This window comes from Pseudonaja textilis, chromosome 2, assembly GCF_049901715.1.
Source record: "Pseudonaja textilis isolate UNSWEBS1 chromosome 2, rPseTex1.2, whole genome shotgun sequence".
Classification (NCBI taxonomy): domain Eukaryota; kingdom Metazoa; phylum Chordata; class Lepidosauria; order Squamata; family Elapidae; genus Pseudonaja; species Pseudonaja textilis.
In genome coordinates, this window is record NC_141991.1 from 146,805,466 (window position 1) to 146,928,709 (window position 123,244).

The 123,244-nt window shown below is 42.4% G+C and overlaps 4 protein-coding genes and 2 long non-coding RNA genes across 7 annotated transcripts; 3 read left to right on the forward strand and 3 right to left on the reverse strand.

Annotated features, from left to right (window-relative positions):
• Window positions 1–36,441: 36,441 nt before the first annotated feature.
• LOC148127150 (uncharacterized) lies at window positions 36,442–41,398 on the reverse strand. Its single transcript, XR_015741979.1, has 2 exons — window positions 41,327–41,398; window positions 36,442–39,421 (listed from the first exon to the last, which is right to left on the reverse strand). It is a non-coding gene; the product is annotated as an uncharacterized LOC148127150 (long non-coding RNA).
• A 521-nt stretch (window positions 41,399–41,919) lies between these two features.
• LOC148127151 (uncharacterized) lies at window positions 41,920–69,699 on the reverse strand. 2 transcript variants are annotated; one of them, XR_015741981.1, is made up of 3 exons: window positions 69,532–69,699; window positions 43,361–43,446; window positions 41,920–42,052 (listed from the first exon to the last, which is right to left on the reverse strand). It is a non-coding gene; the product is annotated as an uncharacterized LOC148127151 (long non-coding RNA). The 2 variants fall into 2 exon arrangements; XR_015741980.1 differs by having other exon boundaries at window positions 43,309–43,446.
• AVPR2 (arginine vasopressin receptor 2) lies at window positions 43,830–48,170 on the forward strand. Its single transcript, XM_087925798.1, has 3 exons — window positions 43,830–44,012; window positions 45,376–46,231; window positions 47,585–48,170. Exons 1-3 carry the CDS (start codon window positions 44,001–44,003, stop codon window positions 47,785–47,787), a joined length of 1,071 nt encoding a protein of 356 aa, XP_087781924.1. The 5' UTR covers window positions 43,830–44,000; the 3' UTR covers window positions 47,788–48,170.
• On the forward strand, window positions 54,570–61,750 carry LOC113443403 (caveolin-2-like). Its single transcript, XM_026711605.2, has 3 exons — window positions 54,570–54,934; window positions 55,621–55,808; window positions 60,369–61,750. Exons 1-3 carry the CDS (start codon window positions 54,785–54,787, stop codon window positions 60,517–60,519), a joined length of 489 nt encoding a protein of 162 aa, XP_026567390.1. The 5' UTR covers window positions 54,570–54,784; the 3' UTR covers window positions 60,520–61,750.
• On the forward strand, window positions 66,055–72,090 carry LOC113443320 (caveolin-3-like). Its single transcript, XM_026711465.2, has 2 exons — window positions 66,055–66,310; window positions 70,647–72,090. Exons 1-2 carry the CDS (start codon window positions 66,182–66,184, stop codon window positions 70,995–70,997), a joined length of 480 nt encoding a protein of 159 aa, XP_026567250.1. The 5' UTR covers window positions 66,055–66,181; the 3' UTR covers window positions 70,998–72,090.
• Window positions 72,091–72,094: 4 nt separating this feature from the next.
• ARHGAP4 (Rho GTPase activating protein 4) lies at window positions 72,095–118,491 on the reverse strand. Its single transcript, XM_026711464.2, has 23 exons — window positions 118,277–118,491; window positions 102,303–102,498; window positions 99,550–99,712; window positions 97,394–97,456; window positions 96,310–96,501; window positions 93,853–93,981; window positions 92,422–92,643; window positions 92,231–92,332; window positions 91,744–91,938; window positions 90,883–90,967; window positions 89,535–89,562; window positions 89,242–89,329; window positions 84,906–84,966; window positions 84,677–84,754; window positions 84,262–84,396; window positions 82,055–82,160; window positions 81,710–81,940; window positions 79,640–79,716; window positions 78,077–78,224; window positions 75,077–75,163; window positions 74,789–74,932; window positions 73,741–73,834; window positions 72,095–73,657 (listed from the first exon to the last, which is right to left on the reverse strand). The coding sequence occupies exons 2-23, from the start codon at window positions 102,494–102,496 to the stop codon at window positions 73,445–73,447; spliced, it is 2,835 nt and encodes a 944-aa protein (XP_026567249.2). The 5' UTR covers window positions 102,497–102,498; window positions 118,277–118,491; the 3' UTR covers window positions 72,095–73,444.
• Window positions 118,492–123,244: the final 4,753 nt, after the last annotated feature.

The window sequence follows — 123,244 nt, forward strand, 5'->3', positions numbered from 1 at the left end:
TGTGCAACACAGATATGATTCCTCTCACTGCTGTTCCTGGATATGACATGGGTAATTGTCAGCACAGAAAAAAGAGCCACAAAAAAACTAAGTAAATGGCATGGCAGGCTCTCTGAAGTCTGCTGGCATCACTATGGTAGTAAATAACTCAGATCGTATCCAATACTGCAAGTATGACAGTGGAGGAAGCACTTGGAACCCTTGAAATCACAGAAATCACAGCCCAGGACTTTTCAAAAGGAACGCAAACTTTGCAGAGGATTTGGATCCTCCTGTTTCAAGATGGCCATGAAACTAGGGTGCTTTACTTTTTAGCAGAGGACAGGATGCAATCTCATGGTTGCACCTGCAGAAAGAATCCTCTATACATCTATGGAATGAACTCAGCTGACATTGACCCTTTTTTTTTAATGATAGCTAGATTTAGAATGAAAGGAAGCACTCTTCTTGAGATCACAGACTGGCTCCAGCTGCTGCTTCAGAGCCAAAACACAATAGTTAATTCTGGAGGAGGAAATGGGGGTGATAACTGTGAAGTTATTGCTACTGAGAGCTGATCCTCTCCAGTGGTCTAAAATGATAATGGTTTGATATTGTTACCCTCTTGTTTCTGCACCCCAGCACTAACCTCTCAGTCTACCCATTTATAAGTAGGTTCTAAAGATACTGTACCTACTGTTGTAAAAATATCCCAATAAAGAGGAACACAGGCAAACCACAAACAATAATTCTTACTTTAAGATTCAGAGGTTTATTTCATGAGCAATTTGGAACAGCCATCATAACATAATTTACATCAATAACCCATTGCAGTGAGGTCCAGAGACAATAGCTAGGTCCAGCAAGGAACAGCTATGGTCAGTGGCTCTGAATTCATCCCAAGACATTCTTTTTATACTTTTCTGCACGCATTTCACAACTTACTTCTGTATTCTTTCTTACTGACAGTCTCCACATATACCTGTGTACATCTTAAACCTCTATCCATCAGTTACTTTCAGTTCCTTGTTTCTCGCAGTTTCCTCCTTCTATGTCCAAATATATTTATAAAGCTACATACTTTGCAAAATCATGTCTCACAATTAGCAACAGTTACAGTTACAAATAGTTCTGGTACATTTTGAAATCACTCTATCTAAAGCTTTGGTCCATGTCTCTTTATTCCAGGGCCTGCTATCATCCAAAGGCCTTGTTGAAACTGATAGATCAATAGCTTATATTTTTGTTTCCCACACTACTTTCATTTAAAAATATAAAGCATTTGTATATGAAACTGTCCATGTGAAAGAGTGGTTATGGTGTTGCTGTAAGACCAGGAAAACTCAGGATCAAATTCAGTGGAAATTCCCAGGGTGACTTTGGGTGAGTTGCCATCTCTTAGCCTAACCTGTCATGAGAGAGAGAGGGAGGGAGGGGGAGAGAGGGAAAGAATGAAAAAGAGAATGAGAGAGAGAGAGAAAAAGAGAATGAAAGAGGGGAGGGACATGGGAAGGATTAGAGTAAACTACTGCTCTGCTACTCCAAATCTTCCCTCCACTTCTTCAGGATGTGTCAACTCTGTTCTGTTCTACTGCTCTACTGTTGAAAGAAGGCGAAGAATGTAAAATGAGAAGCTATATCACCAAGGCTGACCACAGATTAGCAATTTTATTGAGAACGCCAGGTGACATGATATTGTACATGTCCCCAGTTTGTACTGCTACATTTGCTGCTAACTGATATTCCAGCATGAAACGGAGCAGAACATCACCAATTCTCATGGGCTCTGACTGAGCACCCACCTTGCTGGGTGAAAAATGTGACAATTCCAACTCTAGATCTGGATGAAAATACAATAATTAGTAAACATTCCCAACATACGTGCTTAGTAGTGTGTTCAATATAATTGTCTTTCCAATTTAAAGATTAAGATTGCTTTGTTATGTCAGTATTAGGTGAAAAGCCTGCCAAGAATTCTTTTTTTCTCACCTAATGGACCCCTGATGTGATAAGTCTGTCAGTCTTGTCACGTCCTGTACTTTCATTTTCTTTCGTTCCTTCTTATGCATTTGTTCTGACCCAAACCTGGTTCCAAGAGAACAAACACAAGACAAAGGCAGCAGTATAATTTTTTTTAAGTTTCAGGTAAGAATCCTGTTTTTTCACAGATAAAAGGCTGCTTCCAACTAATTAGCTCCAACAAGAAAGAGCCTTGCCAAGTTTTTTCAAGTCTGACAAAAAAACAACAGATAAGAAATAGTTTACAAGAATCGTCAAATACTAACTGTAATGTCCACGAGGCTGAGTTCAAAACTTCTTTGCTTTCTGCAAATTGCGTTTGTTCACAGCTGGCTTTTATCTTCTTGCTATCTATCTTTTTATCTACCTTGCAGCCTTACTCCCGAGTCGCCTGTGCTATTGTAACTGTTCTTTCCTCTGAGTAATCCTTTGTGCACGTGTACTTGGCACAGACTCCTTGGGAACCTCCTCATCACTGCTGCCAGCCCCCACAATCTCTGAAGGCAGCAATCCACTCCCTGATGGTCCTGGCCCCTCATCTGAGTCCTCACTCACCTCAGCCATTTGCACCTGCTGCCGGCTAACCACAATAGCATTCCTGATTTCTCAACCGAAGTACCTCTTGGCATAGTGGTTAAAGGTGCAGGATTAAGAACCAAGAGACAGTGAATTCTAGATCTCCCTTATGCATAAAAGCCAGCTGGGTGACTTTGGTCCAGTCCCTTTCTCTCAGCCCAATCACTTCGCCTCATAGGATTGCTTTTGTGGGAAAAAAATAAGGTCTGGGAACATAATCTATGCCAGTGATCGCCAACCAGTGGGCCATGGACCACTGGTGGTCCACAAAAATTTTGGGTGGTCCACAGAGAAATATCAACCCCAGAGCAGTTAATCCAGGCTGCGCAGGAACACAAGCCTGTGCTGCCCACATGGCCTGCACAAACCCTCCCTGAGCACTCACTCCTTACCTGGCAAACTTGCCTGCTAAATTGCTATTTTTCCTTTTTCTGACCATCAGCTGTTCTGCTGGGCCAGGAGATTTAGATTAGCTAGAAAGCAGGAAGTCGTTGGATCTTTAGATCTTCGGCTCTGCTTTTAAAAGCACAGCTGAATTTTTCTTAGGACTGAAGCAGTGCAGACTCAGCTAACTGATGCTAAGTGAATTTGTGATTCTGTGCGCAACTCAATCTGCCTGCCTGCTTTGCCAGATTTTGGGTAAAAGTTGCTCTTTTTCTTATAAAAAATTCAATATTTTCATACATGGTGTGTTGTGAGTTAATTTTGTGAGTTTGCTTGCTGGCAAATTTTATGTGACAGACTCAGCTAGCCGATGGCAGAAAGGTAGATCTCTGAATGAATCTGTGATTCTGTGAGCAACTCAATCTGCCTGCCTGTTTTGCCTGATTTTGGGTAAAAATTGCTCTTTTTTTAATAAAAAAATTCAATATTTATATAAATATTTATATTTACATACAAGCCATGCCCAGCCAGTCACATGACCACCAAGCCACACCCACAAATTAGGCCACGTCCACAGAACCGGTTGTTAAGAAATTTGAATCCCACCCCTGCCTCTGTGTGTATGTGTGTGTGTGTGTTAGACAGAGAGAGAAAGAGAGAGGGGGGGGGAGGAGAGAAAGGTTAGATCAGATCTCTCTCTCTCTTTCTCTTCCACCAATGTCAGCAAGCCACCGTCAGTCAAAATTCATATTAGTGATCCCCAGGATTTAAAATTATGAGTTTGGTGGTCCCTGAGGTCCAAAAGGTTGGCGATCCCTGATCTATGCAGCCTTCAGTTGTACAATATCAGTAATGCAATTTCCAGCCTGTATGGTCAAACCTGGTAATGTTATTTCCAGACAACTGTATGTAGGGGCAGAATATCCACTCTCTTCTGCTCTTGGGGACCCTTTTCAAATGAAATGCAGGTAATGCTTTCAAGAAATAAGAGAAGTGCTTCAGGGTTACTGCATAGAGGACCTAAATGCTAAAATCCTGCTGAGAACCCCCCATGCGAACCCCACCTTCTGCAAAGCCCCCCTTCTCTTCCTTTGCCATGGGTGGGGGAGGGAAACCAGCAAAGCACCTTTGGCTTTAGTTCCTTTCTTTCCCTGCTTCTCTGAGCATTCTCAGAGCCTGAATTGTGAAAAGGGTGGAATTATAGGATCTAATTAACAGAGGATGCATCTTCAAAATATATGGCACGTCCTGCATGTTAGTTCCCCTATGCTGAGCAGAAGAATGTGGAAGGGAAATGACCCTCCTGCTTTATCATGTCACTTGGGCTGTGTAGTCCTCTAGTGATGTGGAAATTGATGGGCTGAATCCTCTGGAGGTGCAGCTGATGGAGGACGCATTGGGAGAGGAAGAGGAGAATTTCCTGGTCTTGCAGAATGATTCTTCTTCTTCTTCTTCTTCTTTTTCTTCAGCGTTTGTCTCGCGCTCGGGCGAGGTCCGCTAATGTCCTTAGGTACTGCTTCCACACCTCTCTGTCTACCACGTATGTCGGGTCTGCCTTCGCGATCTCTAGATCGGCCTTGATCATGTCCATCCAGCGTTGCTTAGGTCTACCACGCGGTCTCGCTCCTCCGACAGTCACCTTCATTGCAGATTTGATGATAGATTCTTCATTGGCGCGGCTCACGTGGCCGAACCATCGTAGCCGGGACTGCCTCATGACCGTGGGGATGGGCACGACATTGAACCGTCTACGCACTTCTTCGTTCTGACGCGATCAAGTAGGGTGAGGCCTACCGACCATCGGAGCATTCGCATCTCCATTATCTGGAGTCTGCTTTCGACTTCTTTGGTGCCGGCCAGCACTCTGCACCGTATATGGCCACGGGCGCACCACAGAGTTATAGATTTTCGCCTTCAGGCGCATCGGCATCTTCTTGTCACAGAGGACGCCCGTGACGGACTTCCATTTGCCCCACGCTGCGTTGATCCTGGCTGCCACCTCAGTTTGTAGTAGGCCTTCTTCCCCAAGAATAGTTCCCAGGTACTTGAAGGTGGAGGCGCGCGGTAGCTCCTGCCCGTTCACGTGGATGGAGCCTGTCATTTCATTGTCAGTGGTCAGGTATTCGGACTTCTTTAGGTTCAGCCGGAGCCCGAACTGCTCGAGGCGGTCGTGCCACTGTTGGACTAGGTGCTCAAGTTCAGCCTTGCACAGGTTAGCCAGGAACACATCATCGGCGTAGAGCAGCGTCCATGGGGCGGGCGTGTACAGGTCGTGTGTAATTGTGTCCATCACCAGAATGAACAGCAGTGGTGAGAGAGCAGAGCCCTGGTGTACACCGACGGTGATATTAAACTCTTCTGATATCCCAGCTGCCGCTTTTACACGGCTTTTGTGACATCTGTATAGGAGTTGGACCCATTGTACGAGCAGCTCAGGCACGCCGTGATCTCGCAGTGCGTACCAGATGAGATCTTGCAGAATGATTAATATAGGCAATTTTGATTGCTGAGACCCCACAGACAGGGGTGGGATTCTACCGGTTCGCACCTATTCACTAGAACCGGTTGTTAACATTCTAAGCAGTTCGGAGACCCAGTTGTTAGAAGAAATTACTGGCCTAATCCTGTAAGAAAGGCAGGAAGGAAACATTCTGGTGTTGCTTACAGAAACTGCCTCTCCATTAACATTCTTGGCAGGACTAGACTTCCTGTCTCAAGAACTTCTCTGGAGTTTTTTTCCCCTCCTTTGCTGGTACTTTGCTTGTGTGGAGTGACCATTCAAAGTTACAATGGCCCTGAAAAAAGTGACTTATGACCCTTTTTCACACTTACGGCTGTTGCAGCATCCCCACAGTCATGAGAGGCCAGGCAAGGAGATGCGTGCCTCGATGTGAGTGATGTTGAGTTGGCCACGCCCAGTCAATAACATGACCACCAAGCCACGTCCACCCAGTCACATGACCCCCCAATCCACGCCCACCACCTAAGCCACACCCACAGAACCGGTTGTTAAAATGTTTGAATCCCACCTCTGCCCACAGACATGCACAAACACACCCATACTCCAAAGTCTATAGCTGTGTTTGAAGCACAGTGCACAGCAGCTGCTTCCAAGAACAAGACTTGTTTTTGATACTCTGCTGTGATGGAAGAATTGACAGCAGCCCACAGGTGCCCATAGCCACATTTAGCACTAAGGTTCCTGCCTCCCCGGTGGCTTCATGCTGGCCCTCTGGCGCCTCAGGCAAGGAGAATGCAGATAAAAGGACCTTGGTCTTCCCCTCATCCACCTGATTTCCTGACGTTGCCATCCTTGGGGTGTGCAGATCATGATTATAGAGGCATTGGAGTGTATTCTAATAGTACACATGGAGAAACAGAGATGAATGCAAGTGGGTAGAAAGTGGCTCATTTTTGGAAGTGAATATGTCCATGTACCCCAGTAGCAGCCTTCAGGTGGAAGGAAAAGCTAGCACATTGGGAAGGAAAAGAGAATTAGCAGCCCAGAGTAATGCAATAGTCTGTCATGACCCTGCCCATAGCTATATGAAGCACCTCATTTGAAGCTTGACCTGGAAACGCATGAGCTTCCCAGAGGGGCAATCCTGAATCTTGCCCATCATTTCTGACCTGTGCCTCAAGCACCTCCTGCCTTCAAATGCTGAATCCACCGGAGGGGCTCTGTAATAGAGGATATGAATGAGTTGTAACATAAGGGAATTGGCAAGCTAATAGTAGCAATATGTTCTTGTACTTCCTTTTGCAATGGCATAAGCCGCGTGCCAGCTGGGGATGCTTGGGCTGGCAACTCCATAGAAGCCGTTCCAAAGAGCCGAGCATTTTCACGGTCATGAATATTAGGGAGTGTTGGGGGAGGGGGTGCTTTTAAAGAGCAATGTCCTCCACCTGCAGACATGCCTGAGGATGGGAAACCAAGTATGTTGCTCAACAGCATATGCTGGAAATACTGATCTTATAACGATTGACTGTTTTACAAACAAGACTCAGATAGCAGAAAACCTCAGTGCAGGAAAATGAGTAGCTACATGATGGACAACTCCAAAAGGTGGGAGGAAGAAACCGGGAATCAGATGTATATAAATGTCAGGATTGCTAGAGGCTGTTAAACTGTATGGAGAAGTTCCTACTTGTATGGCTTCCTGATTTTCTCCAATAAATATTTTTCATTTATTCTCTTGAAGTCTGATGGGGGACTGTGGAGAGGAGGAGAATGGTGATCTGAGGCTGGAGACGTCACTCTGTACTGGACTTTCTACTGCCATATTGTGAAGAGGACTTTCTTCCTGGTACTCTTGCTGCCTCCTGTGTTATTAGTTCCCAGCATTCCTCCCGCAATTCTGTTCCTCTGACACTTTCCACTTCTGGTTTAGATTAAAGTCTTCCTAATGCAGTCAAATTCTCAAAGCTGTTTCTGCCATTGTGAGAACAGCTTATCCCTGCCCTCTTTAGACTCTTGATGTAGGTCATAGTCTAGTAATTGAAATCTTTCTCAGAGACCTCTGCTTAGCCAGTTGTTATTTTTAGGATCCTGCTCTCCTTTTTGCTTAGACTACAGTGGGGAGGATGAATCCGTCCCTGTGTACCTTCTGCAACGAAGGCAGAGGTGAATTCTTCATTCAGCATCTCTGCCATCTTCTCGTTCTTTTTCGATGCCTTTCTCAGTCTACATCATCACTTTTGTAGCTGGCTTCCTAGTTTCTGATTTTCTTAAATGTTCTTGTTCTTATTGACCTTAATATTATTAATAACATGATTCTCAAAACTTTGTCATGCAGACATTATTGCATTTTGGTTTGTTTTTCTATCCCTTTTAGGCAAGAGTTTCATTTTATGAAGGCTTCTTTCCCATCATGTGTCCGTTAGTATTCCATGCTACCTGTATTTATTTTTTACATCGTTGAAGTGTCCGTCTCCTCCAGAGCGGGACTCTGGTTGGTGTGTTAAATACCACTTGGATCTGTGGCATCTTTCCTAACCCAAGTTATGCCTCCTTGCTGGGATTATTATACTGTGGTTATGGATATCCTTCTAAGCCTGCTGCAGAGGTCTGCTCCTGCTGGCTAGAGCCTATGAGAATCAGAGATTCACACCATCTGCAGGATTACAGTTCCCTACCTTTGTTGTAGAATGATGATGCATCAGAGTTAGAGCCACTCTTGAAGAGCAGACACCAGATGGACTCCAGCCAGCCAGGCTCCAGCAGCATGAATAATACTTGACCTCAGTGCTTGCAGCTGGCATTTTGAGTTGGCAAGAAAGGATCTGATGTTTCGTCTAAAGGGATTGATCCATTGGCAAGTACTCAACAGTGGCTACTGTTTTCCACATCAGAGTAGAAGTGTTCAGCTTCTTAGCACTAGTGCTTGAAGACTGTTTGGGCTGGCAGTTCATTGGTGCAAAAGGTAGTACAATTATCACTGCATATATCTGCGCCTCTCTATTTTTGCACCAGAAGCCCTTGGAAAATCAGAAATCTCAGGGATATCCGAATACATCCCCATCATCATCTGCCCTACCCCAAACAAGCGCTTGGGAAGCTGCTTGTACTATTAAATTATTACCCAGAATACGCCACATACGGCTCCTTAGGTAACTTCATTTCCTGGAACTATAATGTCATTCATTTCCATTAAAACATGGATAAATCTTCAGCTTTCATCTTTAATGAAAAATTTGTGTACCTCCATTGCCATGGAGGGTAGACGATGTTTTTGTGGTTGGGGTGGGCCATGTAATTAGTATGAGGTTGTGATTTATTTTTTGGCATCCCGAGACTTGAGGATGACACAGTAACATAGTGATGTCACCGGTGAACTGACATTTGTATACATCACACTATACCCATTTATGCAGAGTGCAGAAAAGGAGAAATTAATAGTAATTCAAGGCACATACATTTTAAAAAAGGAACTTAGCTAAAATTGAATTAAAGACCAACACCATTCACCATGTTGCTCTGTATCTTTAGAATCCTCACTAATCATATTTGCTATTCATACTTGGATTTATACATTCTTTAAAAATGTTCACCTTTGTGAGAATATCATCAGATCTATACATTCACAATTTTTTCAGTCTTCCCTCTCATTTCAACAATTCAATCTTCATTCATTCTCTCTATAAACAACTTCAATGCATTTTTTGTAATGGTTTCTCACTTTTGTATTCAGCCTTCATTCACTCAATACTTTTTTTTTCTTGATCCTCTGCCTTTTTTTTATTCACACAGTTCTCAAATACCATTCTCACTGCATTAAATCTTTCTCATGAAGTAATCCTTGCTGCCATATAGCACAAATCTAGTCATAGACTAGACCAGTCATAGACTAGTCATAGACTTTTAACATTCATTCCCTGCAACAGACCACATATTGTATACTATCCTTTTAACAGCAATTACATGACTGAAAGTTTCTCTACGCATTATTCCATTCCATTCCATCTTTCCTAACTGTTTCTTGCTCTTTCACCATATAATTGCACTGAGGCAATATTTTACTCTCATCATCAATCCCTCACATACATTGTTACTCATCCACAGCCTTTTTCACTTCATCATTTGCCAACTATCCCTGTTTACACTTCACACTCTTTAACTTCTTTTCTTTCTGTACAAAGAAGTTTTACATCCTTCTTTCTTATATTCATTTTCTATTCATACTGCTAGAAGAGTAATTTATTTTCTAACATATTTCATACAGGATTCATTGTTTCTCTCCCTTTAATTATTTCTCTTCACTTTAGTTTCTTTTTATTCCATGTCCCTTTTGCCTAAGATCCAGTCTTGACAGTACCAAAAAATAATAACCGAGAATTTCTCATCACTCTTTTATCCTTCAGTAATGTTTTCCATTTTTCATGGTAAACAATGAATCCAATTATAGTTTTACATTTACCATGTGTCGATATGAACAGACTTATATTTAAACCACTTTTTAAAAAAACGAATAGATGCTTTTCAAGACAGATTCTTACGAAAAATAATCACCCTTTCATTGTTCCTGGATTTTCAAATGAGCCACTTGCTTTTTCTATACTCTCGTTTCATTCCTACTCAACCATTAATATTATTTGCCAAACATGTTTTCTCTCGGGCCATATTTATTCAGAATGTTGCAGTTTTTTTCCTCCCAATTCAACTTTGTTTCTTCCATTATTGTCATTCATTGGAGTATAATATCCATCTATCATCTATCTATTGATTCCAATTTTTATGTGAATTCAGACCAAGCAAGATGAATGTAATTCACATTTTGTGATATACATGTTAGCTCTATCTTCACAATTAAACCTTCACTCAAATATTCTTTTCTTTCCTTCATTCTTTAACTCATGTTCTTTATAGTTATTCCAAATTGCCATCTTCTCTATGTCACGATCATCACCAGAGGGGCCATAAATATTTACCTTAACTGTCCATGATGGATTTGGTCAATCAAGGCTTTCACATGAAGTTTTTTTTTTAAGACAAAGTAGCCGTGGACTACGTTATTAGATGTAGATGTATCTATGACACACACAGTTTTTTCTGCTAATGATAAGACATGGCTAGTATGCAATAAGCACAAAACCCCATTCTTCCCCAAGAGTACCCATGTTGTTTTATGCAAACCAGGATTTATAATCTAGGGACCACCTCAAGATATGACACTGCAGTATGTATGCTGAAAATGTTGAGCCAATGTGTTCAGGGTTCTTTGAAAGGGATTGCATAAAGCCTAACAGAACCATAAAATTCTTCCGTTATTTTCATTACTATCTGAGAGAGGATAGAGGGAAGAAAATAGAATAAATCACACCACTGAGAACTAGCATTTGCTGCTAGGACCTTGGTCACCAGCTCAGCTTTAATCCATTAGAATCATGCCATTATTATTCAATCTATAAGTGCTTCCCTGCCAAGTTAGAGATTAATAAAAACCACATTGCCAGAAAACTTGTTTTGTATTCAAGGTTGGCCACCTCATTTGTTCCTAAAATTATCCTCCAAATTCTCTTCTGTGAATGCTGATGTCTAAAATGTTAGAAACTAGTACCTTTTTTTTAAAAAAAAAGTCAAATATCTAACATCTGGTTATATTTTATTTCAGTAGTGATACAGGAGGGCATTTTGTTATTGATAGCCAAATATATGCTTGAGAGAAGTTATAGTTGGGGTTTTGAAGCTTGCCAATCGTGGCTAAAGTGATTTCAACAATCCTAAAGTATTTGCATTTTGTCAAATGTTTACATTTAGAATGCAGAGTTCCAATTTCCCATTCAAACTCTTGCTTTTATTCTATTTGAATGGCAAATTTGAGGATTTAAACAGAATTTAATGTTTCTACTCAATGCATCTAGCTCATTTTTATGGATGTAGTTTAACCAAAGAACAGAAGAGTTAGGAAGTATGGCTTCTAAGACAACCTGAATGCTCTTAACAGTTTTCCCCTCTACCCTCTACTTTTTTTCTAATTAATTTCTGCAGTATTTTTTTAAGGATTAAACTCTTTTTGGCCACTATCATTCTTCCACATGAACTAAAATATTTCCGATAAGAGGGCTGGAAGAAATCCTGGGTTTAAAACACTAGTTTAGGAATAAACATTAAAAAGCATTAACTTACAACTCCCTTGTCACAGGCTAACCAATTTAAAGCTAAGGAAAGTTGAACCCAAAATACCTGGGGGTATTACTTTGTTTAACTTTGGTGCTGTTAGATCGGTGGATCGGGTCACATAAGAGGCGAGACGCGGTAGTGAACAGTCAGCTCTTTATTGTAGCTTCAGAACAAGGACAGCAAAGGCTTGCGAGCCGCTTGGCTTTATACAGCCGGCCGGCGGCTCGGCGGCCAATGGCAGCGCTTTGAATCTCCCACGATCAGCTCGGCCAATCGCGGTAGATTCTTAGCGCTCCAATCACAAGAGTTCAGTAAGCCAATCAGGTTGCGGTCCGGGTGGACCAATCGGAATGCGAGTTTACAAGAATGCTAATACAGAACACCCCTCCCCTCATGGTTTCGTCCGATGCAGCGTCGTGACGTAGTCGCGCAGATAGGTGGGGCTCCGAACCTGCCTAGTTGACCTGCGCGGTTCAGTCTGTGTGCGATCATCGGCCGGTTCGGACGGGCTCCGCGTCGTTCCCAACCCTGTTGATGGAACCGCCTGGAAGGGTAAGCTTGGCCTGTTGCTGCAGCTCCCACCCGGACTACCTGGGTCGGTCGAGTTGCGGTTCCTGTTGCTCCCGCTTGGTCTTTCCGGGCTGGTTGAGCTGGCTTGGCTGCACCTTCCAGGTGAAGCTCCCATCTGCGACAGTTCGAGGTCTATTGGTGAGTATGGTTGGTTTATTTGAATGTTGCTATCTTTTGGTGGGGGTGTTCGGCTTGCGTTGGGGGGTGTCGTTGATGATTCCGGCCTTTTGTCGTTCCCCTGCTTGGTTGTTGAGGCTTCCCCTCCCTCTCTGCTTTCTGTGGTTGTTGTTGTCGAGGCGTCGGGGGTGTTGACGGCTAGCCTGGACCGTAGCTGGTCGATGTGCCGCTTCCAGATTCTTCCATCCGTTGTTTGGAGTCTGTATGATCGGGGGCCGGTTACCTGTGTTATTTGTGCAGGTACCCAGAGTGGGTCTCCCGTGAAGTTCTTCGCATAGACTGTGTCCCCGGTGTTGAATGCCCGGTGCAGGCTGGAGGAATCCGGGGGTTTCTCCGGGTTGTAGGTGGGGTGTAGCCGGTCCAGTGGAGACCTCAGTTTTCTGCCCATCAGTAACTCCGCTGGGCTCTTGTTCGTGGTCGTGCTAGGCGTGATGTGCTGTATGAAGAGCATTCTGTTTATTTTTTCTTGGATGTCGTCGGTTTCGATTTTTTGGATGGTTTTCTTTGTGTATTGGACCATCCGTTCCGCCCTACCATTCGCTGCCGGTACTTGCCTAGCGAGTCGTCGAAGACCTCCTGGAATTCCTTCATGAGCATCGCTTCCCAGTCGGCCTCGTCTGTGTGGTGGATGCCCGTCACCTCTATTCCCAGCGGGAGAACCATTGCAGGCCGAGCAAGCTGGGGCGGTCCTTGTCCACGACTGTGAGTGGCAATATCTCGGTGTGGTTTTTGAAGGTGACTTTGAAATGTCCGATGCCAGCCACAGGGATGCGGTTTCCCTGGTAGTCTTTCAGGATTAGTTTCTGGTCGTCTAGTTCGTTGCGGCGGATGGTTGGTACTAGGCGCTTGATTGTGCGCCAAGAGACCATGGAGAGGTAGGACCCGGAGTCCACTTCCATCTCGCAGGGCTGGTCCTTGATGCTCACCTCCACGTGTACCTTTCGGGTGTCCATGGTCGATGAATGGCCGATGGCGACCGTCTGGTGGGTTTCCTCGCACCGCTGTGCTTCGCTGAGTCGTCTGCTGCAGCCGTCGCGGCTCCACCGGCTCTCGGTTTGGCGGTCTTGGTGCCTGGGGGGGGTGCTGTCTCGTCGTTGGGGGCTATTTCCTTGTTGTTGTGGGCTGTAGTTTTTCTTGTTCCGGCACACCTTGGCGATGTGCCCCCGCTTCTCGCAATGCCGGCAGATGGTGTCGAGGAAATGGCATTTGGAGCGGGGGTGGTCGCCACCACAGCCGGCGCAATGCAATCCCGGCTTACGTCCCTTTTGGTCCCGGCGGTCGCGCTCGGTCTGCAGCCGATGGATCTCCTCTTCTTCGTCCTCGGTGTCAGATTGGGGGTCGATGTCGCCATGATGTGTAGTTGTTTCTCGGCGGCTGGCTTCTCCGGGCTTTGCTGGTGCCAGGGTCGCTTCGTTGGTTGGCGGCCGTTCAGTCGTGTTCGCTTGCCGCATCCGGGCTGCTGATTGACGGGTGGCCTTGGCAGCAGTTGCCTCGGCGAGGGCGTCGGCAAGGGAGATGTCGCCCTTGGCCATCAGCCGGCTCTGCAGCATGGGGTCTCTGAGTCCGAGGACGACTCGGTCACGTAGCGCCTCGTCCAGGTCGGCGAAACCGCATAGGCCTCCTAGGTTCCGTAGCTGGGCCACGAAGTCGCCTATGGTTTCGCTCTCGCGCTGATCTCGCCGGTAGAAATCGTGCCTACGGATGAGTATGGGCACGGCCGGGGCATAATGGCGGCGCAAGATGGGCTCGAGGTCAGCCCAGTCCATTTCTTTTACGTCAGCGGGCTTGGCCAGCGCCTTGGCCATCTTGAATACCGCGGGGCCACAGTGCGTTAGGAACACTGCCCGTTTCCTCTGCCCGTTGGCGTCCTTGAGATTGCTGCATTCCAGGAACATCTGGAAGCGATCGGTGTATGATTCCCAGTCCTCGGTGGCTGGGTCGAACGGAGCGGGTGGCGGGGTGCTGCTGGCCATCTTGTGGGTCATTGTGCACCGTTTCCCATGTGCTGGTTTGGTCCTCGCCTCACGATCCCATCCTCGTCGCCAGTGTTAGATCGGTGGATCGGGTCACGTAAGAGGCGAGACGCGGTATTGAATAGTCAGCTCTTTATTGTAGCTTCAGAACAAGGACAGCAAAGGCTTGCGAGCCGCTTGGCTTTATACAGCCGGCCAGCGGCTCGGCGCCAATGGTAGCGCTTTGAATCTCCCGCGATCGGCTCAGCCAATCGCGGTAGATTCTTAGCGCTCCAATCACAAGAGTTCAGTAAGCCAATCAGGTTGCGGTCCGGGTGGACCAATCGGAATGCGAGTTTACAAGAATGCTAATACAGAACAGGTGCCTTCAAATCGGTCTTGACTCCCGACAAAAAAAGCTCCTGCAATTTTCTTTGCAAGATTTCAGAAGTGGTTTGCCCTTACTTTCTCTCTAGGACTGAGAAAGAGTAAGACTAGCCAAGCTGACTTTGTGCCTAAACCCATGTCCCAGTTTCTACAGTAGTTTAGTGTCTTAATCACTAATATGGACTGGCTCTCACATATATGTTTGTTTGTTTGTTCTTTCTTTCTTTCTTTCTTTCTTTCTTTCTTTCTTTCTTTCTTTCTTTCTTCTTTCTTTCTTTCTTTCTTTCTTTCTTTCTTTCTTTCTTTCTTTCTTTCTTTCTTTCTTTCTTTCTTAGGACACATTGTAATCTCTGTGGCTGCTAGGAGAGATTTGAGAATTGGTTATGGAAGAACAAAACTTAAGAGTATGGGAATAATTCTAATTGATTTTTTGGATGAGGGTCATTGCTCTGCCTGACTTGTTGGATTCTCATAAGGAAAAACAGAAGAAATTAAACAAGATTCCTTTTTGCATTAAGCAGACAGATTGCAGAATATTTGCATTTGGCACATAGCCCAACGTGAACACTTCAGTGCATATTTTATAAAAGCATATAGATAGTGAGATTTATCTCAAGATGATTCAGTGGAAATGGGTTTTTTAATTTGCATTTTTCCAACCTCCAATGGGAATATTGTAGTTTGAGATTGAGACTCTTGCACATTTTTGAATTACAATTTATTTGTCTGTTTGTTTGCTACATCAGGAACTCAACAGAAATGAATGACATGGTCACATGGCTTCGGTCTATGACTCAGTTTCAAAAGCGTACTGAAAAGTGAAATAATAATAACAATAATAAAGGACTCAAATTCTCAGCATGGCAGCAGTTGGCAAGAGTGAATTTTTAATAGCCACAGCTAGAAGTGGCTGTACTGCAGCTGGAGATGAATCTGATTTTTGAGGCAATTATGGGTGGTGGATTGCAAGACAAGCAGATCTGAGACTTACGGAGCATGATCCATCAGAATGTCCTCTACAGGCCTCACTGAACACAATTGCTTGATTATATCCATCTTTTTTTAACCATCAACATTCCTACGCCTTTAGTGTAGCAGTCAAGCACCCAGAAATATAGCTGATTTTGCTTTTCTGAATATAAAGCTAAAGTCAAGTGATAAAGCTTTCCTCTTGTTATTGCATTTCAAGATTTTGTTAAGACACAGGACTGAGACCATGAAAAATGAAAAAGGCAATACTAAAAAGTAATGAGCAAAACATACAGGAATATTGTTTTAATGTCTCCCCAAAAGAAATCAAGATTTATTTCTTCCTCTATTTCCTCCCCAAAATCAAGAGATTCAAAATCAAGAATCATTGGGGGGGAAATAAAAGATACATCAACAGGCTGCTGACTGGGTTCCCTTCCCATTCTGTTCTCTCTATTTTGGTTTGCAATTTCCTGAGCTAAACGTTTATTACAATCACACTAATGGCCCAGAGAGCCCTCCTAATGTAGTGGGAATACAATTTCCAGAATTGTATTCATGCTGGCTAGAAGTACTGGAAGTTTGATTCTGACACAACTGTAGGGAGTGAAAATGGAGAAAGATAGCTTCGCTGTGCTGCTCTAGTGCTGGCGAGGATAAGAGAGTTGGTCCATGTTTCCCATTTCCTAGAAAAGGTCTCCAGCTTCAATACAGTTTAAATGGGCACAGAAGGGGGAAGACAGGCCTTCTGCCATCTTGCTTTTTGTGACCTATTCCCCACAGAGACACTGCCTGCAATGGGCATCCTCAATTGGAATGTTCCAATAAGAAATATAGGGAAGCCCTTCCCGTCTTCTACCTTACGTAGATTTGCCAAGCACAAGCCACAAATCATATGGTTCCTCTGAAACAAAGGAAGAAGTGCAGGATGTTCTCACTATTTTCTCAGACTTCCCTTCTTGTCCCTCACCATTGCTCTCCCCATTTCTCCCAAACCTGGAATGGAAACAGAACAGCAGATGAACTATCACATGGAAGCTTACCAAAGGACCCAGGAAGGAAGGCATGGGGCTTGAGGTGAATCTTGGGTTACAACTGGTCACCTAAACCTATGAACTCCATCTAAAAACAGGCAGAGGAGATGACATGCTTATCCACATCTAGGCCTGGTGGTGAATTAGAGCCATCTTCTTTTCCTTAATGCACAATCAAAGTAGACAGTAAGCCACCCTACAACCTTCTTCAAAACTGAACAAGTCCCAGGAACTCTGCAACTGTCAGACCTCCTTCAGCTTTATTGCTGCTCCTCCATTGGTTGGTTTCTTTCAGCTTCTATTTGCTGTAATCCTCAAGGCTCTCTTAGTGGTCCTGCTTTGTCAGCGAAATCAAAAAAGGAGAACTTCCTTTTTCCTATGCAGCTTTTGGGAAAGACGGTTGCACCTAGGGGCTCAAGAGGGCAAAACCTAGATGGGGCAGCTTCACATTCTCTGGATAAAGGAAATATCTTGAGGAGGAGCAAACACAAATAATATACCCACATCCATACATATTTAGTGGCCCAATCCATTGAATGATTTACCATGGCTTATTTAAGCTACAATTTCCAGTTTTGTCTGAACAGGCAAAGAGTGACATAAATTTCACTTACATCAAGATAAATTATAATATAAATCTGATTTACAACTTGTGATATAATGGGGAAATCGTTTATAAACAATGTCACCCTCAAAACAAGCACATGGTGTAATGCAGTAGTCCCCAACCTTTTTTGTGCCATGGCCCGGTACCGGCATCACAAAATGATCCGCGGCCCAGTACCGGCATCAGCACGCATGACAAGGCAAGGCGAGCCGAGCGACCGGCCAGCCAGCCGTCCCCCGCTTCTCCCCACCACCTTCAACTCCTCCTTTGTACCTTTGTCAATGATCGGCTTCACTTCGGGACGGCTTCGGGACGGTCTCTCGGCTTGCCTTGCCTTGGGTGCTGAAAGAATCCTCGCACCTTAGTTTCATTAGAAGCCCCCCCCTTCGATGAAACTAAGGTGCGAGGATTCTTTCAGCACCCAAATGCCGCTTTCCAACCGGAAAAGCTCACCCGAAAGCACTTTCTCGTCAAACAAGATGGCAGCGCCCAGCAAACCGGTGGCCCGGTAGAAAATGTTCCACGGACCGGTACCAGTCCGCGGCCCGGTGGTTGGGGACCCCTGGTGTAATGGACAAGAAAAGAGCACCCTTACCCCAGAAGATTATGGTTTAAACACATTGTATCAACAATGTAGGTATAGATTACTTGGTTCTTCACAGGATAACAATTAAGTGAAATCTCATTGACACAAAACACAAACAGGTGGTATATATAAGGTCCCAAGGTGTAGAGGGATGTGACTTTAGCCCTGAGGAGGGAGACAAAATATTTGTGCAATCCTAGGAATGTGGGAAGTGTGAGAGATTCAACAGCACAGTTTTAATCATGTTGTCCTAAAAAGGGGGTAATGAAGGTTTGGGGCAAGCTTTCAAGATTCTGTTAAGATACCCAGTCAAGTGTTATTGGAATTTTCCTGACAGCATGCCAAGTTTGAGAATGATGGGTATATTATGACTCCTCACTGGCTCCTCACTGCTGCTATGAAAGCACATTTTTCCTATTTGAGGAAGTCTGGAACTCTTTCCTTCCATCGTTTCTGTGAAAAGATCTTGTGGCAAGAAAATCATGATTCTGTCCAGCTCAGTAATCCTGACTGATTAAACTGCATTTTTTCCTCACCTGATAGCTGTTTCTATATTTCGCCAAAATTGTAGACTGCTGCCCTAACCCAGTGCCAGGCAAGTTAACATATTGGTTATTCTCCATTTATTGTGTGGTCATTGAACGAATGGAATACAGGTATTCCTCTCAACCAGATTTTATCCTCCACTACTTCCTTTGTCCAGATTCTGTATAAGTCAAGTTAGCATATTTCCCTCAGAAACTAATCAGCACTGAAGCACTCTTTGCCTGAAAATATTTGACTACCTGCAATGGAATAGGAGCAGGAAAAATATATATCTTTTCCCAATCCTATAGATTCTCTATTCCTGGATTCATGCCTAGAAAAAGTCAATTCTTCTGCAAAGAAAAATCAAGACTGCCTAGAATATGTGGCATCAAAATGGTGGTGCTGTGCAGTAGGAAACTAGGGATAACTAGGGGTAGCAGAAGGGGACCAGGGATGCTTCATGCTGAGGAAAGACGACACATGCAGCTGCTGTCACTTGCTTGTCTAAGAGGATCTTCCTGAGTGAAGGGAGACCGCTGACATCTCTGGCTGAGCTGTCTGTGTATATTTCCCATCCCCTTCTACTGCCTGAATTGTGAAAGGCAGGTAAAGTACAGAGGACTGGCTATACATATGGAAGACCCAGCCATTTTGAATGGAGCACCACATGACACATTCCTCTATTTCCAGGACTCTGTTCCTTGAGCAAAACGTAGTGGGAGGGGGAGAACAGAAAACCTCTCTCATCATCTTTGATTGGAAGACTAAATTCCTGTTTGGAAAGAATTCCCTATGGTTCAAAGGGCTCAGGTCACACAGATCAATATAGCCCTGACAGTTTCTTTAACAGCAATGGCCTCCAAATGGGTTGGACTACAGCCCCCATAATCCTTTGGGAGATGTCCAAGATCTCACATCTCTCTAAGCCATAAAAGCACTTGCCCTTTTTCCTCTATGATCCTTAATTCCATCAATATGAATTAACAAAAGCTTCCCCAACATATTAGGATCAGCCATATGCAAACCTGGATCTAAAGATTTGCCTGCCTTTCAAGATCATAAAAAACAAGAATGGGGCAACATTTCTCATTCTTGGAAAATATAATTCTGCTCCAGTTCACCAACTGCCAAAGTCCAAGTGAGCGTCAGGTGATGTAACCATCTTGTGGACTACTTGTATCATAAGCTAAAGCCTAGCTATCATCTGATTTTTTTTTTCAAGGATTTTACTCCCATTCTAGGGTTCTACCTCGGAATTTCTCTGTATCAGCTGCTGATAAAGGTACCTGAATTGGGGACATCATTCATGGATGATCCTCAGAGGACCCTTACCCTTTCTGTCAAAGCCTTTACTCTGCTCTCTGCTGCCTTTCTCCATAAGCCCTACCTGTCTATGGTCCCTCCCTTCCTCCATGCCTTGCATCTCGCTGTTACAAGAATTAATTCTCCGCCCTTCCTCACACAAGAGCATGGGTGTGATTTTGCACATTTACAACTGATTTCACTCTCCAGATTCATTGGCTTGTGAAAGGCAAGGGGACAGAGCAAACATCACTTCCAGCCACAGATGGATGTCTACCCCCACCACATACCTCTCCACCTCCTACCTCTTCAGCTTCACCCCAGTTGTGGGAAGTTCAAGGACCTGAAACAAGGAGCATTTCAGGGACAGAACAGAATTGAGGCTGGGAAGGGGGCAGAAAGGAGGGATGCAGCCTGAATAATTCATCAGCCCTCCTCAGGCACTGCCTGGCAAAGTACATCTGAGCGATGGCAAACCTGCTATCAGAGCCATTTAGCAAGCTAGCCAGCTGCAGGCTAATGCACTCAACATCCAGTGGGCTGGCCAATCACTCCGAGGACAAAGAAGGCTGCTGAGAAGGCTTCTCTTCCTGATGGGCCGTAGGCTGCCACTAAGGACTCGGATAATTTCCCTCTCCTGGTGTCTGTTTTACCTCCCAGAAGTACCAACCAGGCATATATCTGGAGAGCATCACACCGGAGAAAACTTAGATCAACCTTAGAGATGTTTGCCAACTATTTTTCTAACCATTCTCCTTCCAAGTTTTTTTAAAAAACCTGGCAACTCTAAGATGTGTGGACTTCAACTTCTAGAATTCTGGGGTTTGAAGTCCACATATCTTAGTTAAGTTTGCAAAACACTGTACAGCTAACAACAGCTTCAAGATCAAAAGGAACAGATCTGTAGTGAAAGCAACAGGAAAAATTTCCCTTCTCAAAACTAGAGAGGTACAGACTATTAAAAGCTCTAGGCCAGAAGAAAAATGGCAATCGTGAGAATTTGGGATGGGCAACAGAACATGAGGCCTCTTCCACCAACATTTCTCAGTAGGTTGCTCTTGCAAACAGTTGTAGTTTCAGCTGAGCAGGAGACTCAGTGCTTACTCATAGATCACTGATGCCATAAAGGTAGAGACCCATGAACCAGTCTGGAAAAATGAATGGGCACTAAACTGGCAGAACCCATTCACCACCTAAACCCAAATAAACTACAACAGCAATCCCCAACCTTTTTGGCACCAGGGACCAGTTTTGTGTAAGACAAATTTTCCACAGATGGGGGGTGGGTGGGGGAGTACATGTGTGGTTCCACTCACTGTACATGTGTAGTTCCACTTACCCACTGCTCACCTCCAACTATGTGGCCTGGTTCCTAACAGGCCATGGATTGTTGGGGACCCCTGATATACAGAACCACAAAGATGATTTGAGAGGGTGGGGCTGGGTTTGGGATGGGAATTTAATGATGATTTGCTAATTTAGCACTCATTTAGCACTCAGACAAGATGGGCAGAATACAAGTTAAATAAGCAAACAAACAAATCACTTGCCTCTGAAGATGCTGATCACAGTTGTCAGGAAATCTGTTCTTTAGACCAGGGGTCCCCAACCACCAGACCCCAGACCGGTACCGGTCAGTGGATCATTTTGTACCGGGCCGCAAAGAATGAAAGATGAAAGTAGGGCCTACTTTGCTTGGGCGCCGCCATCTTGTTTCGACGGCGCTTGGGAAAGTGCTTCCGGGTGAGCTTGTCGGTCGTCAGTTGGAAAGCGGCGTTTGGGTGCTGAAGGAATCCTCGCGCCTTAGTTTCGTCGAAGGCGGGGGCGGCTTCGAACGAAGAGCTGTCCCAATGGCAGTGGAGTCTCGCGTTACTCAGGAGGAGATTAAGAAAGAGCCGAAAAGCCCATTGACTGCGAGAAGGTACAAAGGAGGAGTTGAAGGTGGTGGGGAGAAGCGTGGGACGGCTGGCTGGCCGGTCACTCGGCTCGCCTTGCCTTGGTCGTGCGTGCTGATGCCGGTACCGGTCCATGGATCATTTTGTACCAGGCCACAAAGAATGAATAATCATGAAACTGGTCCCTGGTACAAAAGAGATTGGGGACCACTGCTTTAGACCACAATTACTAAATTCAGAGTTTATGAGCAGATACCACCCAAGAAAACTATACTAATATACTAACAAAATAATTTTCATCTATTTCTTATATGGAAATGGCAGGAATTTGTATCTTTTGTTAGTAAGAAAAAGTGAGTGACATCTCAGACCTGAGGAATAACAATATTAAATTGCCCCTTCCCCCTCTTTATGACCAATTATAAAGTCAAATTAACAAGGGCCCAAACTAATGGAGCTGGCTTCAAACTATGTGCTATTGGCTGCTAGAAAGAGGCTAGTGTCAAAATAGCTTTGGCTCCAGTATCATAATTCCCCAAAAAGAATCCTTTCTCCTGTTTTTTTCCTTATTTTATTTGCGTAGACATTAGGCCTTCTAAAAGTCAGTGATACAGCAGAATTTTCTCATGCTATTAAAATGAATATTTAAGTTCTGCTATAAAATGTTACAGAATATTCTCATTCCTTGATAGAAGCTCTCCTGTTCAGGCTCAGTTATGACCTTCTTACAATGCTTTGGATTCTAATACCCATCATTCCAGATGATTGACACAGTTAATGTTTGAATACACTCAATCTTCAATAACCCAGTCTTTTTGAAGTTGAACCTTAATAAATCATCACTATTATTTCTTTGGGAGTGGCAAAATATACCCTAATTTGTTTTCTATTACATGCTTCAGCAGTATAGCATTTGCTGACCTTGGCTTTCCTCAAAAGTTGAGCATGGTTGATCCTGGTTAGTGTTTGGACAAGTAATAATCTGGGAATACCAAGGTTTTGGGTTAGGCTGGAAAGTCTAAAATGTTTGGAAGAAAACAAGGGGAAAACACTTTTTCATGCCGCTACGGAAGCTGCATGATGCAGGAGACGACTTTACAAGAACATTTTACTTTCTTTTTGCTTGTCTCAGGATTCATGCACACATATTGATGCTTCTCCTCTTCTTACTTCCTCACTGAGTGCCCCATTTTGGCTCTGTTCTTCTTGGCTCTCAACCAGCTGGATTTCCTGTTAAAGGGTATGATGATCAGATCAAAGTTCATAACGATTGCTTGCTTTCATAATGGTTTTTAGGGACCATCTCCAAATGGACAAGCAGGAAAAAAGGGGGGCGGGGAGAAACCTACCTTCCCAACAAGCTATGAAATGTATTTATTTTATTCTGCAAAACTGCCTTTCTCAAAGGAACTTTTCTAAATGCTTATATAGCAGAGTACATGGTCAGTTTTTTGGGAATGATAGGCTATACTGAACATTTTGAGGGGGAATGGCAGTGTGATAGGGAAATAATATAAAATAGCTAAAATTGTGTCATATATATACCAGAAGGAGGAGGAGGAGGAGGAGGAGAAGGAGACTTGGAACTTCTTCGTTTGTGTGTGCAGAATAAAAATTTCCCCCTGCCTGTCTTATAGAAGTTGTTTGTTTTGTTTGTAGTTCCCCAGTTGGCTGCTTTGTGGAACACAGAACAGAGTCATAAGAACACTGGTACTTCTGAATTTACAGAAGAAGTACATTACTGTATAGTGAATTGAGAATTCCACAACGTATCCTAACTGGGCTGTAAAACTCCAGGTGACCATTAGATGTCAGCAAAGAGTTGATAATTCTGAATCAGTTTGCTGTCATCTCCTGGCTATCTGGGTTTTTACAGTCCATTTATGGTAGCTTTATCCTACCCTGTAATTTCAGAATAAGACCATTTCTTCATTAGTGATTTAGAACCTCTTCTAGCACATACATCACTGTAATGTTATAAAACCTGCCTTCATTAATATAATATCACTACAGCCATGATGTCATAAATCACTAGTGAGGAAAGGATTTAAGGCTCTTAAACAGTCTGCCATTGGAGGGGGAACTGGAATATGTTGACATAGCTTGTGATTCTGCCCCCAGTCTATAAGTCTCACCTAATTTGAGACAACGGTCTGTTTCCAAAAGACCTTCTGTGATTCTTCAGAACAAACACATCTACTTCTGTTTGCAGGAAATTGTCCTGAAAAGTCTCTAATAATAAACCATTATTCCATGAAATCCTCATCTTCCCCTAACACACATGCACCGGTCCTTCTCTTCCCCAGTGAGATGCTGTTTATAGCATTCATGTGTGCCTGCCCTAGGTGTTCAGGTACATCAACCTCTTCTAACCAGGGGCATTATTTCAAACAATATTTTTTTCTTAATTTCCAACAAGCCTGAATGTTACAGATTTTTGGATTGGGAGCCCAATTCACCTAGACCAGGGGTGTCAAACCCGCAGCATCACACTGTCATCACATGACATATTGTGACCTTTTTCCCCCTTCACTAAACTGGGGGGTGGGGGTGACCAGCGCATGACACATTTGGCCCGTGGGCTGCGAGTTTGACACCCCTGACCTAGACTGTACCAGGAAGGGCTGAGCTCCAGAAACATGAATCATGCATTGCACTGAGCCATAATATAGTTGGTTTGGTTTCACATGCTGTGTGAATTTAGTCACAGTAGTTTGTAAATTAGGTTGTATGGCTTAGTGCAATGTGCACACCATAAAATTACTTTAGAATAATGCTATTTATGGATGCAATGGATACATCAATAATCAATATAGTTTTCCTAGTATCACAAATGGGCAATTGTACCCCAGGAAGCTTTATTTTGCACAGAAAAAACACATGTTTGAGATCATCTGATATCACATATCCACATGAATTGAGAGGTAGAGCATGAGCATAGGATGATATCAGCCAAAGGAAGCTTATGAATGCAATTAATTATTGCATTTATATAAGACAAGGTGATGAACGGTTGAAATACTGTGTATTCTAGACATGCAGAAAGTGAGCATCATCTTCCATAAAAGCAGGGAAGCTGATTAGTGATTAGCACCTCGTGAAGAAAATTAGTGCAGTCTGCACTTGTTCTGCTACTTGGCTCCTTGGGGAGGGGGAGCTGCTTCTTTGTTTAAAAGAGCATTAATAACTGCAATCCTTCCTCCTCTCCTCCAGTCTTAAGTGGTATGTTCTCTATTGTTAGTGCATTAAAATGGGATGTGTGCACCTACCTTCAGAAAATGGCTGGAGTGATCAGCATAGGAGAGGATTGCTGGCAAGGCATCCCCATCTTCCAAAGTGTTGCAAATCTTTCTGTTGTGTATTTGGCAGGGCAGGAGAACTCTCGTCCACAGAACCCCTTTTAAAACAGCCCCTATGTTGTAGGGGGGTCACCATATTAGAATCCAAATCAGGTGGACCCCTGTTCAAGTCTACCTCTGATCATGCTCACTGCTAACATTGGACCAGGCATTATCAGCCCAACCTACCTTGCAGGGCTATTTCTATCAGGCAAAATTGAGATTATTAGAAATACCACCTGAGGTCTTGGAGGGAAGGGCAGAATATGAATTCAATAAAAATAAATAATTGAACACGCACCTCACCAAATGAGACTGCTTAATGCTCCCTACTCACCCTGAACCTCAATAGCAGCACCTAGAAGGGTGGTCCTATCATCATTCCCCCAACTTGGTCTGGTGTATATGGCATGCCAGCTCTATTGCTTGGACAAGCTGTTTTCAGCTGATAGAGACAGAGTCTACCCAGCTGAGCCACTCTCTGCTTGCCTGGTGGGTGCCTAAGCTGGGCAGCACAAGCAACTAATCCAATCTGACAGGTCCAATTGGTTAGAAAAGTCCTGCAGATTTCCTCTGCCCCCTGGCTTTAACTGTAAATCAACTTGAAAGAGGAGCAGGCAACCTTCATCGAGATCATGGAAACACTACAAAGTCCATTCAAGAATAACAATGCCATGCCCTAATATATGTATCTAGATAGACCAGATTTGAGAAGTACATAGGAAAAATTAATCCTTTCCCTGAACTTACTGGTGGCTATTGATCTCTTTCATTCATTTCTGCCTTTCATTGTCACCTTGGACTTTTTAAGAAGAGGAAAGGCAATTCAGCAAGGGTGGGGCTTTACGACTTTACCCTCTCTCTATTCTTTCTTTAATAGGAAATACTTAAATTGCATGCCATCTGCATTCTATAATATATTTGAAGCATGAACCCATCTTGTGTAAATTGTAAGAAGTGCAGCTAATGTTTTTTTTTTTGTTAATACAAATCAGTGTAAATGTATTGAAAAATAAATCTAATTAACCCTTTCCAGTGAAGGGGAATGAGAAAACATAAGATGCTGTGAACTCCCCGTGCCCTCATGTTTTCTTTTCCAAAAGAGAAGCAACATATCGACTTGGACAAACTCAAAATCAAAGCACGGTTGAGTGGCCGTTATGCCAAGTCTTCACATTGCCTGATTAGCTCATGCTACCTGCTGTTTGGGGGAATCAGAGTCTGGCTACCCTTGTACCTCACTTGATTTGATGGCAGCGGAAAGATGAGGATCTCTCCAAGGGCTTCTCCTGAATGTTGTCATGTGTCTTCACTTAACAAGTGAAGGAGTCACTTGTGGATCCTAACTTTGGGGAATAATGAGCTCTGGTAACCAGTTTTCTACAGAAGTGATACAATACACATCCTGTCACAGCTCTATTCTGGGATACCACACTAAAGATTGATGATGGCCTAAGAAAAAATAGAGCATGTAGAAGAGCTTTTGTATAATTAATACTGATGCAATTTTCCCATCCCCACACTCTTGGTTGTATTGATTGGGGAATGCTTAGTATTCTCAGCTGCCATTTTATGTCTTTTAAAATTTTAACTATTGTTTTTATTCTGCTTTTCATTGTTAGCTACCCACCCAGGGTTTGTATTTTAAGATGGGTAGCCATGTAAATATATGAATATATATCTTAAAATGCAGTTCTACTTCAGTTACAGATCTGTTTCCTACGTGCATTTCTCTTTTTGATAACACCCCACCCCGCCCCCAAGTACAAAGCCTTCTTCCCCAGCCCATCCTTTTCTCTGCCTCTCTCTCAATTCCCTAGACATGAGCCGAGACCTTGCTTGTCTCATCCACAGCTCCCTTTCCCCTCCCCACTCTTGCATGATCTTTCTGGTTCCTTGCCTCTTGCTCCTGGGTGCTTATAGATTGAATTATTTTATACTTGGTAGACAACTGGACTGCTATGATTTACAAGGCTACGGGGAGAGAGATGGCAGCTGGACAAGAGATGCAGAGAACAGCATCAATGAGATAGGAGGGGGGTAGGTGGAAGGGAGGTGATTGGGGCCCTGCTGGGAGTTCTACAACAGCACACCCTTCCTTTTTCTGCTGACATAGGCTGCCTTCTAGTGGAAATGCACAATACAGCACATTTTAAAAAAGGTCAGCTCCTCTGGGCATTTTATCAGTTATTTCTGCATACCTAATACACTATACATGAACTCGAAAATTTATGTTATCAAGGAATATTTTATAATTACAAAATAATAGGGGGAGAGTTAAATTGTGAATTTTTAACTGAGATTTTTAACGTTACACGCTGCCACAAGTTAATGTGTAGGCAGCTATATAAATATATAAGATAAGACAATCAGAACATATTTTCTACACTAGTAGGATAGGCCATCAGGGAACAGTTGGCCTTTTACAAACCTATTTCAAGAGGCACCAGCCAAATAACTTAGACAAACCAGCAGAGGGGACCACAGACCAGTTCAGGCTTGTAACATCTCTAGATACTTTGAGCCACATGCAATAACTAATTCCACAAGAAGAAAACATTACCATTACAAAACATCACCATTCTATCTAAATCAAGCAATGAACCTATTGATTCATGCAAAAATATGCTTCTGACATGATTGAAAAAACCCACAGGCCAATACTATAACCAATAATACTATATACTATAACCAATAATACTATAACCAATAATACTATAACCAATTTCTCAGACTTTACTTATCATTGACAAATAACCAATCTTTGAACCAGATCCACCAGAATTGGGAGGTGCAGCTGCATCGAAGGATTCCATACATTTAGCTGCAACGTTGCAAAGGGATTGGCAAGAAATGATCATAAATGTAACTAGTATTGCAGAATACTGTACAGAGTCCCCCATTCATTTCCAGCTCCATCAAGTCCAAAATACACCTAGGGGTAAGGCAGAAACCATGTGCCTATTATGCTGTTTCAGGGATAACATCAATCAAGGAGTGACTTTAAAAACAGCCATAGTCTATCAAAAGCTCTGCAGCCTATTTTGTGCCTGATAAGATTAAGATCAGGTCAAAATATGTGTAATAACCCGCAACCAAGAAATAGGGTACATGTAGGTAAATAATAGGGTCAAGAGGCCATTTTGGAAATTTTAATCATTAAGCACTTTTGTTACAAAATGGCTACCATGGGACAGTTACCTCTTCACAAAATGGCTGCAACAGCTATCATAGCAATTCATCCAACAGTTATTTACCATAACACAATTGAGTAAAATTGACCCAGGTGACCCTCTCTAGCAACTTATTGTAGATGACTTTAGGGGAACTATGTAAAATAAAATATAATTCACCACAATTGTGACAAGAAAGGTTGTAAAATGGGGGAGAACTCACTTTACAAATGTTTTGCTTAGCAACATTAGTTTTGGGCTCAATTGTGGTTATAAATTGAGGAGTACCTATAGTGCACACTACTACACATTACGTAGTGTAGATGTGATTTGTTCCTTGTGGCATATTCCACAGCAGAAACATAATATGGCAATTTTAAGAATTATTGGATATAATCAATATAATGATTATTGATTTGTCTGGAAAAAAAAGTCCATGCTCAGAGTGTTGATTCACCTGTCTATTTACTGAGAGAGACATTCCTAAATAGGAGGCTGGTCTATTTGTTTATTTGGAATTGCTTGTCATTAAACCTCCCCATCCACCCACACACCCATTATCATGTAGAAAAAGTACAGTACTTTGACAAAGATGAGGGAACAGATTCTCTACAGCAATTGACAACAGGAAACTAATTTTAAATGATTATTTTACTCTCCAAAATAGAGCTATTCTTGGAACTGTCTATCTCTTGCCTGAGACTTTCCTCATTCTGCCAAATGGTAGGGCTGGTTCTTAGTAGCTTTAATGGACAACAGGCAGAGCAAAACCTTTGCAGCATATAAATAGATGTGTCGAGAATGAGAAGACTGTACAAGTGGTACAACAGCAAAGGCATGGCTTCTTTTCATCTCTGAAAATGTAGTACAGAATTTATTGTATATACCACATATGTCATCTGGTTGCAGACTTTCCAATTTTAAGGAATTCTTTGTCAGACAATGGTGTTCAGAGCAAAGGAGAGGGAAGAAGATTGGAGAGAAAAAGATAAGGGATAAGAAATTAATATTGCATCGTTAAGCGGATATTTGCGTAGCCATCTCTGCTGCTTTTGGAGAAAATTAAGCAGGAAGTTAGGCAACAGCAGACATTGTTAATTAGATTATACCAACAGGTCTCTGCTAGTAATTTTCAGAACAAGAACAACAAAAATCTCCCCAGAGATATAATTCAGAGCAAAAACAAAAGCAAAACTATTGGCTCTTTTGGATGCCTAGCAATATCTGTACTATTAAATTACAGCAGGTTTCCCCAAACTTTTCTCCTTCAAGACGACTTTCCAGCTATTGATCACAGAGTTTCCCCTCTTTGGGAAGAAATTCTAGGAGCTATAGTAATCATATGGGGCAAACACTTGGCTGAAGAAATCTCCAAAAAATCCCGGAATGCCGAGAATGAATAAAACCAAACCAAATAGCCATTATTAAGGGTAGAAACTGACTTTAAAAGGAGGTTCTAAAGCAGCCTTTTCCCACATTGCTCTATATTAACATTCTTGTAACCTCGCATTCTGATTGGTCCACACGGACCGCGACGTGATTGGCTAACTGAACTCCTGTGATTGGTGCACTAAGAACCTACCGCGATTGGCCAAGCTGATCGCGGGAGATTTGAAGCGCTGCCATTGGCCGCCGAGCCGCCAGCCGGCTGTATAAAGCCAAGCGGCTCGCAGGTCTTGACCTGTTCTATACATGCAATAAAGAGCTGAATGTACACTGTTGAGTCTCGCCTCTCAATGCGACCCGATCTACCCAGAACCGATCTACCAGATTTAACACTGGCGACGAGGATGGGATCGTGAGGCGACGAACCACCCAGCACGTGGCAAACGGCGCGAAATGACCAGCAAGATGGCCAGCAGCACCCCACCACCCGCTCCATTCGACCCAGCCACCGAGGACTGGGAATCTTACACCGACCGCTTCCAGATGTTCCTGGAGTGCAGCAATCTCAAGGATGCCAATGGGCAGAGAGAACGGGCCGTGTTCTTGACACACTGTGGGCCCGCGGTATTCAAGATGGCCAAAGCACTGGCCAAGCCCGCCGACGTGAAGGAAATGGACTGGGCTGACCTCGAGCCCATCTTGCGCCACCATTATGCCCCTGCCATGCCAATACTCATCCAAAGGCATGACTTCTACTGGCGAGATCAGTGCGAGGGCGAAACCATTGGCGACTTTGTGGCCCAACTAAGGAATCTAGAGGGCCTGTGCGGGTTTGCCGAACTGGGCGAGGCTTTATGCGACCGAGTCGTCCTCGGGCTCAGAGACCCCATACTGTAGAGCCGGCTGATGGCTAAAGGCAACATCTCCCTCGTCGATGCCCTCGCCGAGGCAACCGCAGCCGAGGCCACCCGCAAATCGGCGGCCCGGATGAGGCAGGCGAACGCAACGGAACGGCCATCAACCAATGAAGCAACCCCAGCAATGGCAAGACCCACAGAAGCCAGCCACTGAGAAACAACCACTCATCACGGCGACTCGACCCCCAGTCCGACACCGACGACGAGGAAGAGGAGATCCACCAGCTCCAGGCTGAATGCGATCGGCGGGACCGGAGGGGATGTAAGTCGGGATTCCATTGTGCCGGCTGCAGCGGCGACCACCCCCACTCCGAATGCCGTTTTCTTGATGCCATCTGCCGGCATTGCGAGAAGCGGGAGCACATCGCCAAGGTGTGCCGGAACAAGAAAAACTACAGCCCCAACGATGAGGCAGCAGCCCCCGATGACAAGACAGCACCCCGCCCAGAAACCGAGACCACCAAGCTGAGAGCCAATGGAGCCGCGATGGCCAGAGCAGACGACTCAGCGAAGCACAGCGACGCAAAGAAACCCACTAGACAGTCGTCATCGGCCATTCATCGACCATTGACGCCCAAAATGTACATGTGGAGGTAGGCATCGAAGACCAGCCCTGCGAGATGGAAGTGGACTCCGGGTCCTACCTCTCCATGGTCTCTTGGTGCACAATCAAGCGCCTAGTGCCAACCATCCGCCGCCATGAGCTAGACGACCAAAAACTAACTCTGAAGGACTACCAGGGAAACCGCATCCCCGTAGCCGGCATCGGACATTTTAAAGTCACGTTCAAAGACCACACCGAGGTATTACCACTCACGATCGTAGACAAAGACCCCTCCAGTTTACTCGGGCTGCAATGGTTCTCCCCGCTGGGAATAGAAGTGACGGGCATCCACCACACAGACGAGGCTGACTGGGAAGCGACCCTCGTGAGGGACTTCCAGGAGGTCTTCGACAACACCGTAGGCAAGTACCGAGGGGCCCCTATCTCCTTCAACCTTAACCCTAACGTCGCCCTGATCCGCCTCAAACCGCGGCGAGTACCCTTTGCGCTCAAACCCAAAATCGACGAGCAACTAGATAAGCTCATCGCGCAAGGGGTTTTAGAGCCAATTGACCATGCCCGCTGGGAAACACCCATAGTCACCCCCATCAAACCAGATGGCTCCATAAGAATCTGCAGTGACTATAAGGCCACCCTCAACCACGTGCTGCAGCAAAGCGCCTACCCCGTCCCAGTAGTACAGCACCTTCTGCACTCACTGGGGGGAGGCCGGGTCTTCGCAAAGCTCGACCTGGTGCAAGCCTACCAGCAACTGCCGGTCGATGCCGAGACAGCCGAAGCACAAACGATTGTCACACACCGGGGGGCATTCCGATGCAACCGACTCCAATTCGGAGTCTGCGTTGCCCCAGGAGTCTTCCAAAGCCTCATGGAAAGACTCCTCCAGGGAATAAAAGGAGTGGTCCCCTACTTTGATGATGTGCTGGTCGCAGCCGCCAACAAGAAACAATTGGAAACCCGTTTAAGGGCGGTGCTGCAAAAATTCAAAGACGCCAGCCTTAAAGTCAAAAAAGGGAAATGCCAACTCTACACCGAAAGGGTCGAATTCCTGGGGTACCTCCTAGACTGACACGGAATCCACCCCACCGGAAAGAAACTCAGAGCCATTAAGGAAGCCCCCACACCAACGAACAAGGTGGAACTGCAGGCATTCTTGGGACTGCTTAACTTTTACAATGTTTTCCTACCCCAGAAGGCGACCGCGGTGGAGCCCCTGCACAGGCTACTGGATAAAGCAGCCACCTGGACTTGGGGAAGCGGGAGGAGAATGCATTCCAACAGACCAAAAACCTGCTAACATCAGACGCAGTCCTGATCCAGTATAGTGAGACCCTGACGCTGACGGTGACATGCGACGCATCGCCCTTTGGCATCGGAGCAGTCCTCAGTCACACCCTACATGATGGGAAGGAAGCACCCATCGCCTTCTTCTCGAGAACGCTGTCCAAACCGGAGAGGAATTACAGCCAGCTGGACAAAGAAGCCCTCGCCATCATCTCCGGAGTGAAAAGGTTCCACGAATACCTTTACGGTAGGACCTTTTCAATCATTACAGACCACAACCCCCTGCTTGGGATACTGGCAGGGAACAAGGCCACCCCGAACATCCTGTCACCCCAGATGACGAGGTGGCCCGAGTTCCTTGCCGCCTACTCATACGAACTGTCACACCGACCCGGCAAGAATATTACGCATGCAGATGCGCTAAGCTGATCCCCCCTACCAGACCTGGACGATGACCCAGCGCCCACAACAACAACCCTGCAAATAGAGACTTTACCCAGCCCGCTCTTAACTGCGCCAGACATTGCCTGGGAAACAAATAAAGACAAGCGGCTGGCGCAGGTATTGAGCTGGGTAAAGAGGGGGTGACCGGAAAACGATGGCAGCGAACAGTTCAAAGCCTTCAGGAACCGGCAAACCGAGCTGTTCACACAGAAAGGATGCATACTTTGGGGAGACCGGGTAGTCATACCAGAGACACTACAGAAAAGAGTACTGGCAATGCTACACGAAGGGCACCCGGGCATAGTCAAGATGAAAGCCCTGGCCAGAAGTTATGCTTGGTGGCCAGGAATGGACAAGCAAATCGAGACATGGGTCTCCAGGTGCAACAGATGCCAAGAAACGAGGTCCACCACCCCCCGCCGCTCCAGTCCTGGAATGGGAAACCCCCAGGGGACCATGGTCGCGAATACATATACATATACATATACATATAGACAAGGGGCATACATTCCTCATCACCGTGGATGCCTACTCCAACTGGCTAGAGGTAAGCACCATGAGGACAGCAATAACAGAAGCCGTCGTTGATAAACTTAACAGACTTTTCGCGACAGACGGTTTGCCAGATGTCTTAGTGTCAGACAACGGCCCACAGTTCACGGCACTGGCATTTGAAAAATACCTGGCCGAACGGGGCATCAGACATGCCTTAACCTCGACGGCTCACCCGGTGGCGAATGGACGGGCGGAACGGATGGTTCAATACACGAAGAAAACCATTCAGAAAATTGAAACCGGCGACATTCAGGAAAAAATAAACAGAATGCTACTCATACAGCATATTACGCCCAACACGACCACAAATAAAAGCCCAGCAGAACTACTGATGGGCAGGAAATTGAGGTCCCCTCTGGACCGACTACACCCTACCTACAACCCGGAGAAACGCCCAGATTCCTCCAGCAGGCACTGGGCATTCAACATCGGGGACACGGTCTACGCAAAGAACTTCACGGGAGACCCACTCTGGGTACCGGTGCAAATAACACAAGTAACCAGTCCCCAGTCATACAGACTCCAGACCACTGATGGAAGAAGCTGGAAGCAGCACATCGACCAGCTACGGTCCAGGCTAGCCGCCAACAGCCCTGACACCCCGACAACAACAACCACAGAAAGCAGGGGGGGGGGAAACCACAACAACCAAGCAGGGGGACAACAAAAGGCCGGAAACGCTAGCAGAACACCCCCAAACGCAAGCTGAACAACCCCCCACCTAGAGAAAGCAACCCCCAAATAAACCAGCCATACTTACCAGCAGACCTCGAGCTGTTGCAGATGGGAGCTTCACCTGGAAGGAACAGCCAAGCCAGCTCAACCAGCCCGGAAAGACCAGGCGGGAACAGCAGGGACTGCAGCTCGACCGACCCAGGTAGACTGGGCGGGAGCTGCAGCAACAGGCCCGGCTCACCCTTCCAGGCGATTCCATCGAAGGGTTTGAGAGCGACATGGAGCCCGGCCGAATCGGCCAACGATCGCACACAGACTGAGCCACGCAAGTCAACTAGGCAGGTACGGAGCCCCACCTACCTGTGCGACTACATCACCATGCTATGTCGGACGAAACCATGAGGGGAGGGATGCTCTATATTAATATTCTTGTAACCTCACATTCTGATTGGTCCACACGGACCACGACGTGATTGGCTAACTGAACTTCTGTGATTGGTGCGCTAAGAACCTACCGCGATTGGCCGAGCCAATTGCGGGAGATTCGAAGCGCTGCCATTGGCCGCCGAGCCGCTGGCCGGCTGTATAAAGCCAAGCGGCTCGCAGGTCTTGACCTGTTCTATACATGCAATAAAGAGCTGAATGTACACTGTTGAGTCTCACCTCTCAATGTGACCCGATCTACCCAGAACCGATCTACCAGATTTAACACACATATTCATCCATGGGCAATCTCAAGGATTATAAACTGTTAGGCTTCATCATCCTTTACCCTCGGAGGGAAATCAGGTTGTTGGCAGTAACCAGAAGTAGAGACTGGGTAGATATTTGAGGGGGAGGAACCATGCATTTCAAGCCAATAATTCATTGCTGATTCTAATGAGAAGCACTTTAACTCAACATATTGGAAAAGGCCAAATTCTCTGGGCCAGCTTCTCTTCAGCCAGGCAGACCCCAGCATTACATGAACCTGGCAAGAGGGGGCCCAAGGTTTTTCCTCATTCATTCAGGTGTTTCCTAACTGGCCATTTTTTAATAGCCTAAGAAAAAGAAATGAGGTGATTTTGTTAGGCCTATGGAGGCAGCCTCTGTCGATTCAAGAATAGAAAGAGAACACTTTAAGAATACCGAGGAGAGGCCTTTCTCATCATGCCTCCAAACACAGTACAAACACATCCTAGCAACCTCCTTAATTCAGCTGTGGCCTTCATGATGTTGTCTTCATCTCCCGTTCATGAGTGAATCAGTCTTAAACTGTAGATGGTCTGGTTGGAGTGTAGTGTTTTCCTGCTGCAACTGGCAGCAGCCCATGGCAATTTTAAGACATGCAAATTCCAATGTTCTTTGCCAACCTTTTTTTTCCAGAGGTGCAGCCAGATGACCCATATGGTCAGCTTAACATATATTGGCTAGTTCAGGCAAGCACTCCCCATAGATCCTGGCCCCTGTCTTCTGTTGCCACTCCTCTGGGTTTTCCTCTTTAAAAATTGCTGGACACAACTATCACTGCAGTGGGTCTGGTCCCCTCCTGCAGCTCATTGGAGAACATTATAGGCAGTTAGGAGTGCTACGCAAAACTAGGCAGCATGAGCTTCTTTTAGACTAGAGGAGTTCTCTAACCACTGTCCCAGAAAGCCTGCTGGGGAGCCAGAGTAGCTGGCCAGTAAATCAGGAGAGACAACTTGTGGGCACAACTACAGTAGGAGTATTTACTCCTCCCCTCTGATATTTCTGATGGCAATCAGCCTAATAAAGAGAAAAGGATAAGTTTGTCAGGACAATGGAGGCAGCTGCCAATGCTATGCTTGGATCCATAAACCTCCCATGTCCACCTTCTAATCTCACCGTGCTTTATTTCCCAGAGAGCTTCACAATAGTTCCTCATAAGTAAGGGGCCAGTTTGTGCCTAGACAACACTCTTTAGCCATGACATCCCTCATCCAATATGCTTTCCATGGTAAATGTATCATACGTCCATAACAGAACCCAAAGAAAGATTTATACCAGTTTTTGCCCAGCCTGGTACAAGCTGGGTGCATTAAATTGCAATTCCCAGCATTTCCAACCAGCATGGCAAAATATTGAAAGTTTCCTGTCTATTAGTATTCATCCTCATGTGTGAAAACACAATTTTAAGGAGCTGAAGCTACTTGTAGGACTGTTTTTCAGTTTCCTCCCATCTTCCTTATATTTAGATGTCTCTGTCACTGTGGGATAATGTTGAAAAATACTATGCCTCTTAAGAGTTATGGGGTAATTTGGCCCAAGGGAGGTGCTTGCAGATACCTTCTCTGCACAGAGGCAACCCACTCAGTTTGCCCAGTGCAGACCTGCCACCAATATCTTTCAATGGTCCTCCATGTAAGAGCCTTGGGTTTATAGCCACTGTTCTTCAGTTGCAGTGCAATTTTATACCACAGGCCCTCTAGAGATTAGATTGATAATTTTACTGCTATTCTTCCAGACATGATTGCTCCAGAGGGTCTTGATGGAATGAACGGTCACTATTATGCCTATTGTTTTATGGCAGCTTTGTGCTTTTATTGCTTTTTATGCTCTTACTCTTTTTTTATACTTTAAGGTGTAAAGTGCTTAGAGTCTTCTGAGTCTGGCACCATGCTGCTACAATTATAGAATTAAAACAAACAACTTGGGAAACATCCTTTTCTGTTTACTAACTCATGGGGAATCAACCCACTTCCAAGTTCTCATCTACAGCAAGGTCATTGTGCTGCTTAAAAGTATACCCACACCCATGCATAAGGATCAGGAGGAGGGCTACAGTTGGGTTAGGGAAAACTGGTCACAAAACATCTGCATTAAGCCAATGGAATCTGGCTGGATCCCCTTTCCCTGGAGCCATACCCCATGAGGACAATGCATGGAGAGCAATTCTCCATGAACAAGAATCAACTAAGGCAATCAAATTCTTCCCCCAAACTGGAATGATCACATCTATCATCATCATTAATAAGTCGGGAGTGCGTAGTTTTAGTTATATATCTCTCTCTTGCTAAATGCTTTATATCATTAAAAGTCTTTCAGATTGTGGATAATATGAGAAATGAGTAACCTCACATGGCAACCAGCATGCAGTAAGCGAGATCATTGAAAGATTAAAAGAACTAAAAAATGAGGAAACAGTTTTAATGGAGATTCCAGGTAATCGGTGAAGCTGACAATAGTCAGTGGCCAGGCCTCCAAGACCTAGGCAGATTCGTGAAATCTACAGATCTTGTCTGAAGGCTAATAGTCTCTCTTAACTTCTAGAAAACTGCTATCTACATTTCTGTATTGCAACCAAAGGTAAAATTGCAAGGTGGGAGGCACATGCCTTTGTCCCAACATGTTTGTCCCATTAATTCAATAATGTCAGAGATGGTATGTTTGCAGAGGAAGGCAAAGTGGCAAAGTTTAATATTATGCCCCCACCCCACCCCAATTTTCCTGAGCTGCTTTTCTTGCACTGTTTTCTTCCATAAATAGAGAATCTGGAAGTTAATTCAGGTGGGAAAAGAGAAAGATGTTATCATTAACCAGCAAGAATGTGGAAGGCTACTTTGCAGAAGTCCAAACTGTGTTTATAATGAGGATCCTATGAAAAAATAAGGAAACTCTCTTATCCCATCCAAAACCTGTCTCCTATAATCTTCAAGGTCCTACTCACAAGTGCCAATGAATATGCAAAGCAAGATGGATTCCATATGCTGTAAAGAGGAAAAATCTTTTGTAGATAACCATAATAGTAAGATATATATAGCTTTACTGCTGGTCTTCAAAGTATTCTTACAAATACAACAGAGTCTCAGATCTGCTATAAAATTTGATGTCTCCACTGGCAATCCAAATCCTCTGAAGGCAAAGGGGCTGTCCTTATTTACAATGTGCAAGGCATATTAAAGGCAGGGATTAGTGGAGTTCCCTGGACTTGTTTTCCTACCTGCAAACATCAGCAGTCAGTGTGAAAATACCTCCAATCGTTCTCCTTAATGTGGGATGGGACTGAAGAGAAGGGATGAGCTATTGTCAAAACATATTCTGTGCAAGTGTTTCATGTTCAAAGGAATTCTAATTATCTGGACATGACAGGACAGGAGATCACTAAATCTGTGCTCAAAAGCAGCCTGAACAAATGACAAGTCTCGAAAGAGTAGAGCTACAAAATAGCAGAGAATGAGAGAGAGAGAGAGAGAGAGAGAGATTCCCCTTTCCCATTTCACAGCACAACCTTCCACTCCAATGCCACTGCTGGGCAATTGCTGACTGAGAGTTTGAAGACCTGATAGATACACTTTTGAAAAGATTTTGAAAGAAGGACCCCAGAGAAGAATGATGCTGAAACACAGTGCCCAGGACCCAGAGGAAATGGCCTGGCTGAAGCAAACCGAAGTGGTCAATGGATGTTGAACTGATCTCATCTCTTAAGGTAGTACTGTATAGTACATCAAATTATAGACATGGCAAACCATGAGTCAGGGTAATGGGGGAAATAGTGCTTTTCATTAGGACAACTAAAGATGATTGAAAGCTACCTCAGGTATGGGATAGAGGTTAAATGAAGGCAACCTCATCAGGAGAAAGAAAAAGTTTCTTAGGACCCCTCCCCAAATTAAATGTAGGTAAGGAAAGACTGAGGAGGTCTCCTTGGCAGCTGTTGCCCTCCTCTCCTCATAGATAGAGAAGGTTATCTTCCATATTATTCCTTTCAGTTAGAATATGAGTTAGAAATTGAATTGAACCTGCACTTGTCAGAATTGCAAAACACAGTACTTTACCTATCAGCTGCAATCTCTGACATATAGAGTGTCTATGGAGATTCTCAGTCATCCAAGAAGGCTCCACACCCATTTGCACTACTCAGATGACCCTGAGGACCCAAATAAACTTCCAAGTAGCCTCAATCTGCAAGGAATATAAACCCTTCCATTCCCCACCACCCAGTGGTGGACTGAACTGAAGAAGCTTCTTGGATGAGAAGCGAAATGTCTTCAAAGAAAGTCCAGTTGTCTCTTGAAAAGGCACCTTTGGAACTGACATGTAATGACACATCTTGCATATAGAGGCAAATGGCATCTAAAGCAGCGTTTCCCAAACTTGGCCATCTTAAAATATGTGGATTTGACTTCCCAACATTCCCTAGAGAGCTGGCTGGGGCATTCTGGGAGTTGAAGATCATGCTCTTAAAGTTGTCAAGTTTGAGAAATACTGTTCTGAAGCATCTGGTTCCCTCTAGTGGGGAACTTTACCATTACCATAGGATCTCTGATGCTATAAAGAACAACCAATTACATTTGTTCCAGAATAGGCACCCCCAACTCTTAGAATAGAATCCAGACTAGCTTTTAACCCCTCCCCCTTTGAAAGCAGCAATTAAATCCATTCAGCTTTTGGGGAGGAAAAAGTAGATTAAACCAGGACGGTATCTGGAGAAGCTTGTTCCTTGTTCCTGGGTTTTTTTCTATTTTATTTTTTATTTTTTTGCAATATCATTTGGTACTTCTGGAAAAAAGAAGAATGGCAAGGAATTAATTCTATTTATTGCACTTACCAAATGAGTAGGCAACCTTTTGATACACCTAGCAGATAAGGGACAGATGTTCAAAGTGGGCAAAACTAGAAACTTGGATTTGGAAAATCTGTATGGTTTGGGTTTGTTTGTTTTTTTAAAGCATGTGAATTAATTTTATTTTTATTTTATTTATTTTGTCAAGCAATTATAAGATAACAGGTATAAGTATAAACATAGTTATGGATACATGAAATGGATACATATAAGAAAAATAAAAAGAAACAATAGGACAGGGACGGTAGGCATGTTGGTGCGCTTATGCACGCCCCCTACAGACCTCTTAGGAAAGGGGTGAGGTCAATAGTAGACAGTCTTAAGGTTAAAGTTTTGGGGGTTTGGGGAAGAAACCACAGAGTCAGGTAGAGTATTCCAGACATTGATCACTCTGTTGCTGAAGTCATATTTCCTTTAGCCTTGACACTACCATATTTTAGAGCAGGATGGAGCCCATCAAATGGCTAGTGTGATTTGCTGACATCGGTGCAGGGGGTGGGTGGGTGGGAGTTGGGGGGTGATTTTTTTTTCCAGATTTTGTTCTATTGTACTTTATTAAGTTATTTGATTCTTTTTGTTAGTTTCTATTGTTGTTTTTTAAATTTTAAATATGGTTTTACATTCTGTAAGCTGCTTCGAGTTGCCATGGGCAGGCAGCAATATAAGTTCAATAAATAAATAAATTAAATAAATAAATATTTTGAAATTCCTGCTATCTCACATATAAGGCAAATAAATGTCTGAAAATTGAAAAAAAAAACACCTCTTGAGTCCCTATGAAGTCCTGTAAATTAGATAAGGCAGAAGAAACTTTGGCATATTAAGGGTTAAGAGCTGAAGAGTTGGAACTGGTTGGCTAGCTGTCCAATTTCCTGAATGGGCTCCTTCTGCCACTTGGCAGAACTATCATTTGCAGCATTTATGTTCTTCAGATAAAGGGGGAACAGGCACACTGGCTGGCTGGCTGGCTGCCTAGTCCACTCCTCCCCCAGCATCTACCTAGTTGCAACCAAGAACTCAGGGTGAACCTGCGGAGAACCTGAGGCACACACGACCTGCATGCGATGGAAGTTCCAGAAATATTTCAATTATCCTGGCTAGGTTCCTCTGTCTTTTACATTCAGTAATGACATTTCTCCCACTAAAGATGAGGTGATATGAAAACATGTGCTCTGTCTGCTTCGATGGGAATTCTGCCAGGAAAAAATTGATAGAAACATCAGATTAAATATATTTTTCTCTCTTGGCAGAACCTCTTGCTTTTGTTACCTAGTGCCTGTGTGGATGAATAAGGAAATCTACCAGTCTGGAACAGAGTGAAATAATCAGAAGAACTTCCTCTATAGAATTTCTACCTGTTACATGAGGTTTATAACTGCAGGGATCTTGATTTAATTTAAAAAATGTTTTCCCTATCAGTATCAAATAATTCTTTTTACAGAACACACGTAGAATAAGTATCTTAGAAAATAAACTTGTTAGTTCACACGATGCAATAAAACCCCAGCCTAGATTTTTAAAAAACGCTATTTCTTTGTTTGTATAATATGTTAACAAAAGGTTATATTGGGCAAATTATATTTCAAGTAGCTTGTCTTCCATTTTTGATGTGAGAAAATAAACTTTTTCACTATGTCTGTGGCATACTGAATCTCCGGGTCTATGCTGGTTAGACAGTATATAGTGTGCTGGTTAGACAGCATAGTTAGTTGGGAATTGGGAGCTGTCCCCTTAAGGGAATGCCTCATGGGAGATGTAGTTCATGTCATATGGTCAATCTATAATCCTGATTGGTCACAATTGACCTCTGGTTGGACTGGGGGAGTTTTGGTCATTCTTACCTGGATCCCAGCATCGTGCTGGAATCTTCCCTTGCTGTATCGTTATGGGATGAAGATAACTATCTTTTCACACTATGAAGATGACAATGCAAAGACTGGACATTAGATGAATCTCAGCATAACTGTAAGCTATACCTTGAGGATGCCTGATATAATCCAATAAAGTAACTTTGTATGGAAGCCTTTGTAGTGTTGAACTGCCTGTCTCTATATTCAGCCAGAAAATTAGAGACTTGATAGGGTCTCTTATCTATTGTTGGACACAAGATCCAGGCAATCCCAATCAGTTTTTAGGAGTGACATTCTGAGAATAGCTGGAGGGCCTTCAGTTCTAGAATCTATTCAGCTGCAGAAGGTAATTATTTGAAAGTTCCTCTTATTAGAAGATTGAGTCTTTCAGCTCCCAAACCGAATTTATCACCATGTAAATTACCAACGAGACTAATAATAATAAAAGCTTTGTCTGGATCAGATAAGTTGGGGCTGCTAATTTTAGAGTACCCTCCAATAGATATGATAGTATCAGACTGGGCAAAACTGATCTATATAGAGCTTTGATGCATTCTAAGTTCTTTGCAGTGTTGTACGTTGCAAGCTAATGTTAAGATGGAAAAGATAATAATGGCTTACTTAAGCCCCACTCCTTCTTTGGTCCAGTCCAAATGTGAGAAGAATTTCAGTCCCCAACCTAAGCCAGGTTCTGCAAATAAGACCCAAGGCACTCTGCTGTAAAAAAGGAAGTGATCAGTTTAGTCTCAAAAGCAAAAACAGTTCACTCCTGGAGGTAACTACAGGAAAGATGAGGTACAAAGGGGTTATTTTATAGGGGATTGGTCTTTTATGTAGTGTCTGTTCAGTGTGGATGTGTACATGTTCATTTTGGTGTATGATTCTGTCTAAAGTTTAGCCCTTAGTCCTTCCTTGTATCTGTAGGCTTTCTTCTTTGTTGTGTAAATGGTGTCTGGGCAGCTTATTTGTGGATTTGAGGAAATGTGGGCCAATGGTTTCTTTGTTTTAATTACTCTTGCCAGAAACTAATTGGTTTCTGTATTTGTCAGTTGATCGTTCAGCAGAGGTGTGTTTTTAGCGATCTTACAGTATCTTATGCTATAATATATTAATTTTGATTACGACATAGTTTCCTGCCCCGCTCAGTTATGGATAGTTTTGAGAAGGAGCGAAGTGAGTTTCTTATGATAATTTTGTGATTATTTTCACACAATTATATAACTAGTGCTCAACTTATGAACACAGTTGAGCCCAAAATTTCTGGTTTTGAGACATTTGTCAACCTTTCATGCCACAGTTGTTAAGTGAACCACTGCAATTGTTAAGTTAGTAACACGGATGTTAAGTGAATCTGGCTTCCCCATTGATTTTGCTTGACAGAAGTTTGCAAAAGGGGACCCCAGGAAACAGCAATCATCATAAATATGAGTCAAGTATCCAGATATTGGTCACATGACCAGGAGAGGCTGTAACAGTCGTGTGAACAACCATCGTAAGTCATTTTTTTCATTGCCTTTATAACTTTGAATGGGCATTAAACGAACTGTTGTAAGTCAAGGACCACCTCTACTCTGACAGAGCCTTGCTTTTGGGCTGGATAGAAGAACTTTGATGTGTTGTAGTTCAGGATTTGAGGTTCATCTTCACAAATAAAACCCTAAACCAGCAATGAAAGTGCCCAAATCATTTTGCTTTGTATTTCCCACTGAAAAAGCAAATCGGCATGAATACAGGAATCTGCATTTGGCAAATGTAACTGAAGGTGAGATTTTAAGATCTGTCTGCCCCATGTTGCCTTGTCAGATAATGTATAACTAAATAAGAAAAAAAAGAAATGCTTTAATAACTCAAGTGTTTGGAGCTCTAACGAGACCAACCATGCCTCCCTAATTTGATTTTCTCTTCTTTTGCTTCTATATTTTTATAGTTGCATGGTAGACACTGAAGATGACAGGGGGAGGGGGTTGTCTTACCTATGAAATTCTCTATGCTGAGTTAAGCAAATAATCCATCAGAAACTATTACCTAATCCATGCCAATGCAAGTTGTAGCTGTTAATAAACTGTGCAGGTCTTGCCATGGGAAGGAGTGGAGTCTTCCAATTGAAGCACCTGGAACAGATAATACCTTGATTTCAAGAAATGGAGTGTAATATATAAATCATGATACTGCAAGTTAATTCATTCTTGATTTGAAAACTGCAAGATCCAGAATTGGGAGGGGGATGCAGTGGAGGAGAGGAGAACTGTTAATACCCACCCTGACCTACTGCTACTTCCTTCTCCTTCTCCTCTTTCCTGAAAGTTTTTATTCTCTCTTGGGAAGGTCTGTGCAAAACCAGTGTGTTTGGCATCTACATCAAGTCAGCAAGTATACTCCTACCAGCAGAGTTGTCTGAGGATGGGGGAAAGCCAGTGTAATTCTCTTACTCCCACCCACTTTTTTCCGGTGGTCCCTCCTCCTTGATTGTGATTACTGAAAGCTCTACATTTCACTGTATCTCATTAAGAAGAAGGTGAAGCAACTTCTTCACAAAAACCCAGGAGAAAATTCCTGGTTTCCGGCCAGTTCCTTTCTTTTGCCCTGAGTGCAATCTGCAAGCAAAGTGCCAGCTGGAAGAGTAAGCTTTATTGGTTGAAGCCACTTGCCCGCTGATGCTCCGATTATGAATGACAAGGTAAGAGTTTGAGTATGGAAAACCTAACATCAAAGCAGCAGGCTTAAACCTGGATTTTAAATGTTGTCCTCTGCCTGTCTGTTCCCTTCCTGTACCCTTCCTCAAATGCTGGCTTAAGTTAGCATTAAGTGACAGGTAGAAACTATTATTCAGTGGAACAACTTGCCTCCAGAAACTGTGGATGCTACAACACTGGAAATTTTAAAGAAGAAATTGGGCAGCCATTTGTCTGAAATACTATAGTGTTTTTTCCTTGAGTAGGGGGGATGGACTAGACCTCCAAGATCCCTTCCAATTCTGTTGTTCTGAGTTTCCTTCTGCTCTTTTTCAATCCTCACAAAGCAATCTAAAATTATTGTGCATCAAAACTAAATGGAGTTCATAAGCTTTCAATACAACATACACTCTGATTTATCCAGCTCTGCCCCATGCCGTTTTCTTCATTTTGACAGAGTTATTCAGGATGGGTGGAGAGATCATGCTGTTATTGTTGTTAAAAGTTCCAACTGTTAGAAATGTATCAAACACCATAGATTGAAGATTCCTATCTACCTTCTGCCAACTTTGAGATAGATGCTTTGAGAGAAGAGGAGTGAGACTTCAAGGAAAAAGCTTAATTCAGAGTTTTATAAACCGTGTTGTGTATAATGCAACAATTCTGTAAAAAGTTGATGAGATGTTGTGAGAGACTAAAGGCAGGACGAAAAAGAAGAAGTTCACTTGACCACTGCCGATTTTTGGTCAATGTAGCCTTGCCTCTTCATCAGGGGTTCTGAGAATTTTTTTCTCACTAGCAGGTTCCATGGCTTGAAAAAAATCTGAATTCCTTCCGCCCACCCCAATAATTTTATCTGTTGCATTTACCTACTTATTATAGCGATACAAATGGTTAATGTAAACCAAATTGCCAAACCTTTAGCTCTTTGCTATGGAGGACTGAAACCAGTATACTGGGACCAAAATGCAATTAAGTACAGATGTTGGCCCAAAATCTGAAAATCACTTTTTTAAAAAAGGCAATTAAGTCTCGAGGTTTCAGTTAATTCAAAAAGATGCTGGGGAGATTGCCAGATCCCTACTGTCAAGGTGCCACCAATAAATAACCATAACTGTAAAAATAAAGGATTTCCTATGCACAGTCCTTTCTGTACTACTTTACCATACACGTACTTTTTAAAAGCAGAGGATAGTACAGGTAGTTCTCAACTTGCAACTATAATTAGGATCAGAACTTCTGTCACTAAGCAAGGCAATCATTAAGTCAGCCGTACCTGATTTTATGACGTGTTTTTCCTGTGGGAATTGGAGAAAGTTGGGCACGTATTGATCAGACCTTTTTTTCTCTCTCTTGTGCCTTTCACAGGATCCAATGCCAAATGCTTCCTCTGTGCTTCTGGGACCCACTCCCAATGCTTCGCTCCCTCCATCCGATGACCGTGATGATGCTTTGGCTCAGGCTGAAATTGCCATTTTGGCTTCCATCTTCCTGCTGGCCACTCTGAGCAATGCCCTGGTGCTCGGAGCTCTGTTCCGCCAGGGTCACCGGGCCAGCCCAATGCATCGATTCATCCAACACCTCTGCCTGGCCGATATGACGGTGGCCCTCTTCCAAGTGCTCCCTCAGCTCATTTGGGACATCACTGATCGCTTCCAAGGCCCAGACATCTTATGCCGTGGCATCACTTACTTGCAGGTAGTCGGCATGTTTGCTTCATCCTATGTTATTGTGGCCATGACCTATGATCGCTACTGTGCCATTTGCCGGCCCATGCTGGCTTTTCGGAGAGGGACAAGATTACGGCATCGACCTGTGCTATTGGCATGGATAGCATCCTTCCTCCTCAGCCTCCCACAGCTTTTCATCTTCTCCAAGACAGAACTGCCCAGTGGAGCCCATGAGTGCTGGGCAGCCTTTGCTGAACCCTGGGGAGCCCGGGCTTATGTCACCTGGGTGACTCTGATGGTCTTTCTCCTTCCCACCTTCTTCATTGCCACCTGCCAAGGCAGGATCTTCTGCGAGGTCTACCACAGCCTGCGTTTGGGGCCAGAAGCCACCCTGGCTCGTAGGGGGAGCCAACAAGGGCCATCCCCTATATCTGGTGCTGTAGCTAAGACTCTCAAGATGACACTGGTCATCGTGCTCATCTATGTATTCTGCTGGGCTCCCTTCTTCCTAGTACAACTGTGGGCTGTTTGGGATCCTCAAGCACCTACTCAAGGTAGGTTACACAGCATTCAGTAACAGCACTTTAACCAGATTGTATCCCATATTCCCCCAACTTGGTGGCTTTTGCCCTGTTGATCAGGAGGAATATGGAACATTGTCCATCTCATTTGCAGGATACTGGATTAAGGAAGGCTCTTTTATCCAATTAAACAGCTCAGGAAAAGAGAGGGGTCATTCTCTTTCTGCTAATTCCCATGGCAGTTTGTATGAACAGGAGCTTATTTGCTTGCTTGCTTGCTTGCTTGCTTCCTTCCTCCCTCCCTCCCTCCCTTCCTTCCTTCCTTCCCATCCTGGAGTAATGCATCCATTACTTTGATGTTTCCTTCATTTTATTACTACAGTAGTAACAACTAATGAGAGAGAGAGACAGAGAGAGAGGAAGGCTGACCTAGAGTCATCCTGTCTAACCCATGATTTAACTACAATACCCCACCAACTCTCAAACATATTATACTGGAATGTTGAGGCTAATGTCTATCTGTCTGTGATGTTATTTTCTCCCCTGATATTTTTGTGATTTCTCTGAGACTTTGCTTTCTAATTTGACTACCTATTAGAGATGGTGATCTAATTGCCCAGCACTCCCTTCATAATTTGCTTGCCACTTCCTTGATCCTGTTGTCTTCTTATTCTGCAATGCATTACAATTCTGCAATCAAATATTCATGCAAAGCTATCTGAATTAATTCAGCAGAACATGGAACTAAGCACCAATCAATCAATAGGTGCAACAAATAAATACAGGGAATCATGCCTTTTACTTTATATTTTGACTTATATTAATTATATTATTATTATATTAATATTATATTATATTATATTATATTATTATCATTTCATATTAATATTACTTATATATAGCTGCAGTGGTGCAATGGTGAGAGTGCAATATTTCAGGCTACTTCTGATGATCACTGGTTGCCAGCAGTTTGGCAGATCGAATCTCACCAGGCTCAAGGTTGACTCAGCCTTCCATCCTTCCAAGGTTGGTAAAATGAGGACCCAGACTGTTGGGGGCAATAGGCTGACTCTGTAAACTGAGAGGGCTGTAAAGTGCTGTGAAGCAGTATATAAGTCTAAGTGCTATTGCTATATTACTTATATATTATATCAATTCACATTACATTTGCATATGGAAAGAGCTGAAGTTAAGTAAGGGTTGGGTTGAGTGGCCAGTTTTTGACTACAGAAAAACTCTCATGTGACGTTCTTCTTTTAATCCCAACCTCAGTTTTTAGTTCCTCAGTGATGAATACGTTTACTGAATACGTTGCAAGATAAGTTTTGATGAGCTTAACCTCTGTTGATAACTCTGACAGTTCATCATTCCTATTATTTACTCCAGGCCCAGCTTTCACCCTCCTGATGCTCATTGGCAGCCTCAACAGCTGTACAAACCCCTGGGTCTATGCCACATTCAGCAACAGCATCTCAAGTGAATTGCGCCAAATCTTCTGCCCCAGATGGGCCCACCGGCAAGTTGGCTCCCTGTATGAAGACTCCATTCTCACGGGCAGCTTCTCACTGGGCCGAGACACTCTTTCCTGAGACAGTAGCTTGCAGGCAGAAAGGCAGGGGTGAAGGATACTCCTGCAGAATGGTGGATTCTCAGCAATCAGCAGGTTGCCTAAGGCTCCTTCTCAGTTCCTCAGAGGCACACATTTCTGCTCAGCAATGCTAAGTAAAGGAAACCTGGGTCAGAAAGGACTGCAGCGCTAGCAAGACAAAACTTCTGAATGGATTGGCAGGGAGTGTTTGTCTGTCAAGGACTGAATTCCCTGATAATCTGCTACAGGGGCAGCACTGGAGCAGGTACTAGGGAAACTAGTTCCTTTTCCAATATTCTATTTCCTCTATGTATAATGTTTTTGTTTGGCTTTGAGGTAGCACATAGTTTGAATCATTGTAAACCTTGGTTTATAGTTCCGCATTACCTGCCAATCTGGCTATTGCTGTTTGATAAACAAATCACAGTTTTTTTAAAAAAAATATCATTGCTTAGTGTACTGTGTGCAACCAGCCAGTATTTTGTTTGATGTGTTCCTCACCACACTTAGGTTTTTCCATTTGAAAAATTGAAGCTGTGCCCTACTACGAAGCAAATTAAGGCTCAGAGCTCCATTGAAGAGGGCAGACAGCTCATAAGCCATAGATGCTCTTATGAAGATTGTCTTGGCTGCAATATACACTGCTCAAAAAAATAAAGGGAACACAAAAATAAGACATCCTAGATCTAAATGAATGAAATATTCTTAGTAAATACTTTGTTCATTACATAGTTGAATGTGGTGACAACAAAATCACACAAAAATTATCAGTGGAAATCTAATTTAGCAACCCATGGAGCTCTGGATTTGGAGTTACACTCAAAATGAAAGTGGAAAAAAACATTACAGGCTGATCCAACTTTGATGTAATGTCCTTAAAACAAGTCAAAATGAGGCTCAGTAGTGTGTGTGGTCTCCACGTGCCTGTATGACCTCCCTACAATGCCTGGGCATGCTCCTGATGAGGTGACGGATGGTCTCCTGAGGGATCTCCTCCCACACCAGGACTAAAGCATCCCCCAACTCCTGGACAGACTGTGATGCAATGTGGCATTGGTGGATGGAATGAGACATGATGTCCCAGTGCAATGTGGCATTGGTGGATGGAATGAGACATGATGTCCCAGATGTTCTCAATTGGATTCAGGTCAGGGGAATGGGTGGGCCAGTCCATAGCATCAATGCCTTCGTCTTGCAGGAACTGCTGACACACTCCAGCCACATGAGGTCTAGCATTGTCTTGCATTAGGAGGAACCCAGGGCCAACCGCACCAGCTTATGGTCTCCCAAGGGGTCTGAGGATCTCATCTCAGTACCTAATGGCAATCAGGCTACCTCTGGAGAGCACATGGAGGGCTGTACAGCCCCCTAAAGAAATGCCACCCCACCCCACATCATTACTGACCCACTGCCAAACCGGTCATGCTGGAGGATGTTGCAGGCAGCAGAATGTTCTCCACGGCAACTCCAGACCCTGTCACGTCTATCACATGTGCTCAGTGTGAACCTGCTTTCATCTGTGAAGAGCACAGGGCACCAGTGGCAAATTTGCCAATCTTGGTGTTCTCTGGCAAATGCCAAACATCCTGCACAATGTTGGGCTGTAAGCACAACCCCCACCTGTGGACGTCGGGCCCTCATACCACCACCATGGAGTTTGTTTCTGACCGTTTGAGCAGCCACATGCACATTTATGGCACACTGGAGGTCATTTTTCAGGACTCTGGCAGTGCTCCTCCTGTCCCTCCTTGCACAAAGGCGGAGGTAGCAGTCCTGATGCTGGGTTGTTGCCCTCCTATGGCCTCCTTCACGTCTCCTGATGTACTGGCCTGTCTCCTGGTAGTACCTCCATGCTCTGGACACTACGCTGACAGACACAGCAAACCTTCTTGCCACAGCTCGCATTGATGTGCCATCCTGGATGAGCTGCACTACCTGAGCCACTTGTGTGGGTTGTAGACTCCGTCTCATGCTACCACTAGAGTGACAGCACCGCCAGCATTCAAAAGTGACTAAACCATCAGCCAGAAAGCATAGGAACTGAGAAGTGGTCTGTGGTCACCACCTGCAGAACCACTCCTTTATTGGGGATGTCTTGCTAACTGCCTATACTTTCCACCTGTTGTCTCTTCCATTTGCACAACAGCATGTGAAATTGATTGTGAATCAGTGTTGCTACCTAAGTGGACAGTTTGGTTTCACAGAAGTGTGATTGACTTGGAGTTACATTATGTTGTTTAAGTGTTCCCTTTATTTTTTTGAGCAATGTATTTTGTGAGGAGACTTTCCTATTGGCCTATGGTTTGTGTTGATTGGAGCTAGCAGATACTATGGGAATGTATCTGCCTCTTGATATAATTCAATACTAACCAGTGAATGAGTAAGATCAAAAACTGCAATGTCACTGCTGTTATTGTTCTTTGCAATTTCTATTATACAGATGCAGGAATATGGTCCATTCATTTTTGCACTACATTCACACATATCACATGGTAAAGCAATGGGGAGGGGAGGTATAATCAGCTGGTCACAAAGTCTACTGCTGATGGGGCTAAGAGGGAATGGCTAGCACGAGGCCACCTAAGATTACTTCCATGCCTAAAGAATTAGAATCTGGATCCTAACACAGACCATGTCACCATGCTGGCACCCGGCTTCAGTGTTGCTATGTGAAGTAGAATTTGAACACCACACAAGCTAAAGTAAAAGGATTTGATTCCAAACTAATAGAATAGATTTAGAGTCATCAATTACATGAGATGGGACAACTCGTGTAAGCCGGAAAATGTAGGGGTTAAAAAAAAGAGATGGATTTTTAAAAGTTTTCCATTGTAATTAGGACATGGAAGTACTTGAAAACAAGCGGTAGAGCCAATGTGTCATAAATGCAAGGCTTTTGCAGCTGTTTCCCTTCCAAACCACAACACAGCAGCAAGTGTATACCATGGGGCATTTTCCATACTTAAACAGCCCCATCTCATTGGGAGAGAGAACAACGTAAGAATTGCCCAACCGAAAGTTTTGTAGGCAGTGGCGGCTCCTGAGGGCAGGGCAGCTGCCTTCTGGAGAAAACATGCAAGAAAAATTTCACAGGTCCCCCCACCCAAAAATCACATGGCTTCCTGCAGAGAAGGAAGGCACCAGGATGAACCTAATGCTCAGAGGCTGTCTGAATAATGGTGCTAGGTCTTTCAAAAGGGATTCTCTATAGAAAGGTTTGGAATTACGAGGAACTGTATGTCTTTTTCCATCTTTAGATCCCTTTAAAATAGTTTATAGATCCCTTTAAATCCAAATAGATTATTTTAAAATGTTCTCCCTCTTTCTTAAAGAGTTGAAGGATTTTACAGAATCCATTAAATACCCAATTCCTCCCATGCTGGCCTCAGGGCATAGTTTCATGTGTATTGCGTGACTGTATGCAGTGGGAATAAATTAAGCCTATGTGCTTGCTCCATTTTCAGTTTATGGCAACTTCAGCCTAGTCTCACAACAAACATGTGGATAGAAGATGGGGCTTTAAGCAGCCTTAAGTCACTGCCCCATAACATTTCTTCTCTTCTGGAGCTCTTCTTCAAAAGTTAATTCAATGGATGTTCCAGTAGTTGAGCAAATTCAATTCACAAATCAAGCAAATTCAAAGTGTCAAATTAAATCACTAAATCCATCTAATTTAAAAAGTCAATTCAGTTCAGAAAAGTTACAGGATACATGCAATCGTATGAACCAATCTGGAAGTATCTGAGTCAATTTGATGCTTTGAATCAAATCACAATCTAATTGCCAAAGGAAATATGCACGTAGGACTAGAACAAAGCATGATTTAGTTTACTTGACTTCATAATATTGCTAGAGGGAAACAGATCCACAGAGTTTAAGTCACATGGCAAAAATATTATCTCTCTTAGTATTGCTCTTAGTATTACTCCTTCCTCCAAAAAAAAAGCAACCCATAAGCTTGCTTAGGAAGTAACTGAACTCAAATCTACATTGCATGCAATTTCATAAATAACATTACTACATATTACAAGTGAGGCTGGGGTCTCTTTACACCAGGGGTCCCCAACCACCGGGCCGCAGACCGGTCCCGGTCCGTGGAACGTTTTCTACCGGGCCGCCAGTTTGCTGGGCGCTGCCATCTTGTTTCGACGAGAAAGTGCTTCTGGGTGAGCTTTTCCGGTTGGAAAGCGGCGTTTGGGTGCTGAAAGAATCCTCGCGCCTTAGTTTCATCGAAGGGGGGGTGCTTCGAACGAAACTAAGGCGCGAGGATTCTTTCAGCACCCAAGGCAAGGCGAGCCGAGCGACCGTCCCGAAGTCGTCCCGAAGCGAAGCCCATCGACAAAGGTACAAAGGAGGAGTTGAAGGTGGCGGGGAGAAGCTGGCTGGCTGGTCGCTCGGCTCGCCTTGCCTTGTCATGCGTGCTGATGCCGGTACCGGGCCGCGGATCATTTTGTGATGCCGGTTCCGGGCCGTGGCACAAAAAAGGTTGGGGACTTCTGCTTTACACATTCCTGCAGGTAAATAAGTGTATTTATTGTCCTTATTTATTTAAAACATTATTTAGGAGTTTAAGCTGACACAGAGGTCTCTCCTTATTTTGCCTTTATTTAAAGGGATAGTGACTGGCTCACATTTTAAGAACAAGTACAGGATCAGCATTTAGATTATAAGAATTAAATGTTTTATTCGATATAAAATGGTACTTTGTTATTTTCCAAACCAATAGAAAATCATGGATGAATTGTTTCTGCTTAAAAGTTTATTAATGAAAGAGAGTATCTGCGGTACATTTGTGTGCAGAAGCATATACACACAAAGAGAGATATAAGATATTCATAACCAATCAATTTGCTTTGGGAAGCTAATATTGAGAATGCAAAAATGTTATAAATACAATGGATCAATTTTAGAAACTGAAGGTTTAGGTGAATTAATGCTTACTGTTCTGAATAACTCTGAATACTTATTGTCTTACTTCATGTTTATGGTGTTATTGTCTAAATATTATTACTAAATATTACTAAACCATAATCTCTGGGGTTCTGTTCATCAATGTGTTGAATATTATAATGAGGAGTGAAGCTAAGGAACGAAGGCTTCACTCAGGTCCGCCTTTCCAGCAGAAAATAATAGTTTAAATTCATTGGTCCACCTGTTTGATGGGAAGATTGGTTTAATCTCATTGGTTGGGCTGTCTGACCGGTCCCTTTAAAAGGGAGAGCTAGTAGATAGGCAAGGCACTGGGTTGCACTAATCTACTCAATAAAGAGCTGTAGTCACTAGTTTTCTGTCCTGCTTCTTCAATCGACTCCAGTTTAACAAAATAAATCTCCAATTTAAGAAAATGAATCCGCCTCTAGCCTCCATTTTATTTTCAGTGTCTTTCTCCCAGCTTGGAACTGAACCAGATGGATTTTCCTTCCAACACATGTATATTCATTAAATAGCCATAACCGTCCACAGCTCCCTTGCACATGACAACATAGTTTATACATCATAGTAGTATATTTGTATGTACCTTAGCACAGAGGACACCAACCCCCAGGTTGCGGCCCTCTACCAGGTTTGGAGCCATTCAGAACCAGGCCGCGGAAGTGGTGGGTGAGTGTGCCTGTGCATCCCCACTTGCATGAGCAGTGGACAAGTACATGCACGTGTGCTCAATTTGTGTGAGTGGTGGGCGTGCGTGCCTGCTGCTCATGCAAATGGAGCTGCACGCATGTGTGCACTTGCCCACTGCTTACATGGAACCATCCCCTCTTCCCTACCCCTGGCCAGACCGCAAACCAGAAAAGTTGGGGAGCTCTGGCGTAGCATATTGTATGAGCCTAAATATTCTAACTTTAAGCCCTACTGTGTGGTTTAGCACAGTGGCCCCCAACCTTTTTTGTGCCACGGCCCGGTACCGGCATCAACACGCATGACAAGGCAAGGCGAGCCGAGCAACCGGCCAGCCAGCCACCCCCGCTTCTCCCTGACACCTTCAACTCCTCCTTTGTACCTTTGTCGATGGGCTTTGCTTCGGGATGGTCGCTCGGCTCGCCTTGCCTTGAGTGCTGAAAGAATCCTCGTGCCTTAGTTTCGTTCGAAGCCCCCCCCTTCAATGAAACTAAGGCGCGAGGATTCCTTCAGGACCCAAACGCCGCTTTCCAACCGGAAAAGCTCACCCGGAAGCACTTTCTTGTCGAAACAAGATGGCGGCGCCCAGCAAACCGGCGGCCCGGTAGAAAACGTTCCACGGACCAGTATCAGTCCGCGGCCCGGTGGTTGGGGACCCCTGGTTTAGCACATTCTGTATACTTGGCCAATTGTAATTTATTTAATAAACTAAGGCTTTGCACAGTACATGAATTCAGATAACGTGCAAACTACTGTATTCCTAATTATTGCTATGTGAATTTGTGCAGTTTCTGCATAAAAACATCATTTTTCAGGTCACTTCTGCATTACTCTGTAAATTTATGAGTTCAGTGGCCATTAGATGGCGACCCACAGTGATGAAACCCACTTGGCTGCATCAGCATAATTATTCCGCCTTGGAATTCCTCTGCTCTACTCCATGGAACCCATTCCTAATCCCAGTTGTAAGAATAGTTTGGCTTCATGTATATTTAGCTGGTCTTCCTTCCTCTCCCTATTTCCGTCTCTCAGCCAAGGATCACTGGGGCAGTGTTATATTTATAACTCTTGTCCCTATACATGTGGCTTGCCCCATAGCTGAAAATACCAGGTGGGGGTGTGCAATTGCCAAGATCCACCCTCCTTGATTGGCCTTTCCTTCCAATCTATGTTGGCTAAAGCTGAGAATAGAACTGGAGTCAGATTCCTGTATAGCAATAAAGACAAGCGTGAGGAGGCAGAATAGACAGACAGGGAGGATAATTTCAAAATAAGACATAGAGCTGTACAAAGGGGAAGTGTCACAGATTCATGTATTAGGAGGTACTTGACAGCATCCCTGGATCCGATATTCTGAGAAGCCTTGAGCTACTCTCAAGATGATCAGTGATAAATACTTGGTGGAGTATAAATTAGATCCAGAAGATCCTCATTTGCAAGAACCAGAAACTATGCTCCTGCAGTCCACTGTCGACATACCACCCAAAACTGATCCCCGAGATCCACGTGGAATCAACCAACATCTAAAGGTAAGAAAGGGGAACCAATGAATAACCATGTTTGGGCTGTCCAAGATGTAAGAACACCTCTGTAAAAAGCCAGGCCATCCAGCAAGGGAACTATGTCCTCTTTAAAACAGTCTCCTCCCACTTTTGAAATGCAGGCTTACTTATGTTTCCCCATTTCAGTCCCAAATGTTCTGTCTTTTTTGATCGATTTCCTTATAATACGGTATGTCTCAAAGTTCATCAGTAGTCAGTCATTCTCTCTCTTCACACACACACACACACACACAAACACACACATGGTCCTGCATTTATGGGAAAACCTCAGAAAGGAGAAGGAATATTAGACATGATGAACAGAGAAAGGAATGGAATACATTAGTAATTTACCTCATAACTAGCAGTTCAGTCCAGGCTGCTAATGCTTAGGAAGAAGAGAGTCAAAGAAATTCCACCATAATGAACTCTTTAATAAATTAGGGCTGGACTTTGGTATTGCAGTTGTCTAAATTCTCTGCTTATTCTTGCATTAAAATGCCTTAATGCCTGTGTATTTCTTGCTTCACGGGTTATCTCCTGCAGAACAGAGCTTGACAATGCTTTATCTACACACAGAGGTAACCAGAGTCTAGGTTCTTTGCTCTGCCTAATGTAATTTAATCTGTCCAGTGGGGAAGACTTAGTAACCAAATTCCCATTCTTCTTGGTAGCTGGAATTCTCCGATATCCTTGCAGAACCTTCCTCATTCCGTACCTTTGATCGGATTTGGACCTGGAGTGACATCACTTTTGAGAGCTCCCGCCTCTGGTGCTACCGTATTATTTCTCTGCTCTGTGCTGTGCCAGTCTCTTTATGTTCAGGCTTTCTTTTTGCCTGCCTGGGCTGCCTCCATATCTGGTGAGCATCTTTTTTTAGCTTTGTCTTCTAACATCATTTGGACCTACTGGGGCTCCCAGCAGCCTGTGTTCCTAGTTGGTTTAAAAACAAAGCAACCTCTTAATCATCAGTAGGAGAACTATCAACCATTGCAATAGGCAATAGGTAGTTCTCAGGTTACTTGCATCCCTATTCCACTCTGTATAACTTTCTAGTCCATGGTTACCTTGACAATGACTTACTAAACTAATCTAATCACCATGGTTTGTGTACTGACAGGCAAACAGCAGCACTAGCTAATTTTGATTGATCTTTAAAGAAGATAAGCAGGGACAGATCTGGTGAGGACTTGAATAGGAGACTTCAAGGAATCCAATGCCAGGAACTCAAATGGGTAGCAAAAAAATAAATCCCCGAAGAAGGTAAAAGGAATCTACTTATAGACTGGATTTAAAAAAAACAAACACAAATCTGTGTATGTTGATATAATGAAAATGAATTTTTGTAGAGTTTTTATTTTGTCTAGGTTCATATAACACACCAAACCATAAAACAACCTCACTAAGCTGTTTATACAACACAGCAAGCCATCAATAGCCAGCCACATCTGCACTGTGTGTGAACCCAATGCCAAAAAAAGAGCCTTGAAAGATCAATTTCTGACTACCACCAATCTTCCTTCTATCATGTGCTACCTTAGAGGATATTAGGTGTATCATAAATGACATGTCACAATCACGAAGAGGAAAGTTTTGGACTTCATTTACATCATCTTTCTCTAACCCAGTCAATCAAAAGCAGATTATGGAAGGCTGATCTACATGCCTGAAGACCTCTGCCCCATGGAACCTCTGAGTCTCATTTTTCTTTTTCCCTACATTATTGTATTTCTCTGACCACATCCTCCCCATACCTGAGACCTCATACCAGCAGAGCTGACATAGTAGAGCTGCCAGAGCTGGATAGCAAAATCTAGATCAGGGCTGTCAAACTCCTGGTCTGCGGGCCGGAAGCATCATGCACTGGCCACACCCACAGCCCGTTTAGCAAAGGGGGGGAGAAGTCCTGATATGTCACGTGATGCTGCCATGATGACATGCATTTGATACCCCTGATCTAGATGGCCAATAGATGCTTCAGAGAAAGCCCCACTCATTGGTATCTGGAGTTTTGCAATCTACATCTTGATAAGAGAGAAGCCTTTGATAAGGAGTTGTAAGGGAACAAGTCCTCCTGCAGTTTGTAGACTGAAACTACAATATGGGAGGATTTTGCAGCAAAATGGAAAGCACACTTTTTGAATTTTTTCTTAAGAAAATAATTTCAGTTATTGGGGGATCAGATAGAAGCTTTGCAGGAGTCAATTGGCCATAGAAATCTCCACAGCACATGCATGTTGTACACGGTGTATGGGGTATCAAATCTTCCCACTTGTAAGCAGACATTACAATGGCCTTCCCATGTCTCTCTCTGGTAACCATAAATCTCATGGAAAGCAACAGCAGAACCAAACTACTGACCCCAATGCCCTCTGTTGGACAGAAGGAGGACATGGGAGTAGGAATATGCCAGGGCTGATACTATATAGACTTGAGAGATGGGGCACAACCTGGCAAGAAAATGACAGTACAGGTATTCATTTAGCACTTGAATACCGCAATTTGATTATTAAGTCAAGTTGTTGCTAAGTGAAACTACAGCTGTGCTTACAATCTTGCTTAATTATTATTTTTTTTGCTTTTCAGACCTATGAAGGTCATAAATGAGAAGATTGGTTACTAAATTACTTTTTAATCACCACTGTAACTGCAAACAATTGCTAAATGAAGTGGTTACTAAATAAGGACTCCCTTTATCTTTTACTTGAAAAAGCCACATTACATCATAAATATGGGCTGATGTCAGTGGCCACTACCAGTTGAAGAGGCCATTAGATTATTTCTGGGGTTTCTTTTTCCCTCTCCTTGCTGTCCCTGCCTACTCTCCTGTTGAGCAAGTAAGGAGTGGGACATAATCAAGCCACTGGACCACTGGGAGGTATGCAAATAGGGACTACGGGAGAACAACAGCAGGGCTTAAGTTTGCACCACATACTTGGAGAAAAATCAGTTGGCTAGTTTATGGCCGGGTGTATTGTATGAACCTAGACACCTGGTTAAATTCGGCAACCATGGTTCAGTTAAAGATAGATTACTAGAGTTTGTAAATACAGTGGTGAGAAAGAAAGGGGGCCACTCAGGGTGCTGAAGCAAATGAGGACTTTGCCTACATCTCAGTTCCTTCTGTCTCCTACTAATTCAGCAAGGACAGCCCCATGCAAATTTCCACCATGGGAAACTATGTTCCTGTATGTGAATTGAGGGACTGGAACTTAAGAACGTCATGGAAGAAATCTCCAAGGCATGGAGATGGTAATCCAGAAGTGCCATATGAGAGTGAGAAATATAACTGCCTTCTTGCAGAACCGTCTAAGTAGATTAAATTATGAACAAGCAATTCTGCATTTTATCTATCCATCCTGAAAGCTAGCCCCATGCTTTTCCCCATTCTGTGCAGGGAGGGAGGGACAGAGAATATGAATTATTACTTTCAGCTCATAGGAATCCACAGCAAGACAAAGATCTCTTCACTGAAAGTTGTGGATCATAATTTACGATGCTGGCCCTGTGCATGTGGGTTGATGGGTATTTTTTACTCTCCCAGTCTAAGGTTGAAAGCACATGGGTCTTCCTACTCCAGGAACTTAATTACTACACCACGCTGGCAGGGGCATGCACACAAATATACGTATAACTTTATCTTGGACTGAATTCAGGGGTGGGCTGCTGGGGGTTCCTAGGGGTTTGGGGGAGCCCCTAGTTAAGATTCTGTGCAGCTTGGAGAACCCCCAAATCCCACTCCTGGCTGGCCCTGCCCACCCTGCAGGCCTTCTGGAAGTTCGGGAAGGCTGGAAATGGGCCCGTTTCCGGCTTCCAGAGATCCTCCGGGGCCCAGGGAGGCTGTTTCTGCCCTCCCGGAGGCTCGAGGAAAGTCTCCGGAGCTCAGGGAGGGCAAAAAAAAAAACCCCTGCCATGGTGCAGGAGGCTGACTAGGCCATGCCTACCATGCCCACGCCCACCCAGCAACCGGGCAGGGAGCCTTTTGCTAAAAATTTTAAAGCCCACCCCTGACTGAACTGTGAGTGCATTTGGTATATACTTGAGATGTTTGTCACCATTTCCCTTAAGCAGACGACTTTGTCACTGGAGGGCAGACTAGCTAGTCTAGTGTGTAATTAAGGCATTCTGAGGAATTAGGCCATTACAAAAGAAGCAATGAGTCAGCAACAGGGCTAATTTCAATGTCTGCTTTGCATTTTTCCAGAATGCTTTACAATGTCAACCTCTTATGGTACTGTTGCCAAAAGAACAATGCAAACATTCAGAGTATTTAGGGGAAAACAGCAACTCCAAAGTTGTCACCAAAGTTAGTCACAAAAAGAATCATAATCCTGAAACAAATGAGGACTTTAGTAATATAAATTGAGTAATTACATGGAAGAAAATATATCTGTTTGTTCTGGATAGAAAACCTCACTGTCTGCCGAAAACAGGAATTTTAGAAGGAAAATTATAAACAAACCTTCTTTATGATAAGAATTTCTTAGAATTGGAAAAATATGAAAATCAAAATGATACAATCCAAAATAAAAATATTATGGTTGTACTACGTACAAAATAAATTTAGCACTAGTACTAAATACTAGTACTAAAAATGTTATATAATTGAAAATAATATCCAAAGCAATTTAGATGGTAGACTTAATTGATCTATTTGGTTAATCTAAGTAGAATTTGATAGGAAGACAAGATGGGCCTTCTCGATTGTCATTCTCAAACTTGAGCATTTTTGTCAAAGGATGTCAAGGCCAGTTCCTTCCTTATTATCCACTTTTTATGATTTTTTAAAATCCTGCCTTTACTTATTTTATAAATAACTGAAGGTGATGAATATACCTAATACTCCTTCCTCCTCCTATTTTCTCTACAACAACCCTATGGGTTGGCTGAGAGAGAGGGACTGGCCTGAAGCAACCCAGCTGGCTTTCATGGCTAAGGCGAGACTTGAACTCATGCTTGGTGCCTTTACCACTAGATCAGGGGTGTCAAACTCGTGGCCCACGGGCCAGATGCATCACGTGCTGGCCCCGCCCCCACCCAGTTTAGCAAAGGGGGAAAAGTCACGATACGTCATGTGACAACGCTGTGACAACGTGAGTTTGACATCCCTGCACTAGATCAAACAAGCGCCATGTTAATTGTATTAATTCATTCATTACTTGTCTGAATTACCAACAAACCTTTAAGGATGTTTTAATAGAATTTTCATTCTTTGAAGCATATGTCTTATTTTTGTGTTGTTTTTTATTTTTCATTTTCATTATTATTGTTGTTAGCTATCTGATGCATTGCAGAAACGCAGGATATAGATTCAGTCAAACAACTGGTTGTCTCACTGAAATGCAAATTAAGGAAGACTAAGAAAGATTTGTCTAGAAGGCCAACCTTTTAAAATTATCCCTCCTTCTTCTTCCCACAACAGGTGTGTGATGCCTTGCATTCAGATGTGTACGATGGCTATGCCTCCAGTTCGCATCCTCTGGGCTAGCATCCTGGATGTTTTGATAGCTCCTCTTTTCACTAGCCTGGGACGCTGCTGCAGTGCCATCTACCTTACAGTGACTCAAAAGTGACAGGGATATTCTTCCACCAAGATGCATACTGCACTGACTTCTCATTCTACAACCCACTGAATATGTTCGATTTTCAGAAGGATTGACCAAGGGACTTTTTTAACCGAAGCCTTGAAATACGGGACTGGAGTGGGGGTGGGGAATGACAGGCAAAATATCCAATGTTCTCTTTGGAGAATGAATGGCAAGATAGACTTCCAAATACTTCTTTCCCCGTTTTCTTCTCCAAACCCCTCTCCTTTGCTCAGATTTGCAAATAGAGCTTCAGAAATATGCTTTCTTTACTCCTTCCATTTGGAGAATAAAATGGGTGAGTCCTTTCCCCAAGCCTCCATGCATGTCCTTTTGTAAGGCAGAAATAGGCTATGTGTTTCTTATGACATAAAAACTATTTGTACACCTGGGAAGTTCTCCCTTAGCAATCACCTTATTTTGTCAACAACCCCACCCATCCATTCTTCTAATTTAAAAAAAAAGTCCAATGGGAAATGGGCAAAGCAAAGCACCCCCGCCTTAGCATTGTCTTTATTGCTTCAGGACTCATACAGGCATTGTGAAAAAGTAAATATAGTGAGTCCTTTCAGGCCATAGCTTTCTTTTAGTATGCTTCTTCTTCTCCGCCCCGCCACTCAAAACAGACAACAGGTATGGTAAACAATATTTTGCAAAGCTAGGGAAGGTGATTAGGAAATAAGTTTCCCAGTTTGCTCACTGATAAGATGGTATTTTGTGCTACAGTACTATGCCAACAATGGCAGCCATTTTGTGTCCAGCCAAAGCCTTCTGTGCTCCAAGATCCACCATTTCTCAAAGTGTCCAGAAGATTCTTTGTAAATTCTCCCAAGATTTGACCTGTATCTAATCCTCAATTCTTATCTCTCAGTGACTCTCCAATCCATGTCATATATATCCATATTAGGAAAAGATCAGGATAGTAGATAGGCAATGGCCCAACTAGGCCATCCTGAATCTAATGTCCTCTTACCAGTTGTCCTTCCACCACTTCTGGAGGCCATCAGGTGGGGTAAGTTTCACTAATGAGACATATTGTAGGAGTGGGGTTTGCAAAGGAAATGCTTCCAAATCCAGGAGATCCCTGACAGAACAAATTGTCATGGAGAGATTATTCACTCCAGTCCTGCCCCCCCACCCACCAGAAATAACTAGAATTAATATTATGTTAAATCCCCACCCCTGCAGATTGAACAACAATAAACTATTGCTTAGTTTCTTTTCTGTCTACTTTGTCTTGTGGCAAACACTCATATTCCATGGCACAAAGACATTCACCTACATCAGGGGCAGCTTATATTCCCCTTTCATTGTTTTGGTTCAGAGTAATGTTTTTCCTTTTCTCCTTTGGTTATTGGGGGAACAGCCTATCAGTTCTGGGCACCGGGCTTTGCCTTTCATGGCCATTTGGCTTGGGCTACTGGAGAGATCAGGTACTCAGTTCCAGTGGGACATCTGACAAGACCTTTCAGGCATTATGTGCTTTCCAGATGGACATGAGCCTTGCGTTCTTCTGGAACAGTGTTCGACCTGTTTGTATACAATATACTTCGTGATCTTTCAAAAGAGCAATAGGTCTAAGTTTAAAACACAGAATTAGCACTCTCTTCCTGGAGGTCAACGTACTGGGAAAGAGTTGGGTTTTGCCAGCTGTGCAAGGTGAATGCTTTCTTCAAGTAGCCCTCACTTACCAACTACTCATTCAATGGCCAATTACTCATTCAGTGGCTGAAAATCGAGACTTATGACTAGCCATTGTAGTATCTCCATGGCCAGGTGATCATGATTCAGATGCTTGGAGACCAGCTCGCTTTTACAGCAGTCAGAGCATTCTGCAGTTATGGGAGCACCATCTGAAACCTTCACAGCTGGATTCCAACAAAGTCAATGGAAAAACCAGCAGGAAGCTGCAAGCCACAGTCGTATAACATGGCACTTAATGACCCATGATGATTCACTTAACAACTGCAGCCAGAATTGACAGGACCAATTAAATTAGTGTGGTTGCATAACATCATGTTTAACAACTACACCGCTTAGCAACAGAGCTGCCAGTCCCTATTCTGGTCAATAAGTGACCACCATCGCTACTGTTTTTATTACCTGTGGGACACCCTAGGCCAGCAGCATTTCTACTGTTCACCAGAATACTTCCAGAAACTGCTGGCTGCAGCTGCATGTTGTTAGCTGGCATTCCTTTACATACAACAACTACCTACAGTTTTGAGATAGGGGGTGAAATGGACCAGAATTCTGCCAATTTCCTGTTGTGGCTTAAATGACAGATCACAGGTGCAGTGAAAGGGTGAGGTCTGGATGAGGCAATCCTTGGTGCTCCTGGAAGCCCCTGTGCTGTTTCTGTGACCTGTCACTCAGTTATTTCTGAATGCAGTTCTATCAAATGTATACCCAACAATAACCTGGGTGACAAATTAGGAAGGATGGAGCTAGATTTCCTGATGTACCATATGATCAATTCTTGTTTCAGTCTGAACCCCACCTCCACACACCCCAATTTGCCTGCCAAGCAATTGGGACATAGGTTTTCTGAACTTCTAAGATAACCCAGGTTGACATACAGCTCAGCAACACAACGCAGGTCACATCAGCAACCTATCATTAAGTCTAAATCCCTCAGACCAGGCACCCTTTCTCTCCACACCAAGACCACCCCATCACACATTAAGTAATACAGTTAAGGCTGGTTATTCCATAGGCTGACAACAATGGGAGGAAGAAGAAACTATTTTTGCCCTAAAATCGTGCTGCAATTCAGCTGCCAAGAATTAAACTTTACAGGTAGTCCTCGATTTATGAGCATTCATTCAGCTACCGCTTGATGTTACGATAGCGCTGAAAAAAGTGAGTTACAACAGGTCCTTGAAGTTATGACTATTGAAGTGCCCCCACACCCACAATCACATGATCAAAATTTGGATGCCTGGTTGCCTGCCACCACTTACAAATGCTGAGGCACTTCAGCTCTCCCCACTCACCCATCTTCCCCCCATCTATGGCCTTTTGGCCGCCCTGCGCAGACTCACTCCTTGGCAGCAGTGACAGGGCTGGGGCTGAAATAGAAGCTCATGGCAGCAGAATTATTTATACAAAATGCAGGCTGGTACTTGCCCATTTACATGTGCCTTAGATTTAGGGACTGCCTCTGTTCTCTGCCTAATACCACCCAATCAGGCACACACATACACATACATCTCCACACTTTAACATGCCCCATTTCTTCTGCCCACAGCCCTAGGGATAGTACAGCCTACAGCTGCTGGTGCCCATCATGACAGTGTCTCGTAAAGCTCTGGCTGGCAGTAAAGTAGCTGCGTGCACTCATGCAGCAGGGGTAATGTTACAGGCACATATTTCTCTTTCTCAGGCATGGCACTGGGCTGGCAGGAGGCCATAGTGGTGCTGATGCCAGAGTCAGCTGCACACGGGGGACACCTTCCCTGTGATTTTTCTCTTGCCACTCTAGCAGAAGAGTCCTGTGCCCTCTTTAGAAATGATCAGTGGCTGCTAAACTTAACTACAGTACATAGGGATGTGAGTTACAGCTGTACTTATTTAAAGTGCCATTGCTTTGTTTAGTGCTGGGTAAAAACCTGCTGTTTGTGGGTGTTACAGCCTGCATCATCTCTTCACACCTAAGAGATTTTTTTAACCAAATGGCAGGGCTAGGTGGGGGGGGAAAGTTTTGACAATTATCTGTTGTGTTTGTTTCTCACTGTACCTATTCTAAGTTAAATTAGTCTGCTTGAGAGTTCCTTCCTCTAACCTCTCTCTTCTGTTCTCTTCCTCTCCAAGATGTATTTAAAACTTTGCCTTTTATGAGTTTCTTCAAAAATCTAGCTTTTGCTTCAAATATACTGTAGTATTCATTGATGGCTGAGCTAAGCTCATACACAAAGATAATTATATCATGATATGTACTAGCTGTTTCTATAACAACAAAGCTATCTAATTAGCACCAGAGGGTGCATATTGTTAATGCTTCTACTAACAGGGATGATTTGTGAATGACCATCCAGCAGGAATGCCTGTGGCCAAAATAAGGCTGTCGTTCAACTCTTTTCACAGTGCACACTATTCTATATTGCTTTTCAGGGGAGTGGAGGGGTTCTGCCTACAACTATACAGGCTGCCTTCACACAACTTATTTCAACTGGTCACCCTTTTTTTAGTTTGCATCCTATACTATAAAGTATATAAAGTAAGCCTATTGGTTGGATTCACACAATCCACTGAAACAGAAACCTATATTAATCAATGTTAACATTAACAAAACTTGGTATGTTGTATCAGTGCAGCCACAGGGTATTTACCAGACCTGGCTAAACAAGTTGTGTAAGCAATTAATGACTGGAGGAGGAAGGGATTATATAATTTACCCCATCCGATTCAACCAATTTTGTGAGATTTGATTGAAATTTAAGCCTCCCTCAAATGGATGCTACACTTTCTTATGGGCTATGAGTACAACCCTGATGAAAATCTTATAGCAGTAATTGGTTGAATAAACTTCTGCATATCCTTCCTTTTTAAAAACTTACTTGCAAGTAAGTAATAGCTAAGCAATGTCTCTTCAATTTGAACTGAATCAGTTTATGAAGGTATCACTGAACTCAGAGGGTCCTTTTTACTAAAGAAGGAGAGTATTTGTAGCTCAGGATTGAAATGAGGGATTAACACTGATGGTGTTACCTAGTATGGGTAAAGAAACCCCTGCAGTCCCCCACCATGATTAGAGAGCACCAAGGACCCCTCAGAGTACCTTTCCCCCCATTACAACACCCAGATAATTTTCTAAGACCAAATGCTTTTGCTATTTATTTTCAGCCTGTAGAAATGAAACATATTTAAACTGAGCTTCTAGATAGAGATATCCCATCTTCAGCTATTGTTAACTTTGGCTGGCCAAGTCAACAAAAGTCATTTTGACCTCCAAACAGAATCTGCCCTAGGGCTGGTGTAAAACAAGAGCCTTTTTTGGAAATAAAGTCATAACATGGTATACATTAATAAGATATTTATTGCCGAACCCCAGTGCCTATGCTTAGTTTGCCATTATCTCAAGTCACTGAATTTTGTTTGTTGCAGATTTGTGCAGGGCTTCAGAAACCCATTTGATTAGTGACAATAGCACTGCAACACAAATAAATTTGTGTCTTTGAAAAAATGCATTTATATTCTCAATTTCATTTCTCTGAACATCCTTTCAAACAACCTAATTATTTTCTTCCAACTGGTTATTATTTTTAATGAGATGTACATAATCCAGACTGAGAGACAGGTAACCAATACATTTAAATTTCATGTCAAAAAGCTGATTTATCTACAAAGTTCTATAATTATATTTAGTGGGTTTATTTTTTTCAAACAAATAAAAGTGAAAGGACTACCTAGACTGCTAATTATTTCGACTAGCTAAAAAACAACTGAGTCTTGATTGAAAGGGAGGTGTATTCTGGCTCCAATGGGGGCTATTTCTATCTGTGAACTCTGTCAAGAGTTATCAAGAGGGAAAAGGGAGGGGAGCAGCAACAGGGGAGAGGCCATTCTTCCCTGACAGTCAGAGACAACTGGTGGCTGCTTTATAGAGAGAAAGACAGACAGATCCTGAATAGGAAACAGTCCCAGAGCTATGGCCCAACAAGAAGAACAAGAAGTAGTAGATGTAATTCTGGAGAAGATCGACTCCCGGGACCCTCTCACCAAAGAGATTGATTTGGTGGAAAGAGACCCCAAGCAGATCAACCAAGAGGTGGTCAAGGTGAGCACATCTCCCAGGGCATGGGATAAAAAGTTGTGGCAGCAACATAGAGCAATTCTTTTAGCAAACCTTCCTTCAGATTGAAAAGAAGAAGCCAGGAGTCGGCCTCATTAGATAGGTCAGATCAGGAAATCAATCAATTCCACAGGAAGGCTAATACTCTGTATTTTTGTTGAGACTGGGTATAGTGACAGAATCTGGCAAGCTTGATTGTGCTATGCTTCCTCTTCCTCCTTGTACTTCATTGAATCAGAGACAGGTCTGCCTGAGCCACTCCCTGAATGTTACCTTGTGGGTCTGGATTTAACAGAGAATAACAGAATAAATACTTCGGCTCCTTTTGCCTAGGTAACAGGACTTCCTGTGCACTTTCTCCAGTCATCTTCCCTACCCTTCTACTACAACAGTATGAACTACATAAGGCGAACGCATGGTATATAGAAATAATGTTCCTGCAAAGAGTTGTTGCATATATCACTCTAGATATAGATGAGATAAACAGAAGGGTACTTCCACTCCTCCAAGCTAAGAATTTTATTCTTCACACAATGTACTGCATAAATCTATGCTTTTGCTCTCTCTCCCCTCCCCCCACCTCCAAAAAGAATGGTTGCTTCCCAAGGGATGTATTATTTTTAAAAGCTAGCTTGTGGTTTAGTTTTACGATTTTAATTCATTGTTTTAGAATTTTGCACATTGTATTCCTAGGTGGGTTTCAGACTCCTTTGTGTGTGTGTTTTTTTAATGGAATCGCTTTCCCAAAACCTAAGTCACAAATAAGGCCGCCTCTTGCTTGCCAGGCAATGACTGATTTTGGAAAGGTTAGAAAAACTGGGAAAGAGAAAGTAGAAAAGATTGTAATTGAACAGAGGGAGAAAAGAGGGCGAGATGTCTAGGCAAAAAGGTGTAGCTGGCACCATGCACTTCTGGGGCTCTCATAAGAATGTCTGAAGAGCCGGGAGTGGTTCAGATCAATTCCAATGTCCAGCACTTTTCACCCAACCTGGACGCTTGGAGGCAGCCCAGAAACAAAACAGCACAATAGCCCCCTCTAGTGTCACATGACAAAGGCAGTCTTGCGGAAACAGGAACATCCAATTTATATGTTAGCAGCTGAGTAAAACAACATTTTTTCTTGCAATCCTTAATAAAAGGCTCTATTATTAATAAACATATATCTAAAATAATTTAAAAAAAACAATGAATAAAATTACAAGAAGGGCAACTTTTTTTAGAAATTCATACTCAACTGCACTTTCCTCAGCATTTCTTCCAAGCATCATAGAAGCTGGACTTTTAGCAATTGGTAGCAGTCAATGCCGTTGAGAAGCAAGAAGGGAGGAGAGGGAATGGCCTTCTCTCTCGTCACTGTGTTTAGCAGGATATGGGGAAGTGGAACTGAGGGTCACCATTCCACTCTCCAGTGACATAATTACTGTAATTAATTTTAAGGAGAAACTGGGTCTTTTGACCCCTTCCCCTTTTTAGGGAATACATTTACTTCGCCATTATACTAAAAAGTGAACTAGATTCATATCTTTGTACAGTTAAAGTTTACGCTATAATTTCTGTGTTGCTCATTAGGCCAAGAGAATGTGATGTATCCCAAATTAATCTTCAAAGTAGCTTCTTTTAGAAAAGCTGGGCTATGACTTTATTATCTCCAGCCACCAGAATACTTGTTCTATCCTAGTCTTAGTGTAAGGCAGCTGTTCTCAATCTTGGCAATTTTAAGGTATGCAGACTTCAATTCCCAGAATTTGCCAGCCAGCCACATGCTGAAATTTGGGAGTTGAAATCCACACATCTTAAGTCACCAAGGTTGAGAAAATCTGGTGTAAGCAATCTCTTTCATTAGACTACAGTCTCAGGTCTTCAAAGGAAGGATTTCAAAGACACTCCATTGGGCATAAACATCTGATGCAATGCTGCAAAAATAAGCCAGTCAATATTCCATCTCTATGATGGAATATATAGGCATTTTTAGAAATAGAAACAGCTGGTCCCTATAGTTTACTGTTTTTGTCTCCTCCCCAGCAAAGAAAGAAAGAAATAACTCTCAACCCACTACGAGTGACAATGGGAAGTTCATGGGGATCTAGAGGAAGATGCATAATAATCCCAACATCCTTGTTTCTTGTGAACAAGAATTATTATATTTCACACAAACAAAATCACCATTTTGTGAATAAGCAAGAGCCCTGTGGCAGCCATTTTGTGAGGTGGACCAAAACAGGCTCTCAAAATACCAATCCGGTTCAAACAGGCTGGTTTCCTTTTAGACCATTCTTTCCTTGAAATTTTCTAAGGAGCCTGTAAAATTAGCTCCCACTGCAAATAAAAGCTTAAACACAGAATTCTTGTGCATATATGTGACAATTACCTTTTTAATGATTAATGTTCTGCAAGCACATTATCCACATAAATCGCTAAAGAGGAGGGGGAAAATAGGAACTCTTCTTCCCATACCTTCCTTTTTTTCTGGGTATCTAATGGCAGTTTTTACTTCCTAAAGTTAACCAAGGCCAAAGGAAAAGAATGTAGTTCTCTTTAATTCAATGTTTTGCTGATTAGCTCACTTTGCAAGAAAGCTAACAAGGTTCTGAAAAGGATTATGGAGTAAAGATAAAATTTTAAAAATGACACTTGGGAAGGGATAATCAGCCTAAGACTAATCATATACTATAGCAGTGTTCTAATTCAGTGTTTCTCAACCTCAGCAACTTTAAAGCTGTGTGGATTTCAACTCCCCATGCTGACCAAGGGAATTCTGGGAGTTGAAATCCACACAGCTTAAAGCTACTGAGGTTGGGAAATGCTGCTCTAATCCTTTGCACAATGGGAGAAGAGTTGAACTCTGTTCCTAGAAGCTTTTAAGTTGGATTTTTGCTTGTAATGCAAAACTACTTCTAGCACTATCCTTCTCGATAAAAGCAGGATATCCGCCAACAATTAAAAACAATGCATAATTTAAACCATCACAGTGACTCCAATTTGTCCTTGATCATGCTTAATTTCCAAATAATTAAATATTTTGGTTCTTGAAACAAATAATAAATCCATCCCCCTTCCTGCTAATATCTGGTGGAAGGTCAACTCACTAGCAAAACTGCCCCTGCCCTGATTTTGCAATTCTTTCAATGAGGCCTCTTCTGGAAAACTTTCTTGACACGGTGCTCCTGGGAAATCAGATTTTACCCCCTGCTGAGGCAGTCACTCACCTGCTCTTTACTCCACAAGGGGCACTTCCAAAATTCATATTTCAAACAATGACAGCTCCAAAAGGCAAGGAAGTTGCTCTGAAGATTGGAAGTGAAAGACATGCTGGGGTTGCCTAAATCAGGGATGTCAAACTCATGGCCCGGCCCACAGGCCAGATGCATCATATGCTGGCCCCACCCACGCCTGGTTTAGTGAAGGGGGAAAAAGTCCTGATACATCATGTGACGTCACCGTGACACTGCAGATTTGACCTCCCTGGCCTAAATGAAGACTGAGAGTAGCATGTAGGAAAGCTATGCAAATTAACTGCTCTCTTCCTGGTAATTTTTTCCTTGTCTATTAGTTGTGAAAGTATGTAGGATCCTAATAGTGATCTACACCCCACCTTAAATGCATGATTGCAATTTGAATACCAGGTTGTATTCCATCCATTCGAGAATTACAGGCTGCAAGTAAACACATATAGCAGAACTCAGACTTTTTCTCATAAGGAAAATAATTATTTGAAAGCTCAGTTTAGTAGAGAAAAGCTGATGAATTGGAGGTTAGCTCTTCTCAAATCACAGCAACCTTTTGCACCGAATTTAACACAGGTTTTTACCAGAAGTAAATTCTGAATATATTTTAAGAACTCAGATTCAGGGAAAAGAGTAACAGCCCCACCCCAGGCATCCACAATGAGGGAAATCTTTGTTCCAAATCATACCCACTAGATCTGTTTTGAGGTTAAAAGCCTTTAGGTTTTGTTGCATAGTAACATTTGGGTAGTCATTTTTCTATAACTAGAAAAAATATTTTAGCATTTAAGATGTCCAAAATATATTGTGGTTAACTAGCAACAGAAAAATTGCTACCCATGATGGAAGAGATTCGGATGTGGAAGTGTGAGGATTGTTACCTTGGATAAGGGATTAGACCAGACCAAGAATTCAATACTTCTAGCATTAACAATTTCTCTCTTTCTCTCTCACGCACACAGACTCTCTCTCTCTCTCTCCCTCCCTCCCTCCCCCTCTCTCACACATACACACACACACACACACATACACACACAAATTCTCCAGAATGAAACAAAGCTTTGGCTAACTCACAACCTCTCTTCCTACCTTGCCAGGTAGACTTTGAAGATGTAATTGCTGAGCCAGAAGGCATCCACAGCTTTGATGGAGTGTGGAAGGCCAGCAACACCACCTTTACTGTCAGCAAGTACTGGTGCTACCGGATTCTATCGGGGGTGCTGGGCCTGCCCCTTGCCTTGCTCTGGGGCTTCCTCTTTGCCTGTGTTTCTTTCTGCCACATCTGGGGGGCCATGCCTTGCATCAAGAGCTACTTCATAGAGGTGCAGTGCTGTGGGCGCTGCTATGCCTTGTGCATCCGTACCTTCTGCGACCCTCTCTTTGAAGCAGTGGGAAAAGTTTGCAGCGATGTCCGAGTGGCCCTGCGCAAGGAACATGCAAAGGACTGAGGCCTCTCCTTTGGATCAGGACAGGATTCTGGCTTCTTTTTTCTTCCACTTGACCCACTCAGATGGGACAATAACTCAGTTGGAATCCTGAGTCAATCAACTGATGGAGGCAGAAACAATCTGGCTGATGGATCTTTATCTTGAATTTTTTGCCCCCAAGAAATTCCTCCATCTCTTTTTGATTAAGGTGGGAAAAACAAAAACAAAACAAAAAAACCCTGTACTCTAAATCAGTGTTCCTCAGCCTTGGCAGCCTTAAGATATCTAGATCTCAATTCCCAGAATTCCCCAGCAAGGCAGCTGTACTCCAACTCCAAGAATTCCACACATCTTAAAGTTGCAAAGATTGAGAAACACTGCTCTAAATTCCCCCTCGTCTCTCTCCTTCTTTCTCTCTCTCTCTCATTCTCTCTCACACACACACACACACACACACAGACGTATCTCAACATAGTGGCAAGTTCTTCTGCACAAGTCCTCTTGTGAAATAAGTAACTGTGCAGAACTGCTGTAAGAGTTTGTATAGCATGGCTATACAAGCAGCAGAATAGGATAATTTGCCATGGCCAACTCACTGCAGCCAACTTGCCATGGCCAAGCATTTGACCTGTGGGTCATTTCAACATCATAGTCTCCCTATTCTGGCACCTTCTAGATGTGCTACAATTACAGTATCCAGAATCTTCCAGCAGCCTGGCTGCAGGATGCTTTAAGTTGCCATTCCACAGTACATTGAGGCAGCCAATGGGATTAGAGCTATCACACCAGGGATACCTGGGATGCAAAATTCCAAAACTGCCTTAAATTGGAACAAGATGATAGGAAGCCATTTCAAAGATGCTTTGAGTACAAGACTAAAATCTGACATTTCAATCTCTCTCTCTGACACTCAGTACATTACGGTTTCAGCCAACCCATTTCATGTCATCACTGTGGTAGCTTTCTTTGTAATCAGTTTGTGGACACATTACTCAATCAGTGCTGCTCTTTCTTAAACCTTAATGCCAATTTCTGCTTTGAACCCAACACTGACAATTTTCTAAAATTGAAAAAGATATTTTGCATTTTATGACAATAAAACCCAAGCAAATCCTTCAGTGTCTTGTTTATTCTTTATAAAATCCTGACTGGCAGGCGCTTTCTGTGGAGAGTTTATAAATCCAGTTTATTGCAAGAAACATAAATCAACAGACTGCATAGAAAGATCACAGTACAGTCATTTTTGTTAATGACAAGCTAATACCAGGGCTGTACATATGCTGTAATTTGCAAGAAACTCACAGGATGCGGCATTGGGCACAGAATTCTGCTTCCTGAGAATGTGAAAAAAATTATATATATATATAAAATTTTATATATATAAAAGAGCAGGTTTCTAGCCCTTATGTCTATAAAGTAATGCTCAAAAGTGTGGTTTTAATTTCCTGCTGAAAATTTGGAACCACAAGAGTGCCATAAGTCAGATTTCCAGTTGTAAGATTGACAACATAAATTATGGAAGAGAATCTCTACAAGTTTAAGTTGCATACTTTACACAGGATGCAGAATTCAGCTTGACTTTGCACAGCATTTTAAAGCACAGAGTACATGCAGCCCTGATTAATACTGAGCAGTAAAGACAAAAGATGATGGTGAAGTAGAAGGTGGCGGAGAGAGGGCAGACAAACTGGACCTTGGATGATGAGGGGAAAATTGGCACATGGGTCCCCACCACAAATATGTCCCCTTACTTATTGCCCCAATGTAGGAGGGTGATGCGTGCAGGGTTGAATGAGGCTGTACCAAGTAGCATGTGTGGAAAGAGTTCTAAAATTCAGACAAATGTTTAAAGCAACAAGAGATACATTGCCAGGGTTGAGAATCAGGGAAGGAGGGAGAGGAGGTGAGGGCTAGTGTGAAGCACGTCAGGAAAAGAATAACACAGGTACAAAAGAATGCCCTCCCTTTCAACCTCTAGCACCATAACTCACTAGACATGATTCCCTTCCCAGGGCCAAGAACAGACTCCAGGAATCTTGGCACATTCCCTCCCCCATGTATCCCTTCCACATGACAATCCAAGTGCAAACTGTTTGTGACAAAGGAACAATTGGTCTGGGTGTTGGGTCCAGGACCATGCTGATAGGAGCTGTATGTTTTAGTCCCAGTCACATCCACAACATGAAATCCTTCAGACGCACCTCCAGGAAGACACCCAACAGCAAATACATCTTCAACATTCGGCTTGGAAGTTGGAACACAAATGTTGATAATTTTACATCACCCCCCCACTTCCCACCACCCCCACCAGGAGAGAGCAAGACACAACTGCCCTGAGTTGGTATCTGGAACAGGAAGGAACAGGAAGAGGAGGAGGAGGAGGAGGAGAAGGAGGAGGAGGAGGAGGAAGGTAGCCACAGTATTGGGCAAGTCACACTGGGGGTGCTTTTCCCCATGTCAAGTTTGACTCACTCTCCATTTCCCAAAGACTTGAAGACCCCTTTGCCCCGCAGAAGCGCCCTGTTTGAAGTGGCTGGCTTGGCAGGGGTGATAACCTTCTTAGCCAAAGGATTGCTCTTTGGGGGTTCAGAATGATTGGGAGGGTCACAAATCCCTGTGTGCTTCAGAGTAGTTTTCCCAAGAAGTTCCTTGAACACAGAATCCATATTCCTGGCCACGTCCTATCAATGGAAAAAGAGAAAACACGGTGAAGGGAGCAACAGAGGGAAGAAAAAGGGGACAAATAAAATGGACAGGCTCTTACCCGGTCTACCTCTACCCGTTTCTCCACTGGTCCCTGTCTCTCAAAGTTATTGCCAGTCCAGGTCCGTGGAGAAACTTCATTCCAGCGGTCTGGCCTAGGGAAAAACAAAGTGCACCAAAGAATGTATGAAACATAAGACTGCATATGAACTCCTTAAGCGTATCATTAATGTTCTATCCCTAGTGGTTGTTTGTTTGTTTTTTTCAGATATCCATCCCTCTCAATTATCTTAGCATTTTCCGAGTGCTGGTTGAGATTTGAGAGAGAGAAAAATGCCCTGCAGAGAGCATGGTGGACACAACCTATCAAACCCAGCAACTGGGAATCGTTATTTCTATGAAACAGTTACTGCTAACTATCAAGTACCTGTTGGAAAAGCCTATGGAAAGCATGTATTTCAGTAATCAACATCAGGCATCTCCCTTCATGCCCGTTTGTTCTCTCCCATTCCTCTGCCAATCTTATTCTGTCTGCCTTGACAACGTTATCTTGAAATGCCACTTCAGCTCATTTTTTTTCCTAGCCAATTTTGTATCATGAAAAACACTCCGCTGCATTAAGAAGAATGTATGACCGGCCTCTGCTTTATAATGCATGTTTTGCTTACTTTCTTATTTATTTATTATAAGGGAGCACTCCAAATTGGATGCTCTGCTTACTTGTAGGGGTGTGCGTGCGTGCGTGCGTGTGTGTGTGTTGGTATGTATGTATGTATGCATGTATGTATGTATGTATTATTTATTTGTTTATTTATTTTCAAAGCATTTGAAATGGGAGTCCTGGGATTTATTATAAGAGAGCATTCCAAATTAGAATCTTCCCATTTAATTATAACCCAACCACAAAGATATTATCTATTTTTCTCCTGTCCCACCTAATGCAGGTGCTTCTTTTGGACTCTACAAAAGTAGAAATGAAATACTTCCCAAATATTATTTGGCATTGTCTAGGACTAGGTAATATAAGAGCCACCTCTAAATGTCCCTCCCACCTAACTAATCCAACACAATGCCAATGCACATTCGTGCCATCCCTTCAACGTTCTCACCGCTCAACAGGGTGAAAGGTCTTGGCCTGGGTTGCTTGTAGGATGGGAAAGGGCAGACGGCCCCCATCCATGAACGGTGATGCGAACTTGCGAATGGGGCTGCTTCCTCCACGCTGGCGACTCACATCTGAATTGACACGCAGCCTAAAATATGAGTGAGACAGAGACAGAACATCTGCTTAAGAGACAGATCCAGTCCCAAGACAAGCCTCTCTGGGACAGCAGTATCAGTCACCATGACACAGCACTGAGAATTTGGATGAGGTCTACCTGCCACACTTCTCCTACCTGCTGGTGGGTTCAGGGAGCGGTTCCTCCAGAGATGGTCCAGTATCAATTTCTAACCTGGAACTGCGGGTGTTAGGTTGTTTTTCACTGCAAAAGAAGCAACCAAGAAACCAAGAAAGTTGTTAGAAAGAGGGGCTAATGTCTCCTCCCTAAGAAACTCACACCTTCTTCCACAGTCTTCTTTCAAGAAGATTTTGAAGGAGACTTAAAAACCATTTGATATAAAAAAGGCAGTTCCCAAAATTTCATATTGCACATCTGTTTTTCTTTGAAAATAAAACAAATCAAATAAACCCCAAGGAAAACCATCAGAAAAAAATCCCTAAGATTCTAGCCCTAAGGTTAATAAATAAAATCTAAAAATAAAAGCCACAATTACAAAAAGTGACATGTCCACATGAAAATAAGAGAAAAGAAAAGGCTTGAATTAGAATTATCGGAGGCTTCAATATGAAAGTTGTCAGATGTTGTGGAGTTGATAACATGCATGAAAAATTATTGATTTCATTATGAATTAAAAAGGCTAAAATGTTTCTCAGAAAGAATAAACAGGTGTCTCTACAGTTGCAACTACATAAAAATAGAAATTCACAGGAAGAGATGAATTTTGGGAAACAACTAACAACATTCTGAATAATTGTGATCCAGATGAAATATTATTCAATTTAGGTAATAGGAATAAATAAGTAAGAATATAATGAAAAAAAATACAAAAAAGTAATTAGGGTGTTTGGAAATCCTAATGAAAGACTGATAATTGTGATGGAATAAGAAATAATAAGCAAAGAGATAATGAAATATATAGTAGCTAAATTACACCAAGATAATTGGCTATATACATCTCCATACCTTTTTGCTCTTGCAAACTATTCTTATGCCCACCAGACTCACACATTACTTTACACACTGGCTTTTATTTTTTAAGCTTGTTGTCACACTTTCTTTTTGAGGATCTTATTGATTCCATCCAATCCTAATATTCTTGGTTTCCACCTTTCTCTTGATCCATTCACTTGTATTTCATATATCTCTGTTCCAATTCCAAGACCCCTCAATAAACTTCTCTCCTGTTGGTTACTCTTGTATTCAATCTATATTCTTTAAGCATCCATTCATTATTGACTTTATCACTTCTTGTTTACATATAGCAAACTGGGCAGAAGCATACCCCAACTTAATTGCACTTTTAAAAAACATACATTCATTCCTACCCATTAACTTTGTACCAACATTTGCATATCATAATATATGTCTGTCCAGTTTCCCATCCAGTTTCCCATCTTTAGCAAATATTCTAAGAACATACACAAATTCATCTACTCGTTCTAGATCAGGGGTGTCAAACTACAGGTCCACGGGGTGCTTAAATCTGGCCGCCAGGGTTGGCTGGGAAATATCAAAGGACCAGCCCACAGTGCCCCTGCTGGCCAAAACAGGCTATGGGGGGGCATGTGCAGCCCCAGTGTGGCCCGTATTTGGCCTCCCCGGTCTTCAGCAGCACCCCTGCTGGCCAAAAATGGGCTGCACAGAAGCCCGAGGCCCCCGTGAGGCCCGTTTTTGGCCAGCAAAGTGCTGGAGGAGGCCGTGGAGACCAAAAATGGAGTGTGCAGGGAGGGCACACGCATTCCCCCCCCCATGCCCTGTTTTGGCCAGCAGGGTGCTGCAGGAGGCGTCCATCCCATCTCCTCCTCCCCATTCCTCCCCTGTTGGCCCATGGAAAACTACAATGCTGATCTAGCCCGCAAGGAAATCCAGTTTGATACCCCTGTTCTAGATGTTTGCAATTATGCATAATTGTTAACTCCAAACGATTACCATCGTTCCTTGATGCAATAATGTTCAGATCCACACTCTTATAGACTAGAATAGAATAGAATTCTTTATTGGTCAAGTGTGATTGCGCACACAAGGAATTTGTCTTGGTGGAAATGCTCTCAGTGTACATAAAAGAAAAAATACATTTGTCCAGAATCACTCTTTGTGATTATACAGCTATCATTTGAATTTTGAAACTTCAAAAGGTGAATGTGAATGTTGGTGTAAAAAAAAGTGAATAGATAGGTCTCTAAGAATGTCCTTTCTCAGACTTTGCTTTATGGAATAGAACTGGAATGGTAGGAGAAACCTACAATATAAACACGTTAAATATAAGAAGAGAATATTTAAGAAATGGGGATAAAATAGAAATTAATGGATGATGAGTGAATTTGGATTAAATACAAAAGTGCATATTGAGTATGAAAGAACCCTGAAATGGTCAGTGTGTATAGAGAGAAAGAATAAAAATCAAATCATAAGATATGAAGAACAGTTTGGGAGGGTGTGGAATAAATTTATGGTAGATGACATGTTGAGCTCTTCAGAAAAGAGCAACAAGAAGTTTAAAGAATGAAAGGCAATCATGATGCATAAAGAGGTGAATCAACAAGAGATAAGGACAGTTTGCAAGAATAAAAACATATGAGGAGGTATAGTATGAACTGTGTTTATGTATGCTATAAATAGTTCAATTTCTTTTCTTTCTCTCTTTTCTATCAGACTTTAATTTCCTTCTCTATCTGTGCTTTGCAAAATGTTATTACCCGAAAGGGAATATCGTGTAGAATTTATAACTCAAATGCATTCCCACAACCACTTCCGCTGCAATTGTCTTTAGCAATCTTTTCTCCAGACTTCAAGACAATCCTAAACATATCCACATCCACCCAAATCCACAATCCTTGGCCACTGACATGTATGGAAGTATTTGGTTTCTATTTAACTGACACTGTTGTGTTATTTCTTTCACTTCCTTTCAATCCAGACAGGACTTCTTGGATATTAATTTATTTTCATCCTGGGACAGTTTCAACTAAAGCACTCAAAATGCAGCAATCCTCCCTTTTATGTGCTAAGCATGAAGATTTCACTAGAAGTCTTGCATCTTTCCAATCCTACCCTGGTCTGCTTGCATTCATGACTACTACTTTCCCGGTGACTGGCAACACAATGGCCACTCACCTGTCAGGTAAGACAATGGGTGGTACTAATCCTCGGTTGCCACCACGTTCACCTCGTCGCCAGCCAACTGGGATTCCTCGCACAAACCGCTCTTCAGGTTGAACTATGGAACCAGAGCGGGGCACGGCTTCCGATTGTGAGTCGCCTTCTGAGAGGGAAAGAAAATGAATAATTGGTAGATCAACGGGCCCTTCCCAACCCACCTGCAGAAGAACTCCTCAAATGTCAGTGAGACAACATGTTTCTTCAACTCCACAGGGGAAAAGGTTATTCTCAGCAGTGTCTACAAGAGTAGTTGTAGACTATCTTAAGGATGGCCCCACCCTGTTCTTGTTGGAAAAATTGGATCTAGCAAATAAAGGATACTTGTGTGTGCAGAAGATGGACAGAAACATACAGGTGGTCCTCAACTTATGATGGTTGTTTGGTGACCATTCAAAGTTATGATGGACTTGAAAAAGGGGATTTATGTCCCAGTGGTCGCCAAACCCTGCAATCACATGACTGCGCATTAGAGGTTGGCAATACAGCTAGAGCTGCCCTAGCAAACAACAGGTTTGCTTAATGAATTCATTTGACAACTGCTGTATTAATGACTGCTACAAAAAAGACCATAAAATCAGGTCGGTCACAAGGCTGACCAGTTTTATAATGGTTAAAACAACTTGCGACTGTAATGGGCAAGCTCAAGGATTATCTGCATTTAAATATTGTATTGTTAAATAGGAGACTGAAGCTTTACTGAAAAAGCTTGTAAAATGGTCATCGTTGTCTTAAGTAGGGAATGAAATTCATAGGAAAATCATTATTTTTAGGAATATCAATGTCACATTATTAACGCAACCAGGGGATGATTGGGACACCGTACATATTTTTCTTCTCTGAAGGATCTATGGAATGAGTGTGTCAGCCAAGTTCATTAAGGGCAGTGGAGGAGCAGGAACAACTTCCGTCTCCTAAAATAAGGTGCAGACTATGACATGCTTGTTCCATAAAAGGAAACAGATGTGAACCAACGTCCCAAAGTATCGAGACATGCTGTTGCACAGACTGCTTTTAATTCTTCTGCATGGCCAGATGATACTCGAATAAAGATATGGAGCCCAGAAACCAATTTTTTATATATCAGAAATCTATAGCATGTCCGCTAAGAGTCACATTTAAAGCATGTCTAATATTCAGTGTTGCTGGACTACAACTCCCAGCATCACTCACCATTTACCATGTTTAACTAGAGTCGAGGGACTAATCAGTTCCAACTGTGAAACATGCTTAGGCACAGACTGACCCTGACCCAGGACACAGACTCATGTACTCTGCTTCTATTCATGTCTGTATTTAGATAGATGGCTTCCTACATCGTCTTCCTCCAAGAAGCTCAACTACAGACTCTCCACCCCTGACCCCTTTCTTTCTTTAGCACTGAAAAGAAACAGTGCTATGCCCCTGTAACCTAACTAAGAATTCTTGCAATCCCCCACTCCCCATGTGGAGGTTACCAAGCAGGACAAGACACAGAATTTCCCCCTACACACACACACACACACACACACACACACTCACCATCCTCACTTGCTGGAGTCTCTGGGGTCCCCTCAGTCTCAGGCTCTTCTGCTGTAGTCTCCAGGGGCAAGACATCACTGTCAAAAGAGAGACAAGAGACAAAGAATGAGAACCAAGGGTTGTTTTTACATGACACCAGGGGAAGGATTCTACCAGTTCGCACCTATTCGCTAGAACTGGTTGTTAACATTCTAAGCAGTTCGGAGAACCGGTTGTTAGGAGAAATTACTGGGCTAATCCTGTAAGGAAGACAGGAAGGAAACATTCTGGTGTTGCTTACAGAAACTGCCTCTCCGTTAACCCTTATTACATTCTTGGCAGGACTAGACTTCCTGTCTCTGGAACTTCTCTGGAGTTTTTTTTTCCTCCTTTGCTGGTACTTTGCTTGTGTGGAGTGACCTTTTAAAGTTGCAATGGCACTGAAAAAAGTGACTTATGACTGTTTTTACTACTGTTGCAGTATCCCCACAGTCACGAGAGGCCAGGCGAGGAGATGTGTGCCTCAACGTGAGTGATGCTGAGTTGGCCACACCCAGCCAGTAACATGACCACCAAGCCGTGTCCACCCAGTCACATGACCACCAAGCCATGCCCACCAACTAAGCCACACCCACAGAATCTGTTGTTAAAAAATTTGAATCCCACTCCTGCATGACACCCTTAACTACTGTAAGTTATTGGGCTGCGGCTACATAACAAACCAAAGCACACAGACATACAAGCAACACACAGACCAAGATTGTTCTTATTTCTTATGTACTTGCTTCCCATACAGTCACAGACCAAAAACATAAAGAGCATCAAAGGAGGAAAAATACTAACAAGGGGCCACATAAAAGCTATTGACACTCACAGTGTTTGAGGGTTGATCTTAAAAAGTACCCTATTCAGAACAATTGTGCCCTTCTGTAGATGGGGAGATAGAAACAACTAAGCAGGTACTACAGGTTTACCAATATTAAAACCATATATGAAACACTGCCATTATGCCCCTGCTAGATTTTCCGGGTCACTCTAGGCATTTCTATTCATTGTTTCTATTGTCTGATAAAGCTCCTACCATAACACACAAAGGGGAAAAAATTCTGCATGTAATATCAGAAAGATGCTCACACCAAATTAGCAAAAATGGTTTCTCCTCAGTTTTTCTTTCTTCATTTCCTTATGCTTCCGTTCATCTTCAGCAACCACTTTTATACTGACTCTACTTTTTAAGTATTTATGTTTATATTTACTTGCATAATGCACTACACTTAGTTATTTATACAGGGCATTTTTGAAAAAAATAAACATTGAAACCATATTTTAAACTTACTGTTACTTAGGCCTAAATTCCCGATGGTGGGTCCTGTGTCCTGTCTCCCCCACAATTCCCTTGTATCACCCTTTGCCTTTTGTATTATAAGTTTATACTTCTATAAAGCCTTTCTCTTTGTATTGTATTATGCTGGTCTTAGGCTAAAATAAAAGTTTTTGTTTGTTTGACACTGGTTTACAAAAAGGAAGAAGGGTGGATCTATCACTCAGTCAAACAGAGTGAATAGGCTAGAGTTGTGAGGGTGTGTGTGTCTAAGCCATTCATACCAAACCCACTGATTTCTAACTTCGATCAAAGAGAATACAATTTCATCTTTTGCAGTGGATGTACTACACTGATCCCTTAGTAGAAAGAGCACAATTTCAGACTGAGGCCAGCCCAAGCATCTCAGCAGGACAAAAAAAAAAAAAAACTCAGCAGGACAAGTGCATGGCATCCAAACAGATGCAAAGGCATTCTTGAATAGGAATACGATGCATCTCCGTTACTTTTGAACCCAGGGCATCAAATCTTGCCAGAGCGAGCACCCTTGGGGCAGACAGCACTTTGGGCCAAAATTAAACTAAGCAAGCTTAACATGTGATGCAGATATTTAACTAACTTTGTTAAGCATGGATGTGATCCCAGTTGCCACATTGGCATGGAAGTCTGACAAGGCATGGTATGCAAAACCAGCATTGCATAAACAATATCTGTGCACACTCCCTTTGTCCCCACTTTACAGAATCCTCCTCCTCTACTCCTTCTCATACCAGTATTCCTCTTCGGCCAGAGCCATGACTTTTTCATACTGGGGTCCAGCCAGCTGATTAGCTCCAGGAAAGATGGCTTCATGATGAACGATCAGGCACTTTACCACCTCATTGATGTGCGGCTGCACCGACACGGCATCCTGGCCCGCAGGTACCGTCACCAGGGTGGGGCCGAAGCAGACAGCTAGGTTGTGGGGGTCCATCATATTCTCATCGCTGTACTGAGATAAACTGCAGGAAGAAGAGGGTGCGGGGAGGCAATGGAGTTCCCTTAGCCAAAGAAAGCTCTCACCACGGAAATCCTAAGGGGTGGGTTTACTTGCCACACGGGGCCTGAATACTCACTGGTTGAGGAAAGCAAAAAGGTACCGCAGAACCACCTGTACTGCAGATGGAAGCTTGGAAATGAGAGCCCGGAGATGCAAGATGCGATCAGGTAAAGGCTCCAGATCTGGAAAGCAATGGATGAGCAGTGTGAGATAGAGGACCATGCACGGGATGGATCAGTGCTGGATCAGCACCTCTGCACGTGCAGCTGCATCCCCACAAACTTAGTTGAGTCTTAGGGTATTATAATTCATAACTACTTTGTGCTCAAAAGGAACAGTGGAAACTGATTTATCCAGTTAGTACATTATTGGTGCTTGAAGCATTCAGCGTGTTGTTTATTTGTTTATATTTCATATTTCTAAATTGCCCTTCTTCCTCAGTGTTAAGCCATACTACTCTTCAGAAGTTGTTTCAATTACTAAATCAATAGGTGTCATTCAGCAATTGAGAACAATGATTTCTCCATCTTGCCCCAGAAGAGTCTTAGCATCACCTAAATCTTCCCTTGTCAGTTCCCATAGCCTACCTGTTGCCTCCAAATAAACTCTCAGCTGCACAAGGGTCAAGGACCTGGTTTTTTTGCTGGCATTTTCTGTTCTGAAAAATGCACCAACAGAAATCAGCCCAATTAAGTTACCTGGCTCCTCCCTCTGCTTGGAAAAAACCAGAAAACCAGATGCAAACAGTCTGGGTGTGTGGAGACCCTCTAAACTTCCAGAAAAATAAAGGAAGGGATGAAAACGTCAATCTTACTCCACTCCCAAAGGACAGGACTTCTTGATTCCTTGCCAGCTAGGGATAGGGAGAAACGACTGAGTTGGGGAAATGTGATGAATGAAACATGTCTTTAGATCTGATTCCTAATGTCTTTCCCCTCCCAGATCATTTTACCAATGATTGCCTCTTTGTTTCAGAAAGTGGACCATAAAATTAACCTATATATATCACAGGCTGTATCTTCTCTAAATCCACCCCTTCAAAAAGGCACGGTGGGGGGAAGTGTCCCAGTCTCAATTTTAAATTCCTATACATTTATTTTATTTTTTATGTTTCTCTTTTATACAATTTTTCAATATATATGGGCCTCTACAATTAGCTGTATAAATACAAACATACATGCACACAGGTCCCATTCAAATTCTATGACGTGTGCATAAAGTTATTGTATATTCAACCATTTCTGAGACCTTTACTCCAGTCTACAATTCATTCTATTACATAAATATTATTTGCTGAATAAAACAAATTGTCAATACATTACTATAACTATTTTAAAATACTCCATTTGTTTCTAATTAGCATGAGATTCTTGCTTTATTACAGGCTGAAAAAATGAATTACAGGTAGTAATTACTGACACAATTGGGACCAACAACCCCACTACTAAGTGATATGATTAAGTGAAACCTCATATGACCTCACTGGACTTATGTCCGTTCTGCTGCCATTATTAAGCACAGTCACGAAGTACAATATGACATGACCAAGATCGCGACTTCCTGCTGGCTTCCCCATTGATTTTGTTTGTTAAAAGTCAGTTGTGAAAGTTGCAAATGGTGATCAACTGACTGAGGGACTGTGATTCTTGTAAATTTGTACTGGTTTGCAAAACGACCGCATTGTAATCACATGACCTCAGAGACAATGCTACAGCCACAAATTCAAGGGCGAATCATAATTTTACTTTTTTCAGTACTATCATAATTTCAAAAGGTTGCTAAACAAAGTAATTGGTAAGTAAGGAGTATCTGGTTAGAATGCAGTACTGCAGGGCTAACTCACTGCACACTCCAGGAGTTCAATTCTGAGTGGCTCAAGGTTGACTCAGCTTTCCATCCTTCTGAGGTGGGTAAAATGAGGACCCAGACTGTTGGGGCAATAGGCTGACTCTATAAACCGCTTACAGAGGGCTGTATAGCACTGTGAAGCGGTATATACGGTAAGTCTAAATGCTATTGCTATTGCTATCTGCACGTATATTGAAGCTGGTGGAGATGTTACACTGCATCCCATTTTTTCTTACCTCTGCTCAGTTTTATTCTCTTGTAAAGAAAATAAATGGGTTTCAAAAAAGGATGTATGTAAGAGAGATAGAGAGGAAGCTCACATGTAAAATGTTAACTCTTTGATTTTGTAAGAAATGGCTTGTATATCCCAATACAATGCATAAACATTCATATTTGCTGCAACAACAACACTGAGGAAGAGGCAAATATACTTACGGGCTGTGGCCAGCAGCTCAGGAACAATATCATAAGGAAAGAGGGGTTTCTCCAGTCCCCGAAAGTATAATTTCAGCACTCCAGCCACTGAATCCAAGTCATGCTGTACAAAGCTATCTGCTAAGGGATCCTCACCTGGGGGAGAAAAATAAAAACCCGCAACCACAGGTAAAAGATGAGGTCCAATCCCACGCTAGTATGAAAATGTCTAAATGACTTTGAATGTGGCATCCAACACTGAAGACTCCTGCAATGGGATCTGAAGACCAATATCTGTTTTGGTTATAATTTCAGGAATGTCAAGGAAAGAGTAAACTCATTAAGAGGCATTGGATGTACCTCCTACTTCTATGGCATTCTAGAAATGCCATGGCAAGCTTAAGGAAACCTTTTAAATGTCCTCCTGGCCGCTCACCTTTCTCAAAGGCATTCCTGATCTCTGCTACTTGTGCTTGAGATCCAGGCACACGAAAAATACCTTCATGCTGGAGGCCTGAGCAAAAAAGAAGCGGGGGGGGGGGAGAATACCAAGGGATATTTTCAGTGAAGAACTCACGGTCTTCACAGTTCAACTCCCAGCAAGGTGACCAAATACAGGCGCAAGGAAAGAGGAAGGGAAGGGGGTTAGCCCAGGACAGCCTTACCATGGAGATTGATGAAGCGGATGCAACTTTCCACCACAAGGGGCACTGCTTGGCCTGAGGCCTGGAGTTACAGGAAGGAAAGCAAAGGGTCAGAAAATAGCATTCTCACAACACACCGAGGACTGCTGGGGGGCTAGGTTCCTAGCTGTCATGATTGGGCCCTGTTCGTTAATTAATAACATCTTTATTCTGATTGAGCAGACAGGGCAAAACAAAATGCTGCATCGGGTACGGCTAAGAAAACAAACTCTGATTAGGAAGTTGTCTGCTCATCTTAGCTCCCAATGGGTTACTTGTGGTTAAATGAATCACTCCTTCAGATTCAAACTTTTATCTGCAAGAGGGGCAAGAATAGTATCTTAGGACAGTTGTAACACAAACGATGCATTATAATGCAATCTACAGTAGCTCACTGCTGTAACTAGTGAATTGCTGTAATAGGTGATATAATGTAGGAAAAGATGGGTGAATAAAAATGGTTGGATGCTGCTGACAGCAGTTGTCAGTAGTTTGTTTTATATATATCTCTTCTCCACACTGTTGTTGCTCTGCAGACATGGGAGGTTTTGGAAACAAGATAAAAAGCTTTTCTTATCAACATCAGAAAGAGAATGACTGTGACCATCATTAGCAATGGCCCCTCTTACTCTCAACCTCAACTGTCTAGATGGTGCTTTTCTATATTCAGTGCAGCACGCACATTGGAGGGATGAGAAAAGTTGGATTTAAATTGGATTTTGGGGCAACTGCTAACTAATGCAGTGGGCACTATTTGGCAAAGAAACGAGGACCTTCAAATGTATGTTAGCCAAGTGTATACCCTGGACTGAGCCCCTGACCACAAACGAGAAGACCATCTTGCGCAAATAAAACTGAGAGAAAAAAACTTTTTAAAAATATGTCTTTTCTCTCTTTTTTGGGTCAGGTGCATCAATTTTACAGGACAGTTGTGAAGATGAGAGCCAGTTTGGTGTAGCGATTTAGGCAGCAGGCTAGAAACCAAGACGCTCTAAGTTTTAGTTCCTGCCTTGCACATGAAGTCAGCTGACCTTGGGCCAGTCCTCCTCTCTCAGCCCTAGGAAGAGGGCAAGGACAAGTCATTCCTGAAAAATCTTGCCAAAAAAGCTTCAGGGGCTTGCCCAGGCAGTCGTCAGGGGTCAAGACTGCCTGGAAAGCAGAAAAAGAAAAAAATTGTGAAGATAAAATGAAGTAGGAAAGGGAGAGGGAAAAAACCTCCAGATACCTTATTCTGGCCATTCTTGGGAAAAGGATAGATTCTGTGCAAGTAATTGCATAATTAGCTCATCAACTTTCCATTCTTCTGGAGAGAGCTTCAAAGCTTTAGATAAATCATTTGAATTTCTTTTCTAAAAACTGCAGAACAAACTGTTTGGTCCACACGTTCAATTTTCCTTAGTATAGAAATCTGTATTATGTTTAAAGGAATCCCAACCATGCCCCAGCTAAGAAAATTGCTACATATTGTCCAGAATTGCAAAATCAAAAGAGGAAACCAACTTCCCCTCAGTTTCACTTTTTGCACAAATATGGCAATGAGTGAGGGGGAAGGGGGCAAAAAGGAAATTAGAGAGAGAACTTGGGCTTTCCCTAGTTAGGCAAGCATTGTAGATCATAAAGAAAGTAAAAGCATCTTGAAGACAGCTCACCCCACCCTATCCCACTTCCGGTACCTACACTTATACATTTTTCTGAGTACTATTATGAAAGCAGTTTGCTACCACCTCTTTCTAGGCTGATATCTTGATTTCCCAGCATTGCCTGTATGTTTGAACTGAGTCTCCTTCTACAGCAGGAATGACAACTCCTTATGACTGTATCTGTGTGTGTGTGTCATTTTGTCTCTATGCCTCATTTGGGGATCAAAGGAGATGTGGCTAGGGTCATTACAGTATCATCAGAGAAGGGACAAAATGTCCACTTCTCTTTCCCATGTTTTTGTTTACTAAAAACCAGCAAAATTGCTACAGAGACTTTCAACAACTTGGCACTCATCTCACCCCTTAAAACTTATGCAAATGGGGGGAAATATATACTCATTGCAGATGGAATTTTTAAAATGGGGTGTCTTTATCACAGCAAGGCTTTAAAATACTTATCTGAAGCCTGAAATGCCTCCAACTTCCTCCAACCGATGGCAGTTGAAGGGTTTGAGGGTTTTGGCCTCAGGCACTTAGGAAACAAAACTGAAGAGCTAGAAAGGCAGGCGTGGCAGGAGTAGGGATTCACATGTGGCTTGCAAACTGTTAAAAATGCTCGGCCCTATCTTCCCATGTATACAATGGAAAAAGCAGTCTACCTTTATGAGCAAAAGGACTCAGGGTGTTAAATATTAGGGCACATTCACGGTTTAGCACAGAAGAAAATGGGCAGGGGGAATAATAGGCAAGTCTCTTTTTTGTGGTTTTAATACAGTAATACCCAACAATGAAAGAGCAAAATACATCATCAGATGTAGTCTAGAGATAGAAACAAGGTGCACATTCACAAGGATTGCAAGCTGCTACTCTAATTTTGGCACTGAAAACCACCCCTTCACCCACATACATACCCACTCTTTGTGTTGCGTATGACTGCAAAAAGACCTGGTAAAGCACAGTGATTTCCCATTGGCATGCTGGGCTTTGAGTTCAAGTTCTCACACATTTACCACATTTCTAACATGAGGATAAATTATGGGTGAAATCCAAATGTGACATTGTGAAAGTGGATCCATTGAAACCAAAGAGAATTACATTAATTGAGAAGAATTCAAATCGCTATGAGTTCAACAGATCACTTTAAGCGTGATGTATGTCTCGATCAAATCCCAAATCTCTCTCTTTAATCTGTTTATGAAAACTAAAGTAAAATCTAAACCATAAAATCAAACAAATGTGCATAAGCTATTGGTGGTATGTGAATCAAACAATTCTGATGATCTGTAGATTAAAGATCACAGCAGGCAAATGATTAGAATAGGCATTGCCAACAAAAAGGCAAAAAGGAACGAGTGGTTTTTCTTAGCTAGGATCTGTTACCTATAGTTATCAAATAAATTCCTATAAAGAATGAATTAATTGGCTTAATTATGGACAAATTTGAAGCAACCAAAAGCTTTCAGCTCAATTGCATTAGTGTATTTTAATATCCTTATTCTAATGCTATAAAACAAATTCTGCTGAATCTTTTTTCACACATCGTTTACCTGGAAAGGCATCATTTCTTTTTAAATGTAATCAATCTTTTATTTTATTGTTAATTTATGGGTGTAGCTCCTGGTCACTGGCTGGTTAGGCAGGAAATTTGGGTTCAACTTACTTGGCTCAGGTCCCCAGGGTCATCCCTATATTATCAGCTTAAAATTCAAAAGAAGCGAAGGACTCCAGGCTGTGATCCACAGGGTCCACAACAAGTTATGATGACAGCAAAATGATGACACACACATGGCAAATGCTGCAATGACATTTGTTGTCAACAAGCACATGTGTTGCAAGATCTGTGTGATTATGTCATCATGCCTTATCTGCCCCTTTGCCCCTATGGATGCTCATGCCAGCGCACTATTTCTTGGATCATAATGTTGCAACCATAGCAGCAAAAGCAGCGAGCGCTTCCCAGAAAGTAGCAGGGACACAAATTGAAAGCTTTCCTATACAAGAACTGAATTTTTAACAGCCTTTTAATGTATTGGAAAAGACCATCAGACAATGGATAATAAAACATGCATTCATGTCTTATCTCAAAAATACATTAAGATCTCCCAGTTACAAGTAAAAATTTTTTTTAAAAGATGGAATAGTGCATGTGCAAAAATTACAAACAAGGTAGCACTGCATGCACACATACGCACTTACATACAGAAATGCAGTACCAAATATTCTGCAAAGCATGCCACATGCAAGGTTAGCACTTTATCATCCCACAAATACTTGCAGACACACTCATACATAAATATATATATAAGTGAGTGAGTGCAGAAACACCCAGAATCATGGTGTTTTTTTAAATGCGAAAGTACATCACACAAGCAGCCTAAGTACCCTTCCATGCCCCTTAGGGTGGCAGGCCTCCCCACCCACCAAGTCAGGCTACCGATTCCCACCGCCAATCCTGTACCTGCTTCCGTGCCTGCAGCCTCCGCCTCCTTGGGCAGCAGGGACAGGAGAGACAGAGTGAGCAGACATGTTACAAGCAAAGGGAGCAGCAAAAGCCATTGGGGAGAGCCAGAGGCAAAAGCTGGGCCAGAACAGCGCAGAGTATTCACACTAGGCAAAGGGCAAGAAAGCAAGACTAGGAGCTGGGCAGGAGGGGAGCAGCTGAGGGCAGCAGCCGGTACCTCCAAGAAGGCCTGTAGGTCACCCTCGAAGAGCTGGTGATGACAGCGCGAGGGAGGGCGGGACCGCCGGATGCGCTGGGACTGTGGCCTGGAACCAACATTTTTGTGGTGTGGGGAGCAAGGCAGATGTCAGAGCGCCCCGTTCCCCCCCCACCATCCCAAACTGGAATGGATCCTCCCCAGAGTTCTGCTTGGATTCTCCATTGCAGAGTAGGCCTGAGGAATTCTTACAAGGGAACCACCAACAACAACCGAATCTACAATTTTCATTAATCCTAGGATTCCTTTTTTACCTGGCTAATTCTCTATCCACCGCAGCACCTGGGAAAGCAAGAAGAAGGAACAAACGTTGACAAAGAAGTTAAATTTGGAGTCTTAGTGGTTTTATTATAAAAATCAGAGAGCTTGTTGCTTGTTGTTTGTTCAGCTTGTTGCTTCTACAGTAAGAATCTCATTGGAATGAACTCACTGATGCAGACTGCTTTCTCACCGGGGCCAAGCTTAGCAAGAATATGGTTTTGGTCAGAAACCAAGTTGCACAAATTGACAGCAAAGCCATTCAATCACCTTGTAAAATTTCTTTCCCTGCTTTCCAAGAAGAAGGGTCAATTGGCAAGCACTTGTCCTTTATTTATTTATTTTTAATTTATTGTAAAATAATGCCCCCAAAAGGGGGGAAAAGTACGTAGATGCTTTTTTAGAAAATGTAAAAAATATAACAAAGGGAAAAAGAAAAAAAACAGTATATCATTTTAACAGTGAATTCTATATGTACTTAATTTAATGCAGATATGAATATATATTTCGAATACATTTATATAATTGTCTGCTCTTATCCTACTCACCAAACCAATTTCATCTCTTTCATCAGCCTCTGCTGATATCGTCAGAGTATTAAGCTACCATTACAGAGATCTATGCTTTTATATATTATTAATCAATTTAGCCCTTGCACATGTAATAGGCGTGCAAGGGCTAAATTATGCATGCAAGAGCTAAATTGATTAATGATATATAAAGGCATAGATCTCTGTAATGTTAGCTTAATATTCTGATGATGTCAGCAGAGGCTGATGAAAACTTAGTAAGTAAATATAATTTTAGTTCCGGAGATTGCAAGATGTCTGTTTCCTCTTTTACAAGTATACCATAATAGTTTCAATAAAGCACAGAACTTATATTTGATGAAGTAAATATGACCAAGAAAAGCCATACAGGAGAGAATCACAGATTTTGCCACTCAAGGAGCTATCAGCATTCAAAACATACTCTGTGTGTGTGTGTGTGTGTGTTTGTGTGTGAGAGAGAGGGACAGAGGGAGAGAGAGAGAGAGAGAGAGTATTACAGAAGGGAATGCAACTCTCCAGTGGACCTTTTCCATAGAGAACCTTGGGATCAGAAATTATCTGAAAAGAGTACCAAGGCAAACTTTTTCAGCAACCCATAATTTTGAGGAGAAAAATTATTAATTCTTGGAGAAAGCATGACAAAGTGATTTATTCTTTGAGATGTTATTAGGTGTTTCTCAAGTCCTTAGATACTAGATGGATAGATGGGTGGGTGGATGGACAAATATAATAAATACCAATAATAGACTTCTAATCAGAGAGTACAGATATTGTCTATTCCTTCACACCTCACCTTTCTCTATCGCTTCCTTCATCTGGTCATGCTTTGCTTGCAGTTTTGTTTGAATGCTTCGTCCAGAGAGATATTCCTTGAATTTCTGTGCAAGAGATAGCATTAAATATAACAGTAGGAGATTGGGCTGAGTGGCCCAAGTTCCTATATATACTAATCAAATCCAAGACATTCTGAAGTTTTCAACAAACTGGAACCATTCCAGAAAGACTGAATGGAACAGAACTTATCTTTCTATTTAGAGTCTTGTTGCATCTAGCCAGCTATTTAGAATGCAAGAAAATGGCCCGGTCACTTTTTTAAGATTACTTAAATAATTGGAAAGAGCTAAATCACCAATTTCAAAACTAGAAGGCATTCTACTATTGAACTGGTGTTCACTCCAGTCAATCTTCTATTTTATTCTGGGGCTCTATAATACCTAATCAGGTCAGAGATTCTCATTCTACAGCAAATTTATATTTTGTGTTTCTCCACTTTGGGAGACAAAATCCAAAGCCATCTTTTTTTGTCTGTGTTTCTAAAATGGGGCTGAAGGAAGGGCCTCTGGCAATAGGTCTTGCTCAGTACATTTCTGAAGATGCCGGAAATATGCTGAAGCCAGGATTAGTTCAGGATAACATCCTATCAGTGATTTCATAAACAAATCATCATAAAAAGAGACCTATCAATAGCAAAAGTGACCTAATGTTCTGTTATATAAATAGGAGGAGGGTGAGTTATCATAAAGAAATTCTAGTGAAATCTAGACTAATTTAAATAAAAATAACTATCTAAATGTATTAGGTTATGGTGTCCTCATCTCTATGACCGCATATTAAGTGTGATCAAGTTTAATTCTTTTGGTATCTAGGATTCTACCATGATGTAGAAGCTTTCCGTATCCTGCTGGTTGGCCCGGCGTTTTGCTAATGCTTGCTTCCCACCAGCATCAGAACCTGTGGACTTGAGTGACTCTGTAGACTGACAGCCTTGAAAGGCATCAAGTGCCTCGGGTTCTTCTGCTGTCAAAAGATCTATCAGGCTTTGCAGGGTGGCCTTCAGGGTCTTGTTGACCTGTGAAGGAAAACAGAAATTTCTGTACCAAGAGACTTCCTCAGACAGCAGAAAGGTCTTCGTAAGAGCTCAGGAATACATTCTGATGAATCCCAGGAATCCTGCTCTGGCACTAAGGGAATGGGAAAAGGCATCTGCAGGACAATCAGTGGCAGGAAGAAGTGCTAGAATTTCCCGCACCCCAGCACTTCTCCTTTGCAGTTCCTAAAATTAATGAAATTGATTTTTGAAACCGAAATCAATCCCTGCCCATCCCCCCCTCAGTTGCACTCCACTCTCTACAGGTACCTACTTCATCTGTCTCCAGGGTGATGGAATTGAGGCGGGACTGGATGTGCTGGAAACGGGAAATGAGTTCATTTCTCAGTGGACCTTCAGCCCGGACTTCGGATACCTGAAGACAGAAAAATTACAGAAAAGAAAGAATAAGGGCCAGCCTGAGCAGAAAGCAAAAAATGTAGAAAAAGCCAGGAATCCTCTCACCTCATCACCTTCATGAGGCTGGTAGTCAAAGGACAGAGGAGGGCAATAGGCTGCAGGGTTGGCCTCCATCATCCTGGACTTATCTCCCAATGGATCCAAAGCATCAACTGCCCCTTCAATGGCGCACAGGCCCTGTTGCCAAGATGCTTGGGCCCGTGACTCTGCAGCTAGGTAGGTCCTCAGAACTTTGCCCAGCGACATGTGGAAACCAAGATCAAAACACTGGAATCATATGATAAAGGTATCTTTAGTTATCAGATCAGCCTGGTCGTCATTAGGCACCACAGTTGACCAGTCCCCATTATCTTTTCCAATGGCAGCACAACTTTTGTTGTTGGTGCATCTTTTCTATGGCATGCAAATGACCATCTGCTACAAATGCAGGTCAAATTATGAAGTTGATAACAGTGTAGAAATATACCCATGATAAACTGTGCAATAGATGCTGCAAGAAAGGAAAGAAATTCTGCAGGATTTGGAATTTTGTGATTGTAAAATTAGAAATTTATAATATTTCATGGTTTAGGACCACAGGAAAAAGGACAGCCAAGTAGAATGCCCTTGAAACTTCGTACCAGAAATTTATATTTCAATTAGGACAATAATTGAAATAATTCTAGTGCAGCAAAAAGCTATGGAAAACCCTCTTTGTTTTGTCACCTAATAATCATCTAAAATTTTATAACCAAGATATGATAACCTTATTTCAGTTGGTTAGCAGAAATTACCCCAGTATCTTTTTCAAGCTTTCAATTTTCATCTGTGAGGGCTAAACTTATGTTCATTTTCATATGGAGAATGCCCCCATTAAAATAGCTGTTGAAATATGGCGGGCACTGCCTTTTCCAAACAACAACAACAACAACCCCCGATTCAAGAGTTAACGAAACAAGCTAACTTCTCCATACTATCTTTTAAAATAGTGCTCCCCAACCTTTCCGGCTCTACAGACCGGCGGCAGCAATGGTGATGGGAGGAAGAAGGGATAGTTTCAGGTGCGTGCGCATCGCTTGGACAAAACTGTGTGCAGGCTCGCCTGCCACTTGCGTACCCTGGTTTCCAATGGGCTGCAGGCCAGCATCAGGCCACAGACCAGGGACTGGGAATTTTAAAAGGTATCCAGGTCACATGGACTTGATCCAGTTTTAATACTGATGCATACTCTTCTCCTTCTCCAAAAATTTTTTTGGAACTATAGTTCTGTGGAGAGAGTGCATGAAACCTATGAGCAATTTCGACATTCCCACCATTCAGAAGGTCACAGGCTACCTTAGACAAGCCATGAAATTACACTGGAAGAAGACCAGTATACATTCTGATATATACATGGACATCAACAGTGGCAAAAGGAATCCATACAGGCCACCAAAGCCTTGGCATTTGACATTTTAGTGCTAACCCCTATGATGCGCGTGGAAAGAATTGACTCACATCTAGCAGGTCGGCAACATCGCGTACATAATAGTTGCTCATGGCAGAGTTAGCAGTATGTAGATTCAACAAGTAATCATTCCGAGCCTTGGCACATTTCAGCTTGCTTTCCAAGAATTTAGACTGTCTCTGTGAAGATCAAGAAATTGCTAGGTTAAAATTCCAGGCTGTCCTTCCTATTTCCCTCCACTTCCCTCCGCTTAGTACTTTTCCAATGCAAACATCTTTTTTCCTGATAAATAATGGCAACCGTTACTGATAAAGGAAACCGCCTCCTTCCTAGCCTGATTTCAACAGACATTGTATGATAAATCACTGAGCAAGAAGGAAGATCATCTCTGAAATCACTGAAGAAAATCGCTGAAGAAGGCGCTGTGCAGTAACCTTTTATTCAGCAGGCAGCTGGGAAGTGACAGCTAACTATTTTTTCCTTCTCATTAATCCACTTGAGGATACTTCCCCCACTAGCATTCTACACTCCCATAACTTTCCTATAACCAGAAAATTCTGATGGGTTCAGAGTAAAGTTCTACTGCAGGTGATCTTCCCTGACCATTTTTAAACTGGTGGATATATTTGAAATATTGATGATAAACCAGAGGCACTGTAGTTGTCATTTAGTAAGGAGATTGAATAAAATGATTGAAAAAAGGTGGGCAGAGTATCATAAGTATCATGCTGGGGTTCCAGATCTACTATATGTAGTTCATACAGTTTGACCTACAATCACAATGGTGCCTAAAATTTTGACCGTAAGGCATTGCATCAAGGCACCAGATAACTGGACTTGATTTTATGTTTGTATTATGACCATAATAGAGACACTGCGATTGTTAAGCAAATCCAATATATCCAATTAGTGTTTTTTGCCATTTTTTGCTGATTTTACATGACTGCAGGATACCCCAACCAGTTGTAAATGCAAAGCAGATGCCAAATGCTTGAAATGCAGTCCCATGACCTTGGAAGAGAGTCGTAACTTTAAGGACAGGTCATAAGTAGCTTTTAAAAAATCCAACATAACTTCAAGTGATCGTTAAGCAACCAGTTGTAAGTTGAGGAATACCTGTATCCTATTTCCTCTGTGAGTAGGAGCAGTGCAAACACCCAGCCTGCCTTGCACTACCCCAGAAATTCCATTGTTTCATTGTTAAAATGGCAAATTTTGAGACATAAAAAAAATCAGACTAAGAAAATTTTTTCTACATACAACATATAAGCCATACAACTCATCTGAAAAACAAACTGAAATATTTTAGGGGGAAAATAACAATTAAAAACATACAATTACAATAGAACTTAGGAACTAAAGGCAGTACGTGCTATCTAAATGGATTCAAGGAATATAATCTAGGCCAGAGGTCTCCAAACTTGGCAACTTTAAGACTTGTGGACTTCAACTGAAGTCCACAAGTCTTAAAGTTGCCACATTTGGGGACCCCTGATCTAGGCCAATCTGTCATCAGCTCAAGAATGAAAGCTGCAAATATGCAGTATGAACTTCATTTAGATGCAAGACATTAAGACTGATATATTCTTCATGACTACAAGGAAGACGAATCCTTAAGACTTAAACAGAATTTTCTTCCAGATTTCTAAAGGGCATAAAGGGAATTCTGGCAAACTCAATAGGCAGTAATATCTGGGTGAGCTCAGTTTGCACTGTCATTCTAAAATGATTAATGGATTTATGTGAATGTTGGAACAACAGTGTGTTTAGTAGGGGAGACTTGCAATCTATGCTAGTGTTCCTTAAAGACAATTGCTATCGGTTTTATTGTCTAGAAACAGCCTTGTCAGATGGAACCAACCTGCCTCCACCAAGGTCACAAAAGTTTCATATCGGCCCACCAGCAGCAGAAAAAAGGACCAAAAGAAAAGGAAGTGGTTTGTGGCCTGAATTTACTGGCTCAAATCGTTGCAAGATAATAAATAGTCATAGGTTTTGGTTGGCCTCAACTGTCAGCCAATCTGTGATCTCTCAAAACTTTCCCCCTTGTGTGGGGAGATTCTCTGGCGCACCTTTGAAAAGAAGCATCTGATCATCTCTTGCTCCCTACCCCTCCTCCTAAATCTGACGATGGAATGAAAAGGAACAAATACACTGAAGATCCCTCTTCCCCAAACCTTTCCAGCTCAAAATGGGAAGATTAGGATTTATGAGCCACATTCACATTTCTGCATTTCTGCATTATATTCACCCAATATACTGAGCCACAAACAAGCCAAAAAAACCTACGAGTATACAAGTTTATGTTACGCAAATGACTTTTGTCCTGATCCAGTTAAGCATGCTGTGTGAACAGCAGGTTGATAGCCCCACAGCTTTAGACCAAACTTATTTTCTCCAATGTAAGTCCTAGAATATTCAGTGAATAATACTAGCATCTTTATCAAAAGACCCCCAGTCTCTATGATCAAGATTTCCAACACTCCCACCCCCCATCTTCTAGCTACCTTTTCCAGCAGGCGCTCCACCTTTCGAAGTGAAGTGCGACGGGGAGTTTTGTCAAGTCCAGCCCCACCCGGGGATCCACTAGGATCTGAATGCTTTCCGCCACTGCGCTTCTCCTCTTGCCGTTCAGCCTCACGCAGTTTCGCCTCGGCATTCAGGCAATCAATGCGATACGTCTGGTATGATTTCATAGCCTGCAAATAGACAAAAGCCAAGTTCAGCTCGAATTTCCTGAGTTTTGTTAAGAAAGAAAGACAAATCTTAATCATAACTTTAGAGGAATAAATAAGTGGAATTTGAGCCAGCAATAAAATGTGGCTACAAAAAAAGGCAAAAATGGTTTTAGATTACCTCTTCAGAAGTATACTTTTCAAATCATGAGAAGTAACTATTCAGCTGTACTGAATTCTGGTTTCATCTGACCCCATTCAACTATTGTATCCATTTTGGGGCACCACAAATAAAGGAGGATTCATAAAAATTGAAATCATCTCAAAGAAAGGCAATCAAGATGATTGAGGACTAGAAAGAAGCATTGGGAAGAAAGAATTAAGGAGGTTGGGGATTTTAGTCCCCAGAAAAAAACAAGGGAAGGTGGAGAAAAACAACACTCTTCAAATGTATGAAAGGATGCCACAAAGGAGGAGGCCAGGCTTGTACTTTCTCATTCCAGAAAACAGAATATGAAATTATGGGTTTAAATTTCAGGAAGACTGATTTTCCAGCTAAATTATCAGAAAATCCTTCCTGAACACTTGGACAGCAACATCAGTTGCCTAGAGAGGTGCTGGGCTCCTCATTACTACTATTGTTCAAGCCAACACTAGACAGCCATCTGTCAGGAATACTTTAATCTGGATTTCTGCTCTGAGCAAAGGGCTGGACTTGATGGCCTCAATGGCCCCTTCCATCCTAAATACATAGTCTGGGAAAAGGGGCATCTCAGTCTTAGAATAAACACAAAGATTCTTCTATGTCTACTGCTGCACAATGACCGAGTCATTATATTATTGGCATTTGTCCTATCTTGTTAGAGACTAAATGAGATGACAACTGCAGGATAGGGACCCTTTCTTCCCCACTTACCATCTGCAACTCTGAAATTGCCTTCAGGAGCTCATCCTGCATCTGTTGTTCCATCTCTTTGCTCTGACCAGGGAGGAAAAGGGAAGACAGATTAAGATAGGGCATCCTGGGCTGCACATAGCCTACTCAATTATAGGGAAAAACAGAGGCATTGTTATTGCAGCAGGCTGAGAATCTCAGCTGTAATTTTTAAGAAAACAAATATTTAATCCTTACTGTTATGGAAATATAGTTGCAATCCAGCAAGCAATGCTTGTGAATAATCATAAACATGGCAATTGGTTAACAAGGATTTCAGTGACCAAAGAAGAGGGCTTCAAATGCTCAGGCAGTTCTTGGCTTCCCTCCAATGACACAAAGGATTTGCATAAGCAGCCTACACATGCTTTAAATATATATATATATATATATATATATATATATATATATATATATATATATATATATATATATATATATATATATATATATATATATATATATATAAAGGCCAGGCCAGCCAATTCAGACTCTCATTGCATAAAACTACAGACCATCCTAGCAAGCAAATTCAAATGTAATAGCGAAACATGATTTCTTGTGTTACGATGTGTTAAAAATAACTTATCTCACACACACAAAAAACCACCAAACCTTTGTTTTGCATGCTCCTTGTGCTCAGAGAACTGTGATTTATTGCCAATAGAAGGTGAAATGTCCAATGTCCTCCTTACAGTGTGAAAAAGAAAAAGAAGGGCGACATACTAGCTTAGTGTTCACATCAAGTTATTCATTCCTTAGAAAAGCACAGTATAGTCGTATGTGTGCCTTCAAGTTGATTTTTGACTTCCTGTGACTACCTGCACAAGTCCCTGCAGTTTTCTTGTCAAGATTTTGGAAGTGGTTTGCTACTTCCTACTTCTTAGGTCTGAGAGAGAGTAACTGGCCCAAAGTCACTCAGCTGGCTTTGAACCTCAGGTGGGAGTGGAACTCACAGTCTCCCAGTTTCGAGGCTAATGACTTAACCACTACATCAAACTGGTTCTCAGTTTTCACAGCCTGTATCTGTAAAGTAGAATTCTAGTATTTCTTGCAAAAACATGTGTAACCTCCAGGATAAATTGTTGAATATAATGTAGGGTGACACAAATCGGTTTCCTGGCCTGATTTACCTAGCAGGCCTAATGCCTTCTTAACAATCCCACTGGATCAACCTAAGATTTCAGATAGCAATACCTGAATCCTGTAAGAGGACAGGTTATCTGATGGGTTTGTCTCTTTTATGCTACAGTTAACACTTTGTGGGAACATTTGGGCCTGGCCAATCAATTTTCTTCTCTTTGAGAGTTCTCAATTATAATGTTCTTTTACAGGGAGTCAAGTGCTGAACCACCTTATACTTTTTAAATGGCAAATGTTCATCTACTGAATATGGTTGTACCATATTCTACTTCTCTGCCTGTAGGTAAGACTTAAATAATCCAGAGTTGTGACCATTGACAAAGGGAAGGCTTGCAAAAGGCTGAATTTGTGAGCGCATTGTTTCCAGATCAGGATCTAAAAGGCAGTAACTCCAAATAAAAACTTGAAAATTATTGTGCATGACTTCGAACCTTTGGGGAGCAAGATACAAAACTCGGAGGGAATGATGAGTAGAATGGGGCTGCACAGAGATCACAAGGAAATACTGAATAGAAATAGCACATTGGGCTCAGAGTATAATATTTGAGCCCATCCTTCATAGTGGCATGCCACTCCATACACAACACCCATCACGTTTGGTGCTGGTCCTTCACAACCATGTTCCAGGTCACCAAGCACTGCTCTGCCAGGTAAGACACTGGATCTGAGAAGACATTTCCCATGATTACTTAACAGTCACAGAAACAGTAGCCAACCTCTGAACTGATCAGGAAAAGACTAGGGAAAATATTCTGACACAAATGCTAGAGAATCATAAAAACTCTTATTTTTGTCCATTTTCCCTTGTTCAATCAGGCATAATAACTGGCTGAGTGCAGAGAGAGATTCCAGCAGGAACAAGGCCAAGGGACAGTATGAGCTACAAAGAAGAGGCCTTTGTTCAAGCCTACGGCTCTGTACAAGTCTAACTTTGATAGACATATCAAGGTGACCTGAGGATGGAATCCACCTTGATCTCGCTCCAAAGCACTTACTTTCCGGGCCAATCGCCCCACATCCTCGCTGATGTGCACCAACCGAAGCACCAAATGCCCTGTGTAGATTTCACTCAGTGCTCCATGATCCCGGCTTGCCTGCCGTGTCTGATTAAGGATTGTATACCAGCAGTTCAAAGGTGAAGGGAGATTCTGGTCCTTCCTGCATGTAAAGAAGGAAGCCCTTTAATCTTTGACTGCAGGAATAACACACTTAGTATTTGCATTCTTAGCTTTTATCCAGAAGTGGTATTCAGCAGGTTCTGACCAGTTCTGGAGAACCAGTAGCGGAAATTTGAGTAGTTCGGAGAACCGGCATATACCACCTCTGACTGGAGATTGTACAGTATCCTTCCCCTGCCACGCCCATCAAGCCATGCCCACAGAACCAGGGTGAAAAAAATTTGAATCCCACCACTGACTGCTTTTATCATCTTTTATCTCTCTTCCTTATTTGTGGTATGTTAGGTCTATTGTTCTCCACCATTTAACACCAAGGAAGTAGTGAGTACTTGAAACTGGTCTTGGCCAAGTCTGGTAATATGCTGGATGAAGGTCAACTGTCTAAAATTAACTGCCAGCACCCTCAAGATGGAAAAACTGTCAGGAAGTAGTTGAGCTCTGGAATTGTGGTTAGCCTGTTCTAGATCAGGTTGTACTAACTCTGAAAGAGGAGGTGTGCAGGGGTGGGGGGTGGGGCGGATCCAAACCTGCCTCTCCATGGTTGTAACAGTGGCAAGGAGTTTGTTTGCACAACCACATTTAGTGTGCCAACTGTGACTGTTCCTAAGCCATTTGGACCTGACAACAATGATCACAACTTGATTATAGCCTAACATGACCGCTATGTTGTGTTTCACCCATTTGCACCATAGATGAAAGTACTGCATGCATAAAAAAAAAATCAAACATGGCTGATAATTGTTACTAAATGTAGTAACAAGATTTAGGCATTTTTCACTCTTCCTGCTGTTCAATTCCCATGTTCAAATCAATTAGCAGAACTCTACATATTTTTTCCTTATAAGGAGGAGAGCTGCTGTTCGTGTGCTGACACTGCACTGGTGCATCAAACTAAGTATTGCTGGTCAGATAACCTAGTCATTTTTCCCCTTCTATTCAATTGTGTCTGATTCTAGGAGATTTCCTGGACCAGTCCCAGCAGTTTTCTTAGCAAGATTTTCAGAAGTGGTTTGCCATTCCCTGCTTTCTAGAGATGAGGGAAAGTGACTGGCCCAAGGCCAACTACTAGACCAAACTGGCTTTCAACCTAGTTATAACAAAAAGCATTTATATCCTCCAGGATAAATTGCTGAATATAATCTAGGGTCACATAAAGTTAGGTGCAGATGATGTCATCAACCATCCTGATATAGTCAGACTTAACCCCCGCCATCCCACCTTCCATCAGCAACCCATCTTCCCTTCATGTGCCATCCCATTAGTTGTTTTCTCCACTCTGGCCACCTCCAGAAATATTTTTTTAAAAATAAAAAGTAAGCAAAATCTGGCCTTCGTAAGCAATATCAAAATTGCTTTTAAGAAAAGGTATCTCATGGATATAATTCATACATTCTGCTTAATTTCTCAGAGGAGGTCACCATCCATGAGAACCAAGCAGGGTGAAATAAGCCCCTGCGGTTTTCTCAGTAAGATTTTGGAAATGGCCATTGCCTTACTAGGAGAGAAGGGCCAGCTGAGTGTAGCCTTTTTTGCGTACAATAGGCAAATGAATACAGATTATATTATTATATTATTATATATTATGAATACAGATTATATTATATAATATTATTATATACTCTGGGCCTTTGCATTTGGAAATACTTCATCTATATTATCTTCTATATTATAATATTCCAATCAATTATAATTATGTTAAAGTATTAATCAATGTTTTATTCTATATTTAGTCTGCACTTAGTTATAAGCTCATGGCTCACACATGTCAAGCATCACATCTGCTTCAACCTGTACTCCTGACTGTTACCTTTCAAATATCCAGGGATATTTTTTTTTGTAGGATTTTTAAAATCAATCATGGCTTTCATATGCCGTTACATAAAATATATGTCAATGTTGTTGTACGTTCATTTTTCTTTATTAAATATTTCTAACCAGACGGTCCACATTACCTGATTGAAAAAAGTCAACCCCAGGAGTCTTCTATCACAGTAGTATGAAACTGATTCACAGGTTATGAAACATGCTCCACTAAAACTGAACTGAGGTATTGACTGAAGAATGTGTAAAAGGTCAAAGGGATTATGAGAGGGAGTGCATCCCATATCTCTAGCTCTCCCAAGAGATTGGAAGGCTGGGAAAGATTAATCAGTTTTCTAACAAAAAGAAGAAGGGCGGGGGGATGAGGCATGATGGCATGAACCTAAGCACACTGAGAGGAAACTGAGCTAATAAGAAACATTCCAACAACGGCTGCCTCCAAGCTCAGGATTACTGGTTACCAACTCATGAACTTTGCACTTCTTCCTGTATAGTTACTTGCTGCAATGTCTCTTAGATATAATAAAGTATATATAAAATCACCACTGCACTGCACAAAACAGACTCCAGTAAAGACCTGGCCAGGAAAGCTCCAACGGTCAAACTCTTGACATTTACCATTCAATAATGTCTCTAACCTTTTTTTTTTCTCAACTTCTTCCCACAATCACCACCCTCAAGTTGTCTCTGAGGAAGTTCCTTCTCAACATCTGTTCACCCCTCCCCCTGAAGAATCTAAAGACTCTAACCTGAAATTCTGATGCTCCTTGGAGCCACGTATCTTAGCCGAGAAACGTTCAGACAATTTCTCCAATCCTCTGGAATATTCTTGTTCCACTTCAGCCTTCCGGCGCAGGAAGTCAGCCACATCTTGGAGCAACTGTTGCCGACTCTCTGCCTGAGAGTCAAGACCTCGGACTTGCTCCCCCATCTGCCAGCGCATTTCTGAGAGAGAAGCACAGATTATAGCAGAGAGGAAGGTTTGGAGAACAGGAGATTCTGTAAGTCATCTTAGGTTGGAGGCATTTTCTTAAAACATTGCTCTGGTGGGTGTACGCTCCTCCTGAAAATGTTGGTTTGTGGATCTTTCTGAACCCATGGCACCTACTTCAACAGCAGGTGGAAAAAACATGAACAGAGAGCCTTCACGCAGTTTTGGCTGACACACCAGTTACAATCCTACCTGGATCAGGATGCCCACCAAAGTAAATCCAACCTTGATTACCACTCAGTTACTTACTATAATGTAATGTATGAGGAAATAGTTCTCTTTCAAGACAATTTGGATGCTGCAACTGATACAAAATATGTGGCTATTGGTGGGATAACCCTGCTAATGTTGTTGTGTTCATTATTGATGCAGTTACCAGGCTTAAATCAAAGGGCTATCATATTTGACACAACATCAGGATACCTCAGGTAGAATGGGACAACTTGCTGTAGCCAACTCAGCAAGGTCAACGCACCCTGGCCAACTCATTGGACATTGGACAATTTGCTGCAAGACAATTCAACAATTCGATTTAAGTATTTAAAATAATATTGTAATTTCTGTCATTCACATTTCATTTTGTTCCTCCATTTACCTCCTTTTTTAAACTATTCTATTCATCATTTTTTGGGCCATGGTGAGTTGGCCACACAATTTGGCTACGCTGAGTTGTCCTAGACCCTACATCAAACAATGCCTAACTAGAACAAAATCTTCCCTCTTGGCTCAGACACGCAGAGAAGGCCTGTAAAGATTTCTCCTTCAAGGGACATAAGTGAGTAAGCAGCCCCATTCTTTGGAAACTTGTCACCATGAAATTATGTGGCTCTTGCAATTTTTGCATTTCACAGAGAGATGATGAAATCTATTTCTGCAAGCCATTATTCCAAACTGATTGTTAGACCAGAATTATGTGACTATGACTTGATCATTTTATTATATGATTGTATTATGGTTGGTTGCACAAGCAGTCAGATATTGAGAGCGGATCTGGCTATTTTATTAACCTATTGATTTATTATTACTATAATAGCTGCAATTATTTTCCTTGCTTTGTTTTATTATTTTCACAAGTTTTTTGCCACCCAGAGTCCACTAGGATGAGGGTTGTATATAAGCACTGCTGAATAAATAATAGTTTTAGGAAAAGCTGAAAGGAGGACCATTTTAATATGGTGTCCCATTCAGCCAGCTTGTCTCTCTATCAAAGAAGTTATTACGGTATCTAGTTTTAAAAGCAAAGGATGCATTTGCAATCTTGCTTTTAGACTCAGAGTAATCTTCTTTTGTGGTCACACTAAGTAGATATTGAATTTTCAATCCTACATGATTTAGTACCGATAAATCAGAGGTGGCATTCAGCAGGTTCTGACCAGTTCTGGAGAACCGGTAGTGGAAATTTTGGGTAATTCGAAGAACTGGCCAATCCCACCTCTGACTGGCCCTGCCCCCATCTATTCTCTGCCTCCCATTGAGTCCCAGCTCATCAGCTGGGTCTTCTTTGGTTGCCCTGCACAGGAGAATGGAGCTGGAAAGCAGGTTAGTGGGGTGGGGAGGGAATGAGGATTTTGCAGTATCCTTCCCCGGCCATGCCTACTAAGCCACGCCCACAGAACCGGTAGTAAAAAAATTTGAATCCCAACACTGCGATAAATGAACCACTCAGTATTTTTAATATCATGGTGTGAACTTTTAAAATATAAAAAATCTGTTCATCAATTTTACTACTTAAAAAGACAATATAAATGGGGAAGGTGAGTTTCATAAATAGGGGGGTAAATTACTTATGGCAAGAATAAATACAGGTAGCCCTTACAACAGTTCATTTAGTGATTGTTTACAATGGCACTGAAAAAAGTGACTTATGACTATTTTTTACACTTACGACCACTGTGGCATCATAGTCACATGATAAAAATTTGGACGCTTGGCAACTGGTTCATATTTATGACAGTTTCAATGTTTCACAGTCATGTGATCAATTTGTGCAACTTTCTGACAAGCAAAGTCAATGGGGAAGCCAAATTCACTTAACAACCATGTCACTAACTTAACAACTGCAGTGATTCACACAACTATGGCAAGAAAAAAAATGGGGAAAATCACTTAACAAATGTCTCACTTAGCAACAGAAATTTTGAACTCAATTGTGGTCGTAAGTTGAGGACTATGTGTACATCTACAAAAATTACTGCATGCTTCCACAATAGTTCAATTCCCCTCAACTTCACATTTATGTAATATCTATTTGGCCAAAAACCAAGAATATATTCATACATTTTTCAGCCATGTTATTCACTGGAAAGTTAAATAATGAAACACTCCAGGTAGGAAACACTTCCAGGTCTGTTAACAAATATAAGCTAAATATAAACCAAACATTTCCATTTTACATCAGTATGCAAACCCAGTTATCTCCTGACAAGCCCTCTATAATTAGGTTCTTCAAAAACATGATGTAAGAGTCTTAAGACAGCAACTTTTTAGAGGCAATATTGACAGACTTTTTTTAAATGGTGTCAGAATTCACAAGGAAGCAGCAGATTACAGCTGGGAAGAAAAAGAGAATCAGTGAATAATTGCAAGCAGACACTCCCCTCTTTGATTTGGAGGCCCCGATTTCCCAATTCTAGTTTATACAAAGGGATTTATATTACAGGGGGATTGGGATATATTTCTTAGTAGCATGAAAAATGTTCTCTGGATGTACTTAGGGATTCTCTACTATTATTTTCTTGTATACAAGAAAGAGATAAGTCCTGATGTATATTATTTCCAGAAGGAGGGTAAAGAAATATAATAAAAATCTGATCCATTACAGAAATAATCCTGCATTTCCTATCTGCAAGTTTAAGAGATTAAGGAACAGCAGACACCTTACAGCAGAATTGCAGATGCTCTTCTGGCATCCATAAGTTCCACAGAGCTTATCAGTTAGATAAGAGAGCTTCTGCCCACATGTTGTGGATCATCAGAGCTCATAAACAGAAGGTCTGATAATCAGAGAGAAACAATTTATACACAACAGGAGTGCTTCCTTGCCGACAGCTACCTTAAGAACTCTCATAAGAAACTAGAAGCACAGTAAATAGGCACCGTACCTAACAATACCTTGAGACTTACAGACACAGGTGCCCAAGACCAAATTCTGGCTACCTTCAGGAGTCAAGAGGTATCTGGACACAGCACACACACAAATAAAGAGAAGGGAAGAACAAATCCAGAAATTAGCACAATTGATCCCCAAGGAAAGCTCCTATTGGTATCTTCCAAGGCGTGGGGCTTACAAAGTCAAGCTGAGCCAACAATCTATAGGCTCAATTCTTGCTAGGGAAAAAAGTGCTGTAGAAATAGGAATAGCTTATAACTTATATATCACTTCACAGTGCTTTACAACCCTCTCTAAGTTATTTACAGACTCAGCCTATTGCCCCCAACAATCTGAGTCATTTTACTGACCTCGGAAGGATGGAAGGCGGAATCAACCTTGAGTCTGGTGAGATTCAAACTGCCAAATTACTGGCAGTCAGCAGAAGGAGCCTGCAGTACTGCATTCTAACTACTGTGTTACCACGGCTGCCAAGTTTCCTCTGGATGGATGGGAACTCCAGCACCCCTTGGATTCTGCAGTCCCCGTCCCCCCGCATTTATCTGAAAATGGCACAATTAGGTAGTATAACAATACAAATGGCTTTTACAGCTTTCTGTATCATCCATTCCCCACTGTTTTGGGTCTTTTTATGTGAACTATACTGTGTTCTGCCAGACCACATAGAGAAAAGAACAGGTAGATGAGCAAACTTCTGGTAAAGACCAAGCAATGTTCAGAAGCCCTTTTACCATAGCACCCACACTCTTTCAAAACAACCCCAATCGAGGCAATCTTCTCTATTTCCAGTGAATGGTGAAGCTGAAACATGAGGACTGTATTCAATATTCAGGGCCAAATCCTGCTGTTGGTAGCAGAAACTCATAGCTGCATTTCCACAGATAAGGAATCCATCTCACACCTTTTTTTTGTCACCAATAGCAATAACCACCAAAATTCATAGATTCTTCATCATCTTTGGCGATTCATTGGTCTAGGAACGCCCCTCTCCCTTTATATGCTACTAAATAAGCAACTACTCTATTCAAAATACCACACTGTGCTTTCCATGGAACTACTGGGATTGTCCCTTAGTGGGTTCATGAGACAGACAGACTGAAATCTTGACTATCTATGTGCTATGTACTCTCTATCTATGTACTATCTATGATCTCCCTTTAATTGCCTCAGGAATAGGATTCTGAGTAGGAGAATTAAGATGGAAGTAGGGCATCCCTCTATTCCAGGAGTGTCAAACTCAGTCACTTTTTTACCCCTTTGCTAAACTGGGCATGGGCGTGGCCAGCACGTGACATATCCGGCCTATGGTCTAGGAGTTTGACAGCCCTGCTCTATTCTCTGCTTACGTGATCATACGAAGGTGGTATAAATGCCATTATCAGTCTATGTGAAGCAGTAATTGAGGTAGGGAGTAGTTGAGAGCCAGACTTTTTAGGGCAAAGATTGCAATTAAGTCAAAAATTGCCCAGTTTTTAAGGTTAGCCAGAATATGGCAAAAGGTCCATTAAATTGTAGGGTAGGATAAGGACTATTTCACCATGCAAAAAAACCAGGATATTAATTTATGCTACCTGGCGGAGAATCCTCTCCCCAACTTTTCTAGTGTGGGGCCTTATGCTGGACTTGTAACTTGTGAACTACTCCTGGTCTTTAGCCTGCCTATGCTGAGTCAGTTTCCTGTTTACCTCCTGTTATATAGAGTTGTTAAGCCAGTCATGCAAAAGTGAGTGAGGGTATTTCTTTTCTTCCCCACTGGTTAGACTTACTGTAATCTTCCATTTCTAACCCCTTTGTCCCAACTGGTATTTAAGTATGCAAATTCTTTTTCTTTTTCACTTCTTCTTGAGGCTCCTTGTGATTGCTTGTCAAAAAAGAATTTTCCTGAATAGGTCTTGATTTCCCCATCCCAGGAGAGTTAAGCATGCTTTGTACTCCATATCTGAAGGAGCAAATGCTGCAGCTGGCTCACCTTTCCTCTCTGTAAGGAAGTAAACCTCTGCACCACGGAGGGAAGCCGAACTGGGGACTGGCACTAGCAAAAGAGTAACTAATTTGGACAGCAGGGTTGCTGGAGGGCAGTGCTGCATCAAGAGCACATGGTACTTAGCTGACATTAATTGATAGCACCACTTCCCACCAATGTGAAGATCTGATTGTTTAGAATGATTCAGCAGGCTGGCTGGCATTGCTGCCCCCTAAGCTTTGGTATCCTAGGGCAGTGCCTTTTCATCCTTATATTCATCCTTACCATTTAGGCAACCCTTCACTGGAGGGGAGTTTTGTGGCATCACTCTGTGGTATGAGTGTGACAATGCAGAAGTGAGTCCTGGGAAGAACCGTCTTTGAGAGTGACAAAATTTTGGAGAGCATATTTTTATATCTATTAATGGTACTAATTTGTGTGTGTGTGTGTGTGTGTGTGTGTGTGTGTATAAATGTGTGTGTGTGTGTGTGTGTGTGTGTGTGTGTGTGTGTGTTTTCTTTCACGGGTACTTACATGTTATTCAGCTTTGTTCGGGTATTTTCCCACGTCATTATAGTTGCGCTTTTAAAGTTGTAGCAACGTTTCGGCAGAATCTCATTTTACAGTTGTAAAAGTCTGACTCACAGACGAACACAATACAGAAGCCTGATGATGGCAGATGAGATTCTGCCGAAACGTTGCTACAACTTTAAAAGCGCAACTATAATGACGTGGGAAAATACCCGAACAAAGCTGAATAACATACATACATACATACATACATACATACATACATACATACACACACACATATATATACACATACAGTATATATCACAATCTCATACAGCATAGACAAACCTTTTAAATGAAACATGTAAATTATATCATGACAATTATGTGCTAAATGTATTCCAAACATAAAAGTTAACACAATCTTTTTTTTCTTGTAGATGATGAGCAATTTATTTGCAAAAAGCCCTCAATTTCCTGCAATCAACCAAGCTGAAATGACAGACTTAATTGGTTGCCTTCCCTTTTCTCATCAAAGCAACAAATAAAGCTCTCAAAATAAATGCCTTTTGTCCTTTTACTGCAACACATATCTAGGAATCTTTAAGTCAAAATCCATGATCATTTCATCTGCTTCCAAAATGAAGAAATAAACTAACGTTATATCAGTTCAAAGAATTCTTATCAACAAGGATTCTTCTTATTGTAAAGCAACAATAAATACTACCAATGCAACTACTACTTAATAAATCAGTAGTATCTTTAGTTTTATGCAACTAACACATATCTGTTCACAAATTAACCACATGATCTATGATCTATTCTGTCCAGATCAACAGGCAATTAATTTTAATTAATTTTTCCAACACAAAATTATCTATATACAAAACAGCTCCTCTTTAAACATGGAATTGCTGTTGGAGGTCACCTAATACCAGGATGATTCCTGTCAAGAAAACTAATAGAGTTTGGACACTGGTTTTGGAGGGATGTGTGTATGATTAAGGAAATAAAAATATAATTTGGGGGCATCTCTGTCAATCAGAGTATTGATGTTACAACTCAAAAACAGTTAGCCATCCTAGCTGGAAATCTAAGGATAAAGTGTCCCTAACCTTTTGGACACCAGGGACTAGTTCTGTGGAGACAGGTTTTTCCACAGACCAGAGGGGGCGTGGTTTGCACGGCCCAGTTTCTGGCATGCTGCGGACCAGTGCTGGTCCATGGACCGGGTATTGGGGACCTGTGATCTAGAGCAGGGGTCTCCAACAGTGGTGGGATTCAAATTTTTAACAACTGGTTCTGTGGGTGTAGCTTAGTTGGTGGGTGTGGCTTGGTGGTCATGTGATTGGGTGGACATGGCTTGGTGGTCATGTGACTGGCTGGGTGTGGCCAACTCAACATCACTCACATTGAGGCATGCATCGCCTCGCCTTGCCTCTCATGACTGTGGGGATGCTGCATCAGTCCAAAACTGGCTGAGGAATTCTGGGAGTTGAAGTCCACAAGTCTTAAAGTTGCCAAGGTTGGAAACCCCTGATCTAGAGGATATGCAGTGGATATAACATCTACACACCTCGGTTAAAATGCCAAGTTTTTGAGATGTAAAAAAAAATCAGACCAAGATAGATCACTTCAGATTTTTTTCCACCTTTATTGGAAAGTATTGAACACAAACTAACATCTTTTTAGGGGGGAAATAACAATAAAAACATACAATAAATAGTACGCAACACCCTTAAAGTAATATTTTGCTGAAGCGCCTTTTGATTTTATGACAACATTCAGTCTTTTGGGGTGGGAGCCTATTAGCATGGTACATCTTGTCTTGGGAATATTTGCCTATTCTTCCTTGCAAAAGCCCTCCAAATCTGTCAGATTGCAGGGCAACTCCTGAGCACAGCCCTCTTCAGGTCACCCCACAGATTTTCAATTGGATTCAGGTCCAGGCTCTGGGTAGGCCATTCCAAAACTTTGATATTCTTCTGGTGAAGCCATTCTTTTGTTGATTAGGAGGTATGCCTTGGGTCGCTGTCTCCTAAAAAGGGAAATTCCTCTTCATCTTCAGCATTTTAGCAGAGGCCTTGAAAGCTTTCTGTCAAAACTGACTGATATTTAGAACAAGTTCATACCCTGACTAAAGCCCTAATTCCAGCTGAAGAAAAAAATTCCCAAAGCATAATGCTACCTACCATCACCATATTGCTCTAAGCTGCTTGGCAGCCTCTTGGATCAGTTTTCTTTTTCTTTTTTTTATCAATTTTGGAGGGATATCCAGTTCTTGGTAATGTAATTTTTTCCATTTCTTGATGGCTGTCTTCACTGTGTTCCATGGTATATTCAATGCCTTTGGATTTTTTGTATCCTTATCCTGACTGATACCTTCCAACAGTGAGATTCCCATTCATGCTTTGTTAGCTCTTTGCAGACGATGCCTTTTGATATAAGAGTCAACTGAGTAAATGTCAGAAAAATCTTTAGAACAGCTGAACTTTATATGGGCTTGATCAGAATCACATTGTGTGTTACTACTATTTAACATCAGTTTGAATGTGATTGGTTAATTCTGAATCAACGGCCACTTCCCTACTTATAAAAGGATGTGCACACTTAACCACATTATTGCAGGTTTTTTTTATTATTATTCTTTCCCCTAAACAATTTTCGTTTGTTTTTCAATTAACTGTACAGCTTATATGTTATATTAAATATGCAAAAAAATCTGAAATCTTGGTCTGATTTTTTTTTAATATTTCAAAAACCTGTATTTTAACAGTATTGTGTAAACTTTTTATATCCACTGTAAGGTTAAGAAAGGTTAAGCCCCTCTTAATCTCATGCCGAGACTGTTTCTCATAAATTATCAATAAGCTAAGTTTCTTAGCAAACATAAGTTTTAATGAATACTATCACATTTCTGCATGTTGCTTTCTATCTATAGCCCTCCCCCTCAGAATCTGATATACAGGTAGTACTCAAGTTACTCCCACAATTAAGTCCATAATTTATATTGCTAAATGAAACATTTCTTAAGCAATTTTGCCCCATTTTATGACTTTTCTTGCCTTAATTGTTAAGTGAATCACTGCAGTTGTTAAGTCAGTAAAGTGGTTGTTAAGTGAATCTGACTTCCCCATTGACTTCGCTTGTTCAAAGGTTGCAAAATGTGATCACATGATCCCAGACACTACAATCCAGTGCTACCGTTCGGCCGAATCGGTAGTGAAAAAACAGCTAATGGTTCTGCCAAACCGGTATTTCTTTTCTTTTTTTCTCCTCCTGACAATCAGCTGTTCCAATGATCAGCTGTGCCAGGATCCCCCTCACTGTCTTACTGCTTCACCCAGGAGGCTTCCATGAGGTCCAGGAGGCAAAAAGGGGCGCACTGGGAGGGTGCTGTGCGGCCCCCCTGCGCTCCTTTTGTTTGCCTTCCTGAGCCTCAGAGAAGCCTCCCGGGGGGGCGCGTTTTTGCTCTCAGGAGGTTTCCCTGAGGCCCAGAAAGGCAAAAAATGGAGTGCGCGGGGGGGGTGTTTGCTACAAAAAAAGAAGCCATGCCCACCCAGTCACCTGGCCACACCCACAGAACTGGTAGTAAAAATATTTGCATCCCACCCCATCTACAATTGTCATAAATATGAACCAGTTGCCAAGCATCTGAATTTTGATCGTGTGACCATGGGGATGCTGCAACAGTCAGTATGAAAAATGATCATAAGGTCACTTTTTTCAGTGCTGTTGTAACTTTGACTGATCACTAAATGAACTGTTATAAGTTGAGTACTACCTGTACTAATGTCAGGTAAGAAACCATAAACCTGTATAGTATCCTAAAAATCAAGGCTAGGAATTCACTTAATAACATCTATAAAATCAAAATACAAAGGTAAAACCAAAAGCAAGATCATGTTGGATTTGATGCAGAGAGGCACAACTTGCATGAAGATCACACTACTGCAATCAAGCCATCCAAAAGCCACACCTTGGAGCAAAGTTGCATATGTAGTTATTAAATTACATACCAATGCCGACATCTGAATCCTGCTTTTCAATGATTCTAGCAAGCATGAATGTATAATTAAGTATCATGGCAAGTAGCCTAGACCTACATAAAGAGAAACCATGGCTTCAAAACCTATGCTTTAAAAAGGAAGTGCATTCTTGCTGAACAATATTTCCTATAAATTGGAAAAGGAAAAGACTGACTGTGCTCTTTTCATGTCATGTTCATAGTTTGTCACTGGCATGGGCATATTAATGTAAAAATTAGTATTTTGTGTTCAGATGACCTGCATATACGCAACTATCATATATAAGAAAACGTACTTTAACCATTTCAAAAATCTTCCATTTTGGGGGCGTGCAAAGAAATGCAGAGAGAGGCATTAATAGTCCCATAGCTTGTCATGTTCTCTTTGACAACTCTATTGGCTGATGAACCCAAGAGAACATAATCCAAGTTGCATGCAGTGGCACAGTGCTAAATGGAGCTCACACTGATTTCATGTATCTTTAGGTTGAAATATGCTTGTAAACAATTCATCTGGAGAGCTAGCATAACAATTAACAGCAAGGAACACGAGGTAGTTGGGTAGGCTGTTAGGGATGGCGGGAGGCAGATTAGAAAGAAGATGAGAGATAATGGATGATAGACAGGCAGATAGATATAGTGTGTGTGTGTGTGTTGAATAAAACATACACCCACACTTCCTTTTTTTACTTTCCCTTCACTTTTGTCGATTTTGTTGTGCTGCAGCCTCATTCTACAGTTGTTGAAATTCATTTTTTCCCATTAATCTATACTTAGTACCCCATTATGACAAAGTGAAAACAGAATTTTAGAAATGTCTGCAAATTTATTAAAAAGAAAAAAAAATGAAATAACACATTGGCATAAGTATTCAGACCCTTTACTCAGTACTTTGTTGAAGCATCTTTGGCAGCAATTACAGCCTTGAGTCTTCTTTAAGTATGACGTGACACGCTTTGCACACTGGATTGGGGGATTGAGAGAAGAGAACAAATATATGTCGAGGAGGAAACATTCCCTGATTCAGCATTAACAGGTTTCAGCATGAACAGAAGAAGTAAGAATGCACTTTTAAAAAATTAAATTTAAATTTAAAATTTCTATTAAAATTAAAAATGAATTCCTTCCACCAACACTCAGCCTAGAATTAAAAAAAAAAAACCATAATCCATGTCAGCCCCCAGGATGCTGGAAGTCCATTGCTTAATGGGGTGGGGGTATTAAGAAAGGAGCCAGCATCTGCTTTATCTACCAGCTAAGGCGGAAGAGTGAAGAGACACAGAAATGGATAAAGCCCTTCCCCCACCCCTCAGCACAAAAGCCTCTGAAAAATCAGAACTGACAACTCGGAAGCTATACTCAATGGGGAGAGAAAACTCAGCTGGGAACATGGTGAAGGGAGAATTAGTTGGCTGGAGAGAAAAAGGAAGGCAGTGATACCAGGCCATTCCCCCACCCCTACCCTCATACAAGCAACAGGATAGGGCACAAAGCCAAGGATATGGGAAAGGAGGACAAAATAATGAAGCCTCTAGGAAGTATTCCGGTGGGCCACAGAGAAGACAAGGAAAATCCTCTATATTAATTGCACTAACAAATACCAGAGTCGGGCATTCAAGAGCCTACAAATAATCTGATTTATAACATGGCTCAAATCTTCGCTTGAACACAGCTACAGGCAGTCCTCGACATGTAGCTGCAAGTGGGGCTGGAATTTCCATTGTAAGTCACCATGATTGTAAGTCAAGTCAGACCCAATTTTACTGCAGTTGTTGTTAAGTGAATTTAGTTTCCCCAAGGGGTTTTTTTTTGCCAGAAGTCGGCAGAAAAGGTAACGAACTACGATCATGTGACTGAAGGAGCTTGCAGCTGGTAGCAAATGTGAGCCAACTGCCAAATACCCAAAATGCAATCATGTGACCCCAGGGGATCTTGCGACAGTCATAAGTTACTTTTTTCTGAAGTTATTATTAACTTTGAACTGTCATCAAACAGTCGTAAATCAAAGACTACCTGTAATACTATATTCTTCTCATGCAAACTGTTTTGTTCTTTAGAAAGTAATTTGCTTAAAAAAGAACGACTTAGTGATGCAATTGCAAGGATCTTATTTATTAAGATATATCTGCCTTCAAATTTTTATGGTGGTTCAAACAGACTATGCTACCCCTATTCACTCTCCAGCTAATCTGGGATCCAAAACTCATGTTTCTCAGAGCAAACTAGTTAACTAAGGTTCTCCTTCCACTACCTAATCTGGTGCCTTCCAGATGTGTTGTACTACATCTCCCATAATTCCCAGTCAATATGGCCCAACACTGTTCTATTAGGAACTGTTGGAGATGTAATCTAGCACATTCAAGGGGCAGTATGCCCTACCATTGCAGCTTAGCTAGCTTCATCTTTACCTTGAATTAACTTGCTTTGGTCCCAACCATTTTACAGTTGGAGGTAGAAGAGCTAATATGGCCTCTATCCTTAATGAAAGCACAGAGCCCTCAGAACAGAGGTGGTATTCAGCAGGTTCTGACCAGTTCTGGAAAACCGGTAGCGGAAATTTTGAGTAGCTCGAAGAACTGGCAAACACCACCTCTGACTGGCCCCACCCCATCTATTCTCTACTTTTCGAGTCCTAGCTGATCGGCTACCTCTTCTTTTGTTATCCTACACAGGAGAACAGAGCTGGAAAGCAGGTTGGGTGGGGGAAGGAATGGGGATTTTGCAGTAACCTTCCCCTGCCACGCCCACCAGGCCACGCCCACCAAGCCATGCCCACAGAACCGGTAGTAAAAATTTTTGAATCCCACTGCTGCCTCAGAGGTTAAGTTATTAAAGCAGAACATTCCACAAGTGCTTCTCCCTCTGGTAGTAAAAGTACCTTTGTAATAATAAATTAAATAACCCTTCTGTTTCCTTCCACATAGCATTGAATGAATGGCCTGAAACAACAACCTCATTCTACCTCATGGGAAAAGCAAGCATATGCCACATTTGGATCTATCTGACATCTGGTCTAAAGCTAAATGACTGGGTTCAAATGGTCTGCATTCAGTGTGCCACTGGATGTATTTGTATTGCTGTGGCCACTCTTCTAAAAGAGCTGAGAAGGAGATACACAACCAGACGCAAAGCAGCACATCTCAAATTGAAAAGTCAGCTTGTATTCAGCCATTGCCTCTAGTTACCACAAATGTAAACTAGTAAAGCCCCCTTCTACCACCCCAGCTTCTCTTTTAAAAGAAAAAAGAGCAGCAAAATTGCCACATTTTCAAATAAAGCAGTGGACAGCAAACACCTACTTTTTTACTTGTAAAGAATGAAATAAAGGTGATGTGAAAGCATTTTGCTTAGTCATTACCGTCTCCCACTTAAGAGAACTTTTAACAATGCCAAATGAGGTAGTAAGCCTGAAGGAACACAGTGGACATGCTCTTTGGCATGTTGGAACCCATGGCCACCACACTGGCTATTCCTGCCCTAGGGGCATGCCATCTGTAACACCAAAGACAACATATCAGCAAAATCCACTGAACTAAGCCCCATGGCGAAAGCATCCCCAAAACCTCCTCAGGGGCTATTTTTCACACTCAAAAGCTCCTACACAGATCTTCAGAAGTGCTTCTGAAGTAGCTGAATCACTTTCTGCTTCAGGGAAGAATAATAGATCAGAATAACAGAGATGGAAGGGACTTCGGAGGTATTCCTAGTCCAACCCCCCTGCTCAAGCAGGAGATCCTATACCATTTCAGACAAATAGCTGTCCAGGTTTTTTTTTAAGCCTCCAGTGATGAAGCACCAACAACTTCTGAAGGCAAGCTGTTCTTGCTGTTAGGAAATTTCTTGGTTCTCGGTTGCTTTTCTCCTTGATTAGTTTCCATTCATTGCTTCGTCTTGCCTTCTGGTGCTTTGGAAAATAGGTTGACTCCCCCTTCTTTGTGGCAGCCCCTCAAATATTGGAACACTGCTATCATGTCACCCCCAGACTTTCTTTTCACTAGACAAGACACTCCTGCAATTGTTCTTCATATGTTTTAGCCACCAGTCACCTAATCATCCTTGTTGCTTTTCTCTGCATTCTTTCCATGGTCTCAACATCTTATTTATATTGTGGTGACCTAAACTGGATGCAATATTCCAAGTGTGGACTTACTAAGGCTTTATAAAGTACTACTAACATTTTACATGATCTTGATTTGTTAATATAGCCTAGGATTGTATTGGCGTTTTTGGCAGCTGCCACACACTGCTGGCTCATATTTAAGTAACTGTCCACCAGGACTCCAAGATCCTTCTCACAGTTACTGACATTGTCTTCTTTTAGCAAGAACCCAGGAAAAGGAAAGAAAGCATAAATTTGTGTCTAAATATATTTGTGTGCTATTTCTCCTTTATGGGTAGTAGCGTGCATCCAGTCTTGTATGGTTTAGATTAGGAGTACTGTAGTGAACAGGGTAGGAGTTCTGGGAGAGAAAATTAAGCTTAGCAATGGGCAGAAATACCCCAACAATAAAGCAAAGCCGTGTGTTTCCAGGTGCCAAGTAATTGATCATATAGTAAGATAGCTTAATGGATGTACAGTTTTATAGCCTGTTCCCCTGATTTGTAATATATATATATATTACTTATTCAAATCAAAATGTCATAAGTCAGCCCTGTTGCATTTAGAGGATTTCCTGCTGGAGCTCCATTTTCAGTGGGACCTTGCACAAAGCCCTACTTCAATGCCATCAATGATGCTTGGCCACTGATAAGAGAGAGAGGTCCGCTTCACAACATAATATCCACTGAGTAATATCCTATGCAAATGGCATTAAAATGGAGCACTATCCTTTCGTACAGCTGCTCCTTATTGAAACTGAGCTTATACTCCTATGCACACATCCAGTTGCCTTGATGATGGGGATCCCCAAGTGGGGTCACTCTTCTTTCTTCCTCAAACATCAAAATGCCTTAGAAGATTTTGTGTGTTGATTGTTTAAATTATAGTAAAGACTGTGAACCCAGATTGCTGGACCATGAAGCCTTCTGGTATTCGGTGGAAGCTTCTGCTATACACAACAAGCCGAGGCATGTTCAGAAAGGTGCCATGCACTGGGGAGTGGGGGGGGGGGCAGAGAAGCTGCAGATGAACGGGGCAGAGGCAGAATTATTGCTGGTTGATCAGTCACAAGAGAGAGGAAGTTGAACAACCGGAACCTTGAAGAGGGGATGTTGCATTATAATCAACAGCTTTGCAGTACAAGGGTGTCTTCAGATGGGAAGTGGAAATGAATATTTTACAGTGAAGAGAGAAGCTGCTGGGAATTAAGACTCCAGGGTTCTTTTCTTTTCCTGTCAATCTGGCATATTTCTTTTTTTCACTAAGGAGCCTCACATTATGTCCTGAACCAATAACCCCCACATCCTTTATCTGTGAGAGCATGTTCATGCTCCTGAAACATCCCCCTCCCCCCGCCAAAAAATCAGTATCGTAGCTTTTCCTTCATTTTTTTTTACCACCTCTAGCAAATTAATATTATCTGGGTTGAAAAATCTGGGTCACATTTTTCTAGGTTTCAGGGGCGGGGAGGGGTGGTCGGACAACGCATTCGTCTGTCAGCAATAAAAACGCAGCCGCAATGGATCCCCGCAAGGAGGATGATCCTTGACAAGGCATCACCCCAGCGGGAAGGGGGGGGGGTGTCCTGGCAACAGCAGACGGTGCCCTGAATCACCCAGGCCTACAGGCACACAGGCAGAGGGGAAGTGAGAGGGCCACCACGCCGTTGACACCGCGGTTACTACCTGCAAAAGCAGGGAGACGTCCAACTCCGGAGGGCCGCCTCTGCCGCTCCCTTCCCCCGCTCTCCACTCCCTGGCTACGATAGCGCAGTGGCGCTCCCGAGGCACCCCCCCTCCACACACACACACCCCAGTACCCGTGCACAGAGTGCACCCCTATCCCCTCGTGCGCAACCCCGCCCCTTTCGCCCGCTGCAGGCAAAACTGAATATGTGCACTTCGCCCTCCGGTCCCCGCGTTCTTGATTCTCCGGCTCGTGCAGCCCCACCCACTCCAGCAGCCGTCCAGCTGCGATCCCCACTGGGCGCCCCGTCCCCCGTCCCCCAATCCCGAGCTCACCTTTCACTTGGGTCTCGTATTCGGCCAGGCTGCCTCGCTCGCGGCGCGCTTTCCCCGGCGCGATCTCGGTGGGTTGTGGCAGGGCGCAGCAGGGCCGCCGCCGCCGCCGCTCTCCTGCAAGATGCGCACGGGAGATGCGGCGCGGTGTGCCGCGCTCCTGGGCGAGGCACCGCCCCCTTCCCTTCTGGTTGCCTTCCCCACAGGAGAAGCTGAGGCTGGAGCGGCGGGATTAACCCGCTGCCTTCCGGCTTCCTCTCCACTCCGTGCCAGCCACAATCAGCCCTCCGGTGCCAGGCGCTATAGTCCAGGGTTGGAGCCAAAGGCTTTGTGTCACTCTCTCCAGCGCTCGGACTGCACAGAAATCAACAAGCAACCGAAGATACGCCAGCGGCGACTGTTGCACCACCAGATCGCACCCTCCTCTGCGAATTGCGTTGGAGTAACTATAGTACACCACCACCACCCTCCTCCTCCTCCTCCTCCTGCGTCGCCCATTTCCAAGCAAATAGGACGGTCATCGTGAGTTGCTGCTGAGAAATGACACCTTTCCCTTCATCGCTTATTTTTCAAAGAAATAACAACAGTACATTAGTCGTATGGATTTCGCCCTGGGGGCTGTAACTTGGGATAGAGCCACATGTTCAGTGGGAGATCTTTGGTGCTTCATGTTGCAAGAGGACAGGCACAGAGGATTGTACCTACAAGAGTGAGCAAAACTGTTGTGCTTTTATCAGTGCACTGATCAAATAGGAGGAGTAACAGGAAAAGCATGAGAAACCTTATCAAAGAAATATACTGCTGCCTTTAAATATAATTAACTGTACTATCAGAGCATCATGCCAAAACCAGGTATTTGATTTCTGGCTCAGCATGTTTGAGAACCATCTGTTATGTCTCTGGACTATTTGTGAACCAAGCCACCATGGCTTGCTCCATAAATCATAGTGTATAAATCTTAGTTTACGATGAAACTAAGGCTCAAAGTTATTGCATTCAGTTAAATTTTGCCTTCCCAGGGAAGTGGAAATAAACCACTTTAAAACCAGTGTCAGAATAGAATAAGATTCTTTTTTTCACACACACCTTTCTCTCAGGTTTCCTTCCTTTGATTCAAGCTGCATAAATGATTAAATATCTCCAGAAATCCCTTCATGGAAAGCCTTTGTGGCATAGATTAGATGATGAATGGGACTGGAACTGGAAATCGGCCTTCTTTATGTCTGCTCTCCTTTAAATGAACCCATTTCATTGTATTGGAAGATACTGTTTTCTGTCCTGGGAGATAATTTCTCTCCTGGAAAATAAAAGGAATGGTAAGCACATGATGCCTTTTGCCTCAGGCAACAAAATTTCTCCAGCCAACTGGAGGCAGAAGTATTTAACTGAAGTAGATTGTCATTAGGCCAGAGACGGACAACCTGGTGCTCTTGGCCAACATGTGCCTGTAGATACTATCTCGGCATCCATCCAGCAATCTCACTCACCTAATTTTTGATAGGCCTCTTGAATCATAAATAAATGAACTGACAGAATGCCAGACCTCAAATTCATTTTCATTTCTGAGAACATCTCTGGGTACATGGGCCTCAAAGGCAATTGATTAAAATGAATCATGGCTGCAGCCTTTTTGAAATTTGCCCATATGTGCAAGGGTGACAGGAGACACCTAGGACCCAGGAAGTTAGTTTGGGGTACATCCGTCTTCTGTGACTAGTCATGTACACCACATCTGAAGAAAAGGACATTCTCCCTCAGCATTTCATAAGTGGGAGGGTCTCCTAATTCTAAATGTGGCCCCTGAGATTGCCTGTTCTTCATTTCATATGCATATTTTGCATTACTCCAATGGAAGATGGGATGAAGTCAGGGATGAATTCCTGTTTATGAAACCATAAAGTATATTATTGTATTTAGAAATATATTTGCCTTCATCAAAATACATGTTCTGATCAAAATAGAAAACAGAAGTAATAAACCAGGTACAGTAAAGAAAAGCACTGCTATATTTAATATATAATACCCAAACCAGTAGCTAACTTTAGATAGTTAATAGCTAGCTTAGTCCAAAACAGGCAGCTTCTCTCTTTCAAAAGCTATTCTGCCTCAATGGAATAAGCAAGACCAGACCAGCCAGAAAGAACATTTATTTATTCAGTCTTGATACAAGTCATCTTTACATTAAAGGTTCTGTGCAAAAAAAAAAAAGGCGTAAGTGATATGGTGTCAACACTTAGGAGGCTTGCATTCACAGGCCATTGCTAATTATATATGGAGTTTGGTGCTTGGACCCTTCTTGCACTATTTTAACTCACACAAGATTCAAATGTACTTAGCTCCGTCACTAAATAATATTTGTATGGTCAAATATGTAAGGCAAATGATAGTTAAAATATAACTTGCCCATTTAAAAACAGGGTCCTTTTTTTAATCAAAAGTAATTTTTAAATTTAAAAAAAAAACCAAGAAGTACAGTTTTGTCTGAATCAGATTCAAATGAAGAATGTAAAGGAAAATTAAAATGAGCTGTGCCAGTAAAATGTTCCACGTTTCCTGTCTTGTCTTCTATGCCCCCCTTCTGTTAGGATCATCTATAGCTAGCAAAAATAAGCTTGAAGCTGGTGCCTCTGGTGCAAAAACGGGATTTCCCAGCACAGAAAGCTGCTTTGCTTTAAAGTCTAAACCCTGCGCTGGTCCACTGCAAACACCCCCGCCCACTTGGAGGAAGCTGAACAGGCACTTTCAAAGCTGGGATTATGTGCCCTTGCTTGCAAAACCACATGCCTAAATAACATGGGTGGGGGAGTTCCTGATAATATAAAGATGGACAGAAGGACCATTTAGAGCGTCCTATTTTCACACTCCCCAATAGGCCAGAGGAGCAGGAAGGAGAAAAATATGCTGCAGCTGAACTGCAACATCAGGCCTTGAGTTCAGGAACTAAGAGGCATTGCAAACCGACCACAGCCAATGCTTGAGAAAAATGAGGAAGTTGAAAAGAGAGAACACAAATCAAGCTTTGCAATGAGTTTCACTTTTTAGGCTAGAAAATATTTCTTGTCCCTCTTCCCTGGCATCCGGCCGGCATAAGCCCATTAAGGGAGGTTGTTTAAGAAAGATCGGTGTAAGGTGCAAGCAAACAGAACCACTCCTGAATAGGCCCAAGTAGATATTTTATTGGTGGTCACCTGTGTTACAATAATCTCACTAGACTGTTAGCCTTCTCTTGGAAAACAGATTTGACCTCAGACGTTTCCTCCTCCAACTGGACTCCAAACTGGGATACCCCTTTGTTCCCCCTAGAGCAGGGGTCTTCAACCTTAACAATTTTAAGCCTGGAGGACTTCAACTCCCAGAATTCCCTAGCCAGCTCTGCCCTAGAGGGCACCCTCTCCTTCAGCCAATGATTCCACCATATTTGGGGGACTGTTGTAATAATAATAATGACGTGAATATTGACTTTCTTTTTTAAAAAAAATTTTTTACTTGGGAGTTCTATGTAGGACTTGGAAGTTCTATGGAGGATGGGTTAAAACTTTCTTTGAACCCTGACCACAAAGGATGAAAGCAGAGCTACTGCAGTATTCCAGAGGAACCCATGGCTCTCCAGATCAGTGTTTCCAGTGTTTCTCAAACTTAGCAACTTTTAAGATGTGGGCACTTCAGTTCCCAGAATTCTCCAGCCTGCATGGGAATGAAACACTGCTCAGCATGGCTGAATACCCAGCAGTCTAACTGGCATGTGGAATGCCAGTGAGTTGTAACTCGCCTCATCAGGAGGATCACAGGTGTCTTCCCTGACTCATTTACAAACTTCTTGCCACCATATTTAATCCAGAAGTGCCAAATAATTAATAGTTTATCACTAAATAACCAGGTTTCTTTTTGTCCAGGGCCAGTCAAGTTCCCGCCCTCCCCCATGGATTGGAAATGTGGGAGAACTACAGAAAGGAAGTTGGAAACAACTTTCCTTACTTTTCACATCACTGTTCTTATTGCAATTGATTAATGCATTCATATTTTGGGATACAGGATCAAATCCCCACTTAATCAAAAAGCTGCCATTTCACAGTTAACTTAGGTCACAAGATTGCAGTGGGTTAAAAGTGTGGGGGGGCTGTTAGTCACTGCTGTAAACATCCAAAGGAAATTTGGATTATAAATATTAAGGCAGCTACTTCATTATTAACATCCTTTTGCCTAATGTTCCTTTTTTAAGAAGTTTGTTGTTTTATATTTTTATTAATTATGGCTGATTATGTAAATTTGATAAATACCAAAACGAACAAATGGAATTCTTCAAGTACCAGTCTTTTATTTCTGAAAAAAAGTTTCTAGAACACACAAAACTACCTACTGAAACCCAGAAGCATTTGCACATACTGGTTCTTGTAACACAAGTTACATTAAACATTTTGAAAGTGAAATGCAGTTGCTGAACAAAACACAAGGGATATGCACTTAAAATCATCATTTAGCTGCTGGTTCCACGTGCCCACCTCCAGCAGGAAAGCAGAATAAAAACTAGTGTAACCAGGAAAAAGGATCCATTACATTGAAAAATGAGTTTTAGTAACTGATCTTTTCACTAATACTCCAGTCAGGACTGTTGAGTTGTTCATTTTTGACAATAACAGGGTTTTGTTGCTGGAGACATTGTGGGTCCAAAATCAAAGCAACTCTATATTCAGCATAAATTATCCACTTACGTATCTGGTAAAATTTTGCCTAGTGGCTATTTCAAATTGAAGACAGATGTAAATTCACATTCAAAGGATGATATCCCAAGGCTTAGCTTTGATTATTACATAGTGTTTTGCTAGTCCACAAAATGTCTTGGAATGATGTGTTTATTATAAAATACTTACACATTTGTTCTCATTTATTTCAATTTCGTATCTTAACAAATATAAAATAACAAGATGAAATAAGGTAATACCAACCTTCTGGGAGAAGTCACTCAGAAGAACA

Coding starts and splice junctions, on each gene's coding strand:
- AVPR2 (XM_087925798.1), top strand. Junction 46,232..47,584: donor TCCTCAAGCACCTACTCAAG/GTAGGTTACACA, acceptor TATTTACTCCAG/GCCCAGCTTTCACCCTCCTG.
- LOC113443403 (XM_026711605.2), top strand. CDS start 54,785: ATGATCAGTGATAAATACTTGGTGGAGTATAAATTAGATCCAGAAGAT. Junction 54,935..55,620: donor GAATCAACCAACATCTAAAG/GTAAGAAAGGGG, acceptor TCTTCTTGGTAG/CTGGAATTCTCCGATATCCT. Junction 55,809..60,368: donor CTGGGCTGCCTCCATATCTG/GTGAGCATCTTT, acceptor TTCCCACAACAG/GTGTGTGATGCCTTGCATTC.
- LOC113443320 (XM_026711465.2), top strand. CDS start 66,182: ATGGCCCAACAAGAAGAACAAGAAGTAGTAGATGTAATTCTGGAGAAG. Junction 66,311..70,646: donor TCAACCAAGAGGTGGTCAAG/GTGAGCACATCT, acceptor CTACCTTGCCAG/GTAGACTTTGAAGATGTAAT.
- ARHGAP4 (XM_026711464.2), bottom strand. CDS start 102,496: ATGCGCTGGCAGATGGGGGAGCAAGTCCGAGGTCTTGACTCTCAGGCA. Junction 92,644..93,852: donor ATGTTGCCGACCTGCTAGAT/GTGAGTCAATTC, acceptor ATATGATTCCAG/TGTTTTGATCTTGGTTTCCA. Junction 89,563..90,882: donor GAAGGAAGCGATAGAGAAAG/GTGAGGTGTGAA, acceptor TTGCTTTCCCAG/GTGCTGCGGTGGATAGAGAA.